Below are 121896 nucleotides of genomic sequence, written 5' to 3'. Positions count from 1 at the left end.
TGGTCTTGGTTTTTTCGGGTCACAAAGCCGTGTGTTTGAGAGTTTTAGTTTGGGCTGAGATGTCGCAAGTTAGTCTGATGGGTAAGGGGTTAGCGGGTCAGAAAGAGGGGGAGGTGTTGCCAAGGCGTAGAATCAAGATCTCCTATTTTGATAATTCGGCTATTGTTGCGGGTTATTCAAAAACTGTGGTTGGGAGGTGCTTTAACCCACAAATGCAAGACATGAAATCGTTGTTGATCATGTTGCCTCGCATTTGGCAAGTTGAAGGTCGGGTTGCTGGGGCTGATCTAGGCTCAGGCAAATTCCAGTTCGACTTCGACGAGGAGGCGGACATTGTTGAGGTTTTGTCAAAGGAGCCTTATCATTTTGATTCATGGATGGTGTCTTTGGTGAGGTGGACACCAGTGGTGGATCCCAACTATCCTTCCTCACTAAAATTTTGGGTCCGGATATCTGATATTCCAATCCAGTTTTGGGCGGAACCCCTTTTTAGGGACATTGGTTCTGATTTGGGGGTAGTGGAGGATGTCGATATTGACAGAGGCAGAGTGCGCGTGACCATTGACGGTCTTAAGCCCCTATGCTTTGAAACGGATATCGAATTTTTCAATGGGGAAGTCACAGTGGTCAAGCTGTTCTATGAGAGGTTGCATGGGTGGTGTAAGAAGTGTAGCAGTATTTGTCACGCTGAGGATGTCTGTCCCCTTGTGAAGGGTAAGGGATTGTCCTCTCGATTTCCCCTCTCGGAAGAGAAGCATGATGAGGGTCAGCTTATGAGCTATAAAGGGGCGGTTCTGGCAGATGTGAGAAGGAGTTTTTCTCATGGGGGTGGTGCTTCTTATGGTGGTGCTTCCAAGGGGCATCATAATGGGTCTCATCACGGAGGTGCTAAACCTAGAGTAGAGGCTCGCTCAGGCTCGTCGTCTCGCAGAAAGGGGTTGGCCAAGGGAGCTTCAGGTTCGGGTTACACACAGGAGGTTCGGGGAAGGCAGGGTCTTCCTAGGGGTCAGGCTCGACACCAAGTTGCTCCAGTCTTGCCACCAGTTTTGGAGGAGATGGGGGAGGTAGAGGTGGGGCAGTCAAAGCCTAAATCTGCTAAGAAGGCTCTTTTTCAGGATACAATAGTTGAGGAAGGGTCTAACAGCAATGTTGGTTTGGTGGAGAGCCCTCGTGAGGAAGGTCAGATTCTAGTTGCTTCGTCTGGTGTTGTGGGTACTGCGTCGTTAGGATCTTTGTCGGGTATTCCTCCTATGGATACAGTTGGTGTTAAAGAGGTTAACGAAAAAGCGGGAGAGGAGCAAGGAATTTTACTTGGTGGTTCTTGTGTTGCCACGGTCGTAGAGGCAGGTTCGGGTGCTCCTAGTGTTGAGGTTCCAATGAGCGAGGTTTTGGCTGAAGATATTTCAATTGAAGATTTTTCAATTGTGGAGGAGCTTGCTATTGGAGACTTGGGGTTACACGCTTCTGGTGTTGCTGACAAGGATCCTATGGTGGTGGAAAAGACTGTTGGGGAGTTTTTTAACATGGAGGAAGATGATCTGTTGGCGGAAGAAGGGGCTGAAAAAGACCTGGTGGAGTCGGATGGTGTAGGGTTTGTTTTCGAGGCATCAACTAGTGAGGATATTCAGGCGGCTCAAGGGGAGAAGGGGAAGAAAGGAAAAGGACATTTGGTTCTTAGGGGGGTCAGCACGAAGAAGCGGAACGCTAATCTGCTGTTGTCACCAAGGCGACGTCCTCCTCCGACTGTTCCAGCTCTTGGGGAAAGCGAGCATCCTCTTAAGGTCCAGGAAGGGCCTAAGGGAGGTCACGGTGGGCATAAACCACCAAAGCCAATGGTTTTTAAATGAATATTATGAGTTGGAATTGTCAAGGTCTCGGAAATAAGGCCACTATCGGGAATCTCCGGGATCTTTGGAATAAGTATCGGCCAGATTTTTTTATTTCTAATGGAAAAAAAACAATCTTTTTCTTTTTTGGAACAATTTGTAGGCCATTTTGGCTATAAAAATTTAAAAACTGTGGAACCTATTGGTTGTAGTGGAGGGTTGGCTCTCTTTTATAATAAAGATGTTTTTGATGTGTCAATTTTATTTGAGTCAAAATCGTATAATTGATGTTGAGGCTGTCTATAAAGGGCGAGTAATTCACCTCACTTTTATTTATGGGGATCCTGTCCCTAAAAATCAGGATTTAGTATGGGAACGGTTATTGAGAATAAGCTCAACTCGGTCGACTCCTTGGTTTATTATTGGGGATCTCAATGAATTAACAGGAAATCATGAGAAGCGAGGGGGTAAACTCCGTCATGCTTCTTCATTTCTTTCCTTTAATGGAATGATTCGGGACTGTGGTTTTTTGGAATTTCCATATCTCGGAGATTGTTTGTCGTGGAGGGGTTGGCGGGATAAAAAACCAATCCGTTGTCGTCTGGATAGGGCTTTGGGTAATGAGGACTGGCATGATTTGTTTCCGGACACGGTTACAGAATATTTGCCAAGGATTGCTTCGGATCATGCCCCGCTTATTGTCAATATAGGTGCCAAGAGATCACGTGGGAAACGAACCTTTATGTTCGACCGTCGGTGGATTGGTAAGGCGGGTCTGATGGAGTCTATTTCACAGGGCTGGAATGGGGGACATCATGAGGGTCCGACATCAGTTGTGGACAAAATTGTGAATTGCCGACGAGCTATATCTCATTGGCGCAAGGAGCAGGTCCCGTTTGGGCGAGACATTATTGAGGATCTCAAACGTCAGTTGGCAGTGGCTCAAGCGGATGATGCGGTTTCTTCGGGGGTTATCACTGATTTAACCATGCGTCTGCGGGACGCCTATAATGATGAGGAGATTTATTGGTATCAAAAAATTCGTAATAGATGGATGCGGCTGGGGGATAAAAATACGAAGTATTTTCAAGCACAAACAAAGCAGCGACGGGCTCGTAACAGGATCACTGGGCTTTATGACAGGAATAATGTTTGGTCAACTAAGGATGATGATATTTGCACGGTGGCGGTCTCGTATTTTGAGGACTTGTTTACTTCTATTAATCCGTCCAATTTTGAGGATGCCTTAAGCGAGGTGAAGAGGGTAATAACGGAGGACGTAAACGAACGTTTAACAGCTCCAGCAACGGAGGCGGAGGTCCGTAAGGCCTTATTCCTTATGTCTCCGGATAAGGCCCCGGGACCAGATGGAATGACAGCATTGTTTTTCCAGAAAGCTTGGAAAGTGGTCAAAGAGGATCTTGTGGCTATGGTAAATCGGTTTTTTGAAGAGGGTGTTTTTGATAAAAGTCTGAATCGGACGCATATTTGCTTAATTCCGAAGGTGGCTAAGCCAACCCGGATGGCGAAAATGCAGCCCATTAGCTTGTGTAATGTGGGGTATAAGCTTATTTCAAAAAATTTGTGTCAACGGTTAAAAGGAGTGTTACCTGAGCTTATCTCGGAAACACAATCTGCTTTTGTCCCAGGATGATTGATTTTGGATAACATTCTTATCGCCCAGGAGATGTTCCATGGTTTACGAACAAATCCATCGTGTAAAGGAAAATTTATGGCGATCAAAACAGATATGAGTAAGGCGTATGATAGGGTTGAATGGGGTTTTATTGAGGCTTTGCTACGGAAGATGGGCTTTGGAGAGATCTGGATTTCTCGGATTATGTTTTGTGTCACTTCTGTAGAATATAAGGTTCTTTTAAATGGCCAACCTAATGATAGGATTGTTCCCGAACGGGGTTTACGGCAGGGAGACCCTTTGTCTCCTTATCTGTTTATTTTGTGCACGGAGGTCTTAGTTGCTAATATTAAGCGGGCGGAACGGGAAAAACAAATAAGAGGGATTAAGGTAGCAAACAAGTGTCCGCCAATCACGCATCTGCTTTTTGCAGATGATAGTCTTTTTTCTGCAAAGCGGAAAAGGCTCAATGTGAGGTTATTTTGGGTATTTTAAACCAGTATGAGGCTGTATCGGGTCAGCAAATAAATTTTGCCAAATCTTCGGTTCAATTTGGTCATAAGGTAGATGACACTGTGCGGTCAGAGATGCAGGGGGTTTTGGGGATTTCGAATTTGGGTGGGATGGGATCTTACCTCGGGCTACCGGAGAGTCTGGGAGGGTCCAAGACAAAAGTATTCTCTTTTGTTCGGGACCGCCTTCAGGGACGCACGACGGGTTGGTCGGCAAAACTTCTCTCCAAAGGGGGAAAAGAGGTGATGATCAAGTTCGTTGCCACGGCGGTCCCCACTTTTGTGATGTCTTGTTTCCGGATACTGAAAACAATAACGTCGAAACTTACGAGTGCAGTGGCAAATTTTTGGTGGAGTACTTCAGGACAGTCTGGGGGGTTGCACTGGTTAGCTTGGGATAAACTCTGCTGCAGTAAGCAGTTGGGGGGTTTGGGTTTCAGGAACGTTGATGCTTTCAATACCGCATTGCTGGCGAAACAATTGTGGAGGCTGATTGAGGCCCCGGATACATTGTTTGCTCGGGTTTTCAAAGGCAGGTATTTTCGCAATTCCAACCCTATGGATCCGATACGCTCTTACTCTCCATCTTATGGGTGGAGAAGTATTACTTCTGCTAGATCTTTGGTTAATAAAGGCCTTATTATACGGGTCGGTTCGGGGGAGTCCATTTCCATATGGACGGATCCCTGGGTACCGGCTCAATCCCCAAGACCAGCATTCAGCAAGGGTCCCCATAAGGATCCTTCTCTTAAAATCTCTCATTTAATTGATTGTCACACTAATACTTGACGTATGGATAGACTCAAGGAGTTTTTCGCCCCGGAAGATGTTGATCTGATAGGGGCTATTCCCTTAGGAAGTCGTCGTCTAGACGATTCCATGGGTTGGCATTATACGAAATCAGGAAAGTATGCTGTTAAATCTGGTTATGAAGTGGAACGTCGTTCTGCTTCACAGCTTACGATAGTCCCTCGAGTGGGCCCAGAGATAACTCCTCTGTTGGCTGCTGTTTGGGATGTCTCTTGTCCACCAAAACTTAAGCATTTTATGTGGCAGGTTTTGACAGGATGTATTTCGGTTTCGGCAAACCTGCGGCGGAGGGGTATTCCCTGTGATTCCGCGTGTGTACGGTGTGGGGCTGAGGAGGAAACAATTAATCATGCTATTTTCAGATGCCCACCGGCTCGGCAGGCGTGGGCATTAGCCCAGGTTCCTGTAGGTCCTAGCTCCTTCCAGACGGAGTCTATTTATGCTAATGTAAACCACTTTTTAGGTTCTTCTAATCCGGCCTCTCAGGTAGCCGCGTTCCCCTGGCTTATGTGGTATATTTGGAAAGCGCGGAATGCTCGTGTTTTTGAGAATGTGATGGAAAATCCGATGGATGTAGTTCGGTTGGCGGAGGGGGAGGCAAATGTCTGGTTACAGGCTCAGGTGGAGGTGGAGGATGAGGATCAACCACACTCTCCACTTGTCTCCTCTACTAGACAAAGGGGGCCCATCCCTTTTCTTCCTACCTCTTTTACAGGTTATCGGTGTTTTGTGGATGGCTCTTGGAAAGCGACAGATGCTTTTGCAGGTGCAGGTTGGTTTTGTTCTTCCATTGAAGATTCGAGGTCAGATATGGGCGCTACCAATTTCCGTAGAAGTTTGTCTCCACTCCATGCTGAAGTAGAAGCTCTCATTTGGGCGATGCGTTGCATGATTGGATATGATTACCGGGACGTAGTTTTTTATACGGACTGTTCTGATTTGGTGAAGATGGTGTCTTCTCCTCATGAATGGCCGGCTTTCACACCCTACCTTGACGATATCAAGATAGATCAAGCGGAGTTCTCTTCCTTCTCTCTATCTCTGGTTCCATGAAATGCGAATGTCAAAGCGGATTCTCTGGCACGCCAAGCGCGACTGTCACCACATCATGTTTTGTTTGTAAACTCTTTCCCTCCAAATTGGCTCGTTTAAGTTGATTCTATTGTTGTCAAAAAAAAAAAAAAAAAAAGCACTCACACGTAGTCAAGTATAATCTACCCAAAAATGACAAGATCTTTATTTCACCTATTCAGTATTAATATATTCCACCCTAATTCATCTCAACACCACCACATTGTATTTATCCAAACAAAAAATGACACCTCTAACCACACCCACAAACTTACGCCGCCCTAGAAAACATCAAACCTTGCCGTGTTGTAGAGTTTACACTCAAATATTGCATTTTACATCTACGGGGTTAAACAAAGATTACTCAAATTTTGATACGATTGTCCCCTCTTTGGTTTGTGTTCAGAGTCAAAACTACCACACAATTGCTTCATTGCTTCCGAAGGAAAGGGATCAACCACGTTTTGGAAAGCTATATATTTACCATACACCATATGAGGTTCTATATTCCATCCGAAAATTATATGGTATGAAACCCTAATTCTGACTTTGTTTAATCAATTACTAAGTCATCCTATGAAGTCACCCTGCAGATCGAAGATTCCAATACAAATGCCTCCACAAGATTGGATGTCGAAGTAGTGCTCACTGACTTAAAAAGGACACGAACACAAGCATCCCCTGATGTGGCCGAGGAATGCATAATATGTCTAGACAACCTAAGAGGGGAGAGGAATATCAGTATTCTATCTTGCAATTACAAGTTCCATTTCCATTGCATAACTCCATGGTTAAACTATAATCTATGTTGTCCTATTTGTAGGAATGAAAACATACTTTTTTAATATATTAAAAAAAAAGCAAATGATTAATCGAAATAAAAATTCCTTCAAATTATATACTTCTAACAGTGTGAGTGTACTAATTTCTTTTAAAAACATTTAGAATGAAGTTCATATAATTATATAAGAAAACTAATTTAGTTTGTCACTTCGAAAGTAATATTTTTAATTTGAAATATTATGTGAATGTTGAGTTTATATCAACAAAACAACCAAATCAAGTGAAAGTTTAAATTTTGAATATGCCAGTTGGTATTTCTTTTCTTTTTAATCAAAACAAATACAAATATTGATTTATAATTAACTCACTTTTAAAGGCATGAATTACCATTTAATTCTACATGTAACTAAAATGTAACTCCTACCCAATAATTCTACATTTATTCCTCTCACTAATTTATTTATTATGGTTATATTTTAATATTTTAAATTATTCTGGTTAGCTAAACTTATAGTCAATTGATTTATTTTAAATTATTCCTCCCATATGTCAACTGACTATAAACATTAGACAGAATTGATCTTATTAATACTCGACCAAAACATGGGGATAGAAACATCATAACTTAAACAAAATGATACCCTAAAGATGTTTATTTAAAAAATTACTAGAATTTAACCCGCAATACACCGCGTGTATATAATTTTTATTATTATATTTTATGTTGTATTTTTTTTGTTAAATATTGGATGTTTTGTAAATAGAGGAATAACTAAATTTTCAGCAGTTTGTACGGCTAAATGTTTATATTAATTTTTAACCTGTAATATTTCATGACCATTTATTTGTTATATTTAGCTTGTTTTGTTTAGTGTTTGAATTTATATTTTGATTTTTAATTATTATAACAAAAATAAAGAATTTAAATACATAATAAGTCATTTATACGCTATGATTAAGTCAGATTGTTCATAGTGATTTAATTATTTTACCCAATCTTAGTTAAATCAACTTGATTTTATATGCCAAATATTCTAATATTAATAATGTTGAAAATAATAAAATAAGGATTTAACCCGTGTTAGCACAAATTTAATGATAATTTTTAATTCTAACATATCCTCTTTATAACTCATCTACTATATAACCATATTAAATAGTATTTTAAACTTTTTAATTTTACATATTTGTTATATTTTAAAATTTTATTAAGTTTATATATATATATATATATATTAATTATAATATTTAAATAAATGTGAATCGAAGTTCTTATTAGGTTAAAAATCAAAGCTCACAGGAATTGTAAAACAAAATGGAAATCAAATTGTTATTTTCTTTATTTGTAAATGATTCAAAGATAGAATATCTTCAAAACACAATAGAAGGTATATATTAAATATATCATAGTTTCTGTTTCCATATTGATTTTGCTATAATATTTTTTAGTTTGAGTGAAATGTAAAATATTTAGAAAACAAAATCTGAAATAATGCTATTTTTGGAAAAACTTTAAAGATTAATTTTGTAAATAAGTACAAATAAAAAAATAGAATGTATATACATATATTATTATTGTACACACAGTTGAAAATATTCAAACACTTATGTATCAAGAGTTTACAAAAGTCAGTTAATGAGAAAATACTATTAAATAACATAAATATAAGTCAATGATATGATTCGATCCTCAATAGCAACAAACAACATCCTCATCATTCTTCATACAATAATACTTAAACTTAAACTTAGACACAACAGCAACTATTGTCAGCATTAAAAATAAAACAACAAATAAAAAATATCCCCACAATTCTTCACATCTAAATTAAATGGTATTTAGATATGGTATATATATATATATATATATATATATATATATATATATATATATATATATTGCTTAGATATGCCTTCATTCCTACTTAAAACAAAAAAATACCAAAAAGAAAATGGGGAAGACGGAAAAAAGTGCCAAATACCCCTCAATCCACGCATTGCGTGGGCCAGCACCTAGTAAAGGATAATACTTGGGTTCACCCCTAGGGATTAACCTCTTTATTCACAACAAAATTTGTATATATCATTGTAAAATTAAAAACTCAAACCGCTCTTTTATAAACCAAACCAATAGATTATTTCGTTTTAATTGTAAAATCTAAACCCTAACTATCTCATTTGTAAACCCAAACCGATATATAATTTTGTTTTAATTATAAAATCTAAACTCTAACCACCTGATTTGTAACCCAAACCAACATATAATTTCGTTTTAATTGTGAAATCTAAACCCTAATCACCTCATTTGTAAACCCAAACCGACAAATAATTTCGTTCTAATTGTAAAATCTAAACTCTCATTCTTATTTATAAACTAAAATCGATATATAATTTCGTCTAATTGTAAAATCTAAATCAAACCAATATTCAAATTTCTTTAATTAAAAGTATACAAAATTTGTTTTCTTAATTTGTTTTGCTTTTTAATTTAATTTTGATTTATTATTTAAATGAAATATTATATATAAGATTCTAATTGGTTGAAAATGAGAGGGTGAACCTAGAGTAATAAGAGAAGCTAATGATGTTTGGTAAGTATTCTCTCTAGTTTTTTTAGTTGTTATTCTAGAGTAAAAACTTTGTTTTTTAATAGTTGTCATCTTAGAGCATGAGCATTGGTTGGAACAAATTTTTGGTCCCTCAAATATATTAATCTTATTTTGAGAGTTTCTTAAGTTTGGTATGAGCATTGGTGTCCCTCACAGTTGGTTCCCTGGAAAAAAAAATATTTTTAATTTTAAAAAGTAATTATTTTAATTAATAAGTAAAAACATATTAAAATTTTAATTAAAATAAAACATATAACAATAACATTAAAAACATAAGAAAATTACTAAGTTACAAAAACTTGAAAAAAAAACAATGGTGGTTGGACTTTGATTTTTCCTTCTAGCATTCTTACAACAGATGACATTGGTGGTCTCAGTGTCGGAGATGGGTTGGTACAAAGTAAAGCTATGTTCAACATCCTCATTGCTTCTTTCTTCGAAAAGCTTGTACCGAGATCTAGATCCACAAGCTCTAGAAGACTCCCTTGTTCTTGCAAGACATATGCCCAATCAAGAAGGTAAATAAACTCTTCTCTTGGTCTGTAAATTGTATTGCTCTTTCCACTAACAATCTCTAAACAGACAACACCAAAGCTGTAAACATCTGCTTTGTCTGTTAAGTAACCCCTCATTGCATACTCTGGACTCTGGAGCCATGTAACCTCTGCATCAGTTAAATATAGAGTCAGTAAGTGCTAACCGCTCGCTATGAATTTTAGAAAAGATAAGGGGATGAAAACTCACATTGTCCCTGCAATCCTTGTGCTGATATGTGTATTCTCTTCCTCGTCGAGCTTGGCTAGACCAAAATCAGAGATCTTAGAATTTAGAGACAGATCAAGAAGCACATTTGTCGCTTTAATGTCTCGATGAACAATCTTCAGCCTTGATTCCTCGTGTAGATAAGACAATCCTTTCGCAATCCCTAAGCATATCTTGTTCCTCGTTGGCCACTCCACTAATTATAATCCAAACTCAAAGAAAGTTGTGAAGATGTGTAAAACCAAAGCAATCATGATCACCTTATAAACCGGTCCAAATCCTCCTTCACCAATCTTGTTTTCTGGATCAAAGTTATTAGTACCACGTTTGATTTGTTTCAATGTGAACGAACCTGTCTGCAAATCAAGTCCCCGAAGCTCTTCTGATAAAACAAAAATGTAAGATTTGAAAGAAACAATCATCAATTCAATTATAAGATTCATCTTAGCAATTTTGGCAACTCAAGATTCACAAAACCTAATTCTAAAGCATATTTTCAAAAATGTCGTGCAGTATTAACGAATATGTGGCTATGAAACTCAAGCATTTCCATGGTCGAAGGACCAGCCCATCACAATTAGCTAAAATGGCAACACAATAAATAGCTTGTCCAACACAGATCAACAACTATGCTATCGATTCAGCAATTAGGAAACAACATTCACGGTGAAATAGCTTGTCCCCAAGCAACAATTCGAAAGAAATGGATATAATCAGAATTTTCGAATCGATTGCCTAACCTGCTGAGAAATCGATTCGTGAGCGACCAAGAAAAAGACGCAGAGAACAGAGAAATTGACCAAGGAAAAGACGCAGTATTAACAAATATGTGGCTATGAAATCGATTCGTGAGCAGCCCATCACAATTAATTTGTAATCCTTGTAGAGAACAGAGAGTCCGATAAAAGACGCAGTCCGATAATCCATTCTTCTTCTTCTTTCCTTCTCTTCTCAAATCTTTTTTTTTTTGCTTTAGAGAAGAAGAGAAGACCAAACGCCGCCATGTGTTATGAAGGACGGACGAAAATACGTCACGTTTCTTCCTTATTTCATTGATTTCGATTTAAATTAAAAATTTTAATTATGTAGGACGCATACAAAGTATGCTGATGCACATGGCCTTAGATTCTCATTTGGTAAAAATATTAATTTTATTCTAATTATTTTAATATTTTGATCAGTAAAAAATTAAAAATATATATTAAAGAAAATTTAAAATTTAGTTGTTTTTTTAATAGGTGTGAAAAAACTTTAAACAGTAAATAATTTAAAAATGGAGGAAGTTTCCTATTTTAAACTATAAAACCTCGATTCATATCCAAGTAACCTTTGTTCTAACAAAAACCTTATAAACCAAGAATAAATTACCCGGAAAACAAACCGAACCGGTCATAACCAGCTATATAGAAAACCTAACTCTCGACCTCTCATAAACCCAAACCTGAAACGGTGAAAAGAGTAAACATGAGCGCCGTCAAGCTCTGTAAGTTTGATCTGTAACTCCCATCTTGACACAAAAACTGTGATGAGTTCTAAGATCAGATCCCGCCGTTAGATCGAGTCATGGTCTTGTCTTGTCTCATAGAAAGGTGCCTTCGTTTACTTCTTTTGTGTAGCGAGCCGAGCGTTGTCTAGCGTTTACTTCTTTTGTGTAGCGAGCCGAGCGTTGTCTAGAGCTAGATTGGGATAGCCTTTAAGAAAAGTTAGGTTCATGGTCTTATTGTTTTCGATGTTGGGGTCCATTTTTCACCAGTCATATGTTTGTTTCGTCCTGTCCGTCCCCTTTGTTCTTGGTCTCATCGGAATATTGAGATCTGTTTCAAGGATGAACCAACATGGTTTTGTTGTGATTTCTCTCTCCAAGCGAATTGTCAATTTAGATGAAACTGAAAACTCCATTCAGCACAGCTTAGGAGAATGATGAAAAATTCTGTAAATTTGTAGTTAGTGTTTATGATTAATAGAATAGTAGAAAAACATTATAGTCATATATCTAGAGCTGGTTAGTACTACAAGCAAAGCTAGGTGCTTGCATCCGTTGATAGTTGATAATATGTAGTTAATAATCGGCCTTTTATACAAGGATTCGATATCCAGAATCTCGTTATTCAGCAATTCTTTTTTTTTTATATTTTTATAAAAAATTAGGTAATATTTGTTCTATATAGGCTTGCAGCCCATAAATGTAACACTGGCTCTGCATATATCCTATATGTACCACATAAATATTATAGTTTCCGGTTGTAATTTTATTTTGTATTTGTGTACAATGGTTTAAATTATCTTGTATCTTATTTTTTTATTGTGAAAGGAAATTTATGTTTATAGGATTGCTTTTTGACCCAAAAAAAAAAAAAGTTTATAGGATTGCTTCTGTTTATCACTTTCCCATCAATTATACAGGTTCTTTTTACCCATTTGAAAGCTTATCAGATTCCCATGAGCTTCTTGTGTATTAATACAGCTGTATCGACCATATATGCCTTCTAACGGGGAAAAAAATATGATTATTCGAGTAGAATTTCTTAAGTATATTTTAAAATTCTTGTCATATCTAATTGAAATTTGTATGGATTTGAGATCAGTTAATATCATTAACTGGATAACTCTTCTTAAATTTGTTAATATCATTAACTGGATATCTCCTTAAAAGTATACATCACAAACGTATAGGCCAAACATATATTACGCAGTTTGTTTGATCTTTTCTCTGAATACATTGAATGCTTTGTTTAAACTTTATCTCTTAACCAATGTAAAAACAAAAATTCCAACGTTAATCAATCCAATTCAGCTTTGAAAAATCCGCTAACAAGACTAGTCAATATTGGTAGCGACGGCCTTGTAGAAGCGTTACTATCTGTTAAATAATATTAAAACATATTACTGATAGAGCACAAAAATGCTTCTGTATAAATACCTTCACTACTTGTGTCTTATTTCATCACATTCTCACCATCAACATCAAACATCACATCTCCTTACTCCTAGTAACCAAATCAATGGCCGGTATCAAAGTTTTCGGACACGCTGCTACCACCTCCACCAGGAGAGTCCTCATCGCCCTCCACGAGAAAAACCTCGACTTTGAGCTCGTTCATGTTGAGATCAAAGATGGTGAGCACAAGAAGGAGCCTTTCCTCTCCCGCAACGTAAGTATATAATTCTTATCTATGTTTTTGTTGTACCTTGTAAGACAAGGCCAACTGTTTTTTATGTATCTGGCCTGAATCTTGAATGTTTTCTTCTTCAGCCTTTTGGTCTAGTTCCGGCCTTTGAAGATGGAGACCTCAAGCTCTTTGGTACGAACTAATTTTTGCATGCATCATCTTCAATCTCAAATAAATCTGATTCTCTAATATGAATTTTGATATTTTTGTGCAGAATCAAGAGCGATTACTCAGTACGTAGCTCACAAATACGAAAACCAAGGAACCAACCTTCTCCCAGCTGACTCCAAGAACGTATCTCAGTACGCAATCATGGCCAATGGAATGCAAGTGGAAGCTCACCAGTTCGACCCAGTGGCTACAAAGCTTGCTTGGGAACAAGTATTCAAGCTCATCTATGGCTTGACCACAGACCAAGCCGTTGTTGCGGAAGAAGAGGCTAAGTTAGACAAGGTCCTCGATGCCTACGAGGCTAGGCTCAAGGAGTTCAAGTATATGGCTGGTGACACTTTCACTTTGACTGATCTTCACCACATTCCCGTGATTCAATACCTGCTCGAAACTCCCACCAAGAAGCTTTTCACCAAGCATCCACGTGTCAACGAGTGGGTGACTGAGATCACCAAGAGGCCAGCTTCCCAGAAGGTCCTTCAGTGAAGAAATTTCTGAAAGGAAAACAATGGCTTTGCTTCAGTCGTCACAATAGTAATGCTAAGAGTAAATAAAGTGGCGGCCTCATCGCCCAATGTCTCAGTACTCTCTGTTTTGTTCTTTCTGTTGTATCCTCTGTTTTTGTTTTAGTTATGTGAGTGTGTTGTATGTCCTTGAGAGATCTTTGTCATAAACTATTTTATCTAATCTTCAAGCGCTTTTAAAATAAATCAGTGTTTAACTAATGCAAAGATAGCAATGTCTCTTAAATATAGAGTTACCTATTAATGAAATCTTACTTATGAGGGTATATAGAGTTAGCATCTCCAATGTATATCTCTATTTTTCCTTTTAAAATAGAGTAACTCTATAATAGAGCATGAATTAGTGTAAAAAAATAGAGGTGAGAATAGGCTTACTCTAAATATAGAGCAATCTGGAGCAAATGTTGCTCTATAATAGAGTTTTGACTCTAAAATAGAGTGGGATTGAAGATGCCATGAGCTATTAACGAGAAGAGTATACAAGGACTTTAGTATTGTGGAATTCTTACTTACGAACGTTTCTCCTGAGCATTCTTATCCTTAAAGTTTCATTGCTTTGTCAGGTCCGAAAATGACAAAAGTAAAGTTAGTCTTTAGCTTTCAAATTAATTAGACGTCACAAAACAAAACACATATCAGGTTTCTGGACCTATTCACCTCTCAGTAAGTTACAGAAACGTTTTTTTTCGGCAGTTACAAAAACGATTAGAGCAGCAAGTTTTTGTCTTTTTCACCATTAATCACGGATCTTGACCACCTAAAAATCGAGCTCATGCTTCCAATGCTTTGCAGATAATTGCACACGAAATAAATCACATAATCCATAAAGATCACTTTTGCTACATCAGTTACAAGAAATGGCATTTGTTCAGAGTTCGTCTGTTAGGAGTGTGGCAGAAGAAGCCTTACAGATTTCTGTACTACTGCTGAGAAACTAAAACACATACCAATGCCTTCAACGGGCCAAGGAAGAACATTCTGGTTCTAGTACAAACAAAATCTTATTAACAAGGGTACGCACCTGCTTCTTCAACGAACGTTTAGTATCTTCTGCAGAAACTTTGAAGTAACAAATTAGCAAACACAAGCCGAGCAACATCATTAGCATGACATGTAGAACCAAAAGAAAACTGCACTAGGCTCCATTATCATCTGAAGAACAGTAAGAGAAGCTGAGAAGGGCTACTGAAAGTGAAAAATTACTGATACATGATAAATCCGAAGGGGAACCTCTCAACAGAACAAAATACAACTTTGATAAATCTCAACAAAGTTTTTATTAAAGTAGGGGGAAAAAACATTAACTGAAAACCAGTAATATAAAAAAGATCCTTCTGCAGCAGAGATATTTTTAGTACATGCTGTACTTGTCGTTCGTAGCTTCTGGTCGAATGCTCTTGTAGATGGACATGGCAATTGGAAGAATGGCCGTGAGAGCAATCTGCAACTGATCCGAGCTGCTGGTTCTGACTGTGATCTGTCCGCTCATCTTGTTGTTAAGTCCTGCACGAAGCGCGATCTTTGAGTTCCTTCCAACAGAGACTTGAGATTGGAGATTGGCTCCAAGGGCTAAATCGCCTCTCCACTTCACCAGAGACAGCCCTAAAGAGGATTGGTCCTGCCCAATAGGGAAATCAGCTTCCCTAAGCCTGACCTCGAGGTTCGCACCATAGGCAGAATCTCCCTGTGATCGCATTGTCCCAGTGCTGCCCACAAGAACAAACCTTTTCCCCAGTGCTATTTGATCCTCGAGTTTAACACCAGTGGCAATGTTTTCTCCCAAGAAAGTCACTGACCCTCCAACAGTCGTCTTGTTCTTCCTCAAGTTCTTGAATTTGGTTTCTCCTCTAACCACATAAGCCAGCTGCTTCCCTACATTCTGGATATCGAACCCTGCCATAGTGGATCCATTCTCGCCGTGCTTAGCAGACACCGACGAGTCCAAATGAATGTTGAACTCTTTCTTGTCCTTGGTGACTTGGACAGTGGCTGTAGCAGGGAACCGGTTTGCTACAGCAAGACTGTGTTCTGCATTGACACCGTCATATCCACAATCATGGTCCCAACCATGGGTGTCCAACACTGGCCTGGTTAGGAGTTGTGAAGTGGGTTCCAGAAAACGGTATCGGTAAGCTGAGTTATCACTATCAAATGAAGGTGGCAAAACCATATCGGGTAATGGAACTGGCACTGCAGCAGGAGCCCCGTTTTCTGGATCCTCTTCTTCTCCCAGATAACCAAACTCACTTTCACCCACCTTCTTCCCGTTTTTCTTCATTTCTTTCATCCTCTTCAATTCCTCTCTCCACTGCTTCTTCTGCAGGAGCTTTACCCTGTAATCATACTCCTCGAAATATGCCTTTTTCTGTTCTTTTGAGAGTTTTGCAAGTTGGATTTTTCGAAGAGGCTTAAATGGTGGCAGCTGGTCATACTCGTCATCTTCCCCATCGTCCTGCTCAGAATCAGATACATCATCAATTTCAATATCGGAATCAACACTATCACCACCTTGGTCTCCAGGGAGCTTAGGGTGTGCACGAGACTGCAACAGCCAAGACAACAAGTAAGGGAGAGGTGGGGATCGAACTCGGAAACCAAATACTTTACGATGGTCGATTGGTTCTTGAGGCTTCAATAGAGAATTTGCTTCAGACAAAACCTTTACGGAGTAGCACAATAACAACAGCTGAGGTCTCCAAGTTTGGCCATTCGGGAGAACCTTCACTCCCTCCCGGTTCTTCCTACACAAGGGGTGATTCTCAACAAGAGAAACCGGATTCATCAGACTTGGGTTCATCAAGCGTAGATCACCAACGGCCTGTCCTATAGACTGTTGCACTATATGTGAGCACTGCGCTACAAACACATCATAGCTCAATGGGGTGCCAGATGGGCCATCAGGAGGGGCAGAAGCGGCATGGGTCAATGTCACTATAGCGTTTTTCCATATGGATGAACCAAGAGAAGCAGTAACCGTCTTTAGCAAGGGTAAATTGTTCAAGTCCCTGGTCTGAGTATCAAGCCGATCCACATAGAGAACAATATCAGGGGGACACTTCTTCATTACCTTCTTTACAGAGGACAACATTTTTGCATTTGTACTTTGATCCATCGCAGCAGACTTCAAACCAGGAGTATCAATAAAGTTAATCTTGACACCACCCACTGTCTCAGAAATTTCCCTAACCGAAGTGGTTGAGAGCCCAAAAGCATCAATGGAAGTCTTCTGATTTCCCAAAATGGAGTTTATAGTAGCACTTTTTCCCACCCCGGCTTTTCCAAGGACCAGTATGTTTAGAGAGAAGTTCAAATCTTCGTTTCCCTCAGCCTCAGACTCCACAGCTTTCTTCTTCGCAGCATCAAGACTGAATAACTGCCCAGTTTGTCTCCCAGCAAGTAGTGCAAGACGGTAAAGAACCTGCGCTGCAATTGAATCTTCTGCCGAATGCCCCAACCTTTGCAAAAGCCTCAAAAACTTCACACGAAGGCTTTGCAACTTTTCCAATTTCTGTTTTTCTTCCTCGCTCAAGTTAACCTCAGTCTCATCCGCCATTGTAACATTAGGATTGGAAAAGATGTTGGAACGGTTTGCACGTGGAGCTGCTGCAGGTTTCAAGGGCCTTAACGATGAACTCAAACCAGCTGGTCTATCCATAGAGAAAAGCTTTGTACCATCTTGAGATGTTATGGTAAAATTGCCACCTTCTGAACTTCCGCCACCAGTGGCTGCCTTCAAAAGTGCAGCCAAAGCTGCAGAATCAAACATTTTCTCCCCACCTTCATCCTCTGTGTCTACATCCTCGTCAGAATCGGTGACAATCTGGCCATCAATCCTATCTGACATACTGTTAGAAATGTTTGCTTCATCAGAATGTGCCTCAATACCAGAAGAAGCCTTTTCCAGCTCTGCCAAGAACTGTTTTGCAGCTTCAGAACTCCCAAATATCATCTCTTCAGTTTCTTCTTCACTTTCAGACCCATCAACCCCGATAACTCCTTCTCCAGAAGGTTCCTGGTCCACTTCCTTTCCTTCAAAGTTAAACTCACGAGAAGAAACAATGTCTTCGACTGGGAGCTTGTTTCCACCCTCTTCAGCATTGTCCCCTTCGGAAACTTCCGGAACCTCCGGGTTAGGGTTTGCTTCAAACTGTGACTCAGCTGCGGGATTTGAATCCTCTTTTACATCAATTGAATCTACGTTTGAACTTTCAGAAACAGGCAATTCTTTTTCTTCCACATCCACTTTTGGTTCGTCAGGCTCTACTTTGGCTGCCTCTGATATTTCCTTAGCAGCCAATTCAATATTCCCATCATACGCAGCAGTCAGGTCATCAGGTTCCTCAATACTTGGGATGGTCTTGTCAACCTCATCATCTCCACCATCTTCCTTAATTTCTGCCTCCTTCGCTGCCCCAACAACCACAATCCCTGGCTCTGCAACATTGATATCAGCATCAACAGACTCCACCACAGAGGAGTCAACAATAGAGTCTCCTTCGCTAGTCAACTTCTCTCTTACCTCCTCAGTGGCCTTGTCAGATTCAAGTTCAACTCCACCACCTTCAACTTGGCCAACTGGTTCAAACTTATTATGAACATCAACAATGTTACCATCAGTTTCCAGCACCTCACTCGCCTCTACATCTCCAACAACCACAACCCCTGGCTTGGCCACATCTACATCCACAGCTTTTATAGCAGATGAGTCCACTACAAAGTCTTCCTCGTTGGTTAACTTTACACCTTCTTCTTCATTAACAACGCCACTGGACACACTCTCCTCCTCCTTGGTTCCATTGTCAGCTACTGCACCAGCTGCCTTAATTACCTCAGCATAACTCATACCCTTCTCCTCCAATCCGTTAGCTTCTTCCACATCCTTCGGTTCAGTTCCACTTTGGACAGCTACAACCTCTGGCACTGAAGCATTGGCATCCACAGAATCTGGTTTAGAAGAATCTGCTCCGCTAGTCAATTTTTCTCCTACCTCCTCAGTGGCCTTATCAGTCTCAGGTTCAACTCCACCACCATCATCGTGCCCAATTTGATCAAACTTATTAGACACTTCAAGATTTTCCTTATCGGCATTAATCTTCAACTCCTCAGTTCCCTCCGCGTCTCCTACAACAGCGACCCCTGGTTTTGCCACATCAACATGCACAGATTCTACAGGGGACGAGTCCACTACAACATCTCTTTTATCAGTTAACTTCACACCATCTTCTTCAATAACACTATCACTTTTATCGTCAACATCAACTTTTCCACTCAACTCACTCTCCTTCTCATTGGTTTCATCTGCCTGTTTCACCTCATCATCATCTTTTTTCACACCAACATCTTCTTCCACATCCTTGACTTTACTCTCACTCACCGTTTCCGTTTCCGGATTCTCATCCACCACTACACCATCTGCGGAAACTTCTTTCTCTCCAACATCAACACTTCCATTCTCAATCTTACTCTCACCATCGTCTTTAATATCTTCCACGCCCTCACTACTAACCTTCTTTTCCTCCACCGCAACCCCTACACCATCAGAAACATCCTCCGGCTTCGGAGATAACGAGGAAACATCATCTTCTCCAATTGTTTCACCAGAAACAACAACCTCAGGCTTAGTAGTGGTAGCAGAATCATCCTTTAAGGAATCACCCTCGCCACCATCCTTTAAGGAATCATCCTTGTCCTTATCGGCGTCAGGCAAATCATCAGCTACACCCTTATCCGAATTACCAGACAAAGCAGCCTCCCAAGAAGAATCCAACTCCTTCCCACTACTCACAGCGCCACCATCCTCCTCCTTACTGGCGGCTGCTGCAGCAGCGGCGGCGACAACGGAAGCATAGGTTTTTCCTATAACCAAACCCAATAAAAAAACAAACTTTCCGATTAAAACCCTATTCCGAAAAAAACACAGATTAAAAGAAGAAGAAGAGAGAAACGAGAAAGAAACCTGATTGCCCCGAAGCGTAGAAAGGGTTGGTTGGTTCTGGAGTTACAGACTTGGAGTCCATTTGCGCTTTTTGCTGCTACTGTGAGGATTTATCAAAACTTTTATCTCCACAATAACTTGTGGAGGAAGGAGAGATAGGATTAAAAAAAAGGGTTTTAGGGAATTTACCCTTTTTATGATTTATGAGAATTTTGGTGCTCCCCTCTTCGAACAAGAGAGAAGAATTGGGAGAGATAAGGTCAGTGAGCGAACAAAAAATATGACTCTTTTGCTTTGGGATTTTATCTTCTCAGTTTGTTTTTTTGAGGATGATGCTGAAATTACTTGTTTACCCTCACCTCTCTAAGTTGGTGAAGTCTCCAATGCCGCTGCACTCCTAAACGCTGTCGTATTTTCAAAACTGTTCTTTTTTTTTTTGCTCAAGTGAGGCAAACGAAGAGTTTATAAGTTTTTTACGAGGAAAACAATTACTATTGTGGTTAAAAAAATGTGTACTTTTACAAAAAAAAAATCTGCAGAGTTTATATGAAAATTCGAGTTTTTTTTGGATTTAAAATAGAAAAATAATGTTGATATTTTATCACTTTTTTTGGAAAGTATTTACAATTTGATATTTTTGCTTTTATTATTCAATAAAACTCCAAATGTTAATATCTTCCTCAATGGAATATGTTATGATAGGCTCACCAAATCTAGGGTTTTTAAAGTCACCAGAATGAGGGTTTTGTTATATCTTTTCTTTACTAAAAACCAAAAAACCACACACACACACCTACAAACAACAACCAAAAGACGAGATAACATTTGAGATTGCGTTTTTATAAAGAAAATAAATCTTTTTTGTATCTTTGTTGATTCTTCCAACCCGAAATTGCTTGGCCACACGATATTTTCCTTAAATAATTTTTTTTTCCAACCATTATCTATGATTTTTCATTTTTGATTTGGATTCTTGTATATCATGGACTCCAACAATCAGGCCGAGATTATCGTTTCCACATGTTAATGGGCTTTTATAAGGCCTAAAAATAGCCCGATTGTACGTTCGTAATCCAAAATTGCTAATTATTTATTTAGTTAAGAGCAATTAAAGATATTCAGACACAACAAATCTTTTTAAAATCCCCCCATACTGCAAATGAATCTGACCACATGCCACATTTTATGTTCTGAAATCAAACTCTTAAAAGAATTGCGAACATGATCTCGAAACTATACCAACTCAATATTAAATTTTTACATTTTGTATACTAAAAAATCAATAGTTGTTTTTTTATAAATTTACTTAAATTTGAAATCAGACAAAAAAAGATTGAGATCAGGTAAAAAAAAGAAATGTTCTTGAATTAACATAGATTATTGATCCATGAAGCTACAAAATCTCAAGTTCTAATAATGGATTACAAAGAAGAAAGGGCAACATTTTGATTTCGATATAGAAAAACTCTCTAGACGTAGAGACCAAAGTAAAAACCAAAGAATAAACTGATGTCTCTGCACAATACTTTTTATCATCCATCTTAGTACAACAACACGCAAAAAGACACAAGACCAGACATAAATATTGCAAGAAACAGAACACAAATCCTAGACGCAGTTCCAGATTCAAACTTGATTGGTTTGTACCTTAACCGCCTTAAACGCCGGGTGAAGCAACCCAAGCTCGTCTTTCATCTCCAATGGATTGCTAGTTTCGTTCCTCACTCTCTTGACTTTGCGACTAGCCAAAGATTTGTGAGTGAAACCATAGATTTGCAGAATCTGGTTATCCCCAAAGTTGAAGGCTCTGTCCATTTGTTTTAGACACCGTTCCACTGGGTAATCACCAAATTTCCCACACGGTTTGCAACCGACAAAGTGAGTCACCAATGGCCATCTGTGATCGCCTAGACCCGGGTGGTAGTTCTCTATCATCTCTTCATATCGGTCCACGAGAATCCCCCAGTAACCGTGAAGATAGTATCCGCTTTCTAGGTACACCTACAACAATATATGCAGCAGCTCAAATGAGTCGCTCAACAAAACCCCCAAACCAAGCAAAGATTTGAGTTTACTTCAAGAATACACTTCACACAAAATGTGTAATACCACAAGATGCAACTCACATTGTGATTTGTCATGATCAAGAGACATAATAAACCACAAGATGCAACTCACATTGTTACTTGTAAGCAAAAGAAGGATCTTTACGTGATGAAGAGACGTTAAAAACCGACAAGATGCGACTCACATTGTGATTTATGAGCACAAAAATGATCTTTATGTGATAGAGATGTTATAAACTGACTAGAAGCAACTCACATTGTGATTTGTTAGCCAAACAAAACAAAACGATCTGTATGTGATGAAGCGACGTTGTAGACTAAAGTTTCCTAATTTAGAATGTTTTTCCCACATCAAACCAACCAACACTAAAAATGGAATCAAGTTCACAAGTTTAAGTTCTTACCTTGTTACCCCAAGCGTCTCGTTGAGTAGCCAACAAATAAACCATAGCAGACTGATCATCAGCTTCGAAGACAGGTCTATCCTTGAGCTCACGGGTCAAAACCTTACCAGCTTCCTCACGGATCTTCCCTTTAGGACCCATAGGAGCCCAAGTATCAAGCAAATCAAGCGCCCATTGATTGTTCCTAAGCAAGAAACTCCCAGTGTTCAACCCAATCCAGTTCTTCTGATCATAAACCATCTCATTCCATCCGTGCATCACAAGGTTGTAATCTTTATACCTCTCCCATGGAAGCTCAAAGGCCATATCAGTAAACATAGCATCACTATCCATCCACCAAAGGAACTCAATCTCAGGATGTGACAACAAAAGCTTCCTAATCAAAGGAAGCTTGGCCCAGAAACCAGCCATCTCGGCATCGAGAAGAGCCATGTTGTAAAAGATCTCAATCCCGTGTAACCTACAGTAATCGATCTTGTTCTTGATGGATTTCAAAAGGTAGTGGTCACCGACAGGGTTCTCACACGGTTTTGGCGCCGAACCAGTAACCAGAAGAACACGTGGCTTGTTAGGTCCGATGAAATTGGGGAAGCTAGGGTTCTTAGCTAACCAATCAGATCTCTGCTCATCCCAATCTGAAATCTTGGGTCCGAGAGTGTAAGGTTTGTTCGGGTCGGGTTTCTCTTCAACACCTTCGTCAACGAATATCTTGTTGATGTCAAACGTCTCGTAGTTATTACTCCCGCCGGAGTTACCACCACCACCGTCGCCGCCGGCGGCGGAAGAATCTCCTCCGGTCTGGATTTCTTCGAGGACACGGTGAGGCTCACCTCGTTTGCGTGTGTAGAAATGTTGACGGATCTCGTCGAGATCTTGCTCCGGAGTACCGAATTTACCGGCGCCGATCGTGCTGCGTAGGACGACTACGGTAAGAACGAGGCAGAGGATCGTTACCTTTAATTGGCGGAAAGCTCTTTGGATTCTCCGGCACCGGTAAGCTCCTAAACACCTCTCATTCATCTTTCTTTCTTTCTTCTTATGAGATTCTTCTGTGAAAGATCTGTGCTTCTGTGTGTTTATTAAGAGAAGATCTGAGTTTCCATTAATGTAAGAGATTCGAATTTGTGATTAAACAACGCTGTTAAAAAATTTAATCAAAAGTTTTACTTACTACAACCAAGAGGAAGAGAAAGAGAAAGAGAAAGAGATTTTGTGTTTTTGGACATGACAGTTAATATTGTCCGATTTCACTTAATTGTCGGTGGTGGTAGTGCTGTGTTAGTAGTGTTTCTCACACGTGGCGAAATTTAAGAGCGTGTGATTTGTGATCAATGATCTTGACCGTTGATGCAGCTATAGATCTGTTAAATACTCCCTCTGTCAAAATTTAAATATTTTCAATGATTACTTCTTAAAATCTACAAAACATCAATCTTTGTGGGACAAGAAAATATCCCAAAATATTAATCTTTGTGAGACAGATGAAGTATAATTTTTTAAAAAAAAAACTAGAAATCTAACATCGTTGAAAAGTCAACTCGTCATTTTTATTATTTTTTGGAAGTTTTAGTGGAAAAAAATCGTAATAGTGTTGTTTTATGAAGTATATTTATATATAGAAAACTAGTTGAAAAGAAAGAGGAGCATAAATAGCAAAAGATTTTCAACTTGTTCAGTTAGTTAAATTACTAATTAGAGGTTAGTAGTTTTTTTTCTGTTTGAATTTATTATTCTTTGATTTCTTTTTTTAATTATTTTTTGATATGTAACCATATTTAAGATTTTATAAGTAGTTTTTTTACAAAATTTAAGATTTGATAATTTGTGTGTATATATATTTTTAATTAGAAAAGGAATGAATTTGTTTTAGAACAAAAAATTATAAAAATATTTACCAGTTTGTTTTGTTGTATATTTTTTCTTAAATTTTGCTCTCATTCTTTTTAACTTCATTTATATTTGCCAAAGTTTCTTTCTATATATACATAACTAAAAAAAAAAACGACAGGAGAAAGAAAAAGAAAACTTGTATATATGACTGTTGAAATCTCTTATTACACTTGACCCATAAAAACATAAACGAATTCACTATGTACATACAAGAAAAGAAAAAGAAAAAATAAAAATCAACAGATATATATACAGAAGAAAAGGCTCAATTACAATTGTAAATAAAAATTATATAGTACATGTTGATCTATGTTACATAATTTACATTATATCACCATTTTTATCAATAATTCTCTTTTTTTTTTTTTTGTCAAACAATAATTCTCTTATATTATAAACTAGGGAATAAACTAAAGTTAAGTACCCTAATCGAAAATTTCTACTTCAAAGAGAAAAAGTCGAGCGAGTGAGAGTCACGCGCGGTGATTTTTTCTCTTCCCCAGATCCTTCTTTTTCTGACCACAAGCTCGTGCTCCGATCTGGGTCCTCCATCAATTCCGGTGACAGCGAGGACCCCTCGGCCCATAGTTCTTCATTCGTGACTCTTTGCATGTTACCGGCGAGGCTGATGGACGAAATCAAGGGAGCGGTGGAGAGGAGAAGAATCCGCAAGACGCCGCCGATAAGAGCTCTACCGGAGGAGTTGCTACGCGGAGCGGAAGAGGGAGATTCACGGCGACGAACGAGAGAAGAAGGTAGATAGATCGGAGGATTGGAGATTCTGGAGGCTTCACGGGATCGGTTATGATAGGGGAGGTAGTCTCCGATTCGGCGGAGCTAAGCCACCGTCGAAGGTCCGCTCATCTACTCCCTGCTGCCTCTTTTCTCTCACGACTGAGCGTGAAAACCTCCTCGACGAAAGGCAGATCGGATCTCTTCCTCCTTCCCAAAACGGCTCTACGGTGGCAGGATGGCAAACGGATCTTGGATCACCATCTCTGTTCGGCTACCGTCGTCCAGGCTCACCGGAGATCCTGTTCCGGCTGAGTATCCGCAAGTATGGGCGGCGGCTGCAAACGAGTTTTTCGTTTTGCAAATTAGAGTTTCACGGCCCCCGGTTAAGTTCGGTTTGTGAACCCGGCCGGTTTTGTTCCATCGGTTTAGTTTTGGTTAACTGTAAATGAGTTGGACCCTTGGGATAATTGTAAATGGGCCTATTCCGGAAATAGCCCATTGGACATTATATTTTATAAATTGAATACCCATTAACAAAAAAAAAAAAAAAAAAAAAAAAATTTCTACTTCAAATTATCAGACTATATATATAATATAAATAGGGACCCATATAAATATCGTTTCCTATGATACGATATTTGAAAACAATTTTCAACAAAAAAGTTGATAACAATAAAATACTTAACCATTGTAACTTGTAAGGTATGAGGAATGGATTACCAACTAGTCTAAACATTATAGTTCTTATCAACTAATAACAGTTACAAATCGATGTCCTCTAGATAATGAATCAAAATCAGCTTCAAACACCCTTAAGCTTGACATAACTTTCTCAAGGTAATGGAGATTCTTCGTTTCTGATCAATTTCTTCTCCTTGCCATACCTGAAACCCATTCTGCTTTCGATTAATCTCGTGTTTCCACTGATACCGAGCTTCTCCAGACATGAGAATAAGAGATCCCGGGTTCAACAACACATCTACGTATTCTTCTTCTTGTTCTTCCTTTTCTGCGGGACTGAACCGCATCACGCAAGGTGATTCCAGAGAGACAATGGCAATTCCATCTTCAAAACGCAGCAGATCAACATGTGCACAAATCCCCTGTTAAAAGAATATTGCCTTGTCATATTATGTTTGATCTAATGTCTGAATATTCCATGACTGATATTGTTTTCACCCATTATGCAACTCTCTTAAACAATCTAACTGAAACGCTCCAGGAAACCTTAACAAGCTGTTACTCTGTTGGTTCTTTTAGCTTTTGCAATATCCCATTATAAGATCATTCAGTTTTTGTTTTTGTTTTTGCATTTGGCATCTTAATGCTGTCTTTGACTGATTTAATGATTTCACTAATTGTGCAAACTCTCTTAAACCATTTGATTGTAACGCACCAAGAAACAATAACAAGTTGTTACTCTATTGGTTTCTTCTAAATTGTATGAAACATGTCTGAATAAATCATCTATCTCTTTTTCGAAACGGTAACAAGCTGCTCGTTATCTATTGGTTCCTCTAGAAAAGAAGTGAAACATGACGTACCTCACCTGGTTGGTATAAATTGACAATAAGCTGGTCGAACAGAGGTTCTCTCCACAGCAAATCAGAAGGCAACAGTCGAAGATCAACAGATTCTACAGTCTCACGGATGAGATCAGATAGTTCTATTGCCCATGAAGGGAGATTACCAAATCTCATCGCCTTCCCCAAAAAAAAAAAACACAAAAAAAAAAAGAAGAAGCTTAAGTTTCTCTGTTTATGTATCATCATCTCATACTAAGCATCACACCTAAATACCAAATCTCATGGAGCGTCCCAATTTTTTTTCTTCTAAACTACAGTGAGAAACTAAACCCTTAACATTGCCTTCAAGTAACCAAGGAAAGAACAGTAAGATCATGGCACATCAACGAAACAGATGACTGAGGTTTGGTACCTGGTTAATTGATTCTTCAACGAACCAACCTTCTGAAGAAATTTTAAAAACGAACAAAATTTAGCGAACAAGAATTAGAATATGGAAACCAAAGAAGAGCCCAAAAAGATACCCTACCGCTGAGAATGGCGGAGAGCAAAACAGACTGATGAGCGATAGAGAGAAACTTTCTACAGAGCCATAATCCATTGATCTCCTCCACTCGCTCCCACACCTTCGTATCTCCGATTGCTTCATCTACGACATCGTCGTCATCGGACGAATCTCCAAAAGCTGCTCTCAAATTCTCTGCTTCATCATCGTCCATTATTGAGTTATTTCTTTGGGCTCCTTCTCGTTATTTATAATATGAAATCCAATAAAAGCCCATCTCTTTAATATAATAATGAATTTTTCAATCGAAGTTTGGCAAAAAACATAATTAGAAAATTAGTAAGATTCTCTTAATAAATATATGAATTAGTAACACCAAATATACAGTACACTAAATCCTAAAGATCATTGTCAGTTTCTTTAGATTGTCTAATCCTCCTGTAGATGGACATGGCAAGAGGAAGAATGGCCATCAAGGCAAGCTGCAACTGATCTGAGCTGCTGGTTCGGACACTGAAACGCCCAGTCCTCTTGGTGTCAAGACTTGCAACACCTGTTAACTTTGTTTGTCGTCCTATAGAGATTTGAGACCGTACATTGGCTGTGGCGGTTAAATCATCTTTCGACATGGTTAGAGATAGTCCCGCATGAGATTGGTTTTGTCCAATTGGAAAATCAGCTTCTCTAAGTCTGGCCTCGATGTTTGCTTCAAAAGCTGTTTCTCCTCCTTGTGACGACCGCATCGTCCCTCCATTCCCCACGAGGACAAGTCTTTTCCCGACAGCCATCTGTTTCTCCATTTTAAAACCAAAAGGAATGTTCCCGTCAATGAATGCAACTAACCCTCCAATAGTCATCTTCCCCCTCTTTGAGTCTTTGAATTTGGTTTCTCCTTTCAACAAATACATTAGTTGCTCGCTTCCTTGGATAAGAAGCCCTGCCATGGTGGATCCATTGTCCCCGTGCTTAGCACAGATAGACGAGTCTAGAAGGATGTTGAACTCTTTCTTGTCCTTTGTCACTTGGGCAGTAACTGCGGCTGGGAACCGTTTAGCTACCGCAAGGCTCCCTTCTGCGATAACACAGTCAAGTCCACAATCATTGTCCCAGCCTTGGGAGTCGTACACTGACTTGGTAATAAGCTGGGAAGAGGATTCAAGAGAACGGTAACGATAAGCTGACTGATCACTGTCAAATGACGGTGGCAAGACGATATCAGGTAATACAACAGGAGGAGCCCATGCAGGTGGAGCCTCTTCTTCTTCTTCTTCATAATGATAATACTCACTTTCAGCTACCTTCTTCTTCTTCTTCCCATTTCTCTTTATTTCTCTCATCCTCCTCAAGTCCTCCCTCCATTGTTTCTTCTGCAGGAGCTTTATCCGGTAATCATACTCCTCGAAATATGCCTTTCTCTGTTCCTTTGAGAGTTTTGCAAGTTGGGTTTTTCGAAGAGGCTTAAATGGTGGCAGCTGGTCATACTCGTCATCTTCCCCATCTTCCTGCTCAGAATCAGACACATCATCAATGTCAATATCAGAATCAACACCTTCATTTGCAGGGAGCTTAGGATGTGCACGAGACTGCAACAGCCAAGACAACAAGTTAGGGAGGCGCAATGGTCGAACTTGGAAACCAAATATCTTACGATGGTCCAATGGTTCTTCTTGAAGCTTCAATAGAGAATCTGCGTCTGAAATAACTTTCTTATTGTAGCACAAAAGCAACAGTTGAGGTCTCCAAGTTTGGCCGTTCGGGAGGACCTTCACTCCCTCCCGGTTCTCAACAAGAGAAACTTCATTCATTAACCGTGGGTTTATCACACGTAAGTCACCAACGGCTTGTCCAATAGACTGTTGAACAATATGTGAGCACTGTTGTACAAACACATCATAGCTCAAAGGAGTACCAGATTGGCCATCAGGAGGGGCAGAGCCAGCATGTGTCAAAGTGACTATGGCGTTTTTCAATATGGATGAACCAAGAGAAGCAGTAATCGTCTTTAGCAAGGGCATATCGTCCAAGCCTCTATTCTGAGCATCTAGACGATCAACATAAAGAACCACATCAGGGGGAAACTTCTTCATTACCTTCTTCACGGAAGACAATATTTTGGAATTGGCACTTTGATCCATGACAGAAGACTTTAACCCCGGAGTATCGATGATTGTGATCTTGACACCACCCACCGTTCTAGAAATTTCTTGAACCGAAGTGGTGGATGGTTCAAATGCATGAATTGATGCCTTTTGATCGCCCAAGATGGAATTTATCGTAGCACTTTTTCCTACTCCAGATTTTCCAAGGACCAGTATGTTTAGAGAGAAATTTAAATCTTCTTTTCCCTCAGCCTCAGACTCCATAGCCATCTTCTTTGCAGCATCAAGACTGAATGAATGACCAGAATGCCTCAACGTAAGAAATGCAAGATTATGAAGAACCTTTGCTGCTATTGATTCTTCTACAGACTGCCCCAACCTATACACTAGACGCAAATATGATACACGCATACTCTGCAATTTTTCCAACTTATCTCTCTCTTCCTCGCTCAAGTTAATCTCACTCTCTTCACTCACTGCAACTTTTAGACTGGGAAAGATGTTGGAACGGTTGGGAAGTGGGGCTGCAGATTGACGATGTCTTAAAGATGAACCTAGACCAGCTGGAGGTTCCATAGAGAAAAGCTTCATTACATCCTGCGACATGGTATAATTACCACCATCTGAACTTGCACTGGTGGCCGCCTGTAGAAACGCAGCCAAAGCTGCAGAATCAAACGTTTTCTCCTCACCGTCATCATCCGTATCCACTTCCTCATCAGAATCGGTGAAAACATTTTCCAACTCTTTCAAGAACTGTTCTCCAGATTTTGAACTCCCAAATACCATCTCTGGAGTTTCTTCATCACTTTCAGACCCATCAACACCTTCTCTAGAAGAAGCATGTTCGATTTTCAAGTCTTCAGCGCTACACTCAGGTGTAGAAACAATCTCCTGAATATCCAAGGTGGTCTTATCAACCACATCAACATGCAGAGATTCTGCGGTTAATAAGTCCACAATGAAGTTTCTTAACTTCACAGCCTCTTCTTCTACAGCCTGATCAATATTGTCGTCATCATCGACTATATCATCAAACAGACACTTCTCCTCTTTGGTTCCAGACACTAAAACATCTGCCCTTTTCACTTCATCACAGGGCATACCATAATTCACTCCATTGGCTTCTTCCACACCCCTTACTTTGTTCTCACTCTCCCTCTCCCCAATTTCCTCTTTCTCAATTTCATAAGAAACTATTAGAGTATCATTCACAACCTCCTTCTCTTCAACATCAATACTCACCGTTTCAATCTCTTTAACCCCAATTCTTTCTCCATCTGGTTCAAAAGAAACAGAATCGTCCGCAACACTCTCAGTCATTGGAGAAATTGATTGACCCGAGACATCGCAACATTCCGATTTTCCCGCCAAAGACAGAGACGATGTCTTAAAACCCTTAACACTACTCAAAACCCCAACCTCGTCACCACCACAACCGTTGGCAACATCGGAAGCCCAATTTCGACCTGTAAAAAATTGAAAAATATCTCTCTCCGATCAAAAAATAAAATTCCTTTGTTCCAGTAAACGACACTGGCCCGACGGAAGAAGAAGAAGAAGAAGAAGATGGGTTTAAAAAGGATGAAAAAAAAAAAAAAAAAAACCTGATTGCTTCGAAGCGTAAAACGAAGATTGGTCTGGTGCTACCATCAACACTGCTGCTAGTTTGTTTAAAATCTTCAAACTTTTTTCTCACGAAACTTGTGAAGAAGGAGATAACAATGGGGTTTAGGGCTTAAGGAAATTGACACCCTTTTTCACAAATTGATTTAATACACAATTTTATCTCTGTCAATTTTTTTCTTCGTTATCGAAAATGACAGAATTACCCTTAGTTTTAAGTCGGTGAAGTTCTTAGACCTTGTGGTAGTAATTTGGTCTTTCGAGTTAAACCAGTGAATTAAATTTTATTTGTTATAATCTATAAGTTTTTTTTTTTCTGAATCATATTGTGTATCATTGGTAACAGCTTACAAAACTTTACAAATATACAATTTTAAAATATACCAATCACAAAAACTTTACTAATAGTATTATCAAAAGTTTTACTCTTAGATTTTTTTACAACTTTCACGATGTTTCCTACAGCTTTTTATTATTCTGTAACATCTTACCGCTTATTTTACAAAAAAAAAAATCATAAGTTGGTAAATATTTAATTTTAAAAATAACTTAGTAACTATTTAATTTTAAAATTAAATTAAATTAAAATTCCTCAAAATACCATACTTAAAAAATAAATCCAAAAACAAAATATTTCAAGTTTTTTACAAAAATACCACAAACCAAAAAAATGATTTTTGTATAGTATAGATATATTTTATTTTATCATCATTGAATCAATAATGTCTGATTCATAGCTAACTTATTGCGCAAATAACACGATTTAGTGGGGTCGAACTCTGGTGGAATCGGTCACAAATGTGGTATTGTAACCACTTGACTAAAGACACTTCCCGTCTAGATATTTTTTTTAGGTTTGGATTGAGAATTTTAGATTTAGAGTATAGTTTTTAGGGGTATGAATTAGTTTTTAATATTAACACTAAATCTAATTACGGTATTTTTGGAAAAAAAAATATTAAAAAAAAAAACAAAAAAGGTGGTATATTGGGAAAAAACTCATTTTTAGTGTATTTATGAGAACTATATTAATTTCCCACAGCCTCGGTGTTTGCAAATGTGGATCATTTTCTTGGGGCATAAAACCCAGGGGCTCAGGTTATAACTTTTTCATGGTTCATGTGGTACATTTGGAAAGCGCGGAATGCGAAGCTATTCGAAAATGAGGTGGAAAAGCCGGCCGAAATAGCGCAGTTGGCGGCCAGTGAGGCAACGGTCTGGTCTGTGGCTCAGGTTGAGGACGAGGAGGGTATTATGGCTCCAACACGTCCCAAACCTCGTTTGGTGCGGGAATGTGTTTCTCTTCCTACTGTGTACACTGGTTTCCGCTGTTTTGTTGATGGTTCTTGGAAGGACAAAGACAAATTTGCCGGTGCAGGCTGGGTGTGTATGTCGTCACAAGATTCTCCTCCTCTCATGGGTGCCTCAAATTTTCGGCGAAGTCTCTCGCCACTTCATGCTGAGGTTGAAGCCTTTGTGTGGGTTTTGTAATGTATGATCGGACATGACTTCAGAGATATAGCTTTTCTCACAGACTACTCAGATTTGGTGAAGATGGTGTCTTCACCGGTTGACTGGCCGGCTTTCTCTGCCTATCTCGATGACATCAAGGTGGATATAGAGGAATTCTCAAGTTTTTCGTTAACTTTAATTTCTAGGAATGCAAATGTACTTGCAGACCGACTAGTACGACAAGTTCGTAATTAACCACATGTGATTACATATGTTAACTATTTTTTTCCAATTAGATTGTTTAAGTCAATTCTTTTGTTGTTAAAAAAAAAGAACTATATTAATTTGCTAGATTTTTGTGGTATTTTTTATAAAGTTAGATGTGATGAATATATATATCCATCCACATATATGTATATTTTTTTTTTGTTACAAAGCTAAATCATATTTTCCTTAAAAAGTTATAAGAAAAAAAAATCATAGCTTAGCCTGGTAGACATTCAATTTTGAAAATGAATTAAAAAGAGTTGCGCTAGATTTTTTGTATTTTTTTTTTTTAATGTCAGGAAGCAAAAAACATTGATGTATAAAAAGCCACTCATATGTATTTATTTATTTTCCTTAAAAAAAGGCCATTAACATTCACATTATAACCGCCATTAGATTTCAGCCTTATTAACCTCGAAAACCAAAAAGTAACCGCCTTTTAAAACTCAATACAAAAAAGGTCACGTGGTGAAGCATGCATGGTTTGTATAGTCAGAAGACTTTTTAGGAGACTGGACTCGTGCGAACGCGAACACGTGCCCAACTATTGAAACCGACGGTAGACAAACCGAACCCCCAAGTGTTTTGTCATTCATCGTAACGTACATATGTTTGTGTCGTAGCTGCGAACTAACCGGTTCGGTTTTTTTCGTCTTTAAAAAAGATTCTTTACGATTGCATGTTCTTGGTCAAATATTCTTGATTTGTTTTTTTTTTATATATACACTATTCTTAAGGATTCCTCGATGGACTTGTGTGATTTAGTTTGACTTTTTCTTTTACTTCATTTGTTCTTCTTTTGTCTTTTAAAATTTTGTATAAGATTTTTCACCAATATTTTGTTCCCCATAGTTATACACACTCAAACAGAATTTATAGTAAATAAAATATTGTGGTAAAATATATGAAAAGGACACATTATTATAAGGAGTTTGAATGTTATGAGCATTCTTTTAAAAATTACCTTTTTTGTTATATATGGTATGGTTTGGTCGTGTAAATAGTGAAGTGAATGATAAGAGAGAGTTTGACCATAATAAAATTGTGAGTGAGTGTGTGTGTTTTGATGTGGTAAAGTTAAAGATTTGACCAGTTTTGGAGTCAATCTCCTAAAAAAAGGCAAGTAGAATCTTACCTCCTTATCTGTACAGATAGTCAGATACGTGCTTCTGTATTGCCCAAGCGGGGGAGCTAACTCTCTCTTTCTCTTTTTGGACAATTATATAAAATGCCAACTTTTTTTTTTCTAAAACAAAAAAAGGAAATCATTATTAAATACATTATTCTCCACAACTAAACTATACCATATCAGAATATTTTATCCAACTTGGTTTCACCACATACAGTAGTTTTAGTTATAAAAGGCTCTACCAAAAATAACTAATGTAATTCAGGAATTTTGTTTTAAATATTAAATCAGCTATAAATTATAGCCTATAATGTGTACAAGTATTATTGTTTAATTGATATAGTGTGTGTGTGTGTTTGCATATATATATATATGTGCTTTTGTTTTTGTTTGAAAAGTTTGGAATTTTATACCAACAATTACTCAATTTTCTAAAATTTATTAATTAAAAACAACGAAAAGATTTTTTTGTCGTATGCATTTATTTTACTTTCAAAAAATCATGGATAACAAAATAGTCGTTATATAGATTAGATATAATATGCAAAACTACAAAACTATAATGTAAAATCTTACTTTTTGTCGAGAAGTGTATTCATCGATTATGGATTCAATTTGTCGTTTACGTTTATAATTTTAAAATAATTAAATTACATACTAAAATTAATATCAAAAATATATGTATATAATGTACTTATTTACATCTATTAACAAAGTAAGTATGCAAATATCTATATTATCCAACAATAAATAGAAATGTATAACATTAAATTTTACAAATAATTTCTTTATTTTGACTAAAAATTTTATACATGCCGACTTAAAATCTGGAAAATCGCATAGCAGCAACAGTATTGATCCAAAATTTAGATTTGTTAAAATTATTAATTATAAAATGAGGAATATGGTCAGGTGTATTTATAAATTTGACCCGTAATGTAAATTAAACGCACAGATAAAAAAATAAAATAAAATAAAAAAGTATGCAGCTTATATAAATTGACCTTCTCAGTAATCATTTACATGAAATCTCTCTGATTTTTATTGTTTTCGATTTCGCCTCTCTCTCTCTCCTTCTCCTATCTCTAATCTCTTCTTCTCTCTTCTCTTCTTCTCTCTCTCTCTCTCGGGAGAAACCAAAGCGGTTCTTCTTCTTGGATCAAGGCGAAGTCAAGGCGGAGAAAAGATAAGGGAGGTCGTGAGAGATATGGTTGAGACGAGACGTAGCTCTTCCGCTTCCAAGCGTTTCTGTGCTTCTTCTTCTTCCCCTGAAGCGTCTTCATCTCCAAGGCCTAACAAGCGATCTAAGGTCAAGATCGATGCCGCTGCTGCTTCCTCTCTTGAACCTGTTCGTACTTTATTCAAGATTGGTTTTTTTAATTATTCCCTTCTCTTTTTGCTTCTTGATTTTGAATCTGGTTTTGTTTCTCTTTCCGGGGGATCTGATTTTGTTTTTTGAATTTTGGAAACCCTAGGCGACGGCTGAACCGGCTGATTCCTCTTCAGCGAGCGAGGTTCCGATCGAGAATCAAGTACCAGCTTCGGATCCTGGATCGGAATCTGGAGAGCCGGAACTTGGATCCTCTGATCCACAGCCTATGGATGCGGAGAAGCCTGTTCCAACTGATGTGCCGGTGATTGAGAACTCTCCTGAAACCGACGCTAATCCTCAAGTCCAAGTCTTGGCGACTCCTACCATAGCAGGTTTTTTTTCACTTCTTCCATCCACGATGTGAATTTTTCCTAAAGTAATCTCCTTTTCTTATGTTTTGGTGTTTCTTTTGGATCTAAGCTGAAGTGGCGACCGATGCTGAGAAATCAAAGGCGGCTAAGAAACGTGCTTCAAAGGCTCCATGGGCGAAGCTACTTTCTCAGTATTCTCTGGTGAGTCAAACTTCGTGATCACTTCTGTGTATTGTCTAAAAGTCTGCGAATTGCGCTTAATATTCGAAAAGTGGAATTTTTGAAGGAAAGATTTGTTTTTTCAGAGTTTTGTTGTCTGCATGTCTAGTTCTTGCCTTGTTTTGGTTCACTATGTTCTTTTGTTTTTTGTGACTTTAGTTCTTTTGTTCTGACTATATAATACGGTGTTTCTTTGCTATGTCAGAATCCTCACCGTATCATGAGAAGCCCTGTGTTTACTGTTGGACGCCGGGGTTGCGATTTATCTATCAAAGACCAATCTATGCCTGCCACCCTTTGTGAATTGAAGCAGTCTGAGGTAATCCCATTTGTTATTCGCTCTTACTGGCCAAAAGTGTGGAAAAGTCTTTTGCTTACATAGTCCCTTGCAGCCTGGTGGTCCAACAGTTGCATCCCTGGAGATTATAGGGAATGGAGTTCTTGTTCAGGTCAATGGCAAGTGTTACCAGAAAAATGCTTGTGTTAATCTGAGGGGTGGTGACGAGGTTGTCTTCAGCGTTTCTGCGAAACATTCTTATGTATCCTTTTTGGAGTTGCTTGGAATGTTATCGCTTCATTCTACTTGATTTATAACGTTTTTGTCATTTCAATTCAGTGGCTTTTGGTAAAATTTTCTTAACCATTTTATAGATATTTCAACCTATTAAAGATGAAAATCTAGCTGCTCCCGACAGATCTTCTTCGTTGAATATATGTGAAGCTCGGGGTTCCCCTATGAAAGGGGTTCATGTCGAGACAAGAGCAGGAGACTCCTCAGCTGTTGATGGGGCCTCTATATTGGCATCTCTATCTAAGTACCGCAACTTCCATCTTCTACCGCCAATTGCTAAAGCTGCCAAGAGGCAGCAAAATCCGGAGGTTCCTGTGGTACCTTCCAGTTGCAATGATTGCATCTCGGATACTGAGATGAACGATGCTGATAGTAACAATGACCAAGCTGCTATTGCTGCTGTTGAGAAAAATGTTGCTTCAACCTCTTGTACTGCCAATGAGAATCTGAATGTCGATGGCAGTGGATTGGATCCTTTTCAAGAAGCTGATGGTGGAAATGTTCCTGGTTCTGGTTTTGAAATTAGACCAATTACGCATCTTCTGGGGGAATCTTCTTCATTTGATATAAGGGGCAGTATCTCCAAATTGCTGGATGAACGAAGGGAAGTGAGAGAATTCCTTAGAGAATTTGATCTTTCATCGACGATATCGACTAGACGCCAAGCGTTTAAGGATAGTCTGCGAGGAGGAGTACTTAATGCTGAAAACATAGAAGTTTCTTTTGAGAACTTCCCTTATTATTTAAGGTATGGTTGCTAGATATTATGTTACATTTCTGTCACACATCTTGCGTTTGATGTTTTGAGGATTTATATAGCTAAAATATATATTGTCTCAGTGCCATGACAAAGGATGTTTTGATAACATCGATGTTTGTCCATATGAACGGTGGAAACAAGTATGCAAAGTATGGATCAGACTTGACGACAACTTGTCCCCGTATCTTACTCTCTGGGCCAGCAGGTATGAGGCTTCATCAGCAGTCTTTCTACTTTTTGTTGTGTCCATTCCGCCAGGTTTACCTTAGTATACATAAGGTTTAAGATAACTATTTTTCTAACCATGTTCACCTTATAAAATATTCTTAGGCTCTGAGATATATCAGGAAATGTTGGCAAAAGCGTTTGCTAAAAATTTTGGAGCCAAATTGATGATTGTTGACTCTCTTTTGTTGCCTGGGGTAATCTTCTCCTCTTTATTTTTTCTTTTGTGCTTCTTTTATTGACAGACCTAAGTCACTTACAAGAGAGTAAAATGAGTTCCATGAACAGGATCTATATACCTAGTTACATGGATCCAAAAAGATTATTCTAAAAGAAGATAAATCCCAATAAACCAGTCAGGAGATGTGACAGCTTATATTACTACTAGTGTAAATAGTATCTGTTGTTTTATTTGTTAAAATATTTGTCATCTTAAGCAAGTTGGTATTAACTGGTAGTGCTGTCTTTTGGTCCCAGATAGCTTTGATGCTATACGTGTCACAGTGCCAACTCCGACATTGTTTTCAACATCCATATATGTGAAGTTATAAATTTTCTATTGTTTTTCGATGGATTCAGGGATCACCAGCCAGGGAAGCTGAATCTTCTAAAGAAGGTTCTAGGCGTGAAAAGCTATCTATGCTTGCTAAACGAGCTGTTCAGGCTGCACAAGCATTGCAGCATAAGAAACCAACTTCAAGTGTTGATGCTGATATAACAGGTGGCTCAACATTAAGCTCTCAGGCTTTACCAAAGCAAGAAGTGTCAACTGCAACTTCTAAAAGTTACACATTCAAAGCAGGCATGATGTTTTTTTTTTTAATCATCTGATTATTCACCTTCTATTTATGTACCATTCTTTCTGTTTTATTGAACAAGCACTTTAATTATTTTTAGGTGACCGAGTAAGGTTTGCAGGTCCTTCGTCTTCTGCAGTTTCTTCTCTTCAAGGCACACTAAGGTATTGTGTTCACATCTGCTGTAAACGTTGTATTCGGAACTTAAATCTTACTATTTCTCTGCTATATAATATAGGGGACCGTCTATGGGTTCCCAGGGAAAAGTACTCCTTGCATTTGAAGACAACTCTGCTTCAAAAATTGGGATTAGATTCGATAGGCCTGTACAAGATGGCAATGATCTTGGTGGTCTCTGCGAAGAAGAACATGGGTTTTTTTGTGCTGGTAATTGGCTGGTTGTTATTTCCAACTCTACCTTACTTAGAAAGTGATTTTTATTAATATCTTTCTTTGTGTGCAGCTAGTTCACTTCGGTTAGATGGTTCTTCTAGCGATGATGCTGATAAACTTGCTGTTAATGAAATCTTTGAGGTACTTTTCATAACTCAAGTTATGGTAGAGTACCATTTATGGCTTATAGCTACGTGATTGTTAACCTCTTCATTGGTATCATAGGTCGCATATAGTGAGAGTGAAGGAGGGTCATTAATATTGTTCCTGAAAGACATTGAGAAATCTCTCGTGGGGAACAGTGATGTGTATGCAACTTTGAAGAGCAAGCTCGAGACTTTACCGGAAAATATTGTTGTCATGGCCTCACAAACCCAGTTGGACAGCCGAAAGGAGAAAGTAAGAAACTTATCTAATCTTCTCTATTTCTCTTTTGGTATCTTTCTGTTGGTTTTGATTTGTTTATATGTATAGTTAATTAGAGGTTTAATGGTTCATTTTCAGTCCCATCCTGGAGGTTTCTTGTTTACTAAGTTTGGTGGCAACCAGACAGCATTACTGGATCTTGCATTCCCGGTATGATGACCTGACTTATCTTGAATTATTTTCTTTTCTCGAAATTGTAGTGTACCTAATTTTTTCAATCTTGAATGGTAAGGTTCATCATAGTCATCTTAGGTCCTTTGTAGATGTTGAAAATGATGGTTCATATTATCTGCAGGATAATTTTGGTAAACTGCACGATAGAAGCAAAGAGACGCCTAAATCAATGAAACAAATAACTCGACTGTTTCCTAACAAAATCGCCATCCAGTTACCTCAGGTTGATGCCTTCACTCATTTCTTCTTGTCTATTGTTTTTTTTTTTTTTTTTTTTTTTTTTTTTTTCTTATGCTCGTAAGACATACACAGGATGAAGCTTTGCTCTTGGACTGGAAAGAGAAACTCGAACGTGACACAGAGATTTTGAAGGTTCAGGCTAATATAACCAGCATCCTTGCAGTGAGCATCTTCTAATCGAATCCTTTTGCAATTGTTCCTGGTTTCCTTTTCTTGTTTTTGTCTTTTGCTTATGTCTTTGTTAATGATGGTTACAGGTCCTCACCAAAAACCGACTTGACTGCCCTGACCTTGGAACCTTGTCCATCAAAGATCAAACTCTTCCATCTGAAAGTAAGCCTCTTTCACTTGCTTTATTCTTTCTTTATGCTGTCTCTTAGTAAGCCGTCATTTGACTAACCAAAACTTTTGTTAATAGGTGTAGAAAAAGTGGTTGGCTGGGCGTACGGTCACCATCTTATAAACTGTAAAGACCCTACAGTAAAAGACAACAAGCTTGTTATCTCTGCAGAAAGGTGAGCTTTCTTTTATAGGCTGTGGGATACAGTAGCTAAGGTACAATTTAGATTAATTTAGATTTATAAATAACATTTTGGCACATTTCGCAGCATTGCGTATGGCCTGCAGATGTTACATGGGATTCAGAACGAAAACAAGAGTTTAAAGAAGTCTCTGAAGGTAATATTATGTAACATGATCTCTTTCTTCCCAATCTGCCTACCTAGTGCATAGGATTTTCCGGCGTTAAGAGTTTCTTCGCTATGCTGTTTCAGGATGTTGTTACTGAGAACGAATTCGAGAAAAAACTCTTGTCGGATGTCATTCCACCTAGCGATATAGGTGTTTCCTTTGATGATATTGGGGCCCTGGAAAATGTGAAAGACACATTGAAGGAGTTGGTGATGCTTCCTCTTCAAAGACCGGAATTGTTTGACAAAGGCCAGCTAACGAAGGTACCTTTTATTGTATACGTTTTCATATATGTTTGTTGCTCCCACTTTACTGGAACCAAACAGATATATTATTGTTTTAATACAGCCTACGAAAGGTATACTGTTGTTTGGACCTCCTGGTACTGGGAAGACGATGTTGGCAAAGGCAGTAGCAACTGAGGCTGGCGCAAACTTCATCAATATCTCAATGTCCAGCATTACTTCAAAGGTATCTCTCATAAAGCGATCTCATTTCTTTTAGAGATAGTAATTGACCATTTGCGATAAATGCTTTTGCAGTGGTTTGGTGAGGGAGAGAAGTACGTGAAAGCTGTTTTCTCCTTAGCAAGCAAGATTGCGCCAAGTGTCATTTTTGTTGATGAGGTATGTTTGAAGTGACTAAAAAGCGTTCTCTGTTTCTCCTCTCCTCCGACGTCAAGCTCTTTTATGTACTTTCTCCATCTGATGATTGTGGATAAACATTATTTAGGTTGATAGCATGTTGGGAAGGCGTGAAAATCCAGGGGAACATGAAGCTATGCGGAAGATGAAGAATGAATTCATGATAAACTGGGACGGTTTACGAACAAAGGATAGAGAACGAGTTCTGGTACTCGCTGCCACCAACAGACCATTTGACCTCGACGAAGCTGTTATTAGACGGCTTCCCCGGAGGTAAGACCAGCCTCTGTTCTCTGTTACTTTTGAAGAATTTACCTCATATTGCAACCATTGCTGAGCCTCTCCGGCATACTACTACTTCTATGCAGATTGATGGTTAATCTTCCAGATGCTACGAACAGATCAAAGATCTTGAGTGTTATTCTAGCAAAAGAAGATATAGCACCAGATGTTGACTTAGAAGCTATAGCAAATATGACAGATGGGTACTCAGGAAGTGACTTAAAGGTCTCCAGTTTTTCCTCTTGCTCCCTTTCAATCTCCTTCCCTGTAAAAACACACTCACATTTTCATTTGGTTGCAGAATCTGTGTGTGACCGCAGCACATCTTCCAATCCGAGAAATACTGGAGAAAGAAAAGAAGGTTCGTCTTTTGACTTAATGCGCATTCCTTTGAATCGGAAGGCCATTTAATTTACTCACTGAACTCATCTATATACTGATCCCTGTTTTGACAACAGGAGAAAACTGCAGCTCATGCAGAGAACCGTCCCACACCACCATTGTATAGCTGCACAGACGTTCGTCCCCTGACAATGAATGATTTCAAGGCTGCCCATGATCAGGTGAGTCCAGACAAAATACCCAAAGAACCTAATGAGTTTAACATTGTGATTATAAATTGAAAAGAGGGCTAAAATATATAATCAAAAACATGTAGGTATGTGCGAGTGTTTCTTCAGACTCATCAAACATGAACGAGCTTCAGCAATGGAATGAGCTGTACGGGGAAGGAGGATCGAGGAAGAAGACGTCGTTGAGCTACTTCATGTAGAAGAAACAAAAGAGAGGAAGAGGGATTTGTTCGGTTTTTATCTCATTTTGGTCCTTTAATTTATAAATTTATGTACAGAGAGAAAGAGAGATAAGAGAGTGTTGTTCGTTTTGTTGTCTAATTCATTTTCTTTCTCAACATAAGAAGAAAAAAAGAAATAACATTCGCTGTATAACCCCATACATGCGTATGTATATAGAGGCTCGGGTCTTTTAAGGATACGGACATAATTCTAAACCAAGAAGGTATGTGCTTTTTGTCTTTAAAACTATCGTGTATTAGCTTATGATCGTATCTAGACGACATATAATCAAATTTCAGAGAATTTGTATATTTCTTGAAGCAAAATACATAAGTATTATGGTTGGACGTTCTTGAAAGTTTAAAGAGAAAGCGGAAAAATAACAAAACAAGGTTCGGTCACTCAGTTTCACACAATTTGATCACTAGTCTTCTTCCATTGGAACTTCTGGCATGTCAAATAAGTCTTCTTTTATCGGCTTATGTGTTGTAGGAGCTGAAGCCGAAATAATAAACTTCTCGCCGCGGTTTCTGCTGTTATCAAGCTCTGTCACAATTTCAGGAGTAATCTGTTGTAATGGTAAGGAAGGTTAGATAAGAAAAAAAAAAAGTTCATAAGATTTTTACTAGATGACATTAAGTAACTAAAGAAGTGTCATACAAGTTTGTGATTTTGTTTTTCAAGTAGACTTCTGAGACTCTCTTTATCTTCCTTTCTTAGTTCATGCTTGTAACTGCAAAAAAGTAGAGGTTTTTTTACCATGAGAGAGGTTAAAGCTGGTTCCAATGACTAAATGAACAACTCTTTCTTACTTACCATTGGACAAAGGAAAGAAGTGTTTGGTGCCAAATAACAGGCATAACTCTCGTCTCCTTATGAAATCTCAAGAAGTAAGCAGTGACCGCATCGACCGCCATATACGCCAGTGCATATTTCTTGTCCAGAATAACTTTCATGAAGTAACTGTACACACACACACACACACACACACAAAAACAGAATATAACCAAAGAAAGACGCACAAAATCTATATGTAAAGTGTAAGGTTAGCTTGCGTGTTTTACCATGTTTCGCCACAAAATTTCAACTCCGCCAAACATACCAAGGCAGCACTGCAGTTCATTAACAGGAATCATGAGACTGTTTTTTATTCGTGTGTTTGATAATATGGCAAAATTTTTGAGAAAGAAGCTATACCTTGAGAAGTTTTCATGAATAGTATATTTTTGTATCATACTTCCTATGATTCTAGCTTCATCTTGGGTGCAATTTCCGGACTGGAGTACAAATGATGCAAGTAATTTTAGAAAATGGATGATCATAAGGAGAAAGAATAAATTGATACGACTGGCAAAAACAAACACACCTTAACAGGGGAAAAAGAATTCCCAAGTAGAAATCCTTGGGCCTGAACAGTGTCTTTTTCAAGGATTGGTAGAGTAGAAAGTGTAGCTTTCTGCGGTTTCTGATATCCTCTCTCACCCGAGGAAGAAGAAAATGCTTAAAGAAGAGTCCAGCTTTGCTACTGGAGGCAAACATGGTTGTAACCTTGTACATGGCATTAATTGACCAACTCTCTGGTTGAGTCAACTTCAATAAACTAACCCACTTTTCCTCTTTGGTAAATTTGATAAAATCTTCCGGCAATTTCCCTTGTGTGTATATACTCATATCCTTTACAAGCCTGCACAGTTTTGTGGTTATCAGAGACAAAAAGACTTCAAAAGCACACTTAGTAGTCTGATAATACATTGACAAGGAAACAAAGAGAAGTTTACTTTTTAATACGGTCAGAGACTTCAGACATGGACATGGAAGTAGGAACAGAAGCTGAAGCTTCAACACGGAAAAGATAACTAAAATAGGTAATCAAGAAACATATTTTAGCATCATCTTTATCTTCAGGCATGGGCATGGGCATGGAAGTAGTTTTTTCTGCAACAGAAGCTGAACGTTCAACACGAAAAAGATATACTTAGCCACATAAAACCATACAAACAATAATTTTGCACACAGAAATAGCTTAGGTATGCAAGAAACATATTGTAGCATCATCACCTTTATCTTCACGCTTCGTGATACAAGTAATAGCATTAGAGAGACGTTTAGCTATTGAAGCTCCATCCTGGGAAAACAATGCATCAAATAAATTGTCTTCTTCCTCAGTACTGGTCATATCCTGCAGCCAGTTTAGAACAGTTGCACAGAGTCGAGTTACTTTGCAAACATGGCTTGTCTTATAATAAGTAATATCCTCCAAATGGTTTCTAAGAAAAATGATGTTTAGAGTCTACATAACAGTTAAATATAACCCTCACGATTGATAAATAATCTCACTTGGTAATCAAGTTGGGTCTGAAACTCTTGAGATTGCTCATCATCATCAATAAAATCTTCCAACCCATTAACTGCCTCCTTGAAAAAGGAACTCATTGGGATTGTCTTTGCGATTTCTTCATCAACTAACTCCCTTTGCTGCTCATAGGCTACCTTCAGTATCTTCGACGTTAGCTGCACAAATACATATGGAATTTAGAACCCAAACACCAATTCCAAAACCTACGAAAAAAGTTGTAATTTCTCTCACCTTATCGGTTTTGCGAACCTTCCTCGAGGATGGAGCAACGACGGTAACAGCTTGATGTTTCCGTTTAATCGCCATTAGATTCCAGTCAACAGGTAGAGAGATACCAGAGAATGAGATTGAGCATTTGAAGAAGAAACCCTAAAATGCTTAGTTAGACCTAAAAGGCTAAAATGTTTTACGTGGCCCGGACGATTACTTAAATTGAGGTCTAAGCCCAATATGAAGATATGGGTTTTATATTTTCAGTCCATTAAACAAGTAACATCAAATCAAAATCAACTTATTCAAAACGCAGAACGCCAAACGCAAAACGCACTGTGCTGCTACGTTCTCACAAACGCAAAACGGCAAAAGCTTCATTATCGTCCTCACAAAGCAATTTTGGCTCGCCTTCGAGTTTTGGGCGGCAAAACACAGTCACAGACCTAAGGGTTTGTTTTGCTCTCTCTCTCTCTCACTCGCTCACTCACTCAGTCCCCAGATTACAGTGTTTTGATTCGATTGAGGAGACTAATTCGAGTTTTAGGGTTTTGAAAATGCAAGGAGATTCGTCGCCGTCTCCGTCTCCGGCGACTACGAGCTCTCCGTTAATAAGACCGATAAACAGAAACGTAGTTCACAGAATCTGCTCCGGTCAAGTCATTTTAGACCTCTCCTCAGCTGTCAAGGAGCTTGTGGAGAACAGTCTCGACGCCGGAGCCACCAGTATAGAGATCAACCTCCGAGACTACGGCGAAGACTACTTTCAGGTCATCGACAACGGTTGTGGCATTTCCCCAACCAATTTCAAGGTCTCTGTTTCCCTTAAATTCTCTGATGATTCGGTGATGATTCGGATCTCTTATTGACAACAATGGTGTTTACAGGTTCTTGCACTTAAGCACCATACTTCTAAACTGGAGGATTTCACAGATCTTCTGAGTTTGACTACTTATGGTTTTAGAGGAGAAGCCTTGAGCTCTCTCTGTGCATTAGGGAATCTCACGGTGGAAACAAGAACAAAGAATGAGCCTGTTGCTACGCTTCTGACGTTTGATCATTCTGGTTTGCTGACTGATGAAAAGAAGACTGCTCGCCAAATCGGTACTACTGTCACTGTGAGGAAGCTGTTTTCTAATTTACCTGTACGAAGCAAAGAGTTTAAGCGCAATATACGCAAAGAGTATGGAAAGCTTGTATCTTTATTGAACGTGAGTCTCTCTGACTGAATACTTTGATTTTCACACTTGTCTGGATCATTATGCTGGGAATTATGTTTACTATGTAGACTGTTTTAAGTTCAGCTTTTTATGCTAGAATCAGATTTTGACTTTTGCTCAATCTCTGTTTCAGTGATGACCTATGAAATCTTCAATGGTTTTCCTCTTGTTTCCTTTGTGTAGGCATATGCACTTATTGCGAAAGGAGTGCGGTTTGTTTGCTCTAACACGACTGGGAAAACCCCAAAGTCTGTTGTGCTGAACACACAAGGGAGGGGTTCACTTAAAGACAATATCATAACAGTATTTGGCATGAGCACCTTTACAAGTCTACAGCCTGTAAGTATATCTATATCAGATGATTGTAGAGTTGAAGGGTTTCTTTCCAAGCCCGGACAGGGTACTGGACGCAATTTGGCAGATCGACAGTATTTCTTCATTAATGGTCGGCCTGTAGATATGCCGAAAGTCAGCAAATTGGTGAATGAGTTATACAAAGATACAAGTTCTCGAAAATATCCAGTTGCCATTCTGGATTTTATTGTGCCAGGTGGAGCATGTGATTTGAATGTCACGCCCGATAAAAGAAAGGTGTTCTTCTCTGATGAGACTTCTGTTATCGGTCTCTCAGGGAAGGTCTGAACGAGATATATTCTTCTAGTAATGCGTCTTATACTGTAAATAGGTTCGAGGAGAATTCCGAGCAACCAGATAAGGCTGGAGTTTCATCTCTTCAGGAGAAATCAAATCTCCTGCCCAAAGGGATTGTTCTGGATGTCAGCTCTAAAACCAGACAGGGGGAAGTTAATGGAAAGGAAATTTCTTTCTCAAGGGATGCTGAGATTGATAATAGTTCGACTATGGAGAAGTTTAAATTTGACATTAAGGCACAGGGGCCTAAGAAAGGGGAAGGTTCTTTATCAGTCCATGGTGAGTCCCTCGCTGTAGGTCACCTTGACAAGACAACGAGCAAAGATTTGCCTCACTCTAATGTCAGTGAGAAAGTTACTGATGCAAGTAAACACTTAAGCAGTCGCTCTAGCTTTGCCCAGTCAACTTTGAATACTTTTGTTACTGTGGGGAAAAGAAAACATGAGAACATAAGCACCATGCTCTCTGAAGCACCTGTACTCAGAAACCAACCTTCTAGTTGTCGTGTGGAGAAAAGCAGATTTGAAGTTCGTGCGTTAGCTGCAAGATGTCTGATGGAAGGTGATCACGTTGATGGTATGGTCCCCTCAAAGGAAGATAAGATGCCAAACCAAATAGATTCTGAATCTGAAAATCGGACGTCTCCTGGAATCGATACTGATAAAGTTGAAAGACATGAAAGAGTAAGTAGGCTTTTGTACTCAAATCTATGTTGCTAATCGTTTATGTTTAATGCGGCTATATCTTTGGTTACTGTATCTCCTAAAATTAAATGTTATTCAACCACTATTTCATCTACAGGAACATGAAAAATCATTATGTTTTGAAGAACCAACATCAGATAAAACACTCCCCAAGGGGGATATGGAAAGGATTTTGGAGGAAAATCCACGTTGCAGTCAGCCACTGCGATCTGTTGCAACAGTACTGGACTCCCCAGCTCAGTCAACCGGTCCAAAAATGTTTTCCACATTAGAATTTAGTTTTCATAACCTCAGGAAGAGGAGGTTAGAAAGGCTGTCGAGATTACAGTCCACAGGTTATGTATCTAAATGCATGAACACGCCTCAGCCTAAAAAGTAAGATTTCTTTCCTTCATCTTTTGGGCTTCCTGTCTGTAGTTAGAGAAATGGGATGATTTAAAATGTACAAGTTACAGGTGTTTTGCCGCTGCAACATTAGAGTTATCTCAACCGGATGATGAAGAGCGAAAAGCAAGGGCTTTAGCTGCAGCCACTTCTGAGCTGGAAAGGCTATTTCGAAAAGAAGATTTCAGGAGAATGCAGGTAGCTATCTTTTCTACTAAGCGATATCTCAGCACCAAAAGATAGATTCTTAATGTTTTTTGTTCTGCTCTATCCTGCCTTCTGTCGAGAAAGATTTATCTAATTGTTCTGTGTGATAGGTACTCGGGCAATTCAATCTTGGGTTCATCATTGCGAAATTGGAGCGAGATCTGTTCATCGTGGATCAGGTGAGTCTTCGTATATGTATGCTTCCATTCCAGGCCTTTTTTTCCTCCGCCGATTTGTTTAGTTTTTTGTTGAATTGTGGACAGTGGAAGTTTCCATCATTTCAGAGTTTCTTCCCTAATCTAAAATTTGAATCAATGGAGTAGACTAGTGATTGACTTTTATGGCCAGCATGCAGCTGATGAGAAATTCAACTTCGAACATTTAGCAAGGTCAACTGTCCTGAACCAGCAACCCTTACTCCAGTGAGTTGCTTTGTGACATCAATCTAGATTCTTGATTCCATTCCACTGGTTTCACATTCTCACAGTGGCGTTTCTTAGATCCCATGTTACTTAAAGAGTACTTACACCAGTAGTAGCATCTCTCTTCCACTACTTTATATACTACCTATATTTTTTTGTTTTTTTCCAAAAATCAGGCCTTTGAACTTGGAGCTCTCTCCAGAGGAAGAAGTTACAGTTTTAATGCACATGGATATCATCAGGTGAAGGATCACTATTATAATACTTGGTAACATTTTCTTATTCCTGGTATCAATTCAGAAATTTAATATTTTTTTAACAACTTTCTAGGGAAAATGGCTTTCTTCTAGAGGAGAATCCGGGTGCTCCTCCCGGAAAACACTTTAGACTAAGGGCCGTCCCTTATAGCAAGAATATCACCTTTGGAGTCGAAGGTTGTTTTTTCCTTAGTTCTGTTACTTACATCATATGTTTTTTTGCATACGTTCTTATTTGATTTATTGTTTCGGGCAGATCTTAAAGATCTAATTTCAACTCTGGGAGATAACCACGGGGAATGTTCGGTTGTCAGTAGCTACAAAACCAACAAAACAGATTCGATTTGTCCATCACGAGTCCGTGCAATGCTAGCATCCCGAGCATGCAGATCGTCTGTGATGATCGGAGATCCACTTAGAAAAAATGAAATGCAGAAGGTAACCAATACTTACCCTAAGATTAACAACTGTGTCCTGAATATGGAGTCATTAAATCATCTCTAGTAAACTCAACTCGAATAGTCGAACCTTCAGCATTCTTCTGCTCATGTTTAAATGTCTCAGTTCATCTTCTGTCCAAAAACTTAATGCTTTTGTGATTTGTATATTGTTAGATAGTAGAACACTTGGCAGATCTGGAATCTCCTTGGAACTGCCCACACGGACGACCAACAATGCGGCATCTTGTCGACTTGACAACTTTACTCAAATTACCTGATGACGGCAGCAATGATGATGATGTTGCAGCCATGTCGCTGACATGAACTCATTAGTCATTTAGCCTTAACGTATTTAGATTGCGAGCATCCTTAAAAGTAACATTTTGGAGGAGGAGGATCACTCATGTTATTAAACTACAAAATCTGTAAATGTTAAATGTTGCCCTAGTCTTTATTATGATCTTCTTGGCCACAACAGGTAAATCAACTGTCTTGTAGACAAGGAAATATTGGGGATTTTCTTGAGGGGTTAGTTTGATGATTTTGAAAGTTTCCATGGTATAATGTTAAAACGAACTATCCAAAAGACATGTATGTGAATTTATCAATTAACACGACTCACCTTAGTATATAACCTAATCTTTAAATTACCTAACACATTACAAACAAAAACTTGAATTATAATTTTGATTACAAGATTTTCAAAAATAATTTAAATTTCGGCTAAAGAGACTATATGAGTCAGAAGAGAACAGTCCACTCACAAACCCTAAATAACAACCGTTCCATCTCAACCGTTGAACCTGTAAGCAATACACAGCCTTCCAACACGTGTCACCGTTGAGATTCTTTGTGACCCACCGTAACTACGATACGCTAGCATGTAGAGGAAAATCGCTTCGAGCACTATAACACAATCTATGCGGAGCAACTAGAAAGAGAAGTCTTTCTCTCTCGATCAAGCCAAGTCTAAAAAAATCTTTGCGTCACCGTTTGTGTTTTCTCTCTTTAGGGTTCTTCTTCTTCTACAGCTTTTCCAGTAAACATGAGGTAATTAATACGAAAATCCTATTTCATCGCTTTTATTATCTTATTGGGATCTTCACCTAACTCTTCTTCCATCGTGCTTCTCAGATTCATTCGTGTGTTGTTGCTTTGTTTCACTTCAATTTTTCATTTTTACTCATGGGTTTGTCTTGGAAACTTGGTTTCTTTCTAGTATCGGTTGATTTAGGGCTACGCTTTCATTGGGTTCCTGAGGATTCGGGGAAAAAAAAATTAGGGTTTTTAATTGGGGTCTAGGGTTTATTGTGTTGGGGGTCCGAAGTTCACTTTACATTGTCGCTATCAATTGTTTATGAATAAATTTGTATCAATCTCTTCTTGTTTAAGTTTAAAGCTTAAAGCAGTTGAATTTAGGGTTTAGGGTTTAAGTTTGTGTTATCAATGTGGTTGAAGATTTATTGGTCTTAAATGATGTTTCTGTTTTCAGTGTAGAATCAAGAGACAGTTTCGTTTCTTGGATTTGTATATATAGTTGGTAGTTCTCTTCTTTTATGTTGGCTAATATGGTTTTAGACTTATAAGGTGATTGTTTTTTCATGTATTTTACAGTCGTCATCCTGAAGTGAAGTGGGCTGAGACTACCGACAAGATTTTCCTCACTGTAGTATTAGCAGATACTAAGGACACGAAGGTCAATCTAGCCCCAGAAGGAGTTTTTGACTTCTCTGCTAAAGTTGGTCCAGAAAACCATCTCTATGAGCTTAAACTCGAACTTCACGATAAAGTCAATGTTGAGGTGAGATTCGTAGACCAACTTTGTCTCATTCTTTCGTTAGTTTACCTATTTTAGTTCTAAATCTTTCATCTTTTTTTTTTTCTATACAGGAAAGCAAGATCAACGTTGGTGAAAGAAGCATATTCTGCATAATAGAGAAAGCAGAGCCAGAAAGGTGGAACAAACTACTCCGTGTCGGAAAGCCACCACACTATGTCAAGGTGGATTGGGACAAATGGGTAGATGAGGATGAAGAAGGCAACGCTGGTTAGCATTCCTCTTAAAGCTTATAGTTGTATATCTATCCTTCTGTATACTCTCTGTACGTCAATTTAGGATGTGTTAACTTTTGTACTCTTTTGTTTTGTTTTAGGTGCTGGAGATATGGATATGAGTGGCATGGGAGGCATGGGAGGCATGGGAGGAATGGGAGGTATGGGAGGAATGGGAGGAATGGAAGGAATGGATTTCTCGGTTTGTTTCTCACTTGTGATCATTGTTTATCTTCTGCTTCATATTTACTTAGCTTTGAGAAATGACTTCATGAGCAATCCTTGCTTCTTGCAGAAATTTGGGGGAATGGGCGGACTTGAAGGGCTCGGTGGCATGGGTGGAATGGGTGGAATGGGTGGAATGGGTGGACTCGGTGGTATGGCCGGACTTGAAGGACTTGGCGGCATGGGTGGCATGGGTGGAATGGGAGGAATGGGCGGTATGGGTGGAATGGAAGAGTTTGAAGACAGCGATGATGAAGGTAAGAGTTTTGAAGATCTTTCTAGTTTACGTTTGGTCACAGCTTCTTAATGAAACGAGAGCATGAGTTGATTGACTTTGTTATTCAAGCATCTCATATTCCATTTTAGATGTTAAGTAGTCTTAGGAAACATTTTGTATACTTTGTTCCTCAACAAAATGCGAAACTTAAGTACTGAAACATCTGTTTGTAATTGCAGAAGAAACAGCGAAATCAGGAGACAAGAAAGATGATGCTGTCAAGGTGGAAGCTCCTGCAACAGAGAAGGCACCAGCTGAAGAACAAACAACATCTGTTAAATCAGACAAGTGAAGACACTGTTCTAGTCTTCTAGAGATGAAACCATATGGTGGTATTAGTAGCTTTTTCAGGTTCCATGAAACCCTCTGAATTACTACTCCCTTCTTTATAAGAATGTTGTTTACTCTGTTTTCCTTTCTATGGATTTGTCATCCGTTTAAGTTTCTGCATTTTGCGTGATGATATGGTTTCCAAAACATTCCTCCTGGACTTGCATTATTTTGGTTTTGACATAGAGTTTGTTTAAGCAGTCTTTCTATGTGTAACTGCCAAAGACAATCTACTAGTAATCTATCCATCTTTTTCATAACTTGAGCACTGAACATAAGCACTGATTGGTACTGAGCCAATCTTATTCACTCTAGTTTTCTAATCGAAGCTTCAACTTTAACCAGAATATGAAACAAATGATCATACGATTATTACAAACCTCAAACAATAGAGATGATAAAGACAGTACAAGAAGACCAAACAATCTTGTTTTGTCTAAGTGTAGAGAGGTAAAGCAGTCCAAGCACCAGAGACATGACCATTCTCACAAACATAAGCTCTCACAACGGGCTCACCATCATCATGAAACCCAAACACTCTTCTCAAACAAAACGATGAATGCAGATCCCAAGTCTCGTCGCACAAGCAAAACGCGCATTTCAAACCGGAGATCTTACTCCGGTGGTTACCGTCGTTGATGGTTCTCCAAACACGAGAGCGTTTGAAATCTTTGAAAACGCCTCTGAACAACATGTAGTTTCGTTTCTCTTCGACGTGGATACAACCAGGCCAATTGCAAATGTAGAGACAATCGCCGCGGAATCTACTGGCCAAAAGCTTGTTGCCTTGTTCACGGCTAAGGTTCCAAGCTCCTGAAGCTAAATGAGATCCTAGAGATCTACAAATCTTCCTTCGTTTCCTTACCGGAAGATCTCGTCCAGGTCTGATCTCACTCGTTTCGATTTCTTCTTCTTGAACGTCGGTTGAATCTTCCGGAGGAGCGGAGAGCGTATCGGTGTAGAGATCGTCGTAGAGAGACCAAAACGAAGTCGTTTCTATTCCAGATCCGACTGGTTTCGAAACTTCTCCGTCGTCGCAAGCTAGATCCGTCGGTGTAGGTTTACGATCGAGGCTTTGATCGGGACCTAGCTCACGTTCCAAACCGAAATCGGAGTTTTCGAGGAGAATCCCGGCGTGGAAGAGACCAGGACAACAGACGGCGAGTTTGTATAGAGAAGCCCAACCACCAGGAGGAGGAGGAGGAGCTAGGGATGGATCCGCAGCGTTGGATGAAGACGATGCGGCGGAAGGAGGAAGGAGATCGGAGATGACGGTGGGGATTGCGGAATAGCACTGAGTTTTCCAGCAAACGTTTCTAACAATAGAGGAGAATTTGGTGCAGACGCATGCAAGACGAGCCCAGTTTCTTGGATCGTCTTGGAGCTTGAAGAAGATTTTGAAAACTACGTCTTCTGGTACCAAAGAGAATACAGATTCAGCCATGGCTCTCTCTCTCTCTATCTCTCTCCCTCTTATCTCTCAGCTTCTGATTTTTATAATTTAATGGCGGCCACTTTCTTATCCAAATTCTTCTTCTCTTCTTCTGTTCTTCACTTGTCTTTGTAGATTCAGTAACGGATCCGGTACAGAGTAAACCGGGAATTTTAGACTGTGTGGATCACACATTCATGATTCCATTCACTTTACACTCACTCACAGACACAAATAATGCGGAACAGCTCCCCCGAATAAGACATCGTACGGATTTATACAGGAATGGTCTTTTCTGTGTTCGTTGATTTGTTTTCAAAAGTTATATACTATTTATCAAGTTGATATGTTTTTAAATACGACGAGACGAACTATTAAAATTTAAGAATGTCAATTGTGTTTTGAGATTTTTGAATTTGATTTGGCACTCGACAGTAAATTTAGCTTTAGCTTGGCTCATAAACTACTGATTGTGAACGATTTCAACTTATAATGTAAACATTAAACAACACAAGGCTATTAAAACGATATATTTTGGAGAAGCATCCACAACAAAGTTGCAAGTTGCAAATTTATCATTAAAAGAAAAAGAGAGTTCAAATCCCATGAGAGGTATAGTACCCCAGAATAACAATTGTTTTCAGCTTATCATTACTTGTTTTTAGTCACACCTACAAGATAAAAGAGATACCATCTTTAGGAGAATCTTCCAACAGACCCAGATTCTTTTACCTGATTATGAGATACTTCTTTTACCTGTAAAACAACAGTTGGAGAGAGATTAAGACAAAAGAGCGAGAACGTTCTAAACAAGTCTAAAAGGGGGTAGGGGTGTGTGCATTACCGAGATGGGCTCCAGCTCCTGCTTCTGCTCTTGCTCCTGCCACGGATAGGGCTCTTTGCTGGGCTCAGCTGCTTGCTAGGGCTCTTGCTAGCTTCCTTCTGAACCTGCACACACAAGTTTCACGATGGTGAAGATGTAACTAGACATAGATCTTGTCTTTTGGATACTATTATCGGTCGCAAAGCGGAAAATATTGTGCTGATAGTACAGCGGAATGAAATTTTGATAAAAATAGATGGACTTACAGATGGTAGAGGAGATCTTGACCTTGAACGAGATCTGCAAAAGTCCGAGAAACAAATCCAGTTTAATAATCCAATATGTAATCCGTGTTTAATAGCTAGCTGTTTCACCAAGACCCTTGATGCCTCATTCCATGTCAGACATCAAAGTGTCACAAGAAAGCCACACACAAAAAGACAACTTCAGACGATTTCTAGCAGATCAAAAAACCAACACACATAAAACAGAGATGGATCAAAGCAAAAATCTAATTCTATCAAACCCTGTGTCCAGAACAGCATCGGTTCCATGAGAATCCAGATCGCTTGTCCATATAGCAGGTAATGAAAATATCTTTCCTAGCTTGATGGATCCATTTTGATGACACTATTATCAATGCAATCCAATGTCTCCACTGTTACCAATCTAGCAGCAATGGACATTATCAGAAAACGAGGAGGAAAGAATGTTTTCAATTCCAAACTTGCCCATCTAAGAAAGAGCATATATACCTCTGAGACGAAACAGTTGTGTACAACCCAACCAAGATATCCATGATCCAGAATTCCAGATACTATTTCCCATATTTTAGTTGATTGTATGTATATCCATATCTAGGAAACAAAACCATTCTCAACAATAAAAGACCAGACTTTCACAACGAAATAAATCGTACCCTTAACTATAAGCAACCATCATTCTCAATCAACAACTATGAAGTCATCCCAATGACATCCTTTAATGAGATGTCAACAAACTTTAAAGGAAGAGCTAAGTAAAGCAAGCCTACGCTATGTTGGATATTTAGCATTAACATTAAAGAAGAAACGAAGCATACCCTCCCGGAGACAGTGACCTTGACTTAGAGCGGGAGCGAGACCGAGGAGATCTTGATGTAGATCTAGCAGGCGATCTACGCGAAGATTTAGCCTTTGGACTTCTGCTCCTGCTTCTGCTGCGACTACGGCTGTGGCTCCGCCCACGGCTGCGGCTGCGACTCTTAGAATAGGATCTTCCACGGCTGGGGCTCCTCGAATCCCTCCTTGAGTCATATTCTCTAACCTATAATGATATATAGGAAAATGGTAAGTGCAATAGAAAATGAATGCAGCTCTCAGAGTCCTTGTCTTTAACATACCCGGACATATCCATGAGAAAACGCATTCCGAAACTCTGTATCGTCAAGCTTTTTTATCTGTACAAAATGAAGAATATACTCATGTGTAACCAATGATGAGCAAGTTCTCACCAACACAAATAATCAAAGGATAGAAAGGAGAAGAACATCTCACCGCATACTTCATGTCCTCGTAGCTGGTATAATCTACGATTCCAGTTGTACCTGTAAACAAATAGGCAAAGAGTAAAGCATCCCACAGACTAGTTAAAACGGGATTCAAATGCTGAAAATACAAACAGGTTTAGACACATCTCTATTCTCGGGTAAGATATGAGGACTTACCTCTACCATCACGGAACACTTGAGAGAAACAGACTTCTCCTCCTTTACGCATGTGATCCTACAAAAAAGTAATTATGTCAAGATTCATTCAGGAATCTTCAAAACCACAAGAACTACAACGAGGAAACTGTTCCACAATTGAGTAGTCACCTTAAGGTCTTGCCAGGAAGCAGATGAAGGCAAACCTGACACTACAACTGCACAATTGAAAATATAAAATTTAGACATAACTCTTAAAGCTCTGATTATACAGTAATCCAAAACATATCATAAGTACCGCGGTACTCGGATCTCCTAGATGGGCCACGCCCACGACCACCATCACCACCATCACGACCGCCACGACCACCACCACCACTGTAACTACCACGAGCATCATGTGATGAACGCCTCCCTCCATGAGCTAGCTCCACCTACAACGGCCAATGCGCATCAATTATATTTGGCTACCAGTCAACAAAATACAAAGTATTGAGTTAAAATTACAGGGATTTAATGATTGACAAACCCGTAAACGATGCCCATCAAAGTCATAACCATCACGGCCATAAATTGCATCGTCAGCATCCCGAGGATCCTCAAACTAAAAGCACAAATATCATAAATTTAAATTAAATGGTTGACAGAAACTGCAAATCAACAACACATGCAGTTGCATAAAAAAAAAAGCTGACCTCAACGAAAGCATAGCCTGGAGGCCTCGGGGGAATCTTCAAATCAATTTGAACAATAGGTCCATACTGTAAAAAAAGGAAGAACAATTCTTAAAGCAAACTCGTTTCAAAACAAATCACAAGCCAACAATACAATATCTTAGACATATTGAAACCTTGTGAACGCATATACTTCAGAAACACAATCTGAATTCTTGATACAATAATTCAAGAAAACTCAAAAAACCGCAGACAAAATTAACAAAATTGTTCAAGAAAAACACAATTACAAGTACCAATCAAAGAAAAAGGAGTAATTTTTTAACCTTAATGAACAAATCTTCAACTTCTCTTTCGCGGATATCGCCGGGAAGGTTTCCGACGTAAATGGTTCTACTCGAACGGCTGCTCATTCTTTTTTCCTATACAAAAATCAAAAATTGAGATTCGAAACATCAATTGATCGAAAGGAATAAGCGATCACACACCCCAAAAAAAAAACTCAGTTGGATAATAATTTACAAAGAGGAAGAAAAAAACCCTAAAAATTGAAGAGACTCGATTGATCAATTAAATTCCAGTAACGATTTCGATCACCGGAGTGAAAAATTCGATGGAAGAAGAGGAAGAAGAGAGGCGAAAAGTCTCACCTGAATCAAATTGAGATCTGGGCAATGCTAGGGTTTCGAGTTGCCGAGCGAGAACCGAGAGAGCGAGAGCGAGAGAATGGGAAAGAGAGAGATTTAATAATACTAGCAGAGAGACTAGAGAGCATCACGTGCCTCACGTGACCTTTTTATCTTAAGTAACATTGCGTTTAGACTTTAAGACCGTCCGTATTCAGTTGACCCGTTTGGTAACATATTTTTATGAGTAAACCAATTCTTAAAATAGCAGAAAAATGTAATTACATGATTGATTTGTTATTTGTTATTCATTCTTTTAATACAGATTAATGGAATTCCATGGTTTCATCTTCATAATAAAAGGAGTCAACTTCCATTATAGAAATGATTTCATTTTTGTTGACCAAACAAATAAATGAAATAATTAATTTTGTTTCTTTATAAATTTTAATACGTTTTGTAATTTGTAATTTGTAAAATAGTTTTACAATTATAAATCTTATTAGAAAAACTGATGAGTATTTTTTATCATGGAACTCACTCAGTACCGGCGCTGATGCGGTGCCAACAGTACTTTTGCAATGGTTTTTTTTTTTTGGCTCAACTTCAACTTTCATTCACCTAAATCATATGACATATAGTTTATCCTTTCTTACAACACTTTTAATCCAACTAGGTTCTAAAGAGTATAACTTGGGATCATAATTCTCAAAAGAAAGAGATTCCCTTGCTACCCTATCAGCCACTTTATTACATTCCCTTGGTGAGAAAACAAGTTTTAATTCCTTAAAGTTGAGGAGCAGGTCTTGAATGTCTTGAAGCATAGGAGCAAACACTGGCCAGATTTCAGCATTGTTGATCAAATTGACTGCTCCCAAAGAGTCTAATTCTAGAATGATACGATCATAGTTAATGCAAGAGAGAGTCGAAAGTGCCTGTCTGATTGCCTCTAGTTCAACCTCCAAAACAGTTCTAGCCATTCGGATAGCCTGTGCTCCCAACCATAGAACCTCTCCACCTGTGTCCCGGAGCACCCACCCCGTTCCACTTCGCACGTCTACCCCATTCCAAGCTCCATCAATATTACATTTAACCCAACCGCTTGGAGGAGGGTTGAAAGGACCCAACCTTTTTTTTTATAATAAATACAATATATAATTAAGCATCCCATACTAATTAATTAAACCAACCCAAACCGCAACTCATCATTGAACCAATAACAACCATTAAGCCCAGCAGAAACACAACAATAATACAAAACTATCATAACATCGATACAATAACATTTCTAACCATTCTATCCAACAACCTAACATACTCTAACAATGGTTCCAACATCAATAACATAACCAACAACATACAAACGAGACCCTAGATCATCCTCCTCCTCATCGCCATGATTCCACGTCACATACCTGCACACCACAAACAACAATTGAGATGCGTAAGTATTATCACAAATACTTAGTGAGGCAATCCTCCCATCTACTAGGCTATACACACAAGCAACTGAGAAACCAACGTTTAACAAATAACAACCAAGCACCAACAAACCAGGAAAAACAAATGTCAGCCGCTGCTGACAGGAAGTGGTGTCGACCGACACTACCTAAGTGTCGATCGACACTCCCCACTTGGTGTCGACCAACACCTACTTGGTGTCGATCGACACCGGCTCTGTAACTCGTTTCTGCGCGAAGCCGAAAGTCGAAGATCCGTTGCCCAAATCCTCCAAATCGTCTGAACCTCATCCAAAACTCCTGGAAACTAATAGAATCCAACATCCAACCACAAAGACACAAGAATACAACACAAACAACAACAAAACAAGCAAAACAAAGGATTCTCAGGCTTAGATCAGCCATGGTCATGCTCACCTCTTTCTGCAGAAAGTTCTGACCCAACAGCGACGAATCCAACCCTTAGAAGCCTTTCCCTTTGTTCCTAGCACAAGATCTCCACTCCACAGCAACAGATCTCTCAATCCAAGCCAAGAGACTCCCAAAACTCTCAAGAACACTCTCTAACACTTTTTCTCCTTTTCACAAACTATCTGAAAACGGCCAGACTCTAAAACCCACGACGCTAGGTCGACTTTCCCTTTAAATACCTTGGTTTAGAGATTTCACTTAAACCAAACCTCTCAAATTTGACTATTTAAAACAATTAGGTCGAACCACGAATTGCTGGTGTCGATCGACACTATCCTGGTGTCGATCGACACCCAACCCCAAAATCCTCAATTTTGGTTCGCGGATGTTACAAGGGTTCCACTTTAAGTGTCTCGCTGCTCGCAGTTCAGGTTGTCTTCCGTCCATTTTCTCAGGACCTTTCCTTTGACTCCATTCATCAGCATCCTCTAAAGCTTTCTTCATCGTATCCTGAGAATTAAAGTCCTTTCCTTTAAAGATAAGATCATTCCTGACTTTCCACAGTCTCCACAATAACCAAAGAATAATTTTGTCCAGTCCATTAATATGAGGCACATTGGACTTGATATTCAGCACATGATCCATATTAGCATAGAAAGAATTAGACCAGATACCACCTGGAAGCGCCGGAATAGATGACAGAGCCCAAACTTGACGAACATACGTACAAAGGAACAGAAGATGATTACGGATTCCTCTTCAATAAGACACCTTGAGCAACCTTTCTCTCTTGTTAAATGTCGATAGGATTAGTTACTCGCCACTGAGATGCAATTAGTCAGGCATTTCCACAAGAAATGTTGGACTTTGGGACTGGTATCCATTGCCAAACTTGACTAATAAGGAGGTTTAGACTGGACTGGTCCACTTCTTGTATACGTGATCGGGTTAATATGATTTGAGTTTGTACCCAATATCCAGACTTCACAGAGTAATGACCAGTCCGTGCATAGTCCCACGTGTAGCCATCTTTCTGGTTTAAACCTCCTGGTCGCATAGTCCCACGTGTATAAAAAAAAAATTTATAAGATTTTGAGTCAAAAATAGTCTTAAATTTATGAAATCTACAATAAACACTTCAAAAAATTTTTAAAAAAAATTGCACAAGGTCCAACAAAAACTTGAGCGGGGCCTGAACTCACTGTAACTAATGCCGTCGAGCGAAAAAAACAGAAAAATAATATTATAATCGTAATCAAGATGCTTAAAAAAAAGACAGAAAAAATAGTAATCTTCAGAATGAGTTGGCTTCTTGTTTGCTCTCAAGTACAAAAGCAAATCAAAATCTCTTAAACCCAAAAAAGAACAACAACAACTCCAAAATCCACAACAGATCCATTCCCAAATCTAGATTTGCCCAAAGGGCAAAGGGTTTCTCTGGTTTTTTTGTATTTCACTTTCTGTGATCTGTAAAGTTGTAACCTTTATTAACAAAAAATGTCTCAGAAACCACATCTAGTGTCATCACGAAGCTCAATTGAATCTTGCACTTCACAGCTCCTCTCATGGCGACCATTTCACCGCTCCAAAACCCTAGACTCATCTGACCACCACCACCCACCTCACCAGCAGCAGACCAATGGGTTTCATCACTCCACTCCCAAACGCCCTTGCTTCTCCGATCGATCCACCTCTTTCTCCATCGATGCTTTCAGCCGTCTCTCACTCGCCGACGAGACGTTATCAGCTTCCAATTACAGCAGTAAAGGAAGTTTCCGGTTAGTAGCGAGGAAACGACGGCGGCGTAACTCGAGATCGGTGTCTGGTCGGAGCAGTGATCGGAGTGGGACTCGGAGGTGTTGCTCCATTGGAGCTCATGGGACTTGCTCGGATTTGCCTTTTGCCGTCGGTACGGATTCAAGTGGTGAGCTTTTTGGTGAAGCGAATTGGGGTTCTGATGTGAGTGAGGCGGCGAGGAATTCACGGAGAGAGCGGCGTGACTCCGGAGGTGAGAAGGAAGCTTCTGGAGGATTCGGGTTCGCTGTTGGGATTGATCCGATGGGGAATGAATCTGGGTATGGGAGTGAACCTGGTTACAGAGGTGATGCTGAGTTTGGTTATGGTGATGAGTTTGATGATGAAGAAGAAGATGTTAAGCCATTGTTTTGGGGAGGTACAGTTTCGAGTGTCTTTTTATAGCAACTGTGAGATTCATATTTTGATGTTTTAAAGATTAAAAATGGAAACTTTTTGATGTTTAGTTGCCACTTGTTCTGATCAACGACTCTGAACTTTGCTCTGCTTGTCTATTATGGTCTTGTCTGATGTAGCAAAACCAAAACATCAGTCTAGTCCGAGTTGGCAGATAGGAAAGGTGAAACATCAGTCTAGTATGAGTTGGTTATACATTGTGGAATTGGGTTTTAGCATTGTTAGGTCTTTAATTTGTCTGAAATGTATATGTATTCTTCTTGGTATTTTGACTTTGCTTGGTGATTGATGATTGTTTTGGATTTGAAGCAGATACAGATTCAACAATGGGGATGTCTGGTGATACGAAATTCTCAGATAGTAAACCTCAATTCAGGTGCCGGCGAAGAAGACAACATGACTATAAAACTGTTGATTCCATGAGGTGAGCACTACAAACCCATTACTATGCAATCGAAGCCGGTTAATGGGGGGAGCCAGTCTTGTCATTGACTCAATCAATCAGTGACATTACTATTCATATCAAAACCCAAGCCTGACCTCTGGTTCATTTTGAAGCTTTTCCGGTCTGGTTGAAAATGCGATCAGCTCATCCGCTCTCGTGATGATGATCCGTATACACAAGACAAGAAGTCTTGTTGGAGAAACTTTCCAGGTTTTTATATGTTATTTTGACTCCTGAAAATTTAGAGTGCTCTCCTCAAGTAAATTTTCTAAAACAACTGTACCATTTTCTGGTCATCAGGTTATCTCAAAGATTCAACGATCTGCTGAAATGTTACCAAAACCACAATGTGTGTATATTTGTATCGATTATTTATGTATCTATCAATATTTGAATTTTTTTTTTAAGAGTGTAAAATTTATTCAACCAATTAACTATTTTACAACATATGCATCGTTGATCGAAATTTTTTTTTAAGTTTAGAAAAGACTTTAGAACTAAAGAAGAAGATACATATCTGCAATATCTGATTATTAACAGTAGAGGTTATGTAGGCATGGAACTGGTTCATATAGGTAATGACTACAACTACATGTTACAACTTACAACAATCAATGAAAACACCAAATTTGGTCTATAGTCTTTTGTCTTCTTCTGTTGCTGATACGTATGATGTAGCAAAACGATATATCTGTTTTGTATTTTTTGTATATCGCTTTGCCGTAAGTCACACAACTAATAGGTTTTTTTTTGTTGTTTTCGCTTTATTTCAAGCTTACATTTTTATTGTCTTTTGTTGTTGGCTGATATATTTAGGCATTTTATGTACTTAGAGCATTTCTAATCTATTCTTTCTTCAAAATGATGTAACTTCGTTTTGTAGTTGGGTTTTATTCTAACTCTACTACATTTTGGAATTAAAAATGGAGATCTCAGCATATAAGTCGCTGGTTCGAATGACATCCATGGCAGAAAATATATAGTTTTATAATGCCAACAGGCCTAATTAACCCATGTTTTTAAAGATTCCAAGCAAGTGGTATCTATGTTAGGAAAACTTTTGTTGTAACTTTGACAATTGTCTCAAAACAACTCTCCTTCTTTCTATCTTTTTCTTTCTTGCACAATAAAATTCTTAATTGATCTATCTAATTTTAGTTCATATTGATATTAATAAACTCATTTGAACATAATTCTTATTTCTGTTTGGACTTGCTAACAAAACCAAATCGTGAAAATATATATAGCCAAACAATGACAAAGAGTAAACATAATTTGGTATCCAAACATTTTGTTGGTGCGAGATTTAGCACCCCCGATATACCGAACTAAACCAGAAAGATAATTCGATTATTTAACCGGGAATCCGGTTAAGAACCCAATTAGGTATTATTTGAGGCCTGTTCGGAAGAGGGAAGCCCAGCCTTGGAGACGAAGAACCGACTTCCCAATTCGCCCGGTGGCCGATTCAAGAAATGAAGCAACTTTCCTTATCTCAGTTCGTCTCATAAGGAAAGTTAATATATTATGTAATTTACGGATATGTATAAATAAGGAGGAACTTCTCCATTGTAAATCATTCAAGATCTAATACAATAATTCAGTTCTCCCATTGTTCTTAGTAAAAAAACCCTAGTTCTAGAGATCTAAATCCTTTTTCTAATTTCAAAGCTCAGATCGAGTTTTTAGAGAGATTACTTCTTCGAATTTGTTTTCCTCAAATTTGTTTTCCTCACTCAACAAATTCATCGTGGAAACCTAGTTTCTACACGTTTATCTATGATAAATGCAATTACATAGAATTACTAGTACAAATTTAACCATGAATTTTCTCTTGACGATGGATATTCTCTTGACCAATCGATCGAGTTAAGACGATGACTTTTCTACAAAACTTTAACAACATTACCAATGTGGTTAAAGACAACCCAAAGACTTTTCTCTTGACAAGAAAAAATACTACTCTTCATACTCTCTTTACTACTTATAAGTACCATTTTGACAACAACAAAAAAAAAAACAATAATACACGATATTTATCTTACTATATTTACTTATTATATATCATATCACATGTGCTATTAAAAATGAAACTAAACTTATATAATTTAGAAATACATGCAACACAACTTATAGTTTGTTGATTTCTGTTGTTAATCTTGTGTTTTTGACAACAACAGAAAAAGAAGAAAAAAATATCTTTATCATTAGGAAAAATCAACGAATTTTCGTTTTTGAGTTTTCCACATTCTTTATAGACTAATTATCAAGTGTGTGAAAGGATCAACACTAATATCTACAAAAAGCCAACCTTTCACTGTCAAATAAATTTGAACTGAAAACTCATAAAACTTTATGCCTAGTATCACAAAAAACGATCTAATAGAAAAAGAAAAAAAAAACAACTTAAGGATTGTAGTTTGTAAAAGTTATATGACCAAATTACAAAGACTATTATAGATTGATTTGTCATTTCTTATTCATTATTTTACAGATAAATTGAATGGTTTCTTTCATTCCATGGTGCATCCAAATTACCATTTTTTTTTTTGTCAAAGCATTTAATCACCCGTTACTATGTGATATAACCGTGACAGAGTGAAAGGAGAAGGTCTAGCACCGAAGTTGTTCATGAGTCTCGCCAACGACGACTTTTCCATTGACCAATAGAAGATAAGAATTTTTCAAACTCTCCTCACAGGCTCACACCATATATTGTCTTTGTTTCTCTATTCTCTAAAGACTAAACCAAAACCAAAAAAAAAAATCAAAAACAGAGAAAACAGAGCCATGTTCGTCAAGCTCCTCACCATCGTCTTCTTTTTCTTCTTCAGCCTACTCTCTCAATCCCTAGAGTCCTCTTCCCAAACTCTCGACTTCACTTACAATGGCTTCCACTCTCCACTGACTAACATATCCATCCAAGGAATTGCCACCACCACACCTAACGGTCTCTTAAAGCTAACCAACACAACCATGCAGAGCACCGGTCACGCCTTCTACACCAAACCAATCCGGTTTAAAGATTCCCCAAACGGCACTGTCACGTCCTTCTCCACAACCTTTGTCTTCGCTATCCACTCTGAGATCCCAACACTTAGCAGCGGCGGCATGGCCTTTGTCGTCGCTCCTAACTCCAGCCTCCCATTCGCCAGTCCCTTCCAATACCTTGGCCTCTTAAACGTCGCAGACGATGGTAAAGATAAGAATCATATATTCGCTGTCGAACTTGACACGATTATGAGTATTGAGCTCAATGATTTGAACAATAACCATGTTGGAATCGATATCAACAGCTTGAAATCGGTGAAAAGTAAGACTGCTGGGTACTGGGACGAGAAAGATCACTTTGTTAATCTCACTTTGATCAGTCGTAAGCGTATGCAGGTTTGGGTTGATTACGATGGTCATACCCATCGTATCGATGTAACCATGGCTCCCTTCAACGAGAACAAACCTAGAAAACCGCTTGTTTCTTTAGTCAGAGATCTGTCTTCGGTTCTGTTACAAGATATGTACGTAGGTTTCTCTTCTGCGACCGGTTCTATGTTGTCGGAACATTATGTTCTTGGGTGGAGTTTTAGTGTGAATGGGGAAGCTCAGCCATTGTCCCTATCGAAGCTTCCGAAGTTGCCTGCGTGGGATTCAAAACCCACGGGAGTCTACAGCTTCTTCAAGAACTCGATGCCGTTGATCTCCCTCGTGTTGATTCCTCTGTTTATTATTATTTTCCTTGTTCGCTTCATCGTGAGGAGAAGGAGAAAGTTCGCTGAGGAGCTGGAAGGTTGGGAAACAGAGTTCGGGAAGAACCGACTAAGGTTCAAGGAGTTGTACTACGCCACCAAGGGGTTCAAGGATAAGAACCTTCTTGGATCAGGCGGGTTCGGGAGGGTTTACAGAGGTTTCTTGCCCAAGACGAAGAAAGATATAGCTGTGAAAAGAGTCTCGAGCGAATCCAGACAAGGGTTGAAAGAGTTTGTGGCTGAGATCGTTAGTATTGGACAGATGAGTCACCGGAACTTAGTTCCACTTGTGGGTTATTGCCGCCGGAGAGATGAGCTTCTTCTAGTGTATGATTACATGCCCAATGGGAGCTTAGATAAGTATTTGTACAACAGTCCGGAGGTAACCCTAGACTGGAAACAGAGGTTTAAAGTTATAAATGGTGTGGCCTCTGCGTTATTCTATCTCCACGAGGAATGGGAACAAGTGGTGATTCACCGCGACATCAAAGCAAGTAACGTCTTGTTAGACGCGGAGTACAATGGGAGAGTCGGGGATTTTGGTTTAGCCCGATTGTGCGATCATGGTTCAGATCCTCAAACCACGCGCGTTGTTGGAACTTGGGGATACCTAGCCCCTGATCATGTTAGGACAGGACGGGCCACAACCGCTACTGATGTTTTCGCGTTTGGGGTGCTCCTACTTGAAGTGGCGTGCGGTAGACGTCCAACTGAGACTGTAAACGAGAGTGGTGAGACAGTCTTGCTCGTGGAATTGGTTTGTGGGTTTTGGACCGAAGGAAACATCTTGGCTGCTACGGATCCAAATTTAGGGTCCGAGTATGACCAAAGAGAAGTCGAAATGATTCTGAAACTTGGTCTTTTGTGCTCTCACTCTGACCCACAAGCTAGACCAACTATGAGACAAGTGCTACAATATCTACGGGGAGATGCATTGTTACCAGATTTGTCGTTGTTAGACTTCCGTGTGAGTGGGAAAATGTTGGGAATCGACCATGGATTTAGTGAGTCGTCATGCATGTTTACAAGTAGATCTTCGATTACTAATTCCATACTTTCCGGAGGGAGGTGAGTACTTGCGAGTATCATAATGTTTTTGTGTGTTTACATTACATATGTAGAAAGAAATTATATGCACGAGATAGGAGACCATGTCGACATATTTTAGTGTTGTTGTACGAAATTTATCTCTAAATATGGGCCTAGACAAAGCTTTGTTTTGTATATGTGTTTCGCTGCTGTTTAACAAGTCCACCGTCATTTTTGAACCACCCATATATAATAGTAGGTTTTTGATGTTTCTACTTACTTGGTTTATATTAAATCGTGTAATTTCATAGAAAACAAAATTCAAACAACTTTTACAGAAGACTCATCTAGTTCTGAAGGAAAAAGTCGGTCAATCTTCATAATCATCAAGCATCTTCAAAAGCTCCACATATTATGTCTCAACTTTGACAGATGCAAAGTTTATTTCCAAAACACCTTTTTCAACATGGACGTTGACTTCATGACTTGTCTCCAAAAATATATTGTGGAATTTAACACCACCATAAGTTTTTTTATTCACCAAAAGACATTGCCATATTAACACCATAGCGACCAAAGTTTCTTACGCAAAATATAACCTACCTTGTATGTTATGTTACGCTTTTTTATATATCTTTCTTTTTAGAGAAGATGGAACTAAAATGTTCCCACAAACTTGGAAAGAAATAAACAACTAGCAATAAGGGATATGTGGTAAAGTGATTAAGAGATGATGAGTTACTCTGGCTCATTTATTATATGAAAACAGAGTATGACACCATTATTATTTGAAATTGATGGAATTAATGAAATACTTAGTTATGACTGTCCTTGTGCAAATAGAATGCCGTCGTGACGAGGGTGAACCGTTCTTTTTTTTTCTTTTCTTTTCTCAGAAAAAGATACTTGATAGTACGAGTGTGGTCCATATTAAAACCAAAACAAAGATTAAAAATGAGAGTTTTTAGACCACAAAATGGTGACTCTCTGGCACGCCAAGCGCGGAAAGCATGAAGACTTTTGGTGGAACAAGGCTAGTTTGTAAGACACTGGGAGAAGTTGTGTGCATGAAGTAATGAACGTGGAATTATAATGGTGTGGCAAATTATATTTGGCAATTTGGAATATTGGAGTTTTCTTTATTGTTTAGCAAGATATCATCAGATCAAATAAAAAAAGATTTGGAGTTATCTTAAATTAGGAAAGTATGTTAGCTGATATGTTAGCTATCTATATATTTGTATTGAGGTTTAAGGTTTTTCTTGAGCCGCATAGAATAAGTAGGAGCCAAGCGAATAAGCTTTTAGGGTTCTTAACAAGTTTTGGTTAGATTAAGAATTGGTCAGTGACAAGTCGTGTTGACTGTGTGTAAATCTGATTAAACATATCTTGTAAGATTGTTTAAGTGATTCTTAATAAGAAAAGAAGTTCTTTTCAATATTGGCTGCATCTTCGTTTTTGCAATTGGTATCAGAGCGGTCAACCGACGAGAGCTCTATACTCGCCACAGGTTGAGATCTTGAGATAATGATGCAGTCAGGTAATGAGTTGTTGATGCTTCAAAGGGGTGTGATCTTGGATGAACAAGGCTATGGTCGCTGGAAGGTGCGCATGGTTCAGCTGATCCGAAATCTAGGTGAGGATGCTTGGACGGCAGTGGAAGAAGGATGGGAACCTCCCTATGAGAAAACCGAAGCTGGTGACAAGATTACTAAACCTAAGGCACGCTGGACGGTAGAAGAAAAGAATTTGTCTAAATATAATGCTAGGGCACTTAATGCAATATTTGGTGCTATTGATGATGATGACTTTAAGCTTGTTCAAGGTTGTGAATCAGCTAAAGATGCTTGGGACATTCTGCATAAGACCCATGAAAAAAACTCAAGTGTCAAAAGAACGAGATTAGACCAACTTGCATCACAATTTGAAGTCTTAAGGATGGATCCAAAAGAGACAATTTCTCAGTTCAATGCAAAATTGAGTGCTATTGCTAATGAAGCAAAGAATCTTGGTAAGACCTATAAGGATACCAAGCTGGTTAAGAAGTTGCTTAAATGTCTACCTTCTAAGTATGCAGCTCATAAAGCAGTCATGAGAGTATCTGGCAACACAAACACCTTGAAGTTTGAGGATCTCATTGGTATGCTAAAATCAGAGGAGATGGAAGTTGCTGAAGAACTGAGAATTTATGGTAAAGGAATTGCATTCAAGGCAGATGACATGAGTGATCAGTTGCAAGAGATAAAAGATAACATGTCCTTGATGGCAAGAAACTTTGGAAAAGCTCTCAAACGTGTTGAAAAAGGACAGGGACGAGAATTAGCTTGCTGGAATCGAAGTGCTATAGAGAGGTCTTGTTCTAGGCCAAATATATCTGAAAAAGAAAAAGCTAATCCGAGAAAAGAGATTCAGTGTTTTGAATGTGGTGGTTTTGGTCATTATAAACCTGAGTGTCCAATGGTTAAGCGCAAAGAGATGAAGTGCTTTGAATGTAAAGGGATTGGACACTTAAAATCTGAATGCCCAAACATGGTGAAAGGAAATAATAAGGCATATGTTAGCTTTAGTGATTCAGAATCAGAGAGTGATGGGGATGAAGAAGAAGGAAGAATGTTGAATCTTTTTGCATACAGTGCTAAAAGTGATGATGTACTTGCTGAGAGCTCAGATGATGATGATGATGAGTCAATTTCAAAAGAGAGCTATTGTGTACTCTATGACAATTGGGTTCAGTTGTGTAATGAAAAGATGTTACTTGTCAAGGAAAAACTAAAATTAGAAGCCAAAGTTAATATGCTGGAAGAAAAGAAGCCTGGAAAATTGATTGGTGAGGAACTACTCCCTGCTGAAAGGAGTTGCTTGAGAGAAAACTGAGAAATCTTCAAGAACTCTATGGTTTGGAGAAGGAAAGATCAACAAGCCTTGAAAGGGAGCTGAACGAGAATCATAAAAAAATCAGGATGTTGAACAATGGTGGGAAAAAGTTAGATGAGATCTTGTCAATGGGAATTGTGGGATCCCAACATCGAGGTCTGGGTTATCACAAGGAGGGGATGGTTGAGATGTTGTCTCGTGATAAATCAGTGAGCTTTGTTAAGAGTAATTCAACCCATGAAACAGTATTCTGGGAAAAGTGGTTCAACAGGAAGCCCCTGTAGCACCAACTTAGAACACACGACATCAACATATATCTTCTTGTGAGCGAAAATGTTGGACTAAATCCAAGCGAGGACGAAGGGTTTATGAATGCTTTCATTGTGGTAAAAGTGGTCATGTGAGATCTTTCTGTTACAAGTTTAAGAACAAGATCAAGGAGCTTTGGATGGCAAGAAAGTGTTTTATTGATCCCTTTCATTTTTCTAGAGTCTGGGTGGCTAAAAAAGATTTGTACAATAAAAATTTCGAGAATGATGAGACAAAGTATGATCAAGGTTGCAAAGAGTCTGAGGAAATCAACCTATGCTGCAATCTCTCGAAGATAATCACTGAAGAAGATGTTGGAGTTGAACCTCAGGTTCTACAGGAGCCTGTTGCAGAACCCCAAGTACAAGAAAAAATCACAACTGAATCAACCAGATCCATTAGTAATGAAAGGAAAGATGAATCGTCAGGAGTCTTAGTTGTATCTAAACAGTTGCAAGGTCATAAGAATATCATAACAGCTCTTGAGGATTATTTTTGGTACAAGGCATGATAGGAAGCTTGTTGTGTCTCCCTGCTTATATGTCTTTATCCTTGTTTTTATCAGAATGTGCACTCACGCTGGGGGAGAGTATGCATATTGGTGATGTTGTAGCTGAATGTGGCTAAGGAGATTGAAAGCATGAAGCTTGAGTTGACACATTCAGATAAAAAGGGGGAGAATGAAAGCATGAAGACTTTTGGTGGAACAAGGCTAGTCTGTAAGACACTGGGAGAAGCTGTGCGCATGAAGTAATGAACGTGGAATTATAATGATGTGGCGAATTATATTTGGCAATTTGGAATATTGGAGTTTCCTTTATTGTTTAGCAAGATATCATCAGATCAAATAAAAAAAAGATTTGGGGTTATCTTACATTAGGAAAGTATGTTAGCCGACGTGATATGTTAGCTATCTATATATTTGTATGGAGGTTTAAGGTTTTTCTTGAGCCGCATAGAATAAGTAGGAGCCAAGGAATAAGCTTTTAGGGTTCTTAACAAGTTTTGGTTAGATTAAGAATTGGTCAGTGACAAGTCGTGTTGACTGTGTGTAAATCTGATTAAACATATCTTGTAAGATTGTTTAAGTGATTCTTAATAAGAAAAGAGGTTCTTTTCAATATTGGCTGCATCTTCGTTTTTACAGCGCGTACCTCCTCGCATCATGTTTTGTATGTAAACAATTTCCCACCAAATTGGTTCGTTTGAGCTAATTTTTTTGTTGAAAAAAAAAAAGACCACAAAATGGTTTTCATCAAAACCAAAACGTGATTTGATACAAAATAATAAAATCCCAAAGCTTAATATGTATAATTTTCGTTTTTCTTTTAAAAAAAATTCTTAAATAGAAACATGTAAATACATATTCTGATCAAATATTGATAATTGAACTGGTAAAATATTTCACACAAAATGTAGAGATTGCTAGTTCCAGTAATACTTGGAAGAGACCCATATAAAATGTTTTGGTTTCTGGTCTAACAAAATTTACAAGTTTAAGTTCATAACCTCATACTATCTTACAAACTTGGAAACGAATAAACAACTAGCAAGAAGAGAGAAACGTGGACAAGAGATCATGAGAAAAAGAGTGGTGACACTTTTTTTTTTTTGCAATCAGTAGAAATTTGAGTTATGGCTATCGTTTACCATCTTATCAGCTTCACTCAATAGTATACAAGTTGTACCACAATATGGACAATTGAAGCCTCTATTAATATTTATATATTTACATTAGAAATTATGGAGCACGTACGTACTTATATTATAAGTAATGTTACACCAATCATGTGAAAAGACCATCCCTTTTAAGGAAACCAAAATTGGTCTTATACACTGTTTTGTATATCACAAAATTAGTGGCTACATTATTTGTTCTTTGTACTCAATTTCAATTTTTTTTTTTGTTAACAAAAAACATGCAAACTTAAGTTCACTTATATAATGTAATTTCATAGAAACAAAATTAATTTCAAACTATATCTAGTAGTTGTGTTGCTGGTTAGGTGATACATATTAGCAACTAACACCGGAGACAAACACACGTTGTACCACAACATTACAAATACTGTAAAAACATTTATTGCCCGTCACCACTATTATCCGTCACCTTCTTCATGAGTCTCTACCATGACCTCTAATATAGGTTAAGCCGAAACGACTTTTCCCTTGACCGTTAAACAAAAACGACTTTTCCACACTCTTTGAGTACACCATAAACTGTCTCATAGTTTCTTTACAAACTCAAAACCAAAGCCAACAAAAATTAAGAATCTTCACGGCCATGTTCTTCATTAAGCTCTTCACCATCTTCTTCTTAAGCTTCTTTTGTCACTCGTCTTCGTGAGTCTCTACCATGACCTCTAATATAGGTTAAGCCAAAACGACTTTTCCCTTGACCAATAAACAAAAACGACTTTTCCACACTCTTTGAGTACACTATAAATTGGCATAGTCTCTTACAAACTCAAATACCTAAACCAAAGCCAAAAAAAAACTCTTCAAGACTTCAACATGTTCTTCATCATCAAGCTCTTCACCATCTTCTTCTTAAGCTTCTTTTGTCATTCCCTAAAGTCCTCTTCCCAAATTATCGACTTCACTTACAATGGCTTCCGTCCTCCACCGACTGACATATCAGTACAAGGAATTACCACATTCACACCCAACGGTCGCTTGATGCTAACCAACACAACCATGCAGAGCACCGGTCACGCCTTCTATACCAAACCAATCAGGTTCAAAGATTCCCCAAACGGCACCGTGTCTTCTTTCTCCACTACTTTTGTCTTGGCTATTCACCCTCAGACCCCACTTGTTGGCACCCACGGCATGGCCTTTGTCGTTGCTCCTAGCCCTAGCCTCCCATTGGCCACCTTCGGCCAATACCTTGGTCTCTTCAATGTCACAAACGACGGTAACGATAGTAATCATGTATTCGCTGTCGAGTTTGACACAATTAGGAATATGGTGTTCAATGATACGAACAATAACCATGTTGGAATCGATATCAATAGCTTAAACTCGGTGAAAAGTTCGCCGGCTGGGTACTGGGACGAGAAAGATCAGTTTACTAATCTGACTTTGATCAGTGGTAAGCAAATGCAGGTTTGGATCGACTACGATGGTCGTACCCATCGAATCAATGTAACGATGGCTCCCTTCAGAGAGAACAAACCTATAAAACCACTTGTTTCTATTGTCAGAGATCTGTCTTTGGTTCTGTTGCAAGATATGTACGTAGGTTTCTCGTCAGCAACTGGTACTATTGTGTCCGAACATATAGTTCTTGGGTGGAGTTTTCGGGTGAAGGGGGAAGCTCAGCCATTGGTCTTATCGAAACTTCCGAAGTTGCCTGTGTGGAATTCAAAACCAACGAGACTCTACAGATTCTACAAGAACTGGGTGCCGTTGATTTCTTTCTTGTTGATTTCTCTCTTGATTGTTATCTTCCTTGTGCGCTTCATCGTGAGGAGGAGGAGAAAGTTCGCTGAGGAGCTTGAAGATTGGGAAACAGAGTTCGAGAAGAACCGACTAAAGTTCAAGGACTTGTACTATGCCACCAAAGGGTTCAAGGATAAGAACCTTCTTGGATCAGGCGGGTTCGGGAGGGTTTACAGAGGTCTCATGCCAAAGACAAAGAAGGATATCGCCGTGAAAAGAGTCTCTAACGAATCTCGACAAGGGTTGAAAGAGTTTGTGGCTGAGATAGTGAGTATTGGACAGATGAGTCACCGCAACTTAGTCCCTCTCTTGGGCTATTGCCGCCGGAGAGATGAGCTTCTACTGGTGTACGATTACATGCCCAATGGAAGCTTAGACAAGTATTTGTACAACAGTCCAGAGGTAACCCTCGATTGGAGACAGAGGTTTAAAGTCATTAATGGTGTGGCCTCTGCCTTATTCTACCTTCATGAGGAATGGGAACAAGTGGTGATTCACCGCGACGTCAAAGCAAGCAACGTCTTGTTAGACGCGGAGCTAAATGGGAGACTTGGGGATTTTGGTTTAGCTCAGTTGTGTGATCACGGGTCTGATCCTCAAACAACACACATTGTTGGAACGTGGGGATACTTAGCCCCCGACCACATCAGGACAGGACGGGCCACAACCGCTACTGATGTTTTTGCATTTGGGGTGCTCTTACTAGAAGTGGCATGTGGTAGACGTCCTATCGAGATTGATCACGTAAGTGGCGAGAGGGTCGTGCTCGTGGATTGGGTTTTTGGGTTCTGGATGGAGGGAAACATCTTGAATGCTACGGATCAGAATCTAGGGTCCGAGTATAACCAAAGCGAGGTCGAAATGGTTTTGAAGCTAGGTTTGTTGTGCTCTCACTCCGACCCAAAAGCTAGACCAACTATGAGACATGTGCTACATTATCTAAGGGGAGATTCAATGTTACCAGATTTGTCGCCAGTAGACTTACGTGGGAGTGGGATCATGTTGGGAACCAACCACGGATCTAATGAGTCAGGCATGTTTACCACTGAATCTACAGTTGCTTATTCTGTACTCTCCAGCGGTAGGTGATTTTCGTATATCATAACGTTCGTAGAAAGCAAGTATCTACAAAATATAGAGGACCATGTTTACATATATCAGTGTTGTACTCTTCACCTGAAATAAGTGGTTGATGCAAGTGGATGAAAAGTGTATGGTTGTGTGTTGCTGCTGGTTAGTTGATACGTTTTGACGACTATTTACTTTAAAATATTATTTTAAAAATATAATTACTGGTTAGTCACCATTAATCAGTGTTCAAGAAAACGGTATAGGTGGTAATCTAGGCGCTAGACACTTAGCAGACACCTAGACGATCGCTTAAACCACCTAAAATCGCATAATATTATTTTAATATATATCTTTAACTTTTGACTACATATATCTAGATTTTTCAAGTTTTATTTTCATATACATAATTATTAATTTTCATATGTTATTATTCTAAATTAAATAAATGCATTTTTCTAAAATTGGTTTTATGATTTATTATTTATTATTTTGTCTAACATATAATTTTACATAAATTTATATATAATACTAGGATTTCATCCGGGGTACACCGCGGGACTAAGTTATAAATTATTGTATTTTTAATAATAATTTTTAATTTATTTAGTTTTCAAATTTTCAATTAATTAACTTTTTATCTAATTAATTTATAATTTTGTTTAGAATTTTTTTTCTTCTTCTTACATTTTATAAAGTTTATAACCTAATTACATTAAATTTGTTATTAGATAGAATATAAAATTCTAGATTTGTTTTGTTCTCTAGAATTAAACAGAGGTATATGCCTATATAGTATGTTAGTGTATATTTTTATGTGTATTTTTTTTTTGAAATATTAAGAATGTGTTATAGTATGTGTAATATTTTGTAGTTCATATACTAAATAATTTATAAGTTAATTTTCAAAACTATGATTACAAATCTATAGTATATATGAGATAAACTAATAGTTTTAGTATTGGTTCTATATTCCAAACCCGTCATGCTAGGCGGGTCAGACAACATATTCAAAGATTTTTAATCTGCAAAAACTCATTATATGAAACCCGTGAAAGTAAAAATTATTTTTGAATACGTAATACAAAATAAAAATAAATCTGTGAGCAAGCAATATCTTTTACATTTTATTATTATTCTTTGAATAAGATATCAAATTGAATGGTAAATATGTTTGTTACCTTTTAAAATCATACCGTTAGTTTTTTTGAATGATATATTTTATATTTGATTTTGAACATATATTTTAGGGGAAATCAATGCGTTGAGATCAAAAATCGCGGCCACGGATCCTCTTCCAAGATCAAAAATCAATTCGTTTCTTGGTTAGACCGATTGTTTAGGAAATTTGTGTATGGAGAAAATATTGTTTTGTAAAATTGGAAACTTAATATTAATTAAATCAATTATAAACTTAATACTTAATGTTAAAGGGAATGGTTCCAATTGTTTTGAAAATTTATTTAAGATGAGAAATCTTGTTTTCAAAAATAGAAACTTAATATTAATTAATTAAATGAAAAACAAATTAATAATTAATGTCAATGGCAATTTTGTAAATAAATGACAACTTCAGGATTTATTTGCTAAATGTACTTGGAAAATGTATATATAGATCATATATACAACGTTTTTATGTTGTAAACATCTAAACCTCTTTAAAACGCTTAATTCTGATTAGGTAGCACAAAGATACTCTCATTCAAAGCGCCAATCATACATAAATAATTTTTATATTAAAACGCTAGGCATTCGCCGCCCGCTTAGCGCTTTCTTGAACACTGCCATTAATATATTAGGTCTAGCGTATACACCATTTTAAAACTTGTGAACAAGTAGAAAAAGATCAAATCAAATCATCGGTGACTATATAAAAAGTAATATTGAAGATGCCAACATGAAATCATCTACCATAATAAACACTAACAATTATTTGTTTATTTTGATTCTCTTGGTTTATACTTAAAATTGCAATATAAACTAGCTTTTGAAGTTAATTGGTTTTGAAGTTTTGATTGTGCTTGATGCTACTACAACTCTTGAGAGGTGTTTTTAAGCCATGAAAATTGTAAATTACATCGATGAAATTGGATTAGAGATCGATTACTATATGATTGTTTAGTTTGTTTTATTATGAAAGATGTGTTCAAAACTATACAAATAAAATTGTGATGAAAATATTTCAAGACATGAAGGATTGAAAGATGTTTTGTAGCAGGTATTTTGTTTTCAATTTTGTAGAGTGTTTTATATTTATGTTGAACTATGTTTTTACTTATGTTTGACCGGGTACGGTAAAAAATATTTCTCGTCCACCATTGCTTTGATTCAATCTTTGTTGGGCTTTCTAATCTAAAGTCAAGTTTCTATTAGTATAATATTGTCTATTTTGAGTCTAAGTGGCAAAGCTCTCATGAATTTTTTTGGACTCTTTTTCAAAAGGGTTCATACTAATTAATTGGTTGGACTTGACGTATATATATTATAAACTTTTTTTCTAATCTTCCGATATGGAACATTGGTTTACATCTCAACAATACTTTTCCTCAAACCAAGGACCGTGAATCTTAGGTCTCCCCCTCAGTGCAATCTTGTCACCATTGGCTACCATTGACTCAGTACTCCTTATTCGCGAGGTATTCTCGAGATACCTTCTTATCGAGTCACATTGAGGCCTATTTCCTAGGTTCACTTATTTCAACATGGACTCGGATACCAATTGTTAGATTTTCTAAGCCTTCATCAAGTCTCTATTAGTATGATATTGTCCGCTTGGGGTACAGGTGGTAAAGTACTCACGGATTTCTTATTTGACTCTTTCTCAAAAAATCTCATACAGGGCTGATTCTAACTTATATATTAAAAATATTTTTTCTAGTATTCCGATATGAACGTTGGTTTGCATCCCAACAAGCATCTCTCATATGCTAGAAATCAATCGACTAGGGGCAATCTTTCTCTCTAATATCTCCTCTTCTACTCATATAGTTGATTTTTCAATTTCTTGAAGACTTTCCTAGCACGTCAGAAATTCTGATTTGTCGGTCTTGATTTTCCCTTGGGCATTTCGTCAGTTTGTGACTGTAGGATCATTTACGTACGCGCCTTGCTTCTTACCTCCTCAGCTACTTTTACGCATCGTTGTGTGATACATTTCTGCGATTTATTATTTACCATACAAAATCAAATTGTGTATTTCCAAACTGATCTTACATTTTTTATTTGAATATGTCTACATAAGTGTTCAATTTTTTATAAAAAAGATCCAATTAAAACCTAATCTAAATTACTAAAAAAAACCTTGTTTGCTCAAAATTCAAGTGAGAAGTTTTTTTATATAGAACATCAATTAAATACGAAAAAGATATTGTCGAATTAGCGACAAGGACAACCACCAAGAGCCAAATAGATCAGGTAAAGATTTTTGGCAAAAACTTAGAAGTTGCTGCTTTGAGTGGCGTTTTAGACGAGATCATATAATTCTGCTCTGAAACATGAGTGGCGTATACAAATTCTTAGTTATTAAAAAAAAAAATTAACGACAAGGGACTCGATTTTATCATCCATTGCTATTATGAATTATCGGTGACAAAATGAAACGTGGAAGGAGATCCAGCGTTATTATCATGAGGTTCTATGAAACTTAATGTGACGACTTTTCCATTGACCAGAAAGAAAATACGATTTTTCTACTTTCTCTCGACACCGTATATTTTACTGTGTTTTTTGTTTTTTTTTTTTCATTTCGTCGACGACTTTTAGACATTCTCTTCACACTATATATTACTATTGTATGTCTTATAAAATCAAAATATCTCTGAACCAGAGACAATAAACAAAAAAGGTAGTAATAGTGAGCCATGTTCATGAAGCTCTTCACCATTTTCTTCTTCAGCCTACTTTCTCAATCCCTAATGTCCTCTTCCCAAACTCTCGACTTCATTTACAATGGATTCGTTTCCGAGTATTATTATACTTTTAGATATAATAATAATATATCCACCCAAGGAACTGCCTCAGTCACATCAAACGGTCTCTTGGTGCTAGCCAACGCAAATATCCAGGGTACTGGTCACGCCTTCTATACGAAACCAATCCGGTTCAAAGATTCTCCAAACGGCACTGCTTCGTCCTTCTCGACAACCTTTGTCTTCGCTATCAATCCAGAGATCAATATATTAAGCGGCCACGGCTTGGCCTTTGTCGTCGCTCCTAACTCCAGCCTCCCTTTCGGCAGTCCCAGCAAGTACCTCGGTCTCTTCAACATCGGCAACAACGGTAATGATTCTAATCATGTATTCGCTGTCGAATTAGACACTATTCGGAGTACTCAGTTCAATGATACGGACGACAACCATGTCGGAATCAATATCAATAGCTTGACGTCAGTGGAAAGTTCACCGGCTGGGTACTGGGACACGAAAGGTCAGTTTAAGAATCTGACTTTGAACGGTCGTAAACGGATGCAAGTTTGGGTCGATTACGATGGATATACCAACCGAATCAATGTGACGATGGCTCCCTTCAGGCAGGTTAAACCTAGAAAACCGCTTGTTTCTATTGTCAGAGATCTAACTTCGGTTCTTCTGCAAGATATGTACGTAGGTTTCTCCTCGTCGACCGGTAGTATTCTGTCGGAACATTATGTTTTCGGGTGGAGTTTCAGGTTGAAGGGTGAAGCTCCGCCATTGGCCTTATCGAAACTCCCGGAGTTACCGTGGGTGGGGCCTACGAGAATATACAAGTTCTACAAGAACTGGATGCCGTTGATTTCCCTCTTGGTGGTTCCCGTGTTGTTTATTATATCGCTAGTCTTTCTGGGGCGCTTCATTGTGAGGAGGAGGAGAAAGTTTGCAGAGGAGCTTGAAGACTGGGAAAAAGAATTTGGGAAAAACCGATTAAGTTTCAAGGACTTGTACTATGCCACCAAAGGGTTCAAGGAGAAGGACCTTCTTGGATCGGGCGGGTTTGGTAAGGTTTACAAAGGTTTCATGCGGACAACAAAAAGGGCGATCGCTGTAAAAAGAGTCTCGAACGAATCCCAACAAGGGTTGAAGGAGTTTGTTGCTGAGATTGTGAGTATTGGTAGGATGAGCCACCGGAACTTAGTTCCTCTCTTGGGATATTGCCGCCGGAGAGACGAGCTTCTTCTGGTGTACGATTACATGCCCAATGGAAGCTTAGACAAGTATTTGTACAATAGTCCGGAGGTAACAATCGACTGGAAACAGAGGTTTAAAGCCATTAAAGGTGTGGCCTCTGCCTTATTCTTCCTCCACGAGGAATGGGAACAAGTGGTTATTCACCGTGACGTCAAAGCCAGCAATGTCTTGTTAGACGCCGAGCACAATGGGAGACTCGGGGATTTCGGTTTAGCTCGATTGTGCGGTCACGGGTTGGATCCTCAAACCACCCATGTCGCTGGAACATGGGGATACCTAGCCCCTGATTACATCAGAACAGGACGGGCCACAACAGCTACCGATGTTTTTGCGTTCGGGGTGCTCCTACTAGAAGTAGCATGCGGTAGACGTCCTATCGACCAGAAAGAGAACGGTGAGAGGGTCTTGCTCGTGGATTGGGTACTTGGGTTTTGGACAGAGGAAAACATCATGGATGCTAAGGATCCAAAACTAGGGTCCGAGTATGACAAGAGAGAGATCGAAATGGTTTTGAAGCTAGGTTTGTTATGCGCTCACCCCAATCCACAAGTTAGACCAACAATGAGACAAGTGTTACATTATCTAAAAGGAGATGCAATGTTACCAGATTTTTCGCCGTCTGACTTTTGTGGGGGTGGGATGACGTTGGGAATCAACCACGGACTTGGTGAGTTAGCCACGTTTATCGGTGGAACTTCGATTGCTGATTCTATACTCTCCGGAGGGAGGTGATATTTGAATATCATAACGTTTGTATGTACATTACACAATATATAGCCAGAAGAGGGCTAGTTGATGATATGTTTCAATGTCCTACGTTGACGTGAAATTATTGATATTTTATGGACGTAAAAGACCACTTTACTTTTTAGTTTTAACTATGTTGCATTCCAAGTAAATAAAGGTGGTTAAAATGACATTGTTCGATTAAAACGAGAAATTTTAACCACTAGTTTTTTTATGAAATGGTTTGCTGACAAAATAATCTATTTGAACCCTCTGGGTCAATCAGAGGTGTTTAGCCTCTTTCTTCTTCATCCCAAAGTCAGCACTCAGCGACATTGTTACGGATGCAGAGTCTATGTGTTCCTTCTCCTCTACACTTTCCGGCCACCGCACTCCGTCGCTGTCGGAATCGGATTTCCGCCGTTCGTTCGGTGAGAGCAGAGCGCAGAGAAGAGAACGACCCTTTGATTCAATCAGCTCTAGATTCAGCTTCTCTTCGTCTGCGAGAAACAAATCGAACAGGCCAGCCATCTCTCTCTCTTTATAGTTTCTACTAATAGAGTTCAATTTCATTTTCTATAGGATTCTCCCACAAAGAGCTAAATTTTGTATCTTGACCTTCTCTTAGGCATTTCGTCGAATACGTAGCTTTGATCAAATAGTTTCTCTAAGAAATTTTGACTAAAAGCTTTATAATTTCTACACGCAGAGCCTCTCTTCATCGACCCTTATGCCGCTTGCTTCTTACCTCCTTATATAAAGAAGGAATTGGACATCCATGAAGAACAACATTACTGTCTTGCAACAAAGTTTATCGATGACAAGTTGTTAGAAATAGCTAAACGCATTGATGGGCTAAAGCAGGTTACTTTTACTTCCTTATTTTGTCTCTTTAGAATCGTACAATGTAAATCACATCTTTGTAGGTTGTCTTGTTTACAGATGGCATGGATACTCGACCTTATAGGCTTAACTGGCCAACTTCGACTATGATCTTTGATGTATCACCAGAAAAAGTTTTTCAAATTGCATCTGACAAGCTTCAAGGTTTGTGCCTTTCCTTTGCTTTGAAGCGTCCATTTTGTTTGTCAGAGATATTTTGGTTGGTTACTACAAGAATACATGTGTTGTTTGCTTTTTTAGTCATACTTCATTTCATGGTTTGATATTGTTTCCTCTTATTGATTCAGGTGTGGGAGCTAGGATCCCTAAAAGTTGCTTATTCTTTCATATACCCGTGGAATCAGGGGACACAGAGCAACAGTTACGCTCAAAAGGTTTTAGTGGGAATCGGCCGAGTATATGGGCAATGCAGGTGATATGTGTTATTTGTCAAATCTCCCCTTTTCCATGCAGTTGACATGAATGTTATATGTTGACAACTTGACATGATTGATTCTATTCATAACAGGGTTTACCTCTTGAGTCACAATCAGGTTTTGAAGCTATTCTATCAGCCATTAGTAGCTTGGCCATGAATGAATCCTACCTAATAGGAGAATTTCCTACAAATATCACACTCCAGGTCACTTTCATCTCTTAACCATCTTTGGACTTCTACCTTAAAGTATCAATCTTTTGTTTTGATTCCTTATGCGGTGTTGACTGCAGCCGGATTTGACAAAGTGGATGGAGAAACTGTTCATGAGCAATGGTTTCCGGGTGAAAATTGTTAAGTATGAAGAGATTGCTGCGAGTTTAGGCGTTGTTTTACAGTCACCAGCAAACCATGACTCGGTCCTATTTATCGCCCAACAGCTCAAGTTTTCAGATGATCAGGTAATATCGCGTGAGGTCTCTCCCTTATATACTTAATCATCTCAGCTGATTGTTAAAGTCTTGCAGATGGAGACATGGAGACAAGAATTTCAAAGAGTGGAAGAAGACGGAGATGAACAAGGATTTGACGAGCTTTGATGAAGCGAAACAAAATGTATCTTTTATAAATAAGACAAATTACAAAGCAAAACTTTTTGGATCAAAATTTGTGTGTAAACAAGTTTGAGAATACTAAAATATTGGAGCTAAGCTTTTGTCTTTTGCTTGGACTTGCCTTTGCTTTGACCTTTACCGGTTTTACCACCCTTCTTGGGGTTTTGTTTCTGATTGCTTCGAGGGTGTTCATCATCTACCTTCTCGTTTGGATTCGCTTCCTCGAATTTGAGCGGTTTAATTATCACACCAGCTCTCTTCACAACCTACACACATTTATTCCCCACAAGGTCAAAATAAATGGAACATATTGAGTTTAACAAAGAAATAGTAAGTTTAACAGAGAAATGAAAAGGAACCTCAGGTCGGTTTAGAGATCCAACAATAGTTGCAGGATTAAACTCGGGTCCTATAGGCATGCGCATGCTGTGTTCGAAAACCTCCTTAGATGTATATGGGAAAGGTAGAGTCGTTGTATGAAGTTTCTCAGCCTGTCAAAAAACAGATAATGTTAGCACATGAAGGGATTACTACGAACAGAAGAATTGGGATATCAAGCGAGAGACACTGACCTTTTTATCTACTTTTTCTGATATGATAACATGTCTGAGACGAGCGTCTTTCCTTGTTTTGAGATCTAGCGTTCTCTTTTTCTTTGCATCTTCATGTTCCCTAACCATCCATGAAGGTAAACCTCTCTTCTTTTGGATATTGGTCCATTGTCCCCAACCAGGAACTAGAACCGGTTTCTCCGGTTCAGGAACTTCCTGATTTAGAACCTCTTGCTTCTCCTTCTCGAATTCATCTACTACGTCATCACCAGCAAAAGCACGTTGTATAAGCTCTGCTTGAGAAGGAATTTCATAGGTTTCCTTTGAAGCTGATGTCAAAATCCCATCAACCATTTCCTCTGCTTCACTCTCGGAATCTTCACTTTCGTCATCTCTAGATTCCTTTAATAATTTTAAAGAATCGAAAAAAATGAACACCAAGTGAGGAGAAGAAAAGGATAAACAGAAGGTTTGGTTTAGTTTTAAGAATGAAACCTTCTTATCTTGGCCCTTTGAATATGGTACATGCTTCTTTAGTTTTTTTTTGGTTTCTGCATTTTGGCAGCCTTTCATCTGTACAACATAGAAAAAGAAGTTAAAAGATAACATAAACGGAAAGGAAGTCTGATTTGAAAATTGTCAAAGCAAACCTTCTTCCAAGAGCCTGACGCAAACAAAGCAACATCAAATGTTGTCTTAGAAGCTGGATTTTCAACATCATCATCAAACTTCTACAAAAAAAAAGTTAAACAAAACAATTGTTATCAGGGATTTGAAAGGGAGAAAGAGAGAACCATTGTGACTAACCGAACAAGAAAACCAGTGGTACCTCAGTCTCTGTTATGGCTCCAGTGTTTCTAGCAGGTGAAGCAGTATCTCTAACAGCACCTAGGTCATTATTTTCTATGCCTTCCGTATCATTGTCACTATCACTGTTATCATAAAAATTGTCCGAGTCCTTTCTAGACTCTTTTGGAGCTTCGACCTTAGCGGTGGCACCAAATACTCTTCTACCACTAACATCAGCAGTCTTTTTAGGATTTTCTTCTCCACCAGAATTCTCCCACTCTTCATACTCCTCAAGTGCACGTTTAGCTTCTTCAATAGCTTCCTCGTTTTTCTTTTTCATAGCACGAGCCTAATCAAAGCCAAAAACACTAGACTGAGTCTAACGAATGACGAAAAACCAGAGTAAAACAATCAAAATTGTTTTGAGAAAGCAAATCAAGAATTACCATGAAAGGTAATGAAAGAAGACCAGAATTGGGTACTTCATCATCTTCTACAGTTTTCAGTGTCTTCTCTCTGGCCTTTGCTATCAATTTAGAAGGAGTATCCTGGTCTGAACCATCATTTAACTCTTCCTCATCGTCGCTCTCATCACTGCTACTTCCATCGTTCGTGGAGTTCATCTTTCTGGACAAAGTAGCATTAATCTGAAGTTGTTCAGATATAGCTGCCCGAGTTCCATCGTATTTCACATTCAGTCCACGGCTTATCATGCGTTTGGCCCATTTTCCTGTGTTTTTGTGCTTCAACGTCATCCGTTCCTGCATAAGCACAAACAAGAATACTTACTACTTGACAGTGTCTTGAAGAGAAATTTAGTGCAGGTAGAAGAAATTTTAGAGTCACCTCTACTCGTCTAGCCTCCTGCTTCATAGCCTCTTCTTTAGCCATTTCAGGGTCCATTAGTGCTCCCATAGCCGATTTCTTCAGGTCTTTGCCTTTCAGGCGATGATAAGTTTTAGACTTAATCTTCTTGATACGTTTACTTTTGAGCTCATGGCGGAAGAGCAGGCTCCGCATCTTGGCAATGTGGTCACGGTACTTGATGTGGTCTTCCACTGACACCTGCCAGATCAAAAGTGTAATCCAAACAGTTACATCAGCTAAACGATCTTCAATGACGCGACATGCCAGATTATTTTATAAGTCAAATAAGCTGCGTGCAGGAAAAAACTAGATCAGAAGAACTTGCCTCGTTCAATTCAAGAAGCTTAGCACCATCTTCATCGTGAGCCTCCCCAAGCTCGTTATCATTGAGCACAGAAGCCATTTTCTTCTCAAAGTCAGTCCTGGGTTGAAATTCTGATGCTATTGCGCCAACTGTAGAGTACCCCAAACTGACATTTTGGTTGAAATAAACAGTTGGTGCCTCCCTATTCCTCTTAACCATATGCACCCACTTATTAAACTCCTTGTCAACAAGTCCTTTCACAGCTTTGCGTTCCAGTCTTTCTCGTTCTGGCTTTGGCAGAGGAGCATGAACAACAGCTTGAGTATCTTTCTGCATCCGTGAGATCCTCTTCTCTAGTTCGTTAAACCCAGGTTTTCCTTCAATAGGCGCCATTAATTCGTCAATTGTGAGGAGACCTTTGCCCTCCAGAACATCACGGGTTGGATTAAACTCAGACTCTGGATACGCTTCAGTGAAGAGTACAGGTTTTCTCTTACTCTCTCCTGATTAACATCATAGGTCATTATTACATACACAGCTTACAAATACAATGAAGAGAAGATAAAAGCGAAACTATGTGAAGAAAGTCTCAGTCTTTACCATCAAAGGCTGCACTTGGCATTCCAGTGACAGCTTGCAACATCCGTGTGTGTCTAACAACATCATCACCTTCACCTTCCTCATTGTCACTGTTCCCACCTTCGTCATCATCATCTGACTCCACATTTTCATCCTATATCGAGATATAGACAATTTATCAGTATGACATACATATTACCAAGGTCTTAAGTAGTACTCCCACTACCAAAATCAATCAATTGAAACATTTTTAACTCTCAATTCCTTTATACCAAAAACCCTAATTGACCAAAAACCAAACTCCTAAACCCTAAAGGAAACTCTTATTGTGTTATCACTAAAGTTAATAACTTGCAATTTTATACAGTGGCGGCGTAAGAGAAAGAAAGAAACCTCGAAATCTTCAGGAAGCTCGTAGTTGTAGTTAACGACGGGGTCGTAGCGATTGTTTTTCCGAGACTCTTCCTCAGGGACACCTTCTTCGTACTCATACAAATCGACGATTGCATCATCGGAATCAATCTCGTCGTCTTCTTCGTCAGAGTTCAAAGGACGTTTCTCATTGGCGATAGTCTTCAGTATAGAGTTAGGCAAATGAGGACCTTTCCTCCTTTTGTTCTTGCCTAGGGTTTTCGAAGTAGATCTCCTCTTCTCTCCCATGGCTGCCTCTGTTTCTTTTTTTCTGGACAAGCTCCGGTTTGAGAATTTTTCGTAGGGCTTCTCTTTGCCCTTTAAATACTAATAAAAATCTAGTTTCAGAGTGTCTTAATTTTGTACCAATTAAACCGGATAAAATTAGACATGATTTACGGTTTTGCGGACCAATGTACGGTTAAACCGTTTTTTGTCTCTTCAAAAACCTTAGAACTTAGGTGCAAATTTTGATTAGGGGAGTTTGAAAAGCAGTGGAATAAAACTTTCAAATCATTAGGTGACAAAATCCCAAGCCAAATTACAAAAGCTACTCGAATACTTTGTTAACAGATAAAATTGTTGGGATTTTGATCATTAGTTTGATGATGTTCAAAAGCTTTATACATAAAAAGTTTTAGTGCTTGTAGTTGAATTTGACTTGAATCACATAACGCATCTTGATTTGTTCCACATTGTAGACTATATATTCGTTGTACAACAACATCCCCTGCAAAAAAAAAGTTAATAAAAATCAAAGTTGACTTTCAATTTGGGAGAGTTTTACTAAGATTTTGTGAATGTGTTGAAGGGAAACCAATAAAAAAACCTTGGAGGACGAACTTTCCACTGGTTTGCCTAGTGGAACAACAACACCGTCTTCTAGTGTTTGTGCCTCTGATGGGTCTGGTGCTGTTTTCCCCACACCTTTTGTGCTGTAACCATCACTCAGTTACAAATCAGTGTTTATATGTACAGTGCATAAACCGTTAACCCATAATTCATAGCGTTTTATAAGGAACTTGTGTGAAATATGAACCATACCTTAGCTTCCCCGGGGGTAAATTGTCCGCGTTATAATCTGAATATAGGAGTTCATTCATGTCTCCCAAAGCAACCTAGAGAAGTTTATATCATTACGAAACAGAAAGGGAGTTATGTTGAATGCGATAAACAGGTCCTGTTGATAAATAGGAGTTTGTTGATTTCCGTGTGAAATGAGCAATAAGAGAAGAAGAGAGTATACCTCACAGAGGAGCAGAACGCCGTCATTAGATCCGTGGTTAGCATAGCAATAGTTTGCGCTCTTCGAGAACATATCAGCAAAGTAAACCCCTTTTCCAAACATGTAACCAGTTACAGGCGCTTCAGGAGGAGCTATCCGGAGACCTGTTTGGTGCCTCATAGAAGTTATATTTAGTATGCCACTGAAAATCCCTCAACAACGAAGGAAAAAAAAGGGGACAGTAAGAGACAGAAAAGAAACAGAGAAACTTGTTACCTTGAGATAAAATACCGGCCCAGTTAGTGAGACGTGACCCATGCCAGAGTAGCATCCTGTTCTTCGAACTTGAAAACTACCAAGAAAAAATAAAGTCTCAGAGTGCCCAAATGAAAAATCAGAATAATATGTATAGTACTGATGACAAGCTTGAAATACCATAACATACCTGTTGGAATCTGTCAGCTTCAACACCTCTTGAAGCTTTAAATAGTTGAGCAATCTCAACTGTGTATCCCGAATGCGTTTTTGCATGAGTGTTCTCCATGTAACTGGCAACCTGATTTTAAGTTTTAAGGAGTAGACAGCAAAAGGTTTAAAACACAGACAAGTTGTAATACTCAAGTATCAAAGATGATCATTCAAAGTTCACAAATCAAAAAATTACCATAGAGAACTCCTCTGAATCTGCTCCTACTGGCGTCAAACCACAATTAAGTTGCTGGTAGTGATAATATAAAGGATCATCCTATAGTCATTGCAAAAAATTTCTGTCATATCATTAGGGAACTATACCACAGAGTCTATTTCATATAGACTGACTGATGACTTACCTGCAATCCCCGATCGACTGACAACAACTTTGTCGCGAGTTCAATTTCACCTAATGCTTCAACCTTACATTATAAAGTGATATATTACATACAACACAAAACATATAGCACCCAACCATTAATTTCCTGAAGACCAAAACTAGTCATGTAGCCATGTAGGACAGTAGAAAGAATTACCATTTCTATTTTCTGTTTCAACTTTTGAGGAGTGTCGATAACAAACTGACCTGTTACAGCTCAGAATTTAGACGTTAGTGAATGTTCCGTTATAATATAATCTTAAACTTTAGCACAGATGTAAAAATGCATATGTACTTACTCATTTTCTTAAAACCAAAATCATGTGGTATCACAGTATAGAACTCTCTGCATCAACAATGACACAAAGTTAGACTAGCTGAAATCTAAATTCTTTTGTGCGAAACAGTTATGTAATCAACTAAAAGCAAAACATAGTCTAGCAATTAACAAAATGCCTACCCACTCAGTTCCTCAAGCCTCTTTCTATCAAACCGGTCAATCACCTCCGAGATTCTCTTCAACACTTCATAACCCTAGATAGATCAAAGAGAAGCTATTATGTGATATCACAACAAGCTATAACTTACAGAAATGAGACCAAACAGATGCTATTTTTACCTTTAAAATTGTGGACTTGCTTATTTTGCCAAGTGGCAATTTGTTAGCGTTATATCCTTCAATTACAAATTTTGAAAATATGTAAGAGGATTGTGACAGACAAACAAAAAGACAGGATAAAAGGTAGGACGTACAAACTCAGATAAAGGGAGACCAGAACAAAGATATAGTGTATCAGACATAAAAGCAAAGGAATCTCAACCACTGCTCATTTTGCCAATGAATACTCTCATTTATATGAAGTAATAAAAGTAAGACTAACGAACCTATCTCCATCATGTGCTCTGCCATCATGCTGACGTTACATATAAGAGAAATGAACTTGGCAACCCGAGTATCTAGTTTTGAATTTTCAGGTTTAACTTCGGAAGATGAACTGGGAATATCATTGACCTGAGTAAAAGGAATTGTGAACTAAGAGTAAGTGCACATTTGAACAATGCGAAAAATTACAATTGCAATTAAACAGGGGAAAAAACAGTTAGTTCGATTTGAAAAACAAAAAAAGTAGATATGCACTCAAAACCTCATTGCAGCTGATCCTTTGGATCATACCACACAACAAATTTTAAGAAAGGACTCCAAAACACTCACCGGTGAATCATTTTCCTCTTTTCCATAATCCATTTCGAGCCATGTATAGGACTTGGGATGAGGAATAAATTCCTTTCTATCAGACCAATAATTCTTTGTCTTGTCACAGAACTTATTGGTAAATATTTCAATAGCACGATCCCACGAGTCATAAGGCCCATCTAACTTACTTTGTCCTTTCACACCAACTCTTCCCCATCTGAAGTAAACCATGTATGTCTTTTTTGTATCCGACTCTGCACAAATGCACAATGAAGAAGAGAGAAGCATGAAAAATGACAAAGAGTCATCAAATGCTGTAACTGCTTCAATAGATATTCTGATACTCATACAAGACAACTATTGTCTTATTAATCTTGGAAAGTAGCAAAAACAGAAGCTAACAAGGAAAAATTAACTTTTTAAGGTCTTGGAAGACTGACCTAAGACTTGTAGGACAAAGAACTTGTTATTGTTATCCCTGACATTTGTCTGATTTAAGATAGCATCATAAACATCATCACCCTACAACATTCAACAAACACCCCAGTTTCTAACCCACATTCATGAACACAATAAGATACAAAACTCAAAGATTAAATTCACAAATCCTTACCCTTTGTAGAACATGGTACTGGTTCTTTATCTGATCAGGAATCCATTGATCCAACACAGCTGCACCCTTCTTCGTCGCAGTTACAATTTTCTCTTCTTTCTTGTCCTCTTCAAACCCATTGTTGTCATCTTCAGCTTCATCTCTCCCTTTAATACAAAACACAATAAGAACATTTCCATACAAACCATACCATACCAAATAAACGAATTCACATTACCAGAATTGACTGGTGCATTGGAATCGTTGTTAGCGTCATTGCAGAGCCTCTCAAGAAGTTCTTTTTTGGTTCCCGTTGTATCTAAGCCTCTCTTATTAGCTTCATCACGCAACTCCTTCACAATCATCCCACGAAATTGGCTCATTGCAATCAATTTGTTCGATTCATCAGTCTCATCCGAAGAAGAGTCTCTGTTTCTTTTCCTTTTGCTCTTCGATTCTTCATTCTTAGTGTCTTCTGCGATAGCCTCTTCAAGCCTCTCTACCTACAAACACGACGAAACAAACACCCAAAATCAAATTCGAAATATTAACAAACCAGAGAAGAAGAGTTCAATGCAAAATCGATTCACAGAGATAGAGAGAGAGAGGGATACATACCAGAACGGCTTTGACTCCGGTAGTGCTGAGTCCACGCTCGGCGAGTTTTGAACGGAGTTCGTCGACTTTGAGCTTGCTCGCCATCTTCGTCTTCGAGTATTAGTTCGAAGAAAAAGGAATGAGACTGAGGAAGAAAAAAATACTTCTATGGTCTTCGTCAGAAGCGAGTTCGCGCGAGCATTTTGAAGAGTCTTCTTCTTCTTCTTCTTCTTCTTCCCCCAGGCATTAATGGCTTCTCTTGAAAGCTTTAGGGCTTTTCAAAATTTAATTTTTAAAAAAATTGAAAAAAGTTCTCGTTGATTTTGCGGATTTTGCCATTACTTTTTGAATATTGAAAAGGCCCCAAACTTTAGGATTGAATTCTTAAATCCGCTCCTCAACTTTTAAAATAAATTAATTTAATCCCAAATTTATTTTCTACCATCTAATTGTACTATTTTCCTAAAGATAACCATTAAAAATGAACTTAGTTACGAAAATAATATAGTTGAATTATTTTACGTGGGTCTAATGTATAGTTTAAAAAACATAGTTTAAAAAACATTTTGAAAATAATCTGAAATGTGCTAAACCGGACACAAATTAATACTATAGTTTTTGGCACTAATTAATGGTTCGCCACTAATCATTTTCCTATGACAACGTGTATACAAATTGTATATCCTCAACCTATTATTGTATTAGGGTTGACTGATGAATAATGATCACAATATTTTTTATTAGAGAGGTAAATCCCGTCATGTTTCATTTCGTCCTTACCCGTAAAAATTGTTTATGTCCTATAACTGTAATCTTTTAAATAATTAACTATTAGACAATTTTTATTTTCTAAAAATTTTGGGTAAGAACATAATTAAATTTTGTGTATTTCTCATATTTTTTTATATATAATTTATTTCCTAAAACTGTGAGGAAAGATATGCACATATATTAATTGTAATTTCCTTTGCTTGTTTTTTTCGTTTTTTCCTAAAATATTTATAAAGAATCAGAATTTTAGATTTGATTTATTATGTATTTAAACATTTTTCTTATTTAAATATGATGTATTTGTTTTCCTTAATTAATTTGGGTAAAATTATGATTAATTTAATACATAATAAATATATTTGAAGAGAAAATCGGATAATTAATCAGGTATTAAACGATTCGCGCAGAATCCGACTTAATTTGAATGGTTAAAAAATTTTAATTTCATGATATACTAATGTATTAATAATTATTGATTACTAAACATTTTATTTAAAAACTACCAAAATAAAGTAATAGTCCAAAAGTTATTACATGAATACTCCTGCTTTTAACGGTATCGATTATGTAACAAGTTTATCAAAGCAACTACAGATATCGATGAAGATAACAGGCCCATTAAGCGTCGGATTGAGTGGTATCACCGATTTGTGCTTTCACTAATTAATTGGCCCGTTTATTTTTCCAGTGTCAAATATTTTTATTTACAAAATGCAAAACTCTAGAAAATTTGGATGGTTTGAGTTCAGTTTTTTTTTAATTGGTTACTTGATAACGATTATTTTAATGTCATATATACGAAACCGTAAAATATATACTAATATCTTTTCATATTCAAAATTCACATGACAAGTAACTTTCTGGTAAGAAGAGTTTTGAGATTTTGACCCAAAAAAAAACAAAAAGGTAGAGAACATGCAAAAGACATCACGAATGTTTTCCTGGTGGTGTATAGATGGACCGAACCAAACGACATGTTCTCAGTTCATATACCAACCGCCTAACATTACAGCCTGTCCTTACCCTAAAGCTTTAAATTATTCTTTGCTCATAGCCTCCTCATACTATATAGTAGTATCTTTTTGGCATTACATGATAATATGTATAAGTAGAAGATATTACAAAGAACAGCGCACAGGAAAAACAAAATGAAACTAAAAGCTAAGAGACATTACAAGCTATTGTCAATGATAAGAAAAAAAATTGTTTCTTAATTATGATCGGTCATCTAGGTTTTTGTAACTAGAAATTCCGGACTAATTATCCAAATTAATCTCCAAGACATGTACTAAAAGATTGGATATTCTTATCGTAGTCTTTTGTAAGGATCAACTATTGTTAAAATTATCACACAGTAGAATGATTGCAACCTTGGTTCTTTCACCCCAAAATAAATCTTTAAACCATTATACTACCATAGATTGATTAATTTAGTTAGGTATGATCATTTTGTAATCTATATGTACGTAATTCATACTTTGGTTTTTATGTATTTAATGATAGTAACGTTATAAAGTCATAGCTAGCATCTCGAGAAATGGGAACAGGAAAGAAATGCAAGCTAAGATGCGAAACCATTAATTATACCAAGGAAAAAAAGAAACAAGATGCTCTGTGTGTCGTGTGATGCCAAGAAGCTGGGGGCGAACGCGAAACCACGCATCAGAGAAGAACTTGCAAGTGGTCGTCGAGGAGAACCAACCAATCAAGAAGAGTAACTCCACCGCCTCGAAAATATCATACATTACACGTATTTATTCATATTGTTATTAAATAATACGACAGTTACATATTTTAATGGGGCTGTTCCACTCAACATTAATCTAATGATACTTCTTCTAAGTATAGGAACTTTAACCAACGGCATCTTGACATGCTAAACACACAATTCATAATCTATTCAAACCTCACTTTGCCTAATTTACACGTCTACATGTTGATTAGCCCTAAATCATTAAAACCGTTCGTATAATATATTCATTTTACTTAAGTGTTATTTTAAAATATAAATATACGTATATAATCGTTTTCTGTTCTTCTTTTTTCTTTTAACTAAACTTTAGTTTTACAATTTTCAAGTGAAATCAGATTCTTTGTTCGTCATATAAAAAATTAAATATATACTTTAACAACAAAAAAAAAATATAATAAACCTAAAAATCCGAAAATTTTCATTTTCTATATAAAGAAATTTTTTTTTTTTTTTAAAGTGTAAAACATACTATGTTAAAGTTCATTATTAGTCACACATTTTGAAACCTATTTGAAGATTTAATCTCACTTTGCCTAATCTAATTTTGACTAAATAAACATAAAAAAGCAAAAGCTAATTATGGGTCAACAAAGACTCAAAGGCCAGAATTGACGCAGTCGTTTATGGTAAAGTCAGAAGACAACAATTTCGGAGTCACTTCCCTCTCTCTTCCCTTCACTACTACTATATAAACCTTCCTCTCCTCTTCCTCTCTTCTCATCTCTTCAAGCCATTCTATCAAACCTTGAGAGAGAGAGAGAGAACACAGACGAAACCAAAGTTTCTTCATTCTCGCTGCCTCGGATAAAATAAAGAGAACTCTTCTTCTGCGGCGGCGATAAAAAGAAGCAAAAAAAAAAAAAAAAAAAAGTTTCGATCTTTATATTGTCTGTTTTTTTTTTTCTCTCTTTCAAGAAACCATATTACTACAAAAAAAATGGCTCGTTCTCTATCTAACGTTAAGATCGTATCTGCTTTCGTCTCTCACGAACTCTCCAATGCTATCTTCCGGTAAGTTTCTTGACGTTCTGTTTTTTTGGTAGTTATGCTCTGTTTTGTTTTGTATTTATGCTCTGTTTTTCTAAACGGTGCCGTTTCTTTTTTTGTTTAAAACAGACGTGGTTATGCGGCAGCGGCGGTGCAAGGGAGCGGTGGAAGAAGTGGAGCTGTTGCTTCGGCTGTGATGAAGAAGAAGGGAGTGGAGGAATCGACCAAGAAGATTTCTTGGGTTCCTGATCCCAAAACCGGTTATTACAGACCCGAAACCGGTTCTAACGAGATTGACCCGGCTGAGCTTAGAGCAGCTCTCTTGAACAACAAGCAGTGATTTTTAATTACTATTACATGTCAAGGTGATTTAAGAGGAGGAGATTAGGGGAAGTGGGTAATGATCTGGTGCAGTGAACCCTATTTTTCATCTGCTAAGTTCGATTCTGTAATAAATTTATTAGAGAGAACCCATTTTGGTTTCCTCTACTTGTAACAAAACGGATCGATTGATGTATGATGTTGTATCTCATATAATATAGTTTTTCTAAATCATTTGATTCGCTAGCCATTTCACAACTATTTAAACCGAACTTAAACATAATTTAACTTTGATATATTGATTATAGAAGATTTTGAGTTTGTCGTTTGTTAAGAAAAACTAGCAAGGGTGAAAATTTTGGATTCTTACAAAAAAAAAAAAATTAATGACGTTTAAACATATACTTGTCAATTGTCATATCTCTAACATGCACATATAAATGTTCTGCACTAAAGTTTCTTCAAAACATCCTATGTTATTTAAAATTCAGACAAAAACCAATCGTTTTATATATTCTGATTTGAATTCATAATATCATTATCATCTAGTCTACGGAACTATAGGTTTCAATTATCGTTACAGGGTAGCTATGACAATTTTTCGTTGTATCATCCCAATTTTAGTCGGATGATTTTAAAAGACAATACGAAATGTTCGATTAGTGTATGTTTTTTTTTTGTTCGTAGTTAACGTATAAGATAACATATTAAAAGGAATGTAAACATGAATTAGTGGACTTAAAAAAAATTATCGACACATAGCATATGTGGTGCATAGATAAGGTTTACGTATTCGTGGTAAACTCATCAATGATATATTAAATCTTCTTAATTATACTATAGGTTTGTTCATTGCATGGATATAACCGACAGAATCTTGTCTCTTGGTTATCTAATGGATACTAATTATAATGGATTAATTAGTGGCAGTGCATAATTTAGCAACAGCTACTTGACATAGAAATCCTTTAATAATGTAGTAAATCATACTTAAATTAGTTTTAAAGACATTGTTTTGTACCTTTGGAGTGTCGACCGTTCCTTTATCATATTTTATACAAGTGTGAAGTGTATAATATTAGGTTCAATGGACATATTAAGTTTATCTCTTCGCGTCCATCTAATCATGTAAGAGCTGAATATGTTATCTATTGATGAGTGTTACAGAGACAATATATACAAGAGTGGGTAGGCTAACTATAGTAAGTCAATATTCTACAGAGTAAATGAGAGAGATTAAGGAGAGTGATTGAGTAGCGTAATCAAAGGAGTTAGGTGATTTGATTCTCCGTAATATGCCCCCTCAAGATGGAGGGAGACTTCAAACTCCAATCTTGTGACATGCTCGTTGGAAACCCGGTCTCGGCAGTGGCTTGGTGAGGGCATCAGCAAGTTGATCTTGCGTGGAAACATGTAAGACTCGTAGTATACCAGCCTGAATCTGTTGTCGAATAAAATGGTAGCCCAAAGCAAGATGCTTCATTCTAGAGTGAAAAACGGGGTTGGCACATAGATATGTGGCACCGATATTATCGCAAAAGATTACTGGAGCAGCAGGTAATGTGACACCAAGCTCGGTAAGGAGAGAGCATAACCAGCGAACTTCAGAGGCTGTATTAGCTACAGCACGATATTCTGCTTCTGTGGAAGACCGAGCTACACCACGTTGCTTCTTAGAGGACCAAGAGATGGGATTACGTCCTAAGTAGATAACAAAAGCATTGGTAGACACGAAATCTTCTATATCACCAGCCCAATCCGCATCTGAATATGCTTATAGAGAGATCGCAGAGTTGGAATGAAAGAAAATACCATGGGTGAGAGTCCCAGCAAGATATCTTAAGACCCGTTTCGCAGCTTGCCAATGTGCGTCTGTAGGCCGATGCATAAACTGTGATAAACGATTCACCACATAAGCAATATCAGGACGCGTGAACGAAAGATATTGCAGACTTCCAACAACTGAACGATATTGTTTGGCATCATGAAGAGGTGTTCCACCATGGAGAGTAAGCTTTGGGGAAACGGGAAGCGGTGTAGCTACAGGATTGGCATCGGACATGTTATGTGTTGCTAGGAGATCAACAATATATTTCTGTTGCATTAGATGTAAACCAGCCTTAGACCTTGTGGCCTCTATACCCAAAAAATAGCTAAGATCAGTGGGATCCTTAATAGAGAAGCGAGTAGCAAAGGCATGGAGCACATGGTCAACAAGCTTGGGGTCGTTCCCAGTGACCAGAATGTCGTCGACATATACAAGTACATAAGTAAACGTCGTGGCAGTCCGGTGAATGAATAGAGAAGTATCGGCTAGAGAATTCGTAAAACCATTGTGAAGAAGATGTTGTTTGAGAGAAAGATACCAGGCACGTGGAGCTTGCTTGAGACCGTAGATTGGTTTCTTCAGCCGGCAAACGTAATCAGGGTGATCCTTGTCAACAAATCCTTGGGGTTGAGCCATATACACCTCCTCTGTTAATTCTCCTTGTAAAAACGCATTATTAACATCCAATTGTTTGATTGGCCAAGAACGAGCAACCGCCACTTCAAGTACTAACCGTATTGTTGTTGATTTAATGACTGGACTAAACGTTTCTGCATAATCAACCCCATATTTCTGATGAAACCCCTTAGCAACCAATCGTGACTTGTATTGATTCAAATCTCCATTAGGATGGTACTTGGTGGTAAACACCCATCGACAACCAATGACATTCTGCGTGGGATTGGGAGGAACTAAATCCCATGTTTGATGGAGACGTTGGGCATTATACTCAACAGACATCGAGCGACGCCACCTCTCATCTTTCAAAGCTTGTGTAGCAGTTGACGGTTCGCGTGACTGTCATGTACCTGCAACATGGAGATTCAATTTGGTTTTTGGCTTTGTGATGTTATTTTTGGCTCGAGTTTGCATTTTGTGGATATTTGCAGGTGGTTGACGAGGTGGAGGATTTTGTGGTTGTGGGGAAGGTGTAATTCGCGTAGTTGCAGGGGACGAGTCACGAGACTCTTGGTTTACGAAGGTGGAGGAAGGTTCGGTCTGATCCGTGGGAGTCGGATCATTATTGGTGTGAGCAGTGGGCTCAGTGGAAGATTGAGTTTGCTGGACCGAGGTGTTAGGCCCATGTGTATTTGGAGCAGTGGGCTCAGAAATTGGAAAGGAAGAAGAAGAAGAGTTCGAAGATGAGGAAGGCAATACCTGTGGCGACGCAGGAAGTGACGGAGCAGGGTGAAGTTCGGTTCCGGGGATTCCACTTGTTGGCGACGGCGAGAGACGGACTACCGTGGGCATCGAACTGGATACTAGCAGAGAACCGTCTTCATCAGCAGGTGGTCGATTACCGGTTTCAGCAAAAGGAAAGCGTCCCTCATCAAATCGAACATGTCGCGATGTATAAATCCAACCAGTAGGAACGTGCAGGCAATAATATGCACTTTGCGTCAGTGAGTAGCCTAAGAAGACACATTGCTTGGACCGACTGTCAAGTTTATGTTGGGCATATGGTTGAAGCCACGGAAAGCAAAGGCAACCAAAGATCTTCAGCTTGTCGTAATTTGGATGTGTCCCAAACAACTTGTAGAATGGCGATTGATTGGAGAGAACCGGTGTGAATAACCGATTGATAAGATACACCGCTGTTTGAAAAGCATAAGGCCAGTACACCATGGGAATAGAAGCAGTGGATAGGAGTGTGAGAGCCGTTTCTACAACATGACGATGCTTCCTTTCCGAGATTCCATTATGCTCAGGGGTATGCGGAGGAGACGTCAAATGGGAGATGCCATTGGTTGCAAGATATTCACGGAGAGCCAAAAATTCACCACCATTATCTGAGAACAAGGTACCAAGTTTCTGCTGGAACCGATTTTCAACCAACGATTTGTAGGCAATAAAAATGTTTTTGACATCAGATTTCCGTTTCATTGGATACAGCCACGTATAACGTGTGAAATGATCAACAAGTATGAGGTAATACTTGTAGTTATCGTGTGAGTGAATTGGCGATGTCCATACATCGGAGTATAGATATTGGAGAGGACGTGTTGAGACAATGGTGTTTTGAGAAAATGGTAGTTTGTGACTCTTATTAAGAAGAATTTCGGAGCATGAAAATTGTTTAGAAGTAGAACTTGCAACTGGTAGAGTAAAAGAAGAAATCATAGTGTTTAAAACTGATGCAGAGGGATGTCCAAGACGGGAGTGCCATACTGGAAGAGAAGCTTTGGAAAGAGTATAAGTGGAAAGAGCCTTGATTTGCGATGAAGATATCGGCCAAACATAGAGATCATTGCTGGTCTTGCCTTGTAGAAGTGGAACCCCCGTTGCCAGATCCTTCACCTGGAAGAACGTAGGAAAGAATTCAACGGAGACATGATTAGTGTTACATAATCGATAGACCGAGATAAGATTGCGATGAATATCAAGAACACATAAAACTTTGTGTAATTTAAGATCACGAATCTGAGAGGGAAGAAGCTTAGAACCAATATGAGTAATGGGTATTGGAGACCCATTAGCAACAACAACATCATCACCACCAGTATACGGTTCATGGAGTGACATTGAGCTGAGATCAGATGTCATATGGTGTGTCGCACCACTGTCAAGGAGCCACTGATTCGGATCATAGGAAGAGCCCATAGCAAGATTAGCACGGGACTGCCACGGTCGAAAAGGACTAGTCTGGTTTGAATGCTGCGAGCGAGAGCGAAACTGTGGACACCACCGGGCGCTATGACCTTGTGTGTTGCAGATTTGACATCGTCCCAAGTAAGGCTTGTGTCCATGAGATGCATCAGAGTGGACCATTTGGGAGGATTGATGGTTGGAAGTGTTATTGTTGTTGTTGTTGTAGTGCTTCTTCCCATTGTTGGAGTGACCACCACGGTGAGAAGAATTGTTGCGGTGAGTGGCAACATGAGCCGAAGCAGGAAACGGAGAGGAGGCAACTTTTGACAAGATCTTTGCCTCTTGATTAAGAAGGCGTTCATGGATGTAGGTTATGGTGGGAGGAATATCTCGTCCTTCAATCTGATCAACGATAGGGCGATACTCATCAGGAAGCCCTTCAAGAATATAGTCAACCTGTTCTTCATGTGCAACAGGTTTGCCAAGAGTAGCAAGAGTATCAAACCGAGTGGTGAAACCTTGGAGAAACTCATCGATCGTCTTGCTGCCTTTCGTCCAGTGTTTTAGTTGATCACGCAATTGTTTAATATGACCCCAGCTTGGTTTGGCGTAGGTGGCGGCAAGGGTAGTCCAGATCTCAGCAGCAGTGGTGGTACGGGATAGAATCGGTTGGACAGCAAGAGACATCGACCCAAGAAGAGCACTATAAATGAGCTTGTCTTGACGTTGCCATGTAACAGAGTCGGGATTTGGAGTAGTAGCGTTGTTGACGGTGACATTAACAGACGGAGCCACCGTGGAACCATCAAGGTGACCAACAAGACCATGACCATCAACAAGGGCATGAACTTGTAGTTTCCACATGAGGTAATTTGTGGGTGTAAGCTTGGTGACATTAGTCATATTAAGATTTAGAAGAGTCTGATTGTTTGCGGTGATGGTGTCTGTGGGGGGGAGATTTTGAGGAGCAGCCATGACGGCGAAAAAGAAAGAAAAATTTTGCTTTTGATATATTAGGGTTATGGATCGTGTTGCTCTGATACCATGTAAGAGCTGAATATGTTATCTATTGATGAGTGTTACAGAGACAATATATACAAGAGTGGGTAGACTAACTATAATAAGTCAATATTCTACAGAGTAAATGAGAGAGATTAAGGAGAGTGATTGAGTAGCGTAATCAAAGGAGTTAGGTGATTCGATTCTCCGTAATAAATCACACATTGATCAATGATTACAAAATGGTTTGCTTCTTTATTTGCTTTCTTTATTGAGCCATTGAGGAATCAATACCAGCTTAAATTTGTTGTGTAGTAGTTATTCCACATATATACGTGAAGTTAAAATAATTCAAAAGGGCAAAAGAGACGTAAGACGTGTCCTATCTTCCTTTGAAGAGTCAATTATGCTCAAAGGCTTTGAGACACTTATTTTGGGAGAGAGGCCACCTTGGTACATCGAATCTATCAGCATAGAATTTTCTTTTACTTGACTATATAATAATTGAGTTGCTCCTTTATTCTTTTGAGTTGTTTGCTAATTCTTCGTATCTACCCAATCATGTCATATAGCCATAATTTGCATATTAACAAGTGATTCCGATGTAGACATAGAAATTTTAAAGTGGTTATTGGATTAGGATCAGTAAAAGGTATATGTTTATTACTTGTAGTACTTGTCAAGTACTACTTGAAGATAACTTTTATTCGCACATGTTTAGATAGCGACTAAACACATAAGATGATGATTCTAAATCCCTGCGATTTGTATGATACTTACACCCAAAAAATATTAAGCAAAACTAATTCTGCCTTTTCTTTTGATACCTAACCCTAAAAAAGTGTATGTTTGGTATAGCTCCAACAACGTCTTGCACTGAAACTAGAAAAAACCAGCGAAAAAACAGAAGTTTTGAAATAGACGACAGACGAGTAACTATTTTCTAGCACCTTTAAAAAGCCTTGATAAATGCTACAACATATTCACAAGAATAAATATAGTTATTGTATTTGTAGAAACTAGGTTTCCACAATGAATTTGTTTAAGGGGGAAACAAATTCAATAAGATAATCTCTCTAGAAAATAGATCTAAACCTTGAAATTAGAAGTAAAGAAGAAGAACTCAAAGAAGTTAGGGTTTATTGCTAAGAACGAAAAGAGAACTCGGTTATTGTATTCGATTCTGGATGATTTACAATGGAGAAGTCTCTCCTTATTTATACATATGTGTAGACCGCTAAATATATTAACTTTCCTTATCGGACGAAGTGAGATATAGAAAACTGCCTTATTGCTCGAATCGGCCGCCGAACCGAAGTGGAAGTCGGTTTCTTTCCCTCCAAGACTGGGCCTCATCCAAATCGACTTCTCATGACCTAATTAAGTCCTTAACCGGATTCCCGATTAAATAATCAATTAGTATTTCTGGTTTAGCTCAGTATGTCGGGGGTGCTGAATCCCGCACCAACAATATTACATTATGTACTAGTTTAAATACCAAATTGGAATTCTTATCCATATCATACTACAAAAACTATTAGTTACATGTAAATTCATTCGTATGCATATCAGAAATATACAATGGAATCGAAGGAACAAATACCATTGACTTTTTTTATTATTTTTTTCTACAAACGTGAAAAGTCATCAATAGTTGACTATTTTCATTTACGGTATTATATGATATTTTTTATTTATTTATGAATTATGATCCTTCTTACTTGACACTGCATAATTCGTTTGACAAGGACTTGTGTAATGTCAATGTGATGCCTCCCGGCTCCCACAAAACTATCTCACTTTGTTAGTAGTCTACGGGAGAAAATATGGAATATATATCTTTTTTCTGAATTATTATTGTAATTGTATTAACCGGAAGACCTTGACCCAATACCCATGTTTTAGAAATCGCTAGGCGCAAGTCAGACGGTCGAGGTGAGCCTAGCGCCTAGCGAAAAAATTAGAGATTAAACGGGAATTAATCGGAGACTAGTTTTAGGGTTATTTTATTAAATTAATAATAATAAAAATATATTGTACTAAATATATGTATAATTATGTTTATGTTAAAAGAAAAATATCAAATAAAATATAAAACTATAGCATTGTCTTTAAAATTATGGTAAACACATAAAAACATTATTTTAAAAGAAAATTTTATGATTTTTTGTTAAAAATTATACATTAGTTATTGTAAAACATCATAATCTCTTAATTTAAATGCTTAAATAACAAAAATATTTATGTTTGATTTTTGTTTGGTTCTAAAAAAAATTTGTATATACAAAATTAAGCGGAATTAAGCGAAAAATAATCAGACTAGACATGCATAATCGGATAATCGATGCTAGGCGGGGATTAGTCATTAATCGAGACGGAGAGGGTGGGTCTAGCGATTTTGCGGAGCGTAATCAGTGCTAGGCGGGGATTTTTAAAACAGGGCCAAGACTAAGAGTAATCTAAAACCTTAACATGAAATCAATTGCGGTTAATTTCGAAACTTTTCTTATATATGCCATGCCATGTCAAAATCAACTCTCACGAGCTCAACGTCACCGGTTTAAAAGAACTTAACCGGAAATAAATGTTTTGTGCACATTCGTTGATTTTTCTATTTGTATATTCAGATCCATTGACAAATGGATCACGACATAAACCATAGCTTGACCTTAAAGGCTTAAGTCCAGAACTGCAATAACGTAGATGAACCTTACGAGTTACTCTTAAACTGCAAAGGATTATAAGGTATGATTTGAGCCTTTGTATATAAGGTAGATAAATCCTTTGTAGAAACGAGTTACAAGGATAAGATTGAGTTTAAGCATCAAAGACCATAAAAAACTGGTTACTCGATCCATGACCCGGTTCAGTTGATTTAAGCTTTGAACCGCTCCTCTCAAAACCCCACCAGCGAGAAGAACAAAAAAATCACCTAAAATCTCCATAGCCCTTTTTTTATGTTCTAACTTCTCGTCAGCAATCAAATCATACCTTATATACAAAGGATTATGATCATTTTATAACAAAGGATTATGATCATTTTATATAACAAAGGATTATGATCATTTTATAACAAAGGATTATGATCATTTTATATAACAAAGGATTATGATCATTTTATAACAAAGGATTATGATCATTTTATATAACAAAGGATTATGATCATTTTATAACAAAGGATTATGATCTAACCTGCGTTTCAGTTACTACATTCAAACTCTGTTTCGGGGTGGTAAATTTGGTTCTTAGATTCTCTGCAACGGTAGACATCTATCTCAAAAGAGGAGAATCAGACTCATTCGTGTAGATCCATTAGTTATTGTGACATTTCCCAGTTCCTGACACTACTTCAAGCCTATGAGAATGTTAAAATTGGAGTGAATCACAAAGACATGATGTAATAAAAAAAACCAGTGTAGAACTTCAAAGAACCATGTTCTAATTCCATCCAAAAAAAAGATGAAAAAATCACAAGACTCTCCCAAAAACATCTTCACTAACTAACTCCAACATCTGCACGCTTCTCTTTTCACCTAAGAGAAAGATCCGAGATCGACTGATAGATAGACTGTATTCTACTAACTGCAGCTCAATCCTATCCGAGATCAAAATATCTCAGCAGTGTAGATTCATTAGTTATTGTGACATTTCCCAGTTCCTGATACTATCTCAAGCCTATGAGAATATTAAATTGGAATAACTCTCAAAGACCAGTATCTATCATCAACACAATGGCCTAATGAAATCAGTGTAGAACTTCAAAGAACCATGTTCTAAATCCATCCCAAAACAGATGAAAAAAATCAGCAACATTATACAGTTACCCCCCAAAGCACAAGAACTCTACCAAAAACATCTTCACTAACTATCTCTGCAAGCTAATTCTCTCCACCAGCGAGGGATCAATAGATACTATTCTACTAACTGCAGCTCAATCCTATCCTGGATCAAAGATCAATCGAAACAGTCCCCAAAACTCGATGTCCTGGCCTCTCATCTACTAACTGCACCTCCATCCTAACTACCAGCACATCCAAACCAAATCAACACAAACAAGGAGTAAACGTCATCCAGGACCATGATTCAGAAACGAACCTTTATGAACTAAAGTCAAAACATTCACTCTAAGACAGATCACAAAAAAAAGCCAAATTCACCATTGAATCCCTTCTTTTGAGCAGATAAGATGAATTCACTTCACAAATGTTCTCACATCTGCCTTCAATATCTCTTCTTTCACCATTACACAACTTGAATCCCTTAAAACAGAACTTAAGTAAAACAATTACGAATTCCAGAAACTAACGCTCATAATTATTATTGGGACAATACATAACAAAAAGATGCGATCTTTTTTCTAAAAGGTAAAGACTTTTTTCTTGAAACACAAATTACAAAAAGAAAAATTTGAACCTTTTTCTCAAATTCAAGAGGAAGAAACCAAAGGAGTGTTTCTCCTCGCAAACGAGTCCAATTTCGAATCTTTGCACTCAAACCCACACCCACACTGAGGCGACTCCAAAAACTCCTGAATCGCGAAGTTCGCCGACGTGATCCCAACTGAAAACTCCATCTCGTCTCCGTTTCTGATAACCTCGACGATGTTAAGCCACAAGAACAAAACTTTGACCTTAACACCAGTCAGTTTCTTGAGCTTGTTCTCGGAGATGTAACCACTGATCGTCGATTTGTAATTCAATTGGTAAGAACCCACAAGAGAGAAGCTACACGAGTTGTTGAAATACGCATGGAATTTGCCTGTCGTTGTGTCTAGATCATAAGCCACGACTCCTTTTGGAAGGATTCCTACGGGGAAGTTATAGCTTTGGAGGAGGGAATACGCCGTCGGAGTTTCTGATTCGGCGGTGACGGCGAAGGCGAGTGGAGAGAGGAAGATGATAGAAACGATTACAATCGTGAGATGAGTCATTTGGGTTTTTTGATGGAACACAAAATCAAAAGCTTTGATTTTTGGGTTTTTTGATTTCTCCGTCGGAGACTTTTTTTTGTATTGTTCGTTGGAAAATATCTTTTAGAAAAATTAAATACGACGGCGTTTTTAGGTCGACAACTTGACACGACAGGGTGTCAGGTTGTACTGATGATGAGACTAATTATTTTTGGAAAAGTTTCTGTAATGGATGATTTTGAAATAATTTATCTTAAGACATTTGTTAACAAAATGACAAAAAAAATTGCACATGATTTTCTCTTTCTCAATTGTAGTATAAGGATTAGATTCTGTTTTTTTTTCGTGAAAGAAATATATAAATTATGTTACAGTTAGACCACTTTATATGGTCTATTAAGACTTAAGAGTTATTATCATTTGGATTAGAGTAATTTTGGTTAATGACATTTAAACCCGAAAAAATGGGTAAGACACATAAAGAAACCTAACCTAATCAATAATCATACACATTACACACATTATTAATTAACTAATCCTCATACTCATAAGTCATAAGTTATAACAGAAGCCTTTTTTATTCAGTATACACAATACAAGGCCCAGTAGATTTAAGAAGAAAACAAAAGCCCATTACAATCAAACCCACAACCACACTGAGGACTCTCTTCGAAATCAGCCGCCGGGAAACTTGCCGACGCGATTCCGACGGAGAAATCGAGATCGGCGCCGTCAATAAACACTTCAGCGATATTGACCCAGAAGAGAAGCACCTTAACACTAACCCCTTTCAGATTCTTGACATGACCGGGGGATATAACGCCGGAGATGGTTGATTTGTACTTGAGCTGGTACGACTGGATAGTGAACTCACACGTGTCGTTGAAGTGGACTTCGAAATCTCCGGTTTTGATGTTGAGCTCGTAGTCCACGACGCCTTTTGGGAGGATTCCTGGTGGTAAGTTGTAACGTCTGACAGCGTTGTAAGCGGTCAGCTTTTGGTCGGAGACGGCGAAAGAGACGGTAAAGAAGAGAAGGAAGAAAATGAAATTGCAAGTTGGTTTAGCGTTTGGCGACATGGGTTCTTTCAGTTTTTGTATCCTATGACTCGTGTTTGAGATTGTATATTCTTTTGAAGCTTACTTAAGCTTTGTGTCACTCTCATCATAAGTACAGCAGACGGAAGATGGTTGTTAGGTGTTTGTGTCTTGTGGACAGTGTAAATCAGCGCGTCTGATGGAGAGACCATGCGATTAGATGGACGGTTGCAATTTGGTTGACAGAGAGGGCACGTGTTCAAAGGAACAAACACGATCACGTGGTAACCAAACCAACCTTGATTGAAAATGAAGTAACAAAAAATGTATCTTGCATCGCATTAAACAAGGTGGTACCGCTTTGGTTCAACCTGGTCACCATTTACCGCTGCGGTAATCGGAGCCTAAACCAACCCCATCCAAACCATGGTAGTTTAAAGATCAATCTAACCGAAAATTTCCAAGTTAACACAACTTAAACTCGATTCAAATTGTTTACCTATTTTATCTGAGAAAAACATACACTAAAAATCAAACTTGGATTAAAAGTTTCTTGAAGAATATTTTTAATAAAAAGATGCTAAATTCGATATGAAAACACAGTATTTAAACCACCTACTGTATATTTAAACAGGATCGAAAGGAGAGAGGTCAAGCCTTGGACTGGCTGTGGTGACATGAACTTTGAATTTCGAAATCAAACTATTGAACTCATTTGCGAAAATGCAGGGGAAAAGAAAAATACACTCTTGGGATGAAGAAATCAGTTTTGTGTTTTTTTTTTCTGCCTTTCTTTCTGAGAGAGACCAACGAATCATCAACAATGAAATATAAAGCAATCATATAATTAACAATATAGCATAGATAAAAAAAAACAAAGGACGGGATCGTACTTACGCTTCTGATTTGTGCTTGGATCCATCATCAGCTCACATCTTTCAATCTCTTTATCAACGCATCCAAAGATTTATTCTTCGGGTTTTGCCTCGACCCTCTTGTTCCAAAAGTCCCGAATATACTATCTGATGGATCTCTGAATTTCTCTGAAACCGTCGCAACCTTCCGGTAATCCAATGCATTGTAGCTTCTTTCTCTAATCACCGGGTTAACAAAATTCTCAGGGTGGCTACTCAGAAGCAAAGTGATCATCTGTCTTATCTCAATGAATGCTTTTTTCATCTCTCTGGCTTCTTTATCCGTGAGCAATGGAGTTAGATTCTCTGTAAATGAGTCCAGTAACTGGATATCCACATCAAGTCCTTTGATTGCAGCCATGCTCAATCTTTTTACTAGATCCCCGCATAACGTTCCAACAATTTTCTCCGAAATGTGTGCAAGGACATCGCGCAAAACCCTTTTCAAAACTTTAGCGGGTAATATCTGTTGCGCGGTGGAAACCAAAGTTTCCAAGTAGATCAACACTTCATTCATGTACTCATTCCCACCTTGTGGAATATCGTCGCTTGTCCAGTTGACATTCTCTATCAGCGTCATGAAACCATCTATCTTCTTCTTAAGCATTCCCGAGAGTGTATCTTCTGCAGCGTTTTGAGATTTGGTCAATGGGAAATGCCTCCTACCTCTCTCTGCCATTCTCAAAGGAACTCCTGAAAGCTGTGCAGCGTGACGGAAGAAGAAATCGCAAGCACGCTCAAACACGGCCATGTTTGCTGCAACTTGCATCGCCTGAGAAACTCCATGAACCGACGAGTTAATCAGCTTCAACAGAGCCTCGTCGAGAACGTCACCTAGAAGCCTATCCAGATACTTCTTCACGACATCATAGAAATCAAGCTGACCTCCATGAGACATGAAACTAACCGAATCCTCAATAAAAGACCGCACAATCCGGCAGCAATCTGGGACGGTGGTTGAAAATGGAGCAATGTAAGGGAATGCAGGTACGATATCTGATGTTTGTAACTGGAAAGAGAGCACATTCATGGAATATTCATATTCTTTCTTCATCAACATCTGTTCAAACTTATCTGCTGACAATGCTTCTGTGATCTGTTTACGGCAATCAGATAGTAACAACTCATGATACTTATCCCTATGCTTGCTCAATACTTCGAGAAGGGAATCAACAGCATAGCCATACCTGCGTAGACTCACCCCTAACAAGCTCACATAATCCTTAATCAGCAAGAGATGATTAGCCGTCTGCATCCTAGAGAACTGATCCTCCAACACAGTACACATCTTAATCACAGCAGTATCCCACAAACTCTCAACTTGCTGTTTCGAAATCAAACCTCCACCAGTTCTTAATACTCTATCCTCTACAATGAAAAAACCAGCAATCTGTGCGAAAAACGTTTGATGAGACTCAAGAAACGGAGTCATTGTAGATACCTGGAAGTCAGAGGTAAGCTGAAGATCCCTATTATCGAAATAGTACTTCTTAAAGCTATCTTCAAGAGACAGTGTCTGATGAATGTGATAAGCTCTATAAAGTGGAGTCAAGTCAAAACCTAGCAATCCACCTCCGGAACTACCAGCGTCGCTGCTGTCAGGGCCAGAGCCAAATTCATCATCCTCTTCTTCGTTTAGCGCGTAAACGCAATCACGTAAACTAAGCCTGCTCTGCTCCTCCGCTTGCCTCTGCTTGATCCTGAGCTCTTCCTCTCGCTGACGAGCCGCGGAAGCTTCACCAATAGCCAACTGACCCAAATTTCGACTCACCACACGGATCTCAACCAACCAATCACCAAACTCCTTATTCACTTTCCTCTCCACATAAGATCTAATCGCCGGAATCCTATTCTCAAGCATCCGCTTCAGCGTTGACGAAGGAGTTTTGTCCATGAAATCACTCTCAATCGAGTCCACACACTTCAACGCCATGTAAAAATTACCGCTCTGGAGATGCTGATTAGCTCGAGAAACAAGCTCCATGACACGGACACAGTGAGTGACGGCTCCAATGGCCAGATCGACGTTCTTAGACACAGTCTGAGCCTCGACAAGCGAATCAAGAGACGAAAGAAGCGGCGCCGCAACGGATTGGAGTTTAGAGTTGGAATCGGAAAGCGCAGATTTAAGCGATTCAACATCTGAGAGAAGCGATTTGAGATCGTCTACGGCGTGGATAAAGTCTTGGTAGTGAGCTTTACATACCTCTTCGATCTCTGACTCCTTAGATCGTGCGAAAAACTTGAGATGGTGAAGAAGAGTCTCTGGTTTCCCTGTACCGAACGTTTTCCGAACAAACGGTCCTAAATCTTCGCCGTTACAAATCGCAGACGAAATCAAGAGTTCGTCGAGCTTCTCCGCTGAGTCAATACCGGCTCCGGCGGCTGTGGAGCCAACTTTACGCCGTCCTTTCGACGATTGCATTATCTCTCTCTCTCTCCGATTAGGTAAAAAGCGTTACAGCGAAGAAGAACAAGAAGAAGAAGAAGGATGATTTTGGATTTGGTGGGTTTTTTTTTTTTCTTCAAAGGGAATTTTAGGTTTGACTAAAATGACATCGCTGTAGAAGCGGTGCGACGGAAGAAGACGAGGGTGTTTTTGTCATTTCATGTGCGGAGTGGTTTTTCTCTTCTGACTGGCGTCTTCCATTAATTGTGAATATTTGTCTAACAAAAGTCGGAGTTTTACGCGTAATAGGCGCGTGATCCGGACGCGTTTGAGATTTAAGTAGGAAAAAATATCCCACTGATAAAAGAAAACTCATATCCTCCAATCATAATACTAAAATGGTAATTAATTTTATTTAGTAGGTAGGTGTAAAGTATAATTGTCCTTGCCAAATTTATTGTTTTTTGATAAAATTGTACATTTCGATTTTTTATAACTAATTTCACCTATGCTTAAAATGATGTTTTCTAGAGTCGGCCATAAGAATTCAACATTTTGAAATTTAACTTGGACAAAGACAATTCGGAAACAAAAAATTCAACTGCCCTCATTTTCTTTTTATTTCAACAAAACGAGTGATCCACAACCAAAATGATAAAGCATTGAAGTTATTATTTACCAAAACAAGTAAGACAGTAACCTTGACCGAGAGCGCAATTAACCTTGAGAGCTTGACATTGTGCAGACGGAGACCTACTACAAGGATGAGGTTTCGCGGGTTCTGAATTTCTCGAAGAAACCATAGATATGGTCAGTGACCTCATCGGGCTTCTCTTGCTGGAGGAAGTGACCTACACCTTCCATTACCACCACTTCTTGTAGAAACGGCACGTGCTTCTTCAGACCACCACCATGTATGTATTCCTTTGTTCCGGGAATATTGTATGTTATGTCTAGATCGCCAACTATGAATTTCACAGGGACCTTGATTTGTAGACCAGCCCACGGAGCCGTTAGTTCCCAGCTTCTACAGGTTAGGATGAGACCAGATCGACTCAGGTCAAAGATTAACCAGATAAATGTATAATATAGAATTGGTGCTAGCATTCATAAGACTTACAGGTTCATAGCGCGATAGTAGTTGAGTCCACCGGTGAAACCTTTTTGGCTAAACTTGTCTCCGTAGAAACTGACATCTTGTTCTGTGAGCCAAGCAGGCAAAGAAGGTGGATCAGGTAAACCTCTGAAACCAACTGACTTCGGAATGCAAGGTGGACGTGGGTTACGCGAAACGAAAAATCTGGTTATTAACTTCTTTGTATCAACTTGAGCAAAGTCCTCTTCGATCTCTCCAGTCTCCTGAGAAAATAAACTCAGAATCATTAGTAAAAGAGACCAAATTAACCAATGGAAAACCACAAGACTGATCCAACTTGCATATACTTCAAGCAACCATAACCCAAATAAAGCTTTGACTTTGACTTTCACTTGACTATATGCCTTTTGTCAAATCATCAATTGCAACTTGCATATATCAGAGGCTGAGCTAATTTGAGCTATGTATAGGTAGTTGGATGGTCTCTGTCTCAATACAACCAAACAAAAATTAATGGTGGTTGAGAAAATTTCCCATATAAAAGCTCAACGTAATTGAAAGCTGCATCAAGATTCCTCATTGCCATGGCAAAAAAATTCTCAAATCAATTCAATCACTTCACACAACTAAACAAGCATTGCCTATATAACCAATTTGCCTCAACTCTTGTTGACAATAAAACAATCCTGAACAGCAATCATCAACCCTAAGTATGTATTTGATTGCAAACACATGGAAACTTCATCAAAACCCTAATTGTCATTTCAATTTTTTAAAGTTTTCATGAGTTTTTAAAAATCTCACCTGAAACCTGCAAACGTAGTAATCGTCGCCGAACAAATCCCTAAACTTATCAACAGGCTTCACAGAAGGATTCCTCGGATTAAACACAACGCTAGTGTTGACCAACGCTTTGACTCGATCAGGCCTGATCATACAAAGCCACCACGCGACAATTGCTCCCCAATCGTGACCAACGAGGAAAACCCGGTCAACACCGAGCGAGTCAAGTAATCCGACGAGGTCTCCGACGATGTGAAGGATGGTGTATGATTCAGGAGACGGCGGCGCGTCGGAGTCGCCGTAACCTCGGAGATCTGGAGCGATTGCGCGGTAACCTAAAGCGGCGAAGGAGAGGAGCTGGTGGCGCCATGAGTACCAGAGATCGGGAAACCCATGGAGGAAGAGAATCACTGGACCTGAACCGATCGAAGCCACATGCATGTTAATGCCATTGGTTGAAACCGTCGTGTGCTCTATCTTCTCCATTGATGAAGAGGGCCACTCTCAGGTGTGTGTGAAGAAGTGTGAACACAAGTACCACATTAATTTGAGAGATTTATTTATTCTTTTTTTTTTGGACAAAGATATTTAATTTATTTATTCTTATGGGGCCCATACTATGATGGCTAAGAAAAAAAGAAAAAAAAAAAAAGCAATGGTTGATTTTGTTTAATATCAATCTTATTATTTTAGTGAAAATTTAAAATAAAAGATAAATAATTGAATTATTGTTCATCTATGCATTATATATTTATGTTTGGTCATATATGCTTTAGTATTATATAAAATTCATTATATCTTCATATTTTTAAAAATTTTGAGCAACTATTTAAATTTGTTTTTTAAAAAAATCATTTATTTTTAAAAAAATTTGGACAATATATAGAGCAAAAAAAATATATACATTTTAATAAAATCTCTATAAATTAATAATATTAAAATCATGATATTTTTTCTAATTTATAATGATATTAATTTATTTATTTTGTTCAAAAGATATTAGTTTATCTATACATAAATATTTCTTATTTATATTATAAATTATTTCAATTTCCAAGGTTCGGTAGGGTTACACTACCTCTTCCAGTACAACTTTTGTTCCAATTGTTCTCGTCCGGCCGCTTCTTTTGATTTGATTGTTAAAATTTTTGAAATATATGAATTGAAAAAAAAAATCTAAAAAATAATTAGTATTTGTATGTTCTAAATTTTTTAGTTTTGGAATTGAAATTTTAATATTTAAAAAAAATTATTGACCAAAAATTACAAATACAATAGATAACTTCACTTATATACATGATTTAATGACTTCAATTTTCATATTTTAACAATTTATAAAACTTTCAAAATGAAATTTACATATTTTGTTAGAATTTGAAATCTTAAAGAAAATTTTGGTTATTTTTATGACATGTTATAGAGTATACTACAAGATTATAGTTTGAAAAAAAAAATCGATTCTCTTGCTTACAAAACTTGAGCTTTCATATAATTATTCTAACCTCTCAAATAAGTTCAAATCAAATATTTTTAATATATTATTCTTCAATCTATTTGTTTGATATGCTTCTTTTATAACTGTTATATAATTTTAAATTACATAGAATTTGTTTTCTATTTTTTGTAGAATATATAGAAATCAAAAGAAAATGTTTTCTAACAATTTTAGAACATGAGTACATGTTAGAAAATATATTCTAGTTTCTATATATTTTATAGAAATATATAGAAATTAGTATTCTAATCTTCATAGAAAATGTATTCTAAATTTTGTAGAAATTAGTATTCTAATCTCCATAGAAAATAAATAATTTTTAAATTTTATAGTACATGTAGAGTGTGTAGAATACTTTATCTAAATTTTGTAGAATATGTACAATGTATAGAATACACATTCTAAATTAAGAATGTGTATTCTAAATTTTATAGATCATATTCTATCTATTCAAAACGTCAACAAAACGATATATTTTTGACGTTATAAAGAATAGTTGACATATAGTTATTATAGCATGCATAAATTAACAATAATTCAATGATTTATCGTTTATTTCTAATTTCTCCGTAATTTTATTTATGTATGTTCAAAATTTAAATTTTATTTGATTTTATCAAAACTCGTTATTTTATAAATGAATGTTCAAAATTACAACAATTTTTATTTTAACTGTATTGGTCTACAACTTTCCCAAGTAAATAAATAAATAATACAAGAAATTACGAAAGTAAACCGCTAAGATAAGGTACACCACTCTGAACCATCCAACCATCTCCTAGTAAGAAATTCGAAACCGTGAAATTACTCGCATCGGTAGAATTAATCACGTGATAACCGGGCCAAACCACTCGGTCCGTGGTATTCGAACCGGATCCGGTATTATTATACTCAGCATAGTACAACGTACTCAATGCAAAGTCTCCGTTCCATTCTCTCCAACCAATAGGTTCAACAACCTCGTCAATGTACGATTGCATAACAACCGTACGTGAGTACTCCTTCCACGGTCGTCCCAAATACGTTTTAACCGTATAGTTGCTCGAAGCCAAATCATCAGCCGGTTTAATCGTACAATTGTGGATCGAGATCCCTGTGTTCTGATTCGGATCAGTACGACCTTGGGCTGTAATAGCGTTAAACTGGTTCTGCATCGGTTGTCTCGGATATAGATTACAGTTCTGAAACACAACAGCTGCATTGCCGAAAATGAAATCGACTGTTCCATAAATGTCACATTCTCTATAGAACTGTCTTAACGAATGCGTGTATAAAGTGTCTTGATAAGCTTCGAAACTGCAACTATAGAAGATGGAGAGATCAGCACTGCTCCTCATAGCCACGGCCTGGTGCTTCTCTGGTCCAGCGGTGTTTCGGAAAGTCATGTTTACGGCAACAAAGTTCGGCGATGTAACAGCTGAGGGAAAAAAAAAAGTCAACATCATAAACGATTTATTCTTTATTTCTATAAATTAAAATGGTAACAGTATAAGTCAATAATGCGTCTTGTCACTTATTCACTACACTCCTAGAAGTAATATAAAGTTTGTCATATAGTAGTGAACAAAGTGCAATTATGACCCGAACTACTACGCACGTAAAAAAGTTTATCAAAGTTTGAATAATTTTTGTGGTTAGTTTTTAAGATTACATCCAAAGTCATCATAGCCATGTGTGTCGTCGGCAACGTAACTAAAGTGCCGGTGACCCTCTTTTTTTACACGACATAAAACTATTTTAAAATGCTAAAAATAGACTATTTGAAATTATTGAAAACTTTGTAAGATATAAATAATTTTTAAATTACTACTATATATTTTAAGTTTCTCAATAAATAGTTAAACATTAAAGTTGTGCATGTGCTAACTATAGCAATATTTTTTCATAAATGAGTGTAAAAAAAATTAAAAAAAAAATTCAGCATTATCTCTTAAAGACGTACCAAAAGTGGCGGAGTTGAAAGTGGTCCAACCGTCGACGACGTTCCGGTTACCGGTAACCACCGTACGGTTAATTCCGTCACCGATCATCATAAGATACCTTTTGTTTTTGGCAATCACTACGTTTTCCTCATAAACACCTGACGTCACGTAGATAACGAAGTAACCGCCGGTACCGTCAGTTTTGTTCGGCGCCGCCGTAAGAGCTTCCGTTATGGTCGTGAAATTCCCCGTTCCGTTTTGGTTCACCGTTACGATGTCGCTCACGAGGACAGTGTTCCCGTCATTATCGTCGCCGTCGGCGAGCTTCCTCCTGCTTAAAGACTCGTAAACGGCGCGCGTGTGTTCCGACATCTTTAACGGTAAAGCTCCGTTACGGAAGTGACGGAATGGGTTTGTCTGTGTGTGAGTGCTCTTCGAGTAAGCCCAAGAGTAACCGGCCGCAGCTACTTGTTTCTTCTTCTTTGGAACCCAACCTTTGGTGAATAACGCGAGCGAGACGCTGAAGAGCTTCGTGTCGTTGATTAGAGGCAATGCGACGCCGTTTCGTATCGTCCAAGAAGAGGACGCGGCCGTGTTGATTCCCTCGAGACATGTTTGCTCGTTAGTCAAAGCCGCGGAGAGAAGCGTTTGGATTTCGTCGGCTTTCGAAGACGACAGCGTTTTGGTTGATGATCCGGTGATGTTGACGGTATCGAACGAAGTTATGAGATAGTCAGTTGTGAGGCTCGCCAGGTAACGGCAGTCTTGGAGAGCTCCAACGGCGGATTTGGAGAGGAAGGCATTGTTGCGTTTGATGTATTTGTCGATCGTTCGCGTGAACTTTCGCGATTGCGTTAGCGATTTGCGGAGGGAGAAGCGGCCGTATTCGCGGACGTCGCCTTGAGATGTTTGTGGGAACACTGATTTGCAGAATTTTGGATCCGGTGTCGTTTTGCATATGGTTGAGGAAGTGTTTGAAGAAGAAGGAAGAGGAAGAATTTGAGAAGCAATGGAGAGTGTTTGAAGAGACAAGAAGAGTGTTAAGAGGATGAGTTTTGGAGATTGCATGTTTTTTTGTTGTTGTAATGTAATTAAATGCTTTTTGGTATGATTTTGGAAAAGTTTGTGTGTAGTAGGTTTATATAGACTAAATTGGAGTGGGGGAGGTTTGGGATGTGGGTCCGTAATTAAATTTTGTTATATTTTGAAACTATAAATATGAATATATAATGGTATTCATTGGTGACTGTGTCTCCGACTGTGAGGAACACAGTTTTGTTGTTATTAAAAGTTTAAAACTACATCGCATTGTTTTCATTTCACAGGTGTCTCGTAATCTCGTATATTCATTCAGAGGTAAAAGAGTTATATTCTATATGAATGATGTAACTTTAAAGGTTTGGTTTACAATTCTTCTACAGTCTGAACTTTGAAACATGCACTGAATGAATCTAAGGATTCGATGGCATTCTATTAGAGGAAGATGTTACTCGATTGTAAAAGGTAGAAAGAACCAATAGTACGATGTCACTCTCATAGTTTTTAGAAATGTCGTCTAAACTAAAATAGTCATTTGGGATGGTTCTGGTTACATAAGAATGGAAGCACTAGGTTGCTAGCTAGCTATGAGCCAAAAACGTGAAAGAAAAAAAGTTTATTCCATCTACACTAAAAGTTCGAGGCGCTGATATGGTCCATGTTTATACATTTTGTTGCATCGACAAATAATTTGCATTTAGTTTGAATCATGCTGTTTCATTTTTACTGACGGACATATTCACTAGGACTTGGATGGATGAATACAGTATATATATTTGTTTTTCGGATTAATTTTGTTTGGTTGTTCCAACATTGTTTAAATTTATTAGCCATTGATTGTTTAGTTCTTATGGCTAGAATTAAATCTTCCGAGGTTTTGTTTTTACTTTCTACTCAATGATTTACCAGTCCAAAAAAATTTATGGTTATCACAAAAAAAAAAATTAAGTGTTTATAAAATTATATTCGCAAATTGTCTTTTTCTTTTCCAAAACTGATCGGATATGTATATAAATAAATAAACAAAGAAAATTGTGTTTCATTAGAGAAAGAGAACAAAAAATTCACAACAAATAATATCTATATATGTATTTGTCGGGGCCGTAAATTCTCAAATGTATGATGCAAAGCCTAAGTATAATATACGGGATGTGTAAATTTAGATTTTCCCCTATTTTCGTATAAATGTTTTTTCTTTTCTTTTTTAGTTTTTTTTTTTTAGTTTCTGGGAGTATATAGTACTATAACAAAACAATAATAATGCGACTTTTAGTGTATCAAAGTCAATATATTGGAGTCTTCTGAGATAAAAACGCGTTGTTTAGTTATTGAGAGATATTATTATCATCGAACATTGCATCTTCAAAGCTGCCCAGCTGTTTTTGGTAAAGATCCACATCCTTCCTTCATTTCTTGGCTCTATATTAAATTTCTTGGCAGTATTCCTTCGTATGCATAAACCCCAAACTAATGGATAGGAAGATTTTATTTTAATTATTATGTATCGGGAAGTTCGGTTTTGATGCCGTCGTAGTTGTGTAAATTTCTGAAACTAATCATTAATTAAATTCTCTAAACTCGATTTAGAAATATTTAAATTTCAATTCTGCTCAAATGCAAGAAATTTGTCAACGACGGTGGCAATGAGTTAGGCAACTTTTATATGCGTGATTAAGTTATAATATAGAGTCAATGTTATAGTAGTCAATTATCTTCAAATCTCCGTCATTCCACCTAAATTAAGTACTATAGAGTCAATGTTATATTCAATTATCTATCTTATTAGGTATGGAGCAAGTTATTGGCTATTTGACAATAATGAGCAAATGTAAATGACTAAAAAAAAAGAACTGCATTTTGTTTTTGGAGTTTGTGATAATTTATTCAGTTATTATACGTTTATAGATATATATAGCGTTTCTTTGTAAAATAGTACAACTTAGTTGGATTTTTAATATATTTATTATTTATAATTAAAAAAATTAATGAGTGTTATTATTTATGTAATAAAAAGGATGTAAGATAGGTGAGAAAGTAAGGTATATCGGTATAGTGTAGTAGTGTAAAATTACAAAATGGTAGTTACAAAAAAAAAATATCAGTACAACATATTTAGTATACAAAATAACAAAAGTATAAATAGTATTATTCCATTTATATTAATTGTATAATATATCATCTGTACGAATGAAAATATGTATATATATATATATAAGTACATTAAATGAATTGTGCAAGTTAAATTTATGTATTATTATTCATTTCCACACTTAATAAGTTGTATGAATTACATTTGTACAACTAATGAGTTGTACAGATAAAAATTCTAAAATTTATTTCATATGTTAAAAACAAATTGTCAAACAAAATGCATATTCAAATAATAAATGTAAAAATATAGAATTTTATATACCTAAAAAATTTTAGAAAATAAATTTATATTGACTAATATTTTAGTTATTAGATTCAAGGGGTAATGTAATGAAGACAAAATATATATATAATTTCAGTGGCATAATTGTAAATAAAATAATTTGTTAAAGGTTAGGAAGTAATCCAAATAGTAGAAAACAGTCACTACAAAAAAAAGTCTATGTTGTATCACTTAAATTGTATCACAAAACTAAATGATATAATATTAAATTATTTATTGATAAGTGAAGCAAATATATATGACTTAGCATCAATTATTATAACAGATATTATAATTATCTATTTTGGCATCAATTAATTAAAATTGATTTAATTTCTATTATATTGTGTCACTTTTATAAAATTGATGTCAAATATAAATTTACATCATTTAGATAATTGATGTATCTATTCATATTTAGTAAAATCATTTTTTTAAACGATACAAAATTTACATCAATAAAAACTGATACTAAAATAAATTACATTAATAGCATTAATAAATTAAATTTATTTTTGACAAAATTAAGGTAATTTAGAAGATAGATATAAAAAAAAAAAATTAAATCCTAATATTATTATAAACGAAAATTACATGCATATCTAATAAAACTTTTTTTTTTTTGTATGTATTGTTTCTTTATCTTCAGATTATTACAAATCTTAGCTAACCTAATAATTGAGTTTCTCATTTACAAACGTAGATTGTTTTAGATACTGATTAAAACAAATATCTATATATAACTGTCAACGGAATGAATTTTCCTTTTTAAAATATCAAAATATAAGATCTGATTTTGTTTATTTTCTCACCCAAGATTTTTCTTATTTGCCCACAACCATCTTAATGTTACATGGAAGTTATCAATTGGTCCAAAACGAATAATTAGTCTCACACAGTCACACCTAATGACACATTCACTCACATATATCTCGTCGAATTGTGAATCCCACCAAAGTGTGCCCTGCTTTTTCCTCGACTTTCCACTCACTTTCTTCATATATCTCTCCTCTCTCTCATTGTCTCTCTTACTTTCGTCTCAATGGCTTCAGCTACTTCCGTCATAGCCTGGTCATTACTCTCTTTCTCTAACCTTCTTTTACCTCTCTGTTTTCTCCATTTTTGTTTCTGACTTCTGCTATATTGCTCCTTCGTTTGATTTTTTTTTTTTTTTTTAATTTGACCAGGGGCTCAGGAAAAGACGGGCAACTAGGACTTGGAACCGATGAAAAAAAGGAATTGGCTTGCATCGTCGAGGCTCTTGAACCTTTCTCCAAAACTTATATTCTTTTGTTTATAACTTATTATCTCCAAAACTATTTCTTGTATCAGATCTCTCTCAGTTCTCTCTGGCCTCTTCTTTATTTTATTGTTCTTCAGTTTCCGTTTCATAACTATGGCTAACTGTTCAGTATTTTGTCATAACAATTTAGATTTTTTTTTTCTTTTTACTATAATCTAAATTTGCAGATAAATGTCTTCAACTACAATGATAATTCAAAGGTTCATAATCATGATCATGACTACAAGTAGAAGACAAGAACCAGAAGAAAAGAATGCAAGTTTTCAAGATTGATGAAAAACGGATGTGATCCTAAATTATGTTTGTGATTGTTTATTTCTATTATTTTTAGTGATGTATAGCAAAAATCTTTCAAAGATTTTATGACAATTGAAAAGGAGTGATTTTAGGAGAAAATTTTGACAAAGCAATTAATGGATGAACAGAAATTTCGGAAAATATTAAAACATATTTTCTTTTTGTTTTTAAAATAAATTATTACGTTCATTTTAGATTATTTTCCAAATGATACAAATATCACTTATCATAAATGATACAATTATTATAAGTATTTATGAAATTAAAACTAATATTTTTGAACGATTATTTATAAGTGATATAAATATTTTACATCACTTTTATAATTGAAACAAAAATATTAACATCATTTTTATTAACTAATGTGAAATTTAAATCACTTTTTGCAACCGATGCATATTAACATCGATTACAAAAATCGATACAAATATTTTGAATATTAACATCATTTTGAAATAAACTGATACAAATTATTTGCATCAACAAAATATAAATCATTCATTAAAATGATGCAAATTATTTTTGCATCACTTAAAACTGATGCAAAAATATAAAATAAATGATGTAATACCACACCTTTTTTGTAGTGAGTGAAAGTGTGTGTTTAGTCAATTTTAAATAGTAAATATATTAATTCTCCAATTAAGTTTTCAAAATATACTAAAATCTCCATAGTCTCTATATATAAACACACACATACATATAAATAGATGTAGTTTGTGAATGACTGAATGTACAATACGAATGCTTTACCATAAAATCATTTTTTTTGTGTAAATATTCATGATATAGCTATATTAAAAAATATTGTATAAACGAATTCTATTTTAACAGAAAAAAGAAAAAAAAAAAAAAAAAAAAAAAAACTCTCCCAGGCTCAAATATCGAGGCGCTTCAATCCGCTTACTGCTCCGACGCCGGCAGAGCTCCGGCTTGCCGGCGTCGGGTCTCTGGTCCTTTCCCGGCTGTTCTCTGCTTGCTTTGCTCTCTTTTATTTCTTTGCTGCCGCATGTCTCAATCAATTCACTCCGCTCTGATTCTTCCCCAACCTCTCTCCCCCCGTCGCAAAGCCAAAAAGTCAGATCTGCTCTATTTCTCGCCTTGACTGAAAGAAGAAGATCACGTTTGCGAGAACCCAAGATGGTGAGGGAAATCCTGCTCATATGCAAAACCCTTACCGCTGTAAAGCCTTGGTACCCCCGACTTCCGCCGACCCTGTTCCCACCAGTGTCCAGTGGCTCCAGCCGGAAAGTCTTCTCGTTGGTACGCCGCCACTCTACCGCCACCCCCGATTCAGCTGACGAGTCCCTAGGGTTTCTACTATTGGACCTGCTGCCTCTATTAGGCCCATTAACCATCTTTCAGCCCAAGTCCAAAACCAATGCGTTATGTGATTATCTGTTAAAGCCCAGGTCTGTGCTTTCATCATCCTTACGATCGTTTGTCTCTTGGAAACATCCGCTTAAATATGTTGAATCCCTGCGGCTGATTTCGGCTTGGTTTTGGCCTTATGATCGGTTTATCTCTCTGATCCACCCTCGACAAGGTTTGACTAGTGTCCAATACTCTATACCTAGTTCTGTGTCTGAAAGTTTTAAGTCAAGGTCCAACTCTTTAGCCCCGATTAGCTTTGCTTGGTCAAGTCGAGGATTCCTCGGTAGCAGAGCATTGGTGTCTTTAGTTTTGCTTGATAGTTTTAATTGTCGAGATCGTGTTAGTAGGTCTGCCCGGATGCTTGCTCTTCATATCTATATCTATGATTCTGCTCCGACAGCTTGCTTGAATCCCATGCTTAAACCCTTTGATCCCCTATATCACCTAACGCCATTAGATCGAAAGCTTAGGTTTATTAACTTGCTCCAGGACCAAACCGAATACAAGCTTTGTGTGGAACCCATTTACCTCCATTGCCATGTGAGGGATGATCCACCTGCTCTGTTACGCTTTGACTCCTAATCCCGGCGATCCCCGGTTATAGCTTCACCGAATCCTATGATTAAAACATATGATCCCCTGTATCACCTACCGCCTTTAGATGGAAAGCTTGGGTCTGTTGATCTTCTTCAGGACCAAACCGCTAACAAGCTTTGTGTGGAATTCATTTACCTCCATTGCCATGTGAGGGATGACCCACCTGCGTTGTTACGCTTTGAATCCCATTCACTGCGAGTCCCGTATATAGCTTCTTCCATAATCATGAGGTTTGCTCCTAAAAGCCTAAAGGTCTTAGATCCCATGCTTTTGTATCCTCTCATGTTGGCGAAAACCCCCACAAATGTTTCCCCCGTGGAACATCTTTATACAAGCTCCAATGCGTCTTCCGCAAGAGCTGCTTATGACTACCCGCTGGTTAAGGATCTCGTGAAGCCTGACTTCAAATACGAATCCACCTTGGCTCCAATAGATTTCTCAAATATTGTAAAATTGTTTCAGTTTTATGATCTCTTTGTTAAACTCATGGATCCCCTATCTTTAGCTCCTTTTGTTTACCCTGTTTCATGTTGTAAGAACTCACCTCCTGCTGGGGGTTAATTGAATGATATTTCATGTTTTGATCAAAAAAAAAAATATATTGTATCGCTTTTGACACCATTTTTAATATTAATTATGAAGAAAATTGTTTACTTTGTAATATCAAAATCATTAAGTTTAGAATGCATTTCCTTGTTGACAAAAAAAAAAAAGAATGCATTTCCTTTTTCTTGTCAACATTTTAAAAGCATTATTTGATGAGAATTTAGAAAAAAATTGTTTGAACAGAAACAATTTTATGGTCAACACGCACAAATAATTGAGCACAAGAAGAGTCAAGAAGACCCATGAGTTTCTGGTCCACCTTAAGACTTTGCATTTAAATTAAACTAGGATATATCCCGTGCTTCTCAACATTTAAAAAAAAAATTATAATATAATAATAAAAATTATTGTTTTATTTTTTGTTTTTAAATTATTTTGTTTGAGATAATATTTATTTTTAATTGTTATGTAAATCTATTAGTCTATTTGAATACTAATTATTTTAGAATATTATAGTATTTTACTTTTGACGTATTATTACAGTTTTATATTGTTTATTTGTTGTATTTGCATCATATTTTGTGAAATATAAAATAGTAATTTTAATATTATAATTGTGAGTAAATAAAAATTATTAATTTATCATCTATAGAAATTTAGTTTTACCAACCCGCCAATGTGGAAATTAAAACACACATTTTCATACATTGAGTAATATATCTTCGTTTTAAAAAATTCAAATCACAACATATGCAGAAAAAATATGCATTTTATTAATTCTAAATATTATATGAAAGTTCTAAACAATTTTTAAATAAAATAAAATAAAAATGATAGTAGAATCATAATTTGAAATCTTAACAAAATCTTCGAATTTAGTTATTAAAAATAATTGTATTGTATACTTGGATATAAAATCTTAGTTTTTAAAATTCTGATTGGTTTATATATTTTTAAAAAAAAATAATTAGTAATTTCGTCCATAATTTATTAGAGAGAAAAAAATATTTTTTTAGATTTTTTTTAGATTTTTAAATATTTGATATGTGAGTGTTTTTATTTTTAATTTAATTATATTTATTTAAATTAGTTAATTAAGCTTAATTAATTTTTTCTAATGGCAATTGAATGTAATTTTTTACACATTTTAAGTTAGTTTCAT

At 37.6% G+C, this 121896-nt stretch overlaps 26 protein-coding genes, 1 long non-coding RNA gene and 2 pseudogenes across 37 annotated transcripts; 14 read left to right on the top strand and 15 right to left on the bottom strand.

The window, feature by feature from the left end:
- Positions 1 to 2067: 2067 nt before the first annotated feature.
- Positions 2068 to 5837, top strand: LOC147948087 (uncharacterized). Its single transcript, XM_087493055.1, has 3 exons — positions 2068 to 3258; positions 3963 to 4510; positions 4775 to 5837. The coding sequence occupies exons 1-3, from the start codon at positions 2068 to 2070 to the stop codon at positions 5835 to 5837; spliced, it is 2802 nt and encodes a 933-aa protein (XP_087349181.1).
- Positions 5838 to 9426: 3589 nt separating this feature from the next.
- On the bottom strand, positions 9427 to 11026 carry LOC104714215 (putative LRR receptor-like serine/threonine-protein kinase At1g53440; annotated as a pseudogene). The gene is made up of 4 exons (XR_015565879.1): positions 10750 to 11026; positions 10270 to 10391; positions 9992 to 10182; positions 9427 to 9911 (listed from the first exon to the last, which is right to left on the bottom strand). The product of XR_015565879.1 is annotated as a putative LRR receptor-like serine/threonine-protein kinase At1g53440 (transcript).
- Positions 11027 to 12864: 1838 nt separating this feature from the next.
- On the top strand, positions 12865 to 14060 carry LOC104714212 (glutathione S-transferase F3). The gene is made up of 3 exons (XM_010431495.3): positions 12865 to 13161; positions 13263 to 13311; positions 13394 to 14060. The coding sequence occupies exons 1-3, from the start codon at positions 13012 to 13014 to the stop codon at positions 13834 to 13836; spliced, it is 642 nt and encodes a 213-aa protein (XP_010429797.1). The 5' UTR covers positions 12865 to 13011; the 3' UTR covers positions 13837 to 14060.
- A 928-nt stretch (positions 14061 to 14988) lies between these two features.
- On the bottom strand, positions 14989 to 20472 carry LOC104714209 (translocase of chloroplast 159, chloroplastic). The gene is made up of 2 exons (XM_010431494.3): positions 19831 to 20472; positions 14989 to 19730 (listed from the first exon to the last, which is right to left on the bottom strand). Exons 1-2 carry the CDS (start codon positions 19889 to 19891, stop codon positions 15226 to 15228), a joined length of 4566 nt encoding a protein of 1521 aa, XP_010429796.2. The 5' UTR covers positions 19892 to 20472; the 3' UTR covers positions 14989 to 15225.
- A 685-nt stretch (positions 20473 to 21157) lies between these two features.
- On the bottom strand, positions 21158 to 23532 carry LOC104714198 (xyloglucan 6-xylosyltransferase 2-like). The gene is made up of 2 exons (XM_087464591.1): positions 22280 to 23532; positions 21158 to 21810 (listed from the first exon to the last, which is right to left on the bottom strand). The coding sequence occupies exons 1-2, from the start codon at positions 23297 to 23299 to the stop codon at positions 21436 to 21438; spliced, it is 1395 nt and encodes a 464-aa protein (XP_087320717.1). The 5' UTR covers positions 23300 to 23532; the 3' UTR covers positions 21158 to 21435.
- Positions 23533 to 25552: 2020 nt separating this feature from the next.
- On the bottom strand, positions 25553 to 27192 carry LOC104714182 (uncharacterized protein P8A3.02c). 2 transcript variants are annotated; one of them, XM_010431467.3, is made up of 4 exons: positions 26960 to 27192; positions 26843 to 26874; positions 26449 to 26607; positions 25553 to 26007 (listed from the first exon to the last, which is right to left on the bottom strand). In XM_010431467.3, exons 1-4 carry the CDS (start codon positions 27147 to 27149, stop codon positions 25717 to 25719), a joined length of 672 nt encoding a protein of 223 aa, XP_010429769.1. In that variant the 5' UTR covers positions 27150 to 27192; the 3' UTR covers positions 25553 to 25716. The 2 variants fall into 2 exon arrangements, with proteins under 2 accessions (XP_010429769.1, XP_087335773.1); XM_087479647.1 differs by having other exon boundaries at positions 26454 to 26607; positions 26960 to 27189.
- An 82-nt stretch (positions 27193 to 27274) lies between these two features.
- On the bottom strand, positions 27275 to 30790 carry LOC104747161 (translocase of chloroplast 159, chloroplastic-like). The gene is made up of 2 exons (XM_019229569.2): positions 30642 to 30790; positions 27275 to 30503 (listed from the first exon to the last, which is right to left on the bottom strand). Exons 1-2 carry the CDS (start codon positions 30685 to 30687, stop codon positions 27334 to 27336), a joined length of 3216 nt encoding a protein of 1071 aa, XP_019085114.2. The 5' UTR covers positions 30688 to 30790; the 3' UTR covers positions 27275 to 27333.
- Positions 30791 to 31779: 989 nt separating this feature from the next.
- Positions 31780 to 32151, top strand: LOC147948086 (uncharacterized). Its single transcript, XM_087493010.1, has one exon. The coding sequence runs from the start codon at positions 31780 to 31782 to the stop codon at positions 32149 to 32151; it is 372 nt and encodes a 123-aa protein (XP_087349136.1).
- A 2306-nt stretch (positions 32152 to 34457) lies between these two features.
- Positions 34458 to 41652, top strand: LOC104714166 (uncharacterized). 2 transcript variants are annotated; one of them, XM_010431448.3, is made up of 27 exons: positions 34458 to 34856; positions 34984 to 35212; positions 35301 to 35392; positions 35616 to 35729; positions 35803 to 35949; positions 36062 to 36729; positions 36822 to 36946; positions 37072 to 37163; positions 37546 to 37768; positions 37864 to 37927; positions 38002 to 38150; positions 38227 to 38297; positions 38382 to 38555; positions 38661 to 38732; positions 38878 to 38979; positions 39069 to 39158; positions 39254 to 39329; positions 39415 to 39511; positions 39605 to 39674; positions 39770 to 39949; positions 40035 to 40157; positions 40229 to 40312; positions 40419 to 40603; positions 40699 to 40837; positions 40914 to 40973; positions 41071 to 41175; positions 41271 to 41652. In XM_010431448.3, the coding sequence occupies exons 1-27, from the start codon at positions 34716 to 34718 to the stop codon at positions 41382 to 41384; spliced, it is 3786 nt and encodes a 1261-aa protein (XP_010429750.2). In that variant the 5' UTR covers positions 34458 to 34715; the 3' UTR covers positions 41385 to 41652. The 2 variants fall into 2 exon arrangements, with proteins under 2 accessions (XP_010429750.2, XP_010429758.2); XM_010431456.3 differs by having other exon boundaries at positions 34460 to 34817.
- A 2739-nt stretch (positions 41653 to 44391) lies between these two features.
- Positions 44392 to 48843, top strand: LOC104714162 (DNA mismatch repair protein PMS1-like). Its single transcript, XM_010431435.3, is given in 12 exon segments — positions 44392 to 44784; positions 44860 to 45183; positions 45376 to 45814; positions 45817 to 46526; positions 46645 to 46922; positions 47003 to 47129; positions 47249 to 47317; positions 47487 to 47560; positions 47737 to 47802; positions 47891 to 47994; positions 48074 to 48255; positions 48432 to 48843. Coding segments are annotated over 12 exon segments (2778 nt in total). The 5' UTR covers positions 44392 to 44529; the 3' UTR covers positions 48582 to 48843.
- Positions 48844 to 49144: 301 nt separating this feature from the next.
- LOC104714143 (co-chaperone protein p23-1) lies at positions 49145 to 51401 on the top strand. The gene is made up of 6 exons (XM_010431405.3): positions 49145 to 49307; positions 49872 to 50058; positions 50148 to 50304; positions 50411 to 50511; positions 50605 to 50791; positions 50991 to 51401. The coding sequence occupies exons 1-6, from the start codon at positions 49303 to 49305 to the stop codon at positions 51101 to 51103; spliced, it is 750 nt and encodes a 249-aa protein (XP_010429707.2). The 5' UTR covers positions 49145 to 49302; the 3' UTR covers positions 51104 to 51401.
- A 55-nt stretch (positions 51402 to 51456) lies between these two features.
- On the bottom strand, positions 51457 to 52982 carry LOC104714132 (phytochrome A-associated F-box protein). Its single transcript, XM_010431395.3, has one exon. It carries the CDS (start codon positions 52583 to 52585, stop codon positions 51578 to 51580), a length of 1008 nt encoding a protein of 335 aa, XP_010429697.1. The 5' UTR covers positions 52586 to 52982; the 3' UTR covers positions 51457 to 51577.
- Positions 52983 to 53128: 146 nt separating this feature from the next.
- Positions 53129 to 56590, bottom strand: LOC104714117 (serine/arginine-rich splicing factor SR34B). Of its 4 annotated transcripts, none has more exons than XR_755715.3 (14): positions 56405 to 56590; positions 56081 to 56176; positions 55776 to 55841; positions 55610 to 55684; positions 55379 to 55514; positions 55252 to 55298; positions 55102 to 55159; positions 54932 to 54981; positions 54778 to 54834; positions 54478 to 54701; positions 54152 to 54253; positions 53663 to 54065; positions 53418 to 53521; positions 53129 to 53329 (listed from the first exon to the last, which is right to left on the bottom strand). XR_755715.3 is itself a non-coding variant. In XM_010431377.3 (13 exons), exons 2-13 carry the CDS (start codon positions 56165 to 56167, stop codon positions 53326 to 53328), a joined length of 942 nt encoding a protein of 313 aa, XP_010429679.1. In that variant the 5' UTR covers positions 56168 to 56176; positions 56405 to 56590; the 3' UTR covers positions 53129 to 53325. The 4 variants fall into 4 exon arrangements, 2 of the variants coding, with proteins under 2 accessions (XP_010429679.1, XP_087320695.1); XR_755716.3 differs by having other exon boundaries at positions 53663 to 54054; positions 56405 to 56542; XM_010431377.3 differs by lacking the exon at positions 54152 to 54253 and having other exon boundaries at positions 53663 to 53696.
- Positions 56591 to 57006: 416 nt separating this feature from the next.
- Positions 57007 to 59308, bottom strand: LOC147948085 (uncharacterized). The gene is made up of 4 exons (XM_087492863.1): positions 59191 to 59308; positions 58644 to 58961; positions 57571 to 57640; positions 57007 to 57508 (listed from the first exon to the last, which is right to left on the bottom strand). The coding sequence occupies exons 1-4, from the start codon at positions 59306 to 59308 to the stop codon at positions 57007 to 57009; spliced, it is 1008 nt and encodes a 335-aa protein (XP_087348989.1).
- Positions 59309 to 59521: 213 nt separating this feature from the next.
- LOC104714099 (uncharacterized) lies at positions 59522 to 61394 on the top strand. Of its 3 annotated transcripts, XM_087479596.1 has the most exons (4): positions 59522 to 60424; positions 60775 to 60886; positions 61021 to 61117; positions 61208 to 61394. In XM_087479596.1, the coding sequence occupies exons 1-4, from the start codon at positions 59749 to 59751 to the stop codon at positions 61382 to 61384; spliced, it is 1062 nt and encodes a 353-aa protein (XP_087335722.1). In that variant the 5' UTR covers positions 59522 to 59748; the 3' UTR covers positions 61385 to 61394. The 3 variants fall into 3 exon arrangements, with proteins under 3 accessions (XP_087335722.1, XP_010429661.1, XP_010429667.1); XM_010431359.2 differs by having other exon boundaries at positions 59613 to 60424; positions 61021 to 61354; XM_010431365.2 differs by lacking the exon at positions 61208 to 61394 and having other exon boundaries at positions 59613 to 60424; positions 60775 to 61028.
- Positions 61395 to 63548: 2154 nt separating this feature from the next.
- LOC104714090 (L-type lectin-domain containing receptor kinase IV.4) lies at positions 63549 to 65954 on the top strand. The gene has a single exon (XM_010431348.3). The coding sequence runs from the start codon at positions 63698 to 63700 to the stop codon at positions 65720 to 65722; it is 2025 nt and encodes a 674-aa protein (XP_010429650.1). The 5' UTR covers positions 63549 to 63697; the 3' UTR covers positions 65723 to 65954.
- A 1252-nt stretch (positions 65955 to 67206) lies between these two features.
- On the top strand, positions 67207 to 69616 carry LOC104747145 (uncharacterized; annotated as a pseudogene).
- Positions 69617 to 71030: 1414 nt separating this feature from the next.
- On the top strand, positions 71031 to 73612 carry LOC104714081 (L-type lectin-domain containing receptor kinase IV.4). Its single transcript, XM_010431336.3, has one exon. The coding sequence runs from the start codon at positions 71377 to 71379 to the stop codon at positions 73393 to 73395; it is 2019 nt and encodes a 672-aa protein (XP_010429638.2). The 5' UTR covers positions 71031 to 71376; the 3' UTR covers positions 73396 to 73612.
- A 3622-nt stretch (positions 73613 to 77234) lies between these two features.
- On the top strand, positions 77235 to 79390 carry LOC104714073 (L-type lectin-domain containing receptor kinase IV.4). Its single transcript, XM_010431324.3, has one exon. The coding sequence runs from the start codon at positions 77235 to 77237 to the stop codon at positions 79266 to 79268; it is 2034 nt and encodes a 677-aa protein (XP_010429626.2). The 3' UTR covers positions 79269 to 79390.
- Positions 79391 to 79495: 105 nt separating this feature from the next.
- On the top strand, positions 79496 to 81310 carry LOC104714052 (O-methyltransferase 1, chloroplastic). 2 transcript variants are annotated; one of them, XM_010431293.3, is made up of 7 exons: positions 79496 to 79784; positions 79972 to 80126; positions 80189 to 80309; positions 80453 to 80577; positions 80674 to 80787; positions 80874 to 81041; positions 81108 to 81310. In XM_010431293.3, exons 1-7 carry the CDS (start codon positions 79607 to 79609, stop codon positions 81177 to 81179), a joined length of 933 nt encoding a protein of 310 aa, XP_010429595.2. In that variant the 5' UTR covers positions 79496 to 79606; the 3' UTR covers positions 81180 to 81310. The 2 variants fall into 2 exon arrangements, with proteins under 2 accessions (XP_010429595.2, XP_087320685.1); XM_087464559.1 differs by having other exon boundaries at positions 79529 to 79784; positions 80205 to 80309.
- Positions 81180 to 85018, bottom strand: LOC104714059 (uncharacterized). 2 transcript variants are annotated; one of them, XM_010431313.3, is made up of 11 exons: positions 84678 to 85018; positions 84306 to 84438; positions 83727 to 84208; positions 83381 to 83599; positions 82981 to 83295; positions 82575 to 82883; positions 82396 to 82473; positions 82241 to 82318; positions 81767 to 82147; positions 81554 to 81685; positions 81180 to 81460 (listed from the first exon to the last, which is right to left on the bottom strand). In XM_010431313.3, the coding sequence occupies exons 1-11, from the start codon at positions 84942 to 84944 to the stop codon at positions 81287 to 81289; spliced, it is 2568 nt and encodes an 855-aa protein (XP_010429615.2). In that variant the 5' UTR covers positions 84945 to 85018; the 3' UTR covers positions 81180 to 81286. The 2 variants fall into 2 exon arrangements, with proteins under 2 accessions (XP_010429615.2, XP_010429608.2); XM_010431306.3 differs by having other exon boundaries at positions 82396 to 82476; positions 84678 to 85015.
- A 151-nt stretch (positions 85019 to 85169) lies between these two features.
- Positions 85170 to 89468, bottom strand: LOC104714036 (poly [ADP-ribose] polymerase 2-like). Its single transcript, XM_010431274.3, has 18 exons — positions 89176 to 89468; positions 88796 to 89060; positions 88579 to 88724; positions 88406 to 88487; positions 87984 to 88219; positions 87656 to 87782; positions 87390 to 87445; positions 87231 to 87304; positions 87070 to 87116; positions 86928 to 86977; positions 86751 to 86813; positions 86585 to 86665; positions 86366 to 86476; positions 86197 to 86272; positions 85942 to 86084; positions 85740 to 85813; positions 85525 to 85630; positions 85170 to 85425 (listed from the first exon to the last, which is right to left on the bottom strand). Exons 1-18 carry the CDS (start codon positions 89257 to 89259, stop codon positions 85333 to 85335), a joined length of 1914 nt encoding a protein of 637 aa, XP_010429576.2. The 5' UTR covers positions 89260 to 89468; the 3' UTR covers positions 85170 to 85332.
- A 2796-nt stretch (positions 89469 to 92264) lies between these two features.
- LOC104714027 (protein SENESCENCE-ASSOCIATED GENE 21, mitochondrial) lies at positions 92265 to 93220 on the top strand. The gene is made up of 2 exons (XM_010431262.2): positions 92265 to 92689; positions 92795 to 93220. The coding sequence occupies exons 1-2, from the start codon at positions 92616 to 92618 to the stop codon at positions 93003 to 93005; spliced, it is 285 nt and encodes a 94-aa protein (XP_010429564.1). The 5' UTR covers positions 92265 to 92615; the 3' UTR covers positions 93006 to 93220.
- Positions 93221 to 102913: 9693 nt separating this feature from the next.
- LOC104714019 (uncharacterized protein At5g01610) lies at positions 102914 to 103647 on the bottom strand. The gene has a single exon (XM_010431252.3). The coding sequence runs from the start codon at positions 103549 to 103551 to the stop codon at positions 103048 to 103050; it is 504 nt and encodes a 167-aa protein (XP_010429554.1). The 5' UTR covers positions 103552 to 103647; the 3' UTR covers positions 102914 to 103047.
- Positions 103648 to 104087: 440 nt separating this feature from the next.
- LOC104714009 (uncharacterized protein At5g01610) lies at positions 104088 to 104609 on the bottom strand. The gene has a single exon (XM_010431239.3). The coding sequence runs from the start codon at positions 104607 to 104609 to the stop codon at positions 104142 to 104144; it is 468 nt and encodes a 155-aa protein (XP_010429541.1). The 3' UTR covers positions 104088 to 104141.
- On the bottom strand, positions 104088 to 108136 carry LOC104713999 (exocyst complex component SEC15B). Its single transcript, XM_010431228.2, has one exon. The coding sequence runs from the start codon at positions 107904 to 107906 to the stop codon at positions 105492 to 105494; it is 2415 nt and encodes an 804-aa protein (XP_010429530.1). The 5' UTR covers positions 107907 to 108136; the 3' UTR covers positions 104088 to 105491.
- Positions 108137 to 108451: 315 nt separating this feature from the next.
- LOC104713989 (epoxide hydrolase 1) lies at positions 108452 to 110395 on the bottom strand. Its single transcript, XM_010431221.3, has 3 exons — positions 109771 to 110395; positions 108991 to 109229; positions 108452 to 108897 (listed from the first exon to the last, which is right to left on the bottom strand). The coding sequence occupies exons 1-3, from the start codon at positions 110233 to 110235 to the stop codon at positions 108627 to 108629; spliced, it is 975 nt and encodes a 324-aa protein (XP_010429523.1). The 5' UTR covers positions 110236 to 110395; the 3' UTR covers positions 108452 to 108626.
- Positions 110396 to 111845: 1450 nt separating this feature from the next.
- Positions 111846 to 114299, bottom strand: LOC104713980 (putative pectinesterase/pectinesterase inhibitor 41). Its single transcript, XM_010431210.3, has 2 exons — positions 113187 to 114299; positions 111846 to 112661 (listed from the first exon to the last, which is right to left on the bottom strand). The coding sequence occupies exons 1-2, from the start codon at positions 114232 to 114234 to the stop codon at positions 111967 to 111969; spliced, it is 1743 nt and encodes a 580-aa protein (XP_010429512.1). The 5' UTR covers positions 114235 to 114299; the 3' UTR covers positions 111846 to 111966.
- A 3110-nt stretch (positions 114300 to 117409) lies between these two features.
- On the top strand, positions 117410 to 118316 carry LOC104713972 (uncharacterized). Its single transcript, XR_755700.3, has 2 exons — positions 117410 to 117688; positions 117805 to 118316. It is a non-coding gene; the product is annotated as an uncharacterized LOC104713972 (long non-coding RNA).
- Positions 118317 to 121896: the final 3580 nt, after the last annotated feature.

Source organism: Camelina sativa, chromosome 2 (genome assembly GCF_030686135.1).
Source record: "Camelina sativa cultivar CO46 ecotype springtype chromosome 2, ASM3068613v1".
Lineage (NCBI taxonomy): Eukaryota > Viridiplantae > Streptophyta > Magnoliopsida > Brassicales > Brassicaceae > Camelina > Camelina sativa.
Note: the sequence above shows the minus strand (reverse complement) of the source record. Positions and strands in the feature narration are given on the sequence as shown.

What these genes read in the sequence shown, in the direction of transcription:
- LOC147948087 (XM_087493055.1), top strand. Translation starts at nt 2,068, where the DNA reads ATGTTTTTGATGTGTCAATTTTATTTGAGTCAAAATCGTATAATTGAT. An exon ending in AAGAGGATCTTGTGGCTATG is followed by an intron (nt 3,259 to 3,962) that starts GTAAATCGGTTT and finishes ATTTTAAACCAG; the next exon opens with TATGAGGCTGTATCGGGTCA. An exon ending in GCTCGGGTTTTCAAAGGCAG is followed by an intron (nt 4,511 to 4,774) that starts GTATTTTCGCAA and finishes ACGTATGGATAG; the next exon opens with ACTCAAGGAGTTTTTCGCCC.
- LOC104714212 (XM_010431495.3), top strand. Translation starts at nt 13,012, where the DNA reads ATGGCCGGTATCAAAGTTTTCGGACACGCTGCTACCACCTCCACCAGG. An exon ending in AGCCTTTCCTCTCCCGCAAC is followed by an intron (nt 13,162 to 13,262) that starts GTAAGTATATAA and finishes TTTCTTCTTCAG; the next exon opens with CCTTTTGGTCTAGTTCCGGC. An exon ending in TGGAGACCTCAAGCTCTTTG is followed by an intron (nt 13,312 to 13,393) that starts GTACGAACTAAT and finishes ATTTTTGTGCAG; the next exon opens with AATCAAGAGCGATTACTCAG.
- LOC104714209 (XM_010431494.3), bottom strand. Translation starts at nt 19,891, where the DNA reads ATGGACTCCAAGTCTGTAACTCCAGAACCAACCAACCCTTTCTACGCT. An exon ending in CTACGCTTCGGGGCAATCAG is followed by an intron (nt 19,731 to 19,830) that starts GTTTCTTTCTCG and finishes GTTTGGTTATAG; the next exon opens with GAAAAACCTATGCTTCCGTT.
- LOC104714198 (XM_087464591.1), bottom strand. Translation starts at nt 23,299, where the DNA reads ATGAATGAGAGGTGTTTAGGAGCTTACCGGTGCCGGAGAATCCAAAGA. An exon ending in GAGACGCTTGGGGTAACAAG is followed by an intron (nt 21,811 to 22,279) that starts GTAAGAACTTAA and finishes ATATTGTTGTAG; the next exon opens with GTGTACCTAGAAAGCGGATA.
- LOC104714182 (XM_010431467.3), bottom strand. Translation starts at nt 27,149, where the DNA reads ATGGACGATGATGAAGCAGAGAATTTGAGAGCAGCTTTTGGAGATTCG. An exon ending in GCTCTCCGCCATTCTCAGCG is followed by an intron (nt 26,875 to 26,959) that starts GTAGGGTATCTT and finishes AAATTTCTTCAG; the next exon opens with AAGGTTGGTTCGTTGAAGAA. An exon ending in ATTTATACCAACCAGGTGAG is followed by an intron (nt 26,008 to 26,448) that starts GTACGTCATGTT and finishes TTCTTTTAACAG; the next exon opens with GGGATTTGTGCACATGTTGA.
- LOC104747161 (XM_019229569.2), bottom strand. Translation starts at nt 30,687, where the DNA reads ATGGTAGCACCAGACCAATCTTCGTTTTACGCTTCGAAGCAATCAG. An exon ending in TTACGCTTCGAAGCAATCAG is followed by an intron (nt 30,504 to 30,641) that starts GTTTTTTTTTTT and finishes AATTTTTTACAG; the next exon opens with GTCGAAATTGGGCTTCCGAT.
- LOC147948086 (XM_087493010.1), top strand. Translation starts at nt 31,780, where the DNA reads ATGTGGTACATTTGGAAAGCGCGGAATGCGAAGCTATTCGAAAATGAG.
- LOC104714166 (XM_010431448.3), top strand. Translation starts at nt 34,716, where the DNA reads ATGGTTGAGACGAGACGTAGCTCTTCCGCTTCCAAGCGTTTCTGTGCT. An exon ending in GGCGACTCCTACCATAGCAG is followed by an intron (nt 35,213 to 35,300) that starts GTTTTTTTTCAC and finishes TTTGGATCTAAG; the next exon opens with CTGAAGTGGCGACCGATGCT. An exon ending in GTGAATTGAAGCAGTCTGAG is followed by an intron (nt 35,730 to 35,802) that starts GTAATCCCATTT and finishes AGTCCCTTGCAG; the next exon opens with CCTGGTGGTCCAACAGTTGC.
- LOC104714143 (XM_010431405.3), top strand. An exon ending in ACGATAAAGTCAATGTTGAG is followed by an intron (nt 50,059 to 50,147) that starts GTGAGATTCGTA and finishes TTTTCTATACAG; the next exon opens with GAAAGCAAGATCAACGTTGG. An exon ending in TGGAAGGAATGGATTTCTCG is followed by an intron (nt 50,512 to 50,604) that starts GTTTGTTTCTCA and finishes TGCTTCTTGCAG; the next exon opens with AAATTTGGGGGAATGGGCGG.
- LOC104714132 (XM_010431395.3), bottom strand. Translation starts at nt 52,585, where the DNA reads ATGGCTGAATCTGTATTCTCTTTGGTACCAGAAGACGTAGTTTTCAAA.
- LOC104714117 (XM_010431377.3), bottom strand. Translation starts at nt 56,167, where the DNA reads ATGAGCAGCCGTTCGAGTAGAACCATTTACGTCGGAAACCTTCCCGGC. An exon ending in TTTCTCATGGATATGTCCGG is followed by an intron (nt 54,702 to 54,777) that starts GTATGTTAAAGA and finishes ATATCATTATAG; the next exon opens with GTTAGAGAATATGACTCAAG. An exon ending in CAAGATCTCCTCTACCATCT is followed by an intron (nt 53,522 to 53,662) that starts GTAAGTCCATCT and finishes TTGTGTGTGCAG; the next exon opens with GTTCAGAAGGAAGCTAGCAA.
- LOC147948085 (XM_087492863.1), bottom strand. Translation starts at nt 59,308, where the DNA reads ATGCGACCAGGAGGTTTAAACCAGAAAGATGGCTACACGTGGGACTAT. An exon ending in AATCATATTAACCCGATCAC is followed by an intron (nt 58,962 to 59,190) that starts GTATACAAGAAG and finishes ATGTTCGTCAAG; the next exon opens with TTTGGGCTCTGTCATCTATT. An exon ending in ACACTTAAAGTGGAACCCTT is followed by an intron (nt 57,641 to 58,643) that starts GTAACATCCGCG and finishes ATGTTATGATAG; the next exon opens with TTTTGTATTATTGTTGTGTT.
- LOC104714099 (XM_087479596.1), top strand. Translation starts at nt 59,749, where the DNA reads ATGTCTCAGAAACCACATCTAGTGTCATCACGAAGCTCAATTGAATCT. An exon ending in TAAGCCATTGTTTTGGGGAG is followed by an intron (nt 60,425 to 60,774) that starts GTACAGTTTCGA and finishes GATTTGAAGCAG; the next exon opens with ATACAGATTCAACAATGGGG. An exon ending in TTGTTGGAGAAACTTTCCAG is followed by an intron (nt 61,118 to 61,207) that starts GTTTTTATATGT and finishes TCTGGTCATCAG; the next exon opens with GTTATCTCAAAGATTCAACG.
- LOC104714090 (XM_010431348.3), top strand. Translation starts at nt 63,698, where the DNA reads ATGTTCGTCAAGCTCCTCACCATCGTCTTCTTTTTCTTCTTCAGCCTA.
- LOC104714081 (XM_010431336.3), top strand. Translation starts at nt 71,377, where the DNA reads ATGTTCTTCATCATCAAGCTCTTCACCATCTTCTTCTTAAGCTTCTTT.
- LOC104714073 (XM_010431324.3), top strand. Translation starts at nt 77,235, where the DNA reads ATGTTCATGAAGCTCTTCACCATTTTCTTCTTCAGCCTACTTTCTCAA.
- LOC104714052 (XM_010431293.3), top strand. Translation starts at nt 79,607, where the DNA reads ATGCAGAGTCTATGTGTTCCTTCTCCTCTACACTTTCCGGCCACCGCA. An exon ending in TGCATCTGACAAGCTTCAAG is followed by an intron (nt 80,310 to 80,452) that starts GTTTGTGCCTTT and finishes TTATTGATTCAG; the next exon opens with GTGTGGGAGCTAGGATCCCT. An exon ending in CTACAAATATCACACTCCAG is followed by an intron (nt 80,788 to 80,873) that starts GTCACTTTCATC and finishes TGTTGACTGCAG; the next exon opens with CCGGATTTGACAAAGTGGAT.
- LOC104714059 (XM_010431306.3), bottom strand. Translation starts at nt 84,944, where the DNA reads ATGGGAGAGAAGAGGAGATCTACTTCGAAAACCCTAGGCAAGAACAAA. An exon ending in CGTCAGGCTCTTGGAAGAAG is followed by an intron (nt 82,319 to 82,395) that starts GTTTGCTTTGAC and finishes TATGTTGTACAG; the next exon opens with ATGAAAGGCTGCCAAAATGC. An exon ending in GATCTCTAAACCGACCTGAG is followed by an intron (nt 81,461 to 81,553) that starts GTTCCTTTTCAT and finishes AAATGTGTGTAG; the next exon opens with GTTGTGAAGAGAGCTGGTGT.
- LOC104714036 (XM_010431274.3), bottom strand. Translation starts at nt 89,259, where the DNA reads ATGGCGAGCAAGCTCAAAGTCGACGAACTCCGTTCAAAACTCGCCGAG. An exon ending in AGTACCATGTTCTACAAAGG is followed by an intron (nt 88,488 to 88,578) that starts GTAAGGATTTGT and finishes TGAATGTTGTAG; the next exon opens with GGTGATGATGTTTATGATGC. An exon ending in GCAAGTCCACAATTTTAAAG is followed by an intron (nt 87,305 to 87,389) that starts GTAAAAATAGCA and finishes TGATCTATCTAG; the next exon opens with GGTTATGAAGTGTTGAAGAG.
- LOC104714027 (XM_010431262.2), top strand. Translation starts at nt 92,616, where the DNA reads ATGGCTCGTTCTCTATCTAACGTTAAGATCGTATCTGCTTTCGTCTCT. An exon ending in CTCTCCAATGCTATCTTCCG is followed by an intron (nt 92,690 to 92,794) that starts GTAAGTTTCTTG and finishes TGTTTAAAACAG; the next exon opens with ACGTGGTTATGCGGCAGCGG.
- LOC104714019 (XM_010431252.3), bottom strand. Translation starts at nt 103,551, where the DNA reads ATGACTCATCTCACGATTGTAATCGTTTCTATCATCTTCCTCTCTCCA.
- LOC104714009 (XM_010431239.3), bottom strand. Translation starts at nt 104,609, where the DNA reads ATGTCGCCAAACGCTAAACCAACTTGCAATTTCATTTTCTTCCTTCTC.
- LOC104713999 (XM_010431228.2), bottom strand. Translation starts at nt 107,906, where the DNA reads ATGCAATCGTCGAAAGGACGGCGTAAAGTTGGCTCCACAGCCGCCGGA.
- LOC104713989 (XM_010431221.3), bottom strand. Translation starts at nt 110,235, where the DNA reads ATGGAGAAGATAGAGCACACGACGGTTTCAACCAATGGCATTAACATG. An exon ending in ACTACGTTTGCAGGTTTCAG is followed by an intron (nt 109,230 to 109,770) that starts GTGAGATTTTTA and finishes TTATTTTCTCAG; the next exon opens with GAGACTGGAGAGATCGAAGA. An exon ending in TACTATCGCGCTATGAACCT is followed by an intron (nt 108,898 to 108,990) that starts GTAAGTCTTATG and finishes CCTAACCTGTAG; the next exon opens with AAGCTGGGAACTAACGGCTC.
- LOC104713980 (XM_010431210.3), bottom strand. Translation starts at nt 114,234, where the DNA reads ATGCAATCTCCAAAACTCATCCTCTTAACACTCTTCTTGTCTCTTCAA. An exon ending in TTTCAACTCCGCCACTTTTG is followed by an intron (nt 112,662 to 113,186) that starts GTACGTCTTTAA and finishes TTTTTCCCTCAG; the next exon opens with CTGTTACATCGCCGAACTTT.